Source organism: Lepisosteus platostomus, chromosome 4, assembly GCF_059453375.1.
Source record: "Lepisosteus platostomus isolate fLepPlt1 chromosome 4, fLepPlt1.hap1, whole genome shotgun sequence".
Lineage (NCBI taxonomy): Eukaryota > Metazoa > Chordata > Actinopteri > Semionotiformes > Lepisosteidae > Lepisosteus > Lepisosteus platostomus.
The window spans coordinates 41,818,610-41,962,788 of record NC_142614.1 but is presented as its reverse complement, the minus strand read 5'-3'; the positions used below and the strand labels follow the sequence as shown (position 1 = coordinate 41,962,788).

Sequence of the window (144,179 nt, the reverse complement as noted above, 5' to 3'; positions counted from 1 at the left end):
GCGTTCGTTGCACACATTCCTATAGAATGGCATAGAATTACATTGTAGCTCTTGTGTCCACTCAAGTATTAGCGCGCTTTGTATCATAGTACATAGGCTACGTATTTGACACATAAACTAATTTTATTAAAATAGAAAATATGAAAACCCCTCCCAAAATTTCAGTGCACACAACCTCCGGGTGCTCCGCGTACCACTTGTGCCATAGTTTGAGAACCACGGGCATAGGAGAACAAAAGCTGGGAGAGTGGAGGAGGTGGGAGCAGGGAAAAGACAGAGAGGCCACTCAGGTGGTGCGAAGTTGAGAGAGGTGAAGAGAGCGGTGAAGTCGAAACCTGCACGTGAATAGAGAAGATTACACAAAAACAAGTCTGTCATTGAAAGAAGGGGGAAGGTGTGATCCAAATTTCAGGATAATTTTTGTTTCTGATGTCTTTCTGCTATGGGAGTTAAGAAACCCTACTTTGAGAACGCAGATGGAGAGATCAGTGTGATCATGGCCATCTGAGGTGAAATGAGAAACTATGGGCTTGGAGAAATCTTTAATCTTCACAGCCCTAACATGTGCTCTGAAGCGGTCTCCTAGTCTCCTTCCTGTTTCCCCAATGTAGATAGCTGGGCATTTCCTGAAAGAGATAAAGTGAATGAAGTTGCTGGAGGTACAAGAGGTCCCCTAGGTGATCTGGAATTGTGCTGAGGGGCCTTGAATGAGTGTGGCGTTAGATATGTTCTTGCAAGTGATGAAGCGAGCTCTGTTGTAGGGGAAAGTGCCTGGTGTGGATGATTGTTGAGGGCGGTCAAGGGAGCTGTGAATAAGAAGGTTACGCAGATTAGGTGGTCGACGATATGAGATGATGGGATGGTCAGAAAAGAGGGCCCCAGTGGAGGGATCATCCTGTAGGATGGAAAGGTTGTCGTTAATGGTCCTGGGGATAGAAAATGTGATAGGGTGGTTAGGATGCACCAAAGGAATGCATTTGTTAGGCCGGGAGTTCCTGATTGAGTTGATGGTTTGAGGGCTGTTTTTGGCTCAGGTGAGGGCCCTGTCAATAACATGGGTGGGGTATCCTCTCGATGAAAATGAGTGCATTTTGAGTGCTTTGTTCTGGAAATCAATATCTTCATTACAGAGTTGCCGTAGCCGAAGGAACTGTGAATAAGGGAGAGAGTTTTTAGTGTGTTTGGGGTGAAATGACCTGTACAGGAGATAGATGTGTGAATCTGTGGGTTTGTAATAGACAGAAGTAGAGAGTCAGGGATGGTTAATGGATAGGTTTATGCCTAGAAACAGAAGAGTAGCAGAGGATATGTTAACTGTATATTTGAGGGTCGGGTGGAAGTTGGTGAAGTGATGCAGAAAGTGCTCTAGATGGTCATTAGAGCATGTGGTGGCACCGACACAGTCAAAAACTTTCCTATCCTACAGGATGATCCCTTCATTGGGACCCTCTTTTCTGACTGCCCTATCATCTCATATCGCCAGCCACCTAATCTGCGTAACCTTCTTGTTCACAGCTGCCTTGACCCCGCCCTCAACAATTATCCAAACCAGGTACTTTCCCCTGCAACACAGCTCGCTGTATCACCTGCAAGTACATATCTAACACCACACTCATTCAAGGCCCCTCAGAAACCAAGGCAATTTTAGATCACGCAGACGACATCTTGTACCTCCAGCAACCTTATTTACTGTATCTCTTGCAGTATAAATGCCCAGCTGTCTACATTGGGGAAACAGGAAGGAGACCCAGAGACCGCTTCAGAGAACGTGTTAGGGTTGTGAAGATTAAAGATTTCTCCAAGCCCATAGTTTCTCATTTCACTTCAGACGGCCATGGTCACACTGATCTCTCCATCTGCGTTCTCAAAGTAGGGTTTCTTAACTCCTATAGAAGAAAAACATCAGAAACTAAAATTATCCTGAAACGTGGTTCACATCTTCCCCCTTCTCTCAGCAACAAACTTGTTTTCTTATAATTCTCTCTATTCATTTGTAGGTTTCGTTTCACACCTCTCCTCACATCTCTCGACCTCGCACCACTTGATTGGCCACTCTGCTTCTCCCCTACTCCCGCCTCCTCCTCTCTCCTGGCTTTTGTTTCCCCATGCTATATTATCTTTTCTAACTGCTCTATCTTTCTTACACCTGAAGAAGGCTCCACAGCCAAAATGTTGTGTTTTCTTTCTTCTCTTTTCAACATGGACTAAACCTATTGTTCCTTTGCACCCTACACATGCTGATGCAGCTACCCACCTGAACTACTGTATATGTATACTTGTAAGGTATACTGTATATGACACTACATTTTTATAGACCTGAGAACAACTTTGAAGTGTTCTCTGAAATGTGCACTTTTGATAACTGGCCACTGCCAGTATTTGATTGCAGTCACCTGTAGGCTTTGCAAATGCACAGAGCCACTCCCTAGACAGAATATCTCTACTGCGCCAAAAGACCGGATCCTCTGCTGCTGTGTACATTTCAGAGAAGGATGACAACACTTCTGTTATTTGCTCAGCCCACTGAGCCCTATTATACACTGTCAAGCCTTTTATTTCTTTCATACTATAGACCACAGTGCAAGAGCAGAACTAAGGAATTGGAAGGAGGCTTGTGACAACACCATTTGAAGGCCTTACAAGCATGTTAAGTTTCCTGACAAAATGCTGAGGTTACCTTGACTGACTTTGAACCTCACAAGCTCAAATATTACTTGACTGTATTTATGCTTTCCCCTGTTATATCTCATAGCTACAGTGATTAGTGAAATGACCCAGATGCAAACTAATAACCTCTAATCTCATATGACCAACATTTGCTCGCCTTCACCCAATTTTCTGTTGAGCAGCTCCCTTTCTGCTGTCCTCAGATTGTTATGAAATGCACTAAACCAAAGCCAAATGTATGAGTGAACCCCAAAAGAAAAGAACGTTAGGTGAAATGCCAAACACATTCACCTTCAGTGTGTTTCATTTAAATCTATTGTTAAAAAATGAAACAATAATTATAAATAAATAATAATAAACTATATTGATAGATATTTTATATAGCACCTTCAAAGGTGGTTTCTCAAAGTGTTTTACAGAAAGAAAACAGCAACAACAACAATAAAAAATACAGAAGATAAACACGATGAGAATGTGTAGATGGTGGTACTAAATACAGTAGGAGCAGAGTGGTAAAGAACGGAACCAGTTAAGTAAAGTTAACTGGGAGTTTAGAGAAGGTGACTCTCTGATATCCTTTGAAAGAGAGTTACAGAGCTTTGCGGCTTAACAGGAGAAGGCCCTGTCACCCATAGAGTGTAGGCGAGCTTGGGGGACAGTTAGGAGACCAGAATTATAAGAGCGACGGTTGCGAGGTGTGGAGTAGGGCAATAATAGCTCAGACAGGTACTGAGGTGCCCAGCCATGCAGAGCCTTATAGGTGAGCATGAGGATTTTGAAGTTGACATGAACCTTGACAGAAAGCCAGTGCAAGGACTCCAGGATAGGAGTAATGTGAACCCTTGCACTAGACCTGGTCAGAATTTTGGACATACTGGAGTTTGGTCAATGTTGATTTAGATACCCCAGTGAGTAGAGCATTACAGTAGTCAATTTGGGACAACACAAATGTGTTGATCATCTTTTCTGCCACAGTTAGTGATAACATAGGGCATAGTCTAGCATTATTTCTGAGGTGAAAGAAAGATGTTTTGACAATATGCTGCGCGTGTGGGTCAAATGTCAAAAATGGTTGATTCAACAAACAACAAATAATTTAAAGCCAGGGGTTACTGGTTCCATTACATGTGACAGCTCTTAATAATAAATAATAATATCAAAATGATGGAGTGATGAATCCCCAAAACACATCAGGATTGTGATTGTCGATTTCAGATATTAGCAATAAAATTATTACCACAGTTAGCAGTTCTGGGTGTCAGCAATCAGACACAAGTCCTAAAATATAGTCTACTATGAAAACAAGTATGAGAAAAGATTTGTATCCCTGTGAAAAGTCAACAAAATACACTGTCAGCTATATAGTATTAAACTAACTATAATAGGAGTGCACAGACTAAATGATTGCAATTTCCCAGCTTTTGTTCCTGTGTGATAATTTAAAAATTTAAATAATCAAAAGTTGGGGGAAATTTTAAAACAATTATCTATGCATATGGTGTGTATAAATTATAAAAGTATATAATGTAATACATCACTTCTTTAAAATCAATTTCCACACCTTGTTTTCAGTTCAAAATAATAATGCCTTAAAACAAGTCACTTGTTTTCCCAGCAATGTACAAAATAGTACTGCAAAAACAGCGAGGGTACTGGTCTTTAATGAAAACGTATTAAACTTGTGACCAGTGTAAAGTCCTATCAGATTGAAGTAAATCTGGTAAAAAAACAAGATAATGTCCAACATGGATGTGTTAATGGTTCATTGTAGATTAATATCTACAAAGCTGGCAGTACAGTGGAACTGCACCGAGGCAGATAATTGACGGGAATGTAAAAATCAGTGGGGAAGGCTTACTCTTTGCTTCCTAGTGTTGTCATATTCATTCAAACTCAGTTAAAGGTCTTCTTTGTTAGTCTCTGTACCAACCCATTCTGGAATCCAGGTCTCTATGGTAACGATCAGGAAACTCACTGACTAGGCATGAGTGGGATTTTAATCAGACCAGCCTGGCAGCTTACGTCAGTAGAATACACTCTGTTTTCTTTCTGATGCACCTACTGTACAGTATCACATTTTGAAGTATTGATGAAAAGAAACTTAAATGTCTGATTTAAATGTGTACATGTTAATGAGATGTTTTAGCAGCTTATCCAAAAGTGAATTTTCCTCTCTATGACAAATACAATTTAATAAGATATGATATTTTCTCACCTGTCAGAATAATCTCATAGTGCCTTATACATAAACTTCAGAGTGTCTTTTTTGTAACATGACATACACCTAACATTGCATGTATATTAAATGAAGCATACATTTTTAACATAGTAGTACTTAACATGTCACAGACTAAAAATGTATAAATATTTCCTATCAGATTAACTTTTTTTAGTAACAAATACTTAATGCATGTCTACAGTATGTTATCACACATATATTGGATATTTTTCAGTAAGTCATCAGCTGGGACCTTGGGTTCTGAACCATCAAATGAAACTAGTTACAAGTGATTATGGAAATTAATATGATTTTTCTCTTTCTCTTTCTCTTTCACGGCAGTTTTGTCCTTTTTAGCAAGGCTTAACAAAGTATAAATAAAATACCTGCACTCTCAGTCTTTTGTAGTACCCTGAAAAAAATATTTTTAAAATACAGATTTTATATTTATATTAACAATATTATAAAGATAGATCAGGTGATGGCTGATACAGTATGCTGCAGTTTTGTAACGTAGCAGTTGGAATAAAATAAAATTTACACATTTACTGTATATATAGCTGCAGTCCAAAGTAGCTAAAAATAGCAATGGATGTTAAAACACATGAGTGTAATATGTAAGTAAATGGAGTTTATAATTAATCTTCAGAAACGCTGAAAACAGCCAAGTTCAATTAGCCTAAACTGTCAGTAATTTGTAATCATTCCTGATGTCATAATCTCACATAAATGACATCAACAAATACTATGTGTATCCATTCTTTTCCTTGTATATGTCCTTTGCTTCCCTTGTCCACCCCATCTCCATCTCTGCAGCTGCCCCTTGGACACTCCTCTCTTTATGGGGGTCCAGTTTCCTTGTCGGAAGGCCAGGGGTTTGGTTAGAAGTTTAGGGGTAGGTTAAGTCAAATTTACTGTGACTAAAACACTCTTTAAACCTTTCAATACACTTAATTCTTAGGTGTTATTATTACTAGATAAAGTCTACTGATTTTCAGTTGGACTGTAAGGACATGCCAATAATATCTATATGATTTATAGTTTTATTATAATTATGAGATGTTGCTGTTGCAATTGGTGCCAGTTTTTGATCTCTGTGTGAATATACTGCCCACAGATGCATAGATTATGACTGTATCTAAGCATGTGTTCATGAGTGACAATAATGGCACACTTCCTCACTCTCAGGACTGTAGCATAACCCACCACAGAGGTGTTAGGCTTGAGGGTGACTTTTTTATTTTGTATTTTAAAAAAAACATAAGTGGTAATAATGTAGATTTAATAATAATCTTAGATCTAACATACAAATATTTAAAGTTTTTTAAGGCCAAAGTAGTAAGTGTTCTTGTATTTGTAGAGGAAGTGCTACAGAGCCACTGTGTGCCACCAAAAGGATGATAATAATAATGATGACGGTAATATATACAAGATTTTTTATTTTTCCAAGTTTGACATTAAAGAACAACCTTCAAACAGGTGTCTTGTACCATGCCAAACTTGTATTATTCCCATGTCATAGTACTCCAACTGCATTTGTTATTTCTTTATATTTTTTCTAGAGTAAAGCTCAATTAGCAAGAATGAATGCAACCCGGTAAACAAATTACACTTTAATTTGTATGTCAAAGAATTTCAGTTTAGATATGTTTGTGAAGTACAAATAATCAAGAAAAATATAAGAAAAAAAGCACTTTATAGAATGTTTAAAAAAGAACATAATCCATTTAAAAAAATGAATATAATAAATTGTAAGGATAGGCCAGGATAGAAATAGAAATGAATATTACAATTGAGGCGGCATTTAGAATATATTTTTTGTCTTTAGGTAGTGTAAGAACTGAATGAAGTAACATGTATTCAAGATAGTAATGGGGAACTTCTAAGCAATAAAAGGGAAATCTGCTCAGAAGGTTAGCTGCACGAAGAAACCTGTGCAGGAGAGCTTTTTGAAGTAGGAAAGTCATTGCACTGGGGCACTGTCACTGTCTTGACCTCAGAAGCCTGGCTCCAGTGGTACGGGTAATCGTCGCAACTGGAGACTTCCTTGGTTGCAGTGGATGGTCATGATGCTTTTCTGTGCCTTGTCATGCCCTTTGATTTCCACAGAGCATTGCAACGGTATAGTGTCCCATCACTATATTGGGGCATTAGGACCCACACAGACTGCAGGGTTACAGCCCTGCTGGCCCCACTGACACCTCTTCCATCTACTGACCAGACTCACACCTGCTTTGCTGCAGTGGGTTGCCAGTTGTGATATGCCTGCCACTGAGATCCTTATAAAAAGTACAGTATTTTTTTTTAACCACAAGCTGTAACATGAACAGATTTTGAATTTTGTGTTTAGAGGAACAGTGCATGTCATTGTAAAGTCACTGAGGTAGAATTGAAAGCAAGTAGCAACATGCTCCAACTGCAGATCACACATTCTTTATTTATTTTACCAACTAGGGTGGATTTTCACATTTCAAGTTAAAACCACATCCTTTCTCATAGAAACAGCAGATTGACTCTCATGATTATATTCCAGTAAATGGAGATATTAAGCAGCTCTTGGCCACGGTTTTTTAATGATTCTACTGATAGCGAGAATGTTGGAGTGGTTACACTGATTACGTGTTTTGAGTCAATTTTAACTATATTTCTTTGGTTTTCTTGTTTGCAGGTTGCAATATTTATTACTCAAATACTTTTAACATTGGACTGTCAGGTGCAAGAGTATTTTCTGGAGCAAGATCTGAACAGTTTGGGTATGCTGTGCAACAATTCAAAGATTCTAGTGGGAAATGGTAAGGTGTTTTTGTCCTTGCAGATCTTTTACATCTTTCTTTTTAATCAAATGGTCATTTAACTGTTTTAGTAAGGAATAATTTTAATTAAGTGTGATCTCAAATATCTTCCTTTATTATTTGATATAACTCCAACTGTTGAGAAAAATATACTCCATATATAAGGATGAGTAACTTAAGCAAATGGTTAGTTTTGATGAGCAGATTTACCTTTTATCATATCTGTTAACTTAAATCATTGACTTTGTGTTTGTCTCATTTTTTAACTTTTTAATATCAATATAATTTGAAATTTACCCACAGATGCAAAAACTGGGCCTTTTTAAACACTATTTTAGTTTATGACTTCTGCATGGTTGCTGCTATGGCTTTAAAATATTCCACAAATTGTGTAATAAACCAAACTCAGTTGTGTCTGAGATACCTAAAATATAACCTGCTCTTAGTTTGTTTTTGAATGCTGTCAGTATTGTAGTCCCCATGAATAAAACTTTAAGAAAAATCCCTAAGATGTTGGTAGATAAATGGTTTACTTTCAGGGTAGTTGAAAGTCTAAAGTCTACATTATTTTAAACATTTCTTTTAAAAGTAAAGTAGGATTTGGGGCTGTAGTTAGAATTAGAGTATGTTGCTTAAGGGTTTAGGGTTGTTCATGGCTTAATGTAAGGTTTAGTTTAATGCTAGAATTATGTTCAAGGTTAAAATGAGGTTTACAGTTAGGGATAAAGCAAGAGTTAGTTAGATTCAGGGTTCAAACTAGGATTAAGGATTAGGATTGTATTCTGACAAGGTCTGGTAGTAGAGTCTCAGTTAAGAATAGGGATATTGTTAGGCCGAGATTGTATTTATGTTACAGTCATTTTGGACTAAAGTACAGTTAGGATTAAGATTAGGGTATGGGATATTATCAGAGGTACATTGTTTTAAATAATATTCTATATATGTTTTGCTTTTCAATGGTGGTATTAAGAATTTCTTTAAAAGGTTTGTCCAAACGTTTATTTGTGTGAATTCGCTGGCCTTGGCTCTGTAGTATATACCCAGAAATGTTGAGGATCTGGTCAAAGAAACACCCCACTCTGTTCCCATGGAAAGGGATGCATTTCAGAATTTTAATTTTAAAAACACTCCTGTTATCTGAAAGCAACATTCTGTTTCTTGGAAATAATTTAAAGGATCCTGTTTTGATGACTTTCAAGTTTTCTTCTCTATATTTGATAACCATATAAGCTTTAGTAAATACAAAGAAAGCAAAAAACATAAGTCAAGCCTAGTGAAGAAGTCTAATTACAAAACAGAAAGAGCAGAGCAAATATTTGAAAAATGCGCTGCCACGGCATTTTTGACAAGATACGGCTTGAGGTAGGAGAGCTCGAAGGAGTGAATGTGCTTATAGTTGTAAATTTGGACATTTAATATGAGACTTATATACAACTAATTTTTTATATACAACTGATTTTATATAGCAGGAAAAATAATTGGGAAACAGCAGTCCCAGCTCTGCAGTTTATATCATAATGCAGTCCTCAGAATCGCAAGAAACATTACAGCTGACTCCACACACCCACTCCATTCTTAATTCAGGAAGATGGTATAGGGTATTCAAATAAAAATATTTATAAGAAGTCCCCTCTGCAATAACACTATTCAATGAAGGTATGTAAATATAATCCCCCACTACCTATTTATGTATCCATTTATTTATTTATCACATACTGTTGTGATTTTATGTGACTCTTATGTTTTGCTTGTGTGTTTTGTACTTCTGTGGAAGACATATTTCCACAGCAGTGGACAATGAAGTATTTATTAAACAGGTAAGCTTGAAACTGGCCTCCCCAAACCTATATAAATTAAAAATAGATCAATATAAGTTAGAAATGTATTAATGCATGCTTAAACAATCCACATACAGTAAAACATTGAAACTTTGATGAGCTGGAATGAAGGTATTAGCATTAATCTTGGCTCTGTCTCATTAACACTGTTTCAATCAGTTAATAATTCCTGCAGTGTTCTAAATGCTAAAACATTTATGCTAAAAATCCTAAAACTTTAACACACAGGTTTTTGTACAAAAACATCATGAAGAGATTTTATTACATAATACTTCATAAAAGCCAGCAGCCATATCACTCTGCAACTCACAACTGGCAACCCACTGCTGCTAAGCAGGTGTGAGCCTGGTCAGTACCTGCATGGAAGACCTCCTGGGAAAAACTAAGGTCGCTGCTGGAAGAGGTGTTAGTGGAGCCAGCAGGGGGTGCTCACCTATATGCCCCAGTATAGTGACAGGGACACTATACTGTAAACAAGCGCCGTCCTTCGGATGAGCTGTAAAACTGAGGTCCTGACTCTCTTTGGTAATTAAAAATCCCAGAGTGTTTCTCAAAAAGAGTAGGGGTGTAACCCTGGCGTCCTGGCCAAATTTCCCATTGGCCCTTACCGATCATGGCCTCCTAATAATCTCCATCTATGAATTGTCTTCATTACTCTGCTCTCCTCCCCACTAATAGCTGATTTGTGGTGAGTGTTCTTGCGCACTATGGCTGCCGTTGCATCATCCAGGTGGATGCTGCACATTGGTGGTGATGGAGGGGAGTCCCCATTACCTGTAAAGCACTTTGAGTTGAGTGTCCAGAAAAGCGCTATATAAGTGTAAGCAATTATTAATTTTTATTAAAATAAAATAAAGATGGGATTATCTCTGATAAGGTAAACTCAGCATGGTTTCAGTGATACATATCTTATGTCTTAGGGAAATTTGTGTGTTGTGTGTACATGAGAATGTCCATACCTATTTGTGTGCATCTGACAGCAGCTATCAGAAAACTCCAGAGGAGGAAGATATTCCTTTTAAAAAGACAGGAGGCTAAGTAATTGCTATTGCAAAAAAAATAGAGCTTAACTGTTATATGTTATAATCTACTGTATACATAGTGCCTTGCAAAAGTAGTCAGACACTTCCAAAGGTTTCTCATTTTGTGAAATCAAAAAACAATTAATACAATTTTTTAACCTAAATTTATTCAAAACCTGAATGCTCAGACGTAAGACATCTAAGGAGAAGATAAGTAACCTTAAATTACAGCAAAAACTAAAAACAAAAATCTGAAATACATAATAAGTATTCAGACCGTAAACTTGACGGAAGTGAATTAGGTGGAAACACCTTTGGCAGTAATTACAGCCACAGTTGTTTTGGGGTCGTTTTCTCACAACTTTGCACACTGGCTTGGTGTAATTGTTGCCCATTATTCTTGGCAGATTTGCTCAAGGCATCTCTTGGGGATCTCTTCTTGTCAGCAGTTTTCAAATCTTTCCACAGATTACCAATAGGATTCCAGTCAGGACTTTTGACTGGCCACTCACAAAAATTGAGTAGTAGTTTTGGATCATTGTTCTGCAAAGATGAATTTTGTTCGTGGTTGAATCTTTACTTGAAATTCACTACCTGCCTGAGGATCCTTACAGAGAAAGGTGTTTTTATTCCAAAATCATTGGAACCAGTTTTATTTCACACACAGAAGCCACTCAACTATTTGTGAGGCTTTCAAATGTTATTTTCCAACATTTCAATTAATTCATGATTGTTAAAGTAAAGGGTTTGATATGCAATCATGACTTTTCTGTTTTTCTTTCATATTAATCATATAATAATGTACCTATTTTTTTTGATTGAGAACTGGGGAGTAGATTGTGCATGTAACAGTAATTGCTACTTCATGGCATCATGACTGCAAGCTTTGAAGTAAGGGCTTGTTACTTTTACAACATACTGGATATACTAAATTGTTGTATGTTAAGGACATTATATTATATTCATTATACTCTGGCTTAAGGCCACCCTATATACAGTACCATCTAAATTGAATAAAACAACTTAAAAACTGTGATGGAATCACAACTCCTAATGGAATCAGCTTTATCTTCAAGTTATGTTAACCTTTATGCCGTTTTAAAGGGGAGTACACCGGTCAAAGTCCTTTCTTTTATTTAATGAGTCATTTCCTGTTGAAATATATGGTATTTGTAAGGACAGGAATGACTCAGAGATGGGGGGCCTCTGTTATTGACAACTTCCTTTAGTACATCCTGCATACTGTGAGCGTCTTTGTTTCCCAGTCCCAAGAAAAAATAGACCTTTGAACTGTACTGTACAATTTTCATACATACACAGTTCTACCATCTGGATTTCATGACCAGTGTGCTCCATGCTTTTTGTTCTTTTGTTATTTAATATTCTAAAAATGTTACTGAAGAACCCCATGATGTTTCTACACATTTTGTATATTTAAAAGCAGCAAACAGAAAGAAAAAATAAAGCTACCTTTACTTTTTGTAACAGCTCTCTTGTTTTCTTTCACTTTGAAATAGCACCTTTTCTCATTGATTGTATACTGTATATTTTTAATGTTTATATATTTTTTCATAGCAACATTTTTGCATGCTGTTATTTTTATCAGTTCAATCCAAATAAACTCACATCCTGCTAAAAGATAAAAAGTAAAAGATAGGCATCATACAGCCACTACGTTTGTTAATTTAACAAATATTAGGTATACAGTACAGTATATAGTTTGTGTATATACTGTAGTATTGTGTTTAATCTGTTTTCACAAACCTTATAAACAGAAAAACATTTATCAAAATCTCACTTCTGCTACGTACAGTACTATACATTTTCACACACATATCTGCCTTAATGCTCACACAGCACATGAAGAAAAGTTCATCAATAAAAGCTCATTATGAGACCAATACTATCTTCAACTTAGTCCAACAATAATTGTCACATTCAAATAATTTCTGTGTGCATTTTAACATTGGGAGTCAGTTCTAGATTGAATGCAATCCTTCATGCTCTGTGCTGCATTTAAATTATTTTTTTGTTTTATGATTTTTAGTTTTAAACGCAGTCTTATCATTAGAGCAGGTTTTACCCTACTTTTATTTCTTGTGTAGATTACATTTTATTGCTGTAAAGTCAAAGTAATCTTAAAAAAGTAAATACTGTATAAGACAGAAGGAGAAGATATTTAAGAACCTTTGGTAATCATGAAAATATATATTCAAACTGTTGCAAAATTGTCATTCCAATTAGTTTTCATTATAGAAACATTTTCCTAATCATTTATTTTTATTGTAACCACAGAATTTCTTCTTCAGATAATGGTTTAATGACTCAATAACTTTCTATCTTTAAAAAAACATTGAATAGGATACAGTATCTCTATAGTGTCCCCTTTCCATTCGTTCGCATAACAAACTTCCTCTATGCCCAATGTCTAAGTGAAGCATGCTTCCTGCAGATACAGCTTACTATGAATAGGGTTTACATTATTATACAGGATATATGATACATTACACTTTTCTTATCCAGACAGGAATGATACTCAATGGTACATGCAGTTCTGTAATGTTTACTCTTAGAGGAGCGGAATGGATTACTCATGAAATTACACGTCTCCTGTCTGGACACTTTATTCACTAAATACCACTAAGAATTTCCTGGAAGTGTCTTTTTTTACTTCCTTATGTGTTTCTTTGTATAATTCATGGAAATTCCCTGAATTTGGTATATGTGTTATATGTGTTCACCTAATTTTATCCTTGTTTGCCAAAAAGACTTCTGCTTACCTGTGCTAGTTCTCTGCAGGCACCTTTATCAAGAAAGTGTAATTTAACTTCAGAAGACTTGTTGTTCAAAGCACATAATCCTGTAGGTCTGTAAACGCTTCTAAATGTCATCCATTTGTCCTGGCATGACCCAGGGATTCATGTTGTTTTGCTTGCCACCCTAAATACTGTTCAGCAAGCAGATGTTGATTATCCCATGAGTTTAGTTCTTTTTTCAAAATATTTTTATAATAACTTCTCATTTTTCTCTTTTTATCATGTAATTATACCAGTCCTTTATATTAATTTTGACCATGACTATTTTATGATGTAGTAATTAGTTCTGAGATGTGTAGTCTAAGGCAACAATGCATTTTTATGATTTTTATTACACTGAACAGAATTTAAAATACAACACAGAACCTGGACATCCTTTTCTTAGAATTACAAATCAGGAGAAAGTGGTCATAATTCACCTTTAATAATTTACCTTTAGTTTCTTTGTTTATTTAGAATATCTGGTTTCATTGTTATTAACATTGTATGATGTCAGTGTTTCCTTGATTACCGTTTTAGTTCAAAACAACAGTGATTAAATTTTCATTTATTTAGACAAATGCAATTTTGGAAAATGTGAGGATAGAAGCATTTATTTTCTCAGCCATTGATGTCACCCAGAAAAGTAAATGTATTGTTTTGAAAAGCACTGGAAATGAGTAGATTAAGCAGATCTAAAATTAGAACTAAAACAATTTTTTTTACCGAGATACATGTAATCAAGAGGATTATATCAGTTTTCTAAAATTAAACCAGCCTTTGAAAAAGAAAAACAATCACAATACAGTAAAACAAGTTTGTATGTACTGTATAAACACTGTAGAATTTACTCCCAAAAAGCAAATCATGACAAATTTACTTAAATTATACTGTAAACTCTATATTACACGTATGGTATTGCATATATTGTATATTGATCATTCTTATAGCAAAGTTTAGTTTTTTATACTTTTTTATCAGAAAAAACAAAGTTGTCTTTAAAGACTCTGATATAGCCATTAACATACTTGTGAGCACTTAATTATAAATGTGATTAGAAGTTTGCATAAACCGTATTTTTTCATAAATTATCATTGTAACAATGTATTCATAAACAGCATGCAGACCTAATAGATAATTAAGTATAAGGTACTGTACAATGTGCTATATGTGATCACAACAATTTTGTGGCATGCTATAGTTGGAAAAGAACAGAGAATTGACTTGTCTTTGTTAATCAGAGCTACAGCATAGAAAAACAAGTGCTTCACCTGAGAATACTGTAAAAATGGGTACAATTTTCACATGTTTCTGAAGCATTTGTCAAAGTCTTTACATTTTTCAATGGTTTTGAATACAGTGGTCACAATGCAAGGCAGACTATGAAAGCATCATTATTAATAATAATAATAATAATAATTAATAATTGCTTACACTTATATAGCGCTTTTCTGGACACTCCACTCAAAGCGCTTTACAGGTATTGGGGACTCCCCTCCACCACCACCAATGTGCAACATCCACCTGGATGATGCGACGGCAGCCATGGTGCACCAGAACGCTCACCACACATCAGCTATTAGTGGGGAGGAGAGCAGAGTAATGAAGCCAATTCATAGATGGGGATTATTAGGAGGCCATGATTGATAAGGGCCAATGGGAAATTTGGCCAGGACAACAGGGTTACACCCCTACTCTTTTTGAGAAACACCCTGGGATTTTTAATTACCACAGAGAGTCAGGAACGCGGTTTTACGTCTCATCCAGAGGACGGCACTTGTTTACAGTATAGTGTCCCAGTCACTATACTGGGGCATTAGGACCCACATGAACTGCAGGGTGAGCGCCCCCTGCTGGCCCCACTAACACCTCTTCGTTAGTGTGTTTAGTTTTTATTACTCATGCAAAGATAGTCCAACTGTGAATGAATATGGGTGATGATTTATAGCAATAATTATGTGTTTTGGTCATCATAGATAAATTCTATCTTATGATTCTGTTTCCAGATATGAAAGATTTGCAGGATGTGAACATTTAATGGGAGCCAATAGCCAAACGGATAATTGATATTAAGGGGTTTAAACTATCAAAGAAGTATTTAGAATGCTTTTTTTAGCAATAACATAACAATGCAGAACTACAGGTTGGGCCTCGATCTGCAAGTAAATTCATTTTCACAGAAGCATGTAGAAGAAATATTTGTCATATATTGCAATGATAAAACAAACATACCAAAGAGTTCATTTTAATTTTTGCTGGAATTTTAAAAATATATTTTTAATTGAGAGGTATAGTAGAAGTCACCTCTTCCCCACTTGCCATTTGTCAGGGGAACACTCGGGGGCAGGAGTGGCTGGCCCTGTAACTGCATGATGCTGCCCCACCCCATGTGGGTAGGCAGAAGGGAGGCAAAGGAAAACAGGTGGCAGAACCGAATGTTTCCCTGGTAAACTAGGGGCTTTGCCTCCTTCTGGGAGCTTAGAGCAATCCAGTGGAGGAGCCTTCACATCATAACTTTAGTTTAGAACTGTTGCTGCAATTTTCTTTATCTGCCATATACAATGTACAGGCCGCAAAGCTCTGTTCGCTACATACTGGTGGTCATTTTGTTAACCTCACACTGTGGTATCATGTATTTATTTTTTCAGGATATTGGTTGGATCCCCATGGAGTGGAGGACAGAACAGGATGGGTGATATTTATAAGTGTCCTTTGTCTGGATCCAGAACAAACTGTGACAGACTAAACTTACAGGGTAATGTTGCGTTTCTGATTGGTTAAAAATACATTTGCACACATCGATGCTTTAGGATTTGAGAAATGTTTCACAAAATCCAAAATGACAACTTTTTCTACAGAGTTTTCAAACGCCTGGGGAGGTGTTTGTTCCAAAGTGATTTCTTTCATTTTACAGTGACAAAGGCTTCTAAATGCCTTGATTTGACTTGGCATGACCCAGAGATGTTCTTGATATATTGCTCACCACCCTAAATACTGCTACTGCTCAGCACGTAGATGTAGATAATCTTGTAAATTTAGTTGTTTCCAAAAGATTTCTGTCATACCATTGCATTTCAACATTTCAATGGATCAACATTGTAGTGGAAATTCCTCTTCCGCTTTTGATGGCACAATGCTGGTTGGATTAGTTTTAAAACATGAGACTATGTTTAGATGGAAGGCCATTTGTTTTTCTGTGTATTTAATACCAATGATAATAGACCTCACTGAGAAAAAATAGCACCGTAGGTAAAATAGGTAAGTCATTGTGGAAATGTAAATTTGTTATTTGTCTTTGTATAAAGTTATGCTTCTTTTTTCAGATCAAGTATCAATCCCAGTAGTTACAGAAATAAAAACCAACATGAGCCTTGGACTCACTCTTGCTCGAAAGGAAAAAACAGGGAAATTATTGGTAAAGTAAATATGTTTTAAAATGATCTCCTTTTTAGAAGTATCAATTGCATTTGTATTATACACTCCAAATTTGCAATAGCCATGACTTGCCCTTTTTCGATCCACTCTTCTTATAACACATCATTGGCACCCACAGCCTTGTACCAGAGGTTTAACACTGATTGGAGAGCAGGCATGTGCCTCAGGCTTGTGCCACAGAGGTCACAGAGAACCAAGAGAACCATGTGCAAATAATTCCTATGTACCCTTAGAGGTGCTCAGTCCATTGTGAACCACCACTTGAAGAGTAATGGTCACAGCAGGCTAGTGACATGACCCAGACTCAATCCAGTGATTGTAGCCTGCACTTGGGCACATCACCTGGGATGCCCCTCATTGTCTCCTTTGAAATAGTTCAATAATAAGTTCAATTTAATTTTATTTGTTGTGGGAAATGTTTTGTTATTCTTTTAAAAGACAAAACAATTAAGAATGTGTTATTGAAAACACTAGGCTCACCTAGAAGCATTTTAATACATGAATGACTTCATTTTAAACTTACAGATCTTTATTTGTTTACATTCTAAACTGTAGGCATGCCTTTTTCAATGTTTTGTCTCTCACCTTACTTGTTTTCCTTTGCAATTCAGACATGCGGCCCACTGTGGGCTCAACAGTGTGGAAGTCAGTACTTTGCCCCTGGAATCTGCTCTTATTTAGATCCCAACTTCAAGCCTCAGAGCTTCTCTCCTGCACTTCAGCGTAAGATTAATTTCAAACTTATGTGTGGTTTTTTACTTTTTGAAAAACTACCAGATATCATTTCCAGTTTTAAATTTCCATCAAAGAAATTCATAACAAAACAGACCAGACCTTCCCCAGAAATTGGAACTTGTTCAGAAGCATTTTTGAAGAAAAATATTTTTCTTTGACTACCAGACTTGAAGAGAGTTTTTTTTATTTAAAATTTATCGTGTCTATGTAAAGCTCAAAGTTGGAAATGAAATGTAAGCATATGGACATTAATTAATGAATTCATTGGCTCATACTGACTGAGGTGTTATTAACCATTCAATACATTTAAAGTCAGCTTCCCAAAAGCTGATTTAATTATTTTCATTGTGTTTTCCAGAGTGTGGAGGTCCAATGGATATAGCAATTGTTTTAGATGGGTCCAACAGCATTTGGCCTTGGCCTCCTATCCAGAATTTTCTTAAGAACCTAATACAGAACTTAAACATTGGTCCAAATGATGCCCAGGTTAGTGCTTTCGCCTAGTTTTCAATATGTAGATTAAATAACACAACTGTACCTAAGAAAACAAATGTTTTGAATTTGTGTTTGACACTGTAACCTTCACTGAATCATTACTAGTTGGCAGTTTCACATCATGTTATTTTGTGGATGAATCAAAATGGTTCAAAGAGAATATTAATGTCAGGTAATGCATATCCCTGGCAAAACGTACTGTATGTTTATCATTTAAATATTTATCCACAAAATATATGTAGGCAACTTTGTGTATGTCTTATACAGTACCTGTAAAAGGGCAGTGTTTCTTCCTTTTTTTAGTTGGTTACCTTGTAATAATTTCTCAAAAGAAAATGAAATTTCATTACATGCATTTTCTCTGATTCCTGAATTTACCAGACCACCAAAGTGGTTATAGAGTAATTTTCACTGTTTTTTTTTCAGGTGAGCATTATACAATATGCAGTCAACCCATCTTTTGAATTCAAATTGAATCAATACAAGTCCAAAAAAGAGATGATTGATGCTGCCTCAAAAATAGACCAGAAACTTGGAGACCAAACAAATACATTTAAAGCAATAGAGTTTGCAAGGTTGGCACATTGATCTTTACTTACATTTAACGATGACTCTCCCAGCATTACTTTTGTATTAAAGTATTAATCATTGTTAAAGTTTCAAGGACCAAACATGACTTTTTTTAGCTTTTATATGGATGATGTGTCCTTTCTAAGCTTTGCTGATATGAAGTGAATTTTACACATTTTATGTTGTTTTTCTCGTTTGCCATACTGTATACACCCGTACCTCTTTAACATTGTAATAACATAGTAATAAAAAAACACTGCTTACCTAGTTAGACATCATTAATCATGCTTTTTGTGTAATTACACACACACTCACAATTGTCATTTTATCATTGACCCTTTGGGGTCAATGAAAGTGTTAATCACAAAAATTCTTACAAAAAGTAAGAGCACACACCATAACGAACGACGCACGAAGCAAAACACGGTGAACTGTTTCACACATGTTTCTTGTGCCACTCTGTAGGCTCTGTGCTAGCTTTCACCCATACTACTTAATATAATGTACTACATGCGAACAGTCAATATGAAATAAGTCATATGATGCCTTCCTCTTCACTCTCTACATTTGGTGGAGGCTTCAGAAATTTCTTCATATCGCATCTTCTTAGTTTTGAAGTTGTCTTTCGTTATTCTAAATGTGGGTAACAATTCACATGCTTTGTAGTATCATATTTTCATAAAAAGAACAGAACAAAATATGTCAGCTGTACAATGAAAACAGAAATAATAAATATATAATAAATGAAATAAAAGAATGATTGTTTAAACATGAGTATTTTAAGATGTGATTTAAAACAAAGAACTCAGGAGGACAGAAATATAAGGGCAAACACTGAATTCATGTTCTTTAAAGTCAAAAACAATATCCTAATGTCTATGTGACATTAAAATGACATTATGTGAGTTAAAAGTGTTCTGAAGATAAAAGTTATTTTGGTAACACAATGGAGATGCAGCTCAAAGGTTACCACAAAATTTGGGTATGAGAAATTTCAAACCACAGATAGCTATTTTTGGACTATCCACATCAAATGCAAAAATAAAAATAATTGTATTTTGTGATGTGAAGAATTAAGTTACATCGCCTTAGTTATACCACATCCTGTCACATTCAGAGAAATGTGGAATATGAGCCTTAGCTCAGCAAAAGCTACACTAAAGTTCATCATATCAAAATCCAGTAGAGCCTGGTTTGAGACCACCTCCAAGTCTGAAATTCTTTAACAACCTTGAAGGGCTGTTTTGGTGCTGTAGAGCAGCCTAAAACCTGATTGAAGAGGTTAATACAGTTTATCAAGAAATGGTTATTTAATTGTGCTGCCACAACACGTTACAACTGTTTTTAGTTTTGAAATATGCCTCCAATTGCCTATGTTGTCAGTAACTTGTTTGGACAGCAGCGATTTTAAAGTCTGGGGGCGCAGCTCCAGGACTGCAGAACTTGCTGATGTTGACAGCTATAAAACAGGAATGAAGAAGGAAGAGGTGTTACAGCATACAGCAAGAGAGAATGTTAACAGTAAAATCCAAATGAAACACTGAATGGCAGGAGCCTGCCTTAATTTATCCCTCCTGCCAAGGCTGGTACCCCCAGTGGAGAGAGAGGCTTGCCAGATACAGGAGAGACTCCCATTTGTCACGGGTCCAGAAACTCTCCAAGATTTCCTCGACTCACATCCCCTCTCTTTCCCTGGTGCTGCATGATTGCCGTGGGCTCATAACTTCAGCTCTCCTGTGCTAACAGCACGCTGCAGTGGTCACCTATGCTGATACACTCACACATACAGAAGCAGATATGAGCAGAATGTCCACAACTAGTGCCTTATTCATTGACAGGACTTTTTATGCATTATATTACCAGCAACTCTGGCTGTCTTACTCCAGAGTTGTCCTTTCTTCCTGTTTGGACTCAGTGTTATTATATCTCTGACTCAATGGCCTCCCATTGCCAGGTTACACAGTCCTTAATCCCCGTCAGAACTCCCACCTCAGACTGAAGCATACTGTACTTGCTGGGAACCACACTCATAGTCCAGTCCCAGTTCAAAAGTTCGGTGAGGGCAATAATGGTGAAATCAGCCCCCAAAGTAATGGCTACAGGAAGCACAATAGTCAAGAGAATAAGGTCTCTTATAAAACTACAGGGCTCTATATCCATTACAATTTACTTGTAAAGCCAGCAGTACATTTGCACATTAAGATTTTTATTGTCATTGTTGCCATTATTTATATATCTGAATGATATGAGAACATTACTCCGAGAGAAAACTGAAAAGGAATGATTCATGTTTGAGTGCTCTGTAAACAATAAAGGAATATTACAACAAATGTGATCAGAGACAAGTTATCCTGCACTGAAAACTACCAATCACTCAGTTTACAGTTTTCAATGCAGTCAACATGCAGAACTGCTTTGAAAGAGGGGTCATTTTGTACATTCTAGCAAATGAGAAGCACTGTGTGAACAGGAAATGAGTAAATTTGTTTTCATTTATGCATAATTCAGTGGCTGTTACAGAGTATGTCTTCCTATCACCAAAAACAAAAAAAATACACTGCCTTGCAAATGTATTTACCCTTCCATTGATGCAATTTTGTTGTATTACAAATTATGCATGCACTCTTTTAAAGTGAAAGATTTGAATTGGAGCTTGACCACTCACACTGAACACTTCTATGGGTACAAAATGTCAATAGCAAACATTTGAGCATTTAAGAGCTAAAACAGATTTTAAATTATATTCTAAATAGAATACTATAATAACCTGTGATTAAGAACTCAGATGGAGCAAAAAAACAACAAACACAGTGGTCATCTTGGACCACTGTAAGGAGTTACTACTGCAGGTCTTTTTTATCTTATTTTTATTACAAAATGCATATTCTGCTGATTGAAAAAAATAGCTTGTATTTCACAAAGGAAATTCTGGTGAAGGTACTCAAAAGGGATCTTAAAATGTGTTAATAAAAGTGTATTATTTGCTTTGGAATTAAAAGTATGCAGAACCCTCTTACATTTCAAAACCTTATTTTGTATGTTAAACTATAGTGTCTGTAGTTCATTTTCTACTTTAAAAAAATCTAAATGAAAAACCTTATGCCTAGCTGATAATGTTATATGAACTCAATTTCAAATGTTTTTTTTTAACCCAAATACATCTTATACACAGTTTGAAATTGTTTATGGTGTCTTTGATAGGTCACAAGCTTTTTTGCCTGGAAATGGTGGACGTCAAGGGGCTGCAAAAGTGATGGTGGTTGTGACAGATGGAGAATCCCATGACAAGTTCTATAGAGATGAATACATTGAGAAATGTGAGAGAGACAAAATCACCCGGTTTGGAATTGCTGTAAGGAGACATTTTTCTGAACATTTGCTTTTGTTTTAATGGCACTTTGTGTGACAGAATCCGAGGATGTGCTGTACCAACAAAACAAAAATAACTTGGTTTAGTGATAAATTGAGATAGGATCAATCTAAGATTGTTTTTAAATCAGTGGTGTGGTACATTGTACCACAAAAAACTGAAGTAAGATTAGTAAATCTTAGATTAAGCAGATCATTTGAAAACAACTCAGGGAGAGAGGTATGGAACTCATTCTATTCAATCATCAAGAAATGAAAGGTGCAAGGTATCACCGAATGACTGCCTAACTGAGCAGCCAAGCAAGGAGGAGGCCGATAAGGGATGCCACTGTGACCCCAACGACAACTTTGAAAGAGGTAAAAAGATCAGTGGCTGAGATGGGGAAAAAGGTGCATATCAAAAATTTCCTGGTTACTTCAAAACGCTGGCCTGTCAAGCAGAGTGGGAAACCCATCTCATTTCTAACATGGTGTTTGTATCTAGCAGAGCACCAGGGTGATCCTGCAGTAGTGTTTAAAAAGATTATCTCAGCGGAGAGAAAACTGGAATTTTTTCATCTACAGTGGTGTGAAAAAGTGTTTACCCCTTCCTGATTTCTTATTTTTTTGCATGTTTGTCACACTGAAATGTTTCAGATCATCAAACAAATTAAAATATTAGACAAAGATAACACAAGTAAACACAAAATGCAGTTTTTAAATGAAGGTTTTTATTATTAAGGGGAAAAAAATCCAAACCTACATGGCCCTGTGTGAAAAAGTGATTGCCCCCCCCCTGTTAAAACATAAATCAACTGTGGTTTATCACATCTTTGGAAAGCTGAGTTCAATTTCTCTAGCCACACCCAGGCCTGATTACTGCCACACCTGTTCTCAATCAAGAAATCACTTAAATAGAACCTGCCTGACAAAGTGAAGTAGACCAAAAGATCCTCAAAAGCTAGACATCATGCTGCGATCCAAAGAAATTCAGGAACAAATGAGAAACAGAGTAATTGAGATTTATCAGTCTGGAAAAGGTTATAAAGCCATTTCTAAAGCTTTGGGACTCCAGCGAACCACAGTGAGAGCCATAATCCACAAATGGCAAAAACATGGAACAGTGGTGAACCTTCCCAGGAGTGGCCAGCCGACCAAAATTACCCCAAGAGCGCAGCAACGACTCATCCAAGAGGTCACAAAAAAACCCACAACAACATCCAAAGAACTGCAGGCTTCACTTGCCTCAGTTCAGGTTAGTGTTCATGACTCCACCATAAGAAAGAGACTGGGCAAAAATGGCCTGCATGGCAGAGTTCCAAGACGAAAACCACTGCTGAGCAAAAAGAACATAAAGGCTCATCTTGGTTTTGCCAGAAAACATCTTGATGATCCCCAAGACTTTTGGGAAAATACTCTGTGGACTGACGAGACAAAAGTTGAACTTTTTGGAAGGTGTGTGTCCCATTACATCTGGCATAACAGTAACACAGCATTTCAGAAAAGGAACATCATACCAACAGTAAAATATGGTGGTGGTAATGTGATGGTCTGGGGCTGTTTTGCTTCTTCAGGACCTGGAAGACTTGCTGTGGTAAATGGAACCATGAATTCTGCTGTCTACCAAGAAATCCTGAAGGTGAATGTCCGGCCATCTGTTCGTGACCTCAAGCTGAAGTGCACTTGGGTTCTGCAGCAGGACAATGATCCAAAACACACCAGCAAGTCCACCTCTGAATGGCTAAAGAAAAACAAAATGAAGACTTTGGAGTGGCCTAGTCAAAGTCCTGACCTGAATCCGATTGAGATGTTGTGGCGTGACCTTAAAAAAGCGGTTAAGGCTTGAAAACCCTCCAATGTGGCTGAATTACAACAATTCTGCAAAGATGAGTGGGCCAAAATCCCTCCACAGCGCTGTAAAAGACTCATTGCCAGTTATCGCAAACGCTTGATTGCAGTTGTTGCTGCTAAGGGTGGCCCAACCAGTTATTAAGTTTAGGGGGCAATCACTTTTTCACACAGGGCCATGTAAGTTTGGATTTTTTTTCCCCTTAATAATAAAAACCTTAATTTAAAAACTGCATTTTGTGTTTACTTGTGTTATCTTTGTCTAATATTTCAATTTGTTTGATGATCTGAAACATTTCAGTGTGACAAACATGCAAAAAAAAAAGAAATCAGGAAGGGGGCAAACACTTTTTCACACCACTGTAAATGCAAAGTGTGAAATTTGACACAGAACATTTCCCAGTCAGTACCATCATTACAGTCATACATTCTTCTCACAGATTCATGTTATGGAGATGCTTACAATCAGCAGGGACTGGAAAGCTTGTTAGGACTGAAGGGAAAATAGGCAGAGCAGGAAAACGCTAGAGGAAAACTTGCTTGAGCTAATCTGCAGTGCAGTGGTGAAATGTTGCACCAAACTGGTGTACAAAGTTGTTAAAAACTTTCCCCAAAAAAACTTCCATCAGATATTGAGGTCACAGGTCTGAATACTTCAGACCCAATGCAATCAACTTACACTTGATTAAAATTACTGGTGCATAAGATATATATTTTAATCTTGTGAACATAGGGTGTGATATGGATTAAACATAAAATGTGTTTGCACTTTGGTGCAATATGAATAAAATAATAAAATGCTATCTTTAATTTAATCTGGTTTAGCGGTTAATTAATGTCTATGTAATAAAGCCATAAAGATCAGGTCTGTCCATACATGTTTTTATTTGCTTGTTTTTATTTTTTGTTCATATTGATTCCAGTCATGTTTTAGCCTTACAAAATACCTGTATTTCTGGTTCCTTTTTCTAGGTCTTAGGATATTATTTAAGAAATGACATTGACACCAAAAATCTTATTGATGAAATCAAGTCTATTGCAAGTACCCCAACAGAGAGGTACTTTTTCAATGTGTCAGCTGAAGAAGCCCTCTTAGAAATTGCAGGGACCCTTGGAGAACGAATCTTTAATATAGAAGGTGAGTGAAAATTAATGACTCACTAAAGGATTTCTGGAATTTCGAGTACATTTTAAAGGGGAACTACAGTCCCAATTTCTTGGACCAGTTATTGAATCTCAGTATTAAATAAATTCATTGACAGTTTAGAAAAAAGCAAATAGCAAATTTTGAATTCAGCACAAAATTGTGAACTTTGTGTAAGTACTGCAAGTCTCCATGTTGTTGCAAACCCATGGGCAAGAGTGGGAGTTCCTGTGAATTGTGACATGTGCGGCCCTTCCTGTTTAATAGTCAGTGTAATTACTAATGTAATGCAATGTATCGTATGACCCTAACCCTAACAAGTAAGGCTCATTTATCGGTAAAACCATCTTGAAGTCGAGAGCAATATTTCTATTTGGCGTAAAAGAGACGTATTCACCAGCCTGCTTCTTTATAATGTAATATGGCCACTTCAGGTCACAGGTTTTTTGCCTCATTGTGAAGCGTATAATATGACGCTATGCATATCTGCAAATTTTAATTTTAAGTAAATTGTTAAGTTATTGTGTATATTTTACTTTTGAAATGCACTCATCAATGCTGATTGTTTCTAACCCAAAAATATAAAAATAGCATTGCAGTTCCCCAGTGGTTAATTACTGAAAAAAAACAGTAGTAGTTATATTTTGATGGGGGGCAGTGGTGTGACTGCCACTTGGGCACGAACAGGTATGTCCAGCACTCTGGACATGCCTCTTTCATCCTATGCTGTTCTTTCTGCAGTTATTGCACCATCTTCACATCTCTTTAAATATGCAATCAGATCCAGAATTGATTCTACATGTATAACACTCTCCCTTTATCAGGGATTCGCTGCAGCCATCAGTCTGACTTCACTCTCACTTTTTTTAAATAAAAATGAAAATGAAAATGGTTGTATACTCCTCCAAAGCTTTCTTTAGACAAGAACCAGAGAGTGCAAATTCAATTGCAGCTTAAACTTTCCACCACACACCCTCCCCCCACTGCAATTAAGCAACACGTAAAGAAAGCACTGAACACTCCAGAGACAATTTGTTAAAAGTATAACTTGCGTGTTGGGTGGGATTAAAAGCAGACCCTTTTGCACATTTCATTACGTGTTTCAGTGGCCTTTTTAATTCTAGATTATAATTATAAATATATATACTGTATATATGATTTCATTTTAAAACTTGTTTTTACTTCTGCCATTGACAATATTCACGTTTGCTAACACATTTATGTTAATTCACTATTAATATTATTAATAATAACTTCCAGATTGCACCTAAATTGAAACATTTATGAACACATTTGTGAATGTGTACCTCTATAAAAACTGAAACATTTGTAAATTTTCAGGCACAAAGATGGTTATTTATTCCCACTGATTGCCCTCTATTTCATCAGGAGCTTGTATTGGAAACAAAACAACACAAATGTGAAATCAAAGTCGCATGTTATTAACTGTATTTTATTTCTTTACTAGGAACTGGAAAGGCTGGCGAAAATTTTCAAATGGAAATGTCACAAGTTGGATTTAGTGCTCACTATTCCAACAAACAGGTAGGATAATTTATTATCTGTATAAACAACTACAGATTTAAAGCAGGGACTTTTTTTACATTATGCTTTTCCCATTAATATGACTGTTCAACATATTCTAAGATTTTTGCATTAAACTTAATAAGTTATAAATACTCCTTAAAAATAAGTTGTGCTTTTCAGAGTATTACCTTGGTACAATTATGTAATGCAATTTTATTGATAACCTAAGGCATTTGTAGTATTGATAACAATGTAGGTGTGATTTTACTTCCTTGTTTTGAAATTAAAAATAAAATATATACTATCAGAAGAGGCCACATCCACCAGTATGTAGCCAAATATCAGTCTGGACTTTTGATATGTTTCATTTTTAAAGGAATACTGAAGCATGTTTTTTTTCTTAGGAGCATGCTTAACAGTTTTCTATTGGTTAATAGAAAACCGTTGGCTTTGGAGTATACTAAGAGTTAAAATCTGACATTACTTAATCAAACAAATGTTTCTGACTCAGATCATGCAAGGAACGTATGAATGCTCATAGCTAAATTGGAATTGTCGGCATTAATCATTTATATTTATAGCAGAACATATAACAATATATATAATTATAATTAGAAGAAAAAAACTTAGTTGAAGGAAAAACCCTCTTTCAGACAAAATATTTTTAAAAAGAAGAAGGAAATGGTGAGGTATCATTCCACTTTTAGATGTGTCTAATATGTTCAAGGACACTCCACAGTACCATACTGTGATCTCAGACTCCCAACAACTGTGTCCTTTAAAGTTAGATACCTCACTACAGTGAGGCTGAATCTTAAAGTCTTGTACTTTAAAACTACACAAGATCATTGAATAAGTATTGGAGTATGCATTACTTTAGATTATTTTACAATATTTCTTAAAATAGAATATCTCTTAGAATATAGAAAAATTATGATTTAAGTAATGGACAGATATTCTGAGTCTCCTCACTATCACTATCAGTCGTCCTCCTCCACAGGATGTCATGATGTTAGGTGCTGTAGGAGCCTATGCATGGAGTGGAACTGTTGTTCATCAAACTGCCCAGAAATCTGACATTTTTCCCCGGCAAGCATTTGAGAAAATCCTTGAAGACAGAAACCACAGCTCTTTGCTTGGTAATCCCCTTATTATTAAGTCTCTCTTATTTATTTTTCATTACTTCGTGATATTACTTTGAATACAAAATGTAGTGTAACCATTTTGTGCTATATACTGTACATGTAGCTATTTTTCATTATCATTCAGAAGGTGACATGATGTTTAAAAAGGAACATAATTCAGATATATGAATTCTAGAGTTTAAATGAAACTTTTGGTTATAAAAAGTCAGATTTTATACTAGATTAGAATTTATTGAAGTTATCATGTTGATTGAATTCATTTTTCATGTTTGTCCTGTGATTTGCACACTTTTTCCGTGATACTTAACTGTATTTGTGTTATTGCTTGATCAGGCTATTCAGTGACCACACTGACTGATGGCAATGCTGAGTACTATGTTGCTGGAGCTCCTCGTTCCAATCACACTGGTCAAGTGGTTGTTTACAACATAGACAGTCAGCACCAGCCTAAAGTTATAGACTCACAAAGAGGAGAACAGGTGAGCAGATGTTCCCCTTCTTCTTGAAAAGATTGTGCGTGATCTTTTTCTCCTACTCTGTCATATACATCATATGATATACAGTAGAATCTGCAACTCCCACATTATAAAGAGTGTAATGATAATTTACAGTATATTACTTGGCTGTGAAAGGCTGTAAAAATAACAACAAACAACACGAGATGTTCTTAGTTCATAATGTGAAAGATTGTATCATCTGATAATATATATCCTTATTTTCTCATTGTTTATAAGGCATTTTGGCACTTAAGGCAATTTGTAAGAGGACAAACTATACAAAATGTATGCTTTCCTTTTTTAAGATTGGAGGATAGTTTTAAGATCATACAAGAATATGTTTTTAAAAGTTAAAGCCAAAATAAAATGTTAAAAAAGGATTAACTGTAACACTGCAGAAATATACAGTATCCACAACATGATGATAATATTCTGCAATTTGATTACATTTTTTGTAGTTGATATTGTTGGATTAAGACAATCTTGGGTATTGAAAGCTTACAGCATCAAAAACATACCTTTTGTAATTTTGTGTGTGAACTTTAATTTGTTTTTATTTCCCAGATTGGTTCCTATTTTGGTAGCGTCCTGTGCTCAGTGGACGTCAACAGGGACTCCAGAACAGATGTGCTGTTGGTTGGTGCTCCCATGTATATGAGTGATTTGAAAAAAGAAAAGGGAAAGGTGTATGTCTTCTCCGTTACAAAGGTGAAGCAAGTAATTTTGTTTGCGGTCCAGACCTATTTTAGAAAAAAGAAAGTACTTCATGGACTTTTTTATATTCCTTGTGGCTATCATGTTTCTTCACTGCACTGTCCATCGGCAAGTGTACCCACTCAGGGAAGGAAGCGGTCAAAAACAAACAAGCACTCGATGTACAGTACATAGAAGAAATGTCATACAGTATGTCTTACACATGATTTAATGCTTAACACATCATAGAGCACTATATATTGAGATGTACATATTAAGATTTTGTAAAAGAGTTGCACTTAGTGTGTTAATAAAAACTGTTTTTTTATTTTTAATTAATGATTGCTAATGTTCTTGTTATTATTTCTAGGGCATTTTAAGCCAGCAAGGCTTCCTGCAAGGACCATCAAGCTTTGAGAATGCTCGCTTTGGTATGGCCATTACTGCTGTTCCTGACCTGAACCTAGATGGATTCAATGATGTTATAGTGGGGGCTCCATTAGAAGATGATAACAGGGGCGTCATTTACATATACAATGGAGACCAAATAACCATACGGAAACAGGCTTCACAGGTGAGGGCTGTGTGCTGAATAACTAAGCTTTTTCAAATTATGTCAGCACAGTATTCTAAATATTCTGGATTTAAGGAACCAACTTCTGTCAAGTTGACTTGACCTATTGAATTAAATTACCATTGATGATAATTAGTCATTTTTGTTTCATTATCTTTAGAGTACAAAATATTGCTTTTCAAGAAAATTGGAAATTGCTTTAAAAACAGGCCTTCTCCAGTTCAGCTCAGTGCCATTCTTGGTCCCTTTACTTTATTCATTAAATACTTGGGACAATTTTATTGTAATGAATTCAATAGCATTCCATCCTCATCCAATTCAGTGTCGCAGGGGAGCCAGAGATAAGGCCTGGACGGGACTCCAGTCCATCACAGGACACACAGATACACAAACACAAACACACATATGCTTAAATCAAGGCTAGTTTTTCCAGAAGCCATTTTCTTTCACATCTTGGATTGCAACTACTGTATGAACCCCTTGACTGCTTGTGGGGGAGCATGAGGATGTGTGGGCAGATTTCCTTCCAAGCACTTGTCTTCTTACACATCACAGCAGGGTCTTCCACACATTACTGCAGGGTCAGTGCTGATTGGAGGACAGTCGTGTCCCTCACAGACAGAACAGCCCTGTACTGGAGGATCGTCTTGTCCCTCACAGACAGCACAGCTCTGTACTGGAGGATCAGTGCTGATTGGAGGAGTCGTGTCCCTCACAGATAATACCGATCTGTACGGGAGTATTAGGTGCTGATTGGAGGAAAGGAACATTTCCTCCAATCCCTACAGGATGATCAGTGCTGATTGTAGGCGAAGCATATCCCTCACAGACAGCAACTCAGGCCTGCAACCTCCCCAGAGGCTGCAGGGAGGCGCTGAGTCTTTGAGAGCTGAGAGATGTAGTATCAGTTCTTCTTTTTTTTTCTGAGCTATATACCGTAGCTTTTTTTGGAGGGGTGTGAAATCACTCAACTCACCCAACAATAGAGCATTTATGCAAGCTATGGTTATTATAAACTATACAAATACTTGTCTTCTTACCCAAGGTGGGGCTATTTTGTGGGAAGTGCTTTCCCAAAATCAGAATCTTCTCCTCCGATTCAGTTTGAATATAAAATTATTTAGGAGAAATGACATCACTTCTCTAAAACCAAATTTTTAAAATCTCACAAATTAAAGCAAAGCACTGCTTTTAGCAAAACTAACGGGCATAAACCAATGAATTAGGAGGCGCAGTTTGTGCTGTTTGTCCAGGGTTAAATTTAATGGGCTGAGTCACTCCCCAAATAAAAAAAGTAATATATCTCAGAAACAAAAAAGCCCAATTTAATTTTAACAGCACAGATTAACGTGTTGGGAGTCATTGCTTCTTCAAGGAGCTTTTAGATAGCCAGTCATGTCAACTCATGGGAGGTCATGCAGATTTCACACAAACAGGTACTGTATCTGAGGCAGGAATTGAATACATGTTGCTGGAGTTAAATGCCCTAACACTGTGAAGCCCTTGTTTGCTGGTGTAACAGAAATAATATTTAGTTTTGTTTTTTTTCTCTGCTTTTGTAATGTACAGTATAACACTGCAAATGTTTGTTTTCAGAAAATATTAGGATCTGAACTAGATCCAAAGTTGCAGTACTTTGGTAGGTCTCTTGATGCCTATGGAGATTTGAACGAGGACACAATCCCAGATGTGTCTGTTGGAGCTTATGGGAATGTGATTCAGCTCTGGTAAGTTACTTAATAATAATAATTGCTTACACTTATATAGCGCTTTTCTGGACACTCCACTCAAAGAGCTTTACAGGTAATGGGGACTCCCCTCCACCACCACCAATGTGCGGCATCCACCTGGATGATGCGACGGCAGCCATAGTGCGCCAGAACGCTCACCACACATCAGCTATCAGTGGGGAGGAGAGCAGAGTAATGTAGCCAATTCATAGAGAGGGATTATTAGGAGGCCATGATTGGTAAGGGCCAATTGGAAATTTGGCCAGGACACCGGGGTTACACCCCTACTCTTTTCGAGAAGCGCCCTGGGATTTTTAATGACCACAGAGAGTCAGGACCTCAGTTTTACATCTCATCCGAAGGACAGCGCCTGTTTACAGTATAGTGTCCCCATCACTATACTGGGGCATTAGGACCCATATGGACCACAGGGTGAGCGCCCCCTGCTGGCCCCACTAACACCTCTTCCAGCAGCAACCTTAGTTTTTCCCAGGAGGTCTCCCATCCAGGTACTGACCAGGCTCACACCTGCTTAGCTTCAGTGGGTTGCCAGTTGTGAGTTGCAGGGTGATATGGCTGCTTATTATTTTTCAAATAATACTTCTGTGCTTATGTTTCTTGTAATGTCATTTGCAGTTTTCTTCAGTGCACATGCTGCAAATGCTGTGAGCTGCTGCTTTACAAGGGTGTTAAATGATATTTACCAGATATTTCAATTAGCTTCCATGAATTACAGGAGCTGGAGTTTTTCTTAGCTTTTATTACAGAGAGCAAGCAAAGAGAAGAGCAGCGTCTGAGTTTTATATTACAGAGCTACTGTAGATCATTTCAGTTCCAGTATTGTGACTTTTGCCAAAAAAGTTATATTGACCAATGAAATGCTAACCCATGTGTTAAGTGGTGTTTTATCCATGTAGTCATATGAAAGATAATGTACTGAGAGGCATTGAAAACAAATTAGTATTGAATGACAAATTAGTATTGGAACCTTTCAAGATTTTCAAGATTCTTCAATATTTCCTTATTAACCATATACAACAAGTGTATTGGAATGCTTACATGTTCAGCTGTACTCAATAACATTAAAGAAAGAGAAAATAAAAAAATATTATTTTTTTTAATCAAATACATTAAAATAAAAGATGCACAAATGACTGACATGGACAATAAATTCTGACAACAGACATTATAATATAGCCAAGCCAGGACATAGTGCAAACCTATAACATTTGTTGTGTTTTTAATGCCACTTAGTAATATATATGTAGCATTTCCAAAGTACTGTTTGTTTATTTCCAATGTCTTATACATAGTCTTTATTTCAGCAACTGTGAGTTCATGCAAAAAGGCTACTTACAACATTTAATCATGTCAATTTTATTTTAGGTCACGAAGACTAGCCACAGTAAATGTAAACACAACTTTCACACCCGATAAAATCAGCATTCTTGACAAGAACTGTGACATAAATGGGAGAAAACTCTTCTGTTTCGACACCAGAGTGTGCTTCAGGGCTTTGTTTAGTCCCAAAACACCCATTGGTCCTGTAGGTAAGAGCACATTGTTCTGACTTTTTGAAAGGGATAACATTGTTTATCAATGTTTATATAAGATATTTTTTTCAAATAAACTTCTTGTTAATCAATCAAAAACATTATAATAACAGAAGCAAGGTTACAAACGAGAGGAGGCCATTCGGCCTATCAAGCCCATTTGGTAATTAGTAGCTATTTGAATGAAGGATCTCATCCAGCTGCTTCTTTAAAAAAACTAGGGTATTAATGACAACAACATGGCTGGGTATCGTGTTACATGCTCCCACAGCCCTTTGGGTAAACAAGAGCCCCCTGTCTTCCATTTTAAATGCACATCCACATACTGTAGTTTCCAGTTGTGCCCTCTTGTTTGTATTTAACTATTTATTCACACTGTTCAGATCACTACAATAGTCAGCATTTTATCTCACTCCTGCTCTGTCCTTGGTTCTTTACAATTAAATTAAATTAATTAATTAAATTAAATTTTATGTTTAGACTCTCAAAGCATTCCTTTCCTTTTTAGCCATACAGTACAACTTAACACTTGATGCAGATCTCCAGTCTACTCGAGTGAGTTCAAGAGGTTTGTTCCTCAAAAACAATGAACGGCTTTGGCAGAAAAATGTTCACATTCAGAGTGAAGACATTTGTGAAAAATATACAGTATATGTTCAGGTAAGTGAAAAAATAATTTTACTTAACTGTGACAAATAATATACATTAAATGTTCTGTTCTAAGATGCCTTTGAAGTGGATGTAGCAGGTCAGACTATAAAGAGGCTGTGTGGGAGTTAGGTAATTGGTGGTGGTTAGGTACACATTCTCACATAGGCCTAATTAGTGGTATTTTGACGACAGTGTGAGTTTGTGGTGATGAATTTGATAGGAGTCTGGGTCAGGAGTCTTTTTTTTGTATATCTATTGAAATATTTATTTATACCAAATAAATGCACTGTTCAGTATTTTGCTGCTATGAGTTTGTATATGTTCGGTTCACTACAGCCACCTTAGTTAAGGGTGGTGTTTGCATATTCTCCCTGTGTTCACATAAGTTTTCTGTGGTTCTCCAGTTTCCTCCAACCTGCCAAGACATGCTTGTTAATTGGTGTGTCTAAAGTGTACGTGTGTGTATATAATTGTACTGTATGTCTGTGTCACAGAAGCACTGTGATAGACTGATAATCTTGCCACACTCAGTCTTATCTAGCACCCTTCGATTAGAGGAATGGCTCTGGCTTGTCAAGACCCTTTACAGACCCTTTAGACCCTTTCATACAATGCATAGGTGGTCACCCAAGATAAAAACACTAGATTAAGACTCTCAATCAATGTAAAAAATAAATTAAGCTTTTTTATCATTCACAAGAGCATATAGCCTTTATATACCTCAAGTTGAGATTTCTAAAAAAAATCAGCCCAGTTTCTCATTTCAGATTCAAAGGTTCAGTTCACTCACTCAGATTCAACAGTTCACTCACAATTATATCATGAAATCTAAGGAAGTCTAAGAATGTGAGTCACAAGTACTTTTGCGAGATTTATTTTCACAATATCTATTTATTTTCGATTCTGTTTCTCACTCTCACACATACAGTATACCATGTCTACCTATCATTGAAATAAAGTGTTGATGTGCATGTGTTATGCAATTTGCAGTTCATAAGTAAAGACGTTGAGCACAGGGATATACGCTAATTTCAAAATGAGTAAAATCATTCTCTTTTTATAAAAAAAACAGGAGGCTCCTGACGTTATGAAACCCATTGGTGTCCGAGTTGACATTGCTCTTCAGAATCCAAATGGCAACCCCGTGCTCAATGTATATGCACCCAGTGCCTGGGAGTTCTCTGTGAGTTTTGCTGGCGCTAACATTTTGAGTAGAAAATTTTTGGTTATAAGGACTTCAAACTATGGGTTTAAATATTTACTTCCTTATAAATACTGAATAATGTTCAGTTAGAGATCATTGGAATCATAAATAGGGAACTGTTCTTTTTTATTTGTGTTATCAACTGTCTGTTCAATGCAGAATGAGTTAAAACACTTTTTTACTGTTTGTCAACACTGTGTTTTACATTTTTAAAGAGGAAGGAAAGAGAGGTACATTTGTAGTGACAGAGTTGCAGTTTTGTCAATGATTTGTGGTATAGACACCTTTAACACCTAATTAGTTTATTAGTGTATCATCTCCATCTAAATTGTAATCCACACAGTATGTTTTTTATGTGTTTGCAGATTCCCTTTTCAATGGATTGTGGAGTCGATGAATTGTGTTTATCAGACCTCACACTGAATGTGAGAAAGAAAGATATGGGCCAAAGGTTAAGCCTTTTCCTGTTTAAAAAAACAAACGTTAATCCCAGCTCAATGTTAAGAAGTTATGATGTTTTCTCTGAAGTTCTTATTATTTGTTTTCTTCAGTTGTTATCAATTGTTATTCTGGACTATACTGCTTGTTTCATTTCTCCTATCACTGGCACATAGTTGTACACAAAAATCAAGTGATGGTCAATAAAAAAAGCCTAATTTATTCGCTATTTTTTACAACTTTTAAATCAGAGCCCTCTTTTAAAAATGTCTTGGAAGGCAATCAGTTGTGTATAGTTATAAATAAAACTCACAAGGCTTATGGTACAGACATAAAACACAGGATATGAAATGAAGTAGGATGGATGTAAGTTCATTTGTCATTTGAGATGGAAAAACAATTTTTGCAAAGGATCTCTTAAAAAAATTTCAACCCTCTTAACTTTTGTAAAACATTGCCGTTCACAGTTCACAAATATTAAGATATTTTAATGACCCCGTTCTCTCACTATGAGGGGACCTTTAGGAAATGTGACTTTTTTTAAACTAAAAGGTAGGATGAATAAAGTCTGATAGAAATTAACCATTCTAGAACTTTGTAGAAACCCGATAAAACACAAATTTGTAGAGGACAATGAGGGAAACTGGTACAAGTACAGAATTCAGATTCCTCAAGCCAAACTGACTGGATTTCTTCTGACTGAACAGTGAAAGAGAAACCTTGGGACACATTATATTTCTAGTAAGAAATATACTTCTTGAGTCAATACAACTTTGTGGTGCTTTTGTTTTCTAGCACTTCACCACTGCTCGTGAGCTCCAAGAACAGACGGATCTCTTTTGCAGTGGAAGTGGAAAATAAGAAGGAAAATGCATACAATGCAAAGATCACTGCCACTTACTCCAAAAACTTGTTCTTCTCTTCGGTAAGTCAGACCGTGCAGGAGGAATACTCTTCATGGTTTAGAATTTCAACTCTTTAAATGCAAATATTTTTTTTCTTTTAAAGCACATGAACTATAACCTTTTTTATGTAAGGGTGCATCAGATAAGACAAAGACTATTGACAGACTTTGGCTGGGGCCATCCAAGGACATTCTTCTTGTTAAGCCACTTCAATGTAGCTTTGGCCTTGAGTTGGCCTATTTGTTGTAATTCACTAAAAAGGAGAGTGTACCTAGACAAGTCCACTACAACTTGAGATAATTTTAGTACAGTGTGTATCTAAGCCACTTTTTGAAAAGAATATTAATTGTCATACATCTGTATTGTCAATGTGGCAGGGAAGGGCACTGCAGAATGTGTTGACAAAACATTCTCACAAAAAGTTTGGCATGTGGAACCATGATCATTGACAATACAACAAGAAGGTGAAATCTGATTTTTATTTTAATAGAGCTCTTAACTACACAAACTACACCAATATTTTATTAATCGGACCATTTTAATAGATTTTTGTTGTTAAACTGTTGGCAATTTCATTTAACTTCACAACTTTTAATTTTAAGAAACTCTAATGAAGGACAATTTTATTTTAATTAACGGACCAATTATGCTATTGAGAGTTAAGGTTGGATGAAATTCTGAAAACCCTGTGTCTCCTTTTGTGTCTTTTGTGGGTTTGAAGCATCCTGGAGTGGTGAAAGAATAGACAGAAATGTGGATTAGGATATGACGTCTTTTTTGATTTGCCTATTATTTTTTCATATTTTTGGATTCACAGTTGTGCTCTTTCTTTTTCCATGCTTCTCATTGTGAGGGTGTAATGGGCGAAGAAATCATTTGCATTATGTCAAAGTATTTATTTCTAATCTAAATTATGGTAGTGGTATTACTACACAGTGCCCAGGAAATGTATGCTTTTGTGATGTTTAACATTTACTTGACCAAGGCAGCTCATCAGGCTAGAGCTCATCCCACTTCGTATAGTGTTAAATTGACTCAAAGAGCATTACTCTCCCCTTGATCCCTTCACGTTAGCCCAGATGTTTTAGCCACTACTACATTCTGACCCCTACTCTGTGTGCAACAGTATTAAATGTATCCATAAAGAGGTTCCCCATGGGGTGGCATAGTGGCGCAGTGATTAGCATTGCTGGCTCACAGTGCTGGGGCCCTTGATTCAGTTTTGGACCTGGGGTGCTATCTGCATGGAGTTCACATGTTCTCCCTACGTTCGCATGGGTTTCCTCCAGGTGCTCTGGTTTCCTCCAACTTTGTAAAGACATACTGGTAGTTAACTGGCTGCTGGAAAAATTGGCCCTGGTGTGAGTGTGTGCCTGTCTGTCTGCCCTGCAATGGACTTGCATGTCATCCAGGGTGTATCCCGCTTTGCGCCCCTTGGTTGCCTGGAGAGGCTCCGGCTCCCCCAAGACCCTGTATTGGAACAAGGGGTTAGATAAAGGATGGCAAGTGGAGGTTCCCCATGCCCAGTCCTTACCCATGTAGACTGCATTTAAAGGAACAACATCTTACCAGCTTTTGCATTACAGACTGATGGCTCTGGGGTAAAATGCACATTGGAGACAACAGAAACTGTATCCTGTCAGGTTGGATACCCTGCACTTCTGAAAGGAGAAAAGGTGAGTTTGTCATCACCTTTAATGCCTTTTAATGCTTCTAGAGTAGTAGATAAGCGAATAAATGAAAATAAATACAATAATTGAAGTCCCTGGCAACATATATGAGTTAGTTTAAAATATGGTCAATCAATAAAAAGAGTTTGATTGCTCACATGCAACCTGTACCTCACCTTAGGAGCCACCACTGTTGGAAAGTAGTGACTGAAAGTATTTCTTGTATTTTTAGATGAACAAGAGTGCAACTTACATAACTGTCACGGACGTCCAAAGGGACTAACCGTGGAGAGCAGGAGAGAGGAAAAAGACCCATATGTGTAGCGGCGGAACGGGAAAAAGGCCCGTGCTCGTAGTGCAAAGAGTTCAGGAGTGCCGTATAGAAACCTATGCCCTCAGGTAGCGGATGTGGGGCGACCTGGTGCTAGGCGGGTCTCAGGACATCCGAACGTCAATGCTGAGCGAGGGCAGAGTGCAAGACCTGGAAATATATAGCCCAAGAGAAAGAGAGGGACCGGAAGGACAGCAGGCAGGAAACTAGGGACAGGACAGAGAAGGAGCGCCCTCTGGCTGCAGAGGGTGTGACAATAACTTTATGACAAAGCTTTCAGGGTATTGAATATGAAAGTACAATTGATCTACACACAAATTAATCAATATTTTTTATTTTGTTAAAAAGGTGTCATTTGAGATCACTTTTGATTTCAACTTCGATCAACTGCAGAATGTGGCTTATGTGAACTTTGTGGCTCTAAGGTAGGACCTGTAATGTGCCGCTATTTCTTTCCTTATTTCTCTTTAGTGTAATTAATAGTTTAATCTACTTTTCCTTTTTTCTCCAACAGTGACAGTGATGAAGTCAATCCTACCGATAATGCAATGAATATCTCCTTTCCTCTTCAGTATGACTCTGAAATTATTTTGACTAGGTATGTTGACTTCTGTTAATCAATTGTGCCCCTTTACTATTGTACCAAAACTTTGCTACAAAGTCAAATATTCTTCACATTTGTGTATGTTATTATCTTTTTAATTAAGTTTATCTTACATTCATTTTAACTTTAACTTTTTATATAATGAGCTTAAGTTATTTGTGTGACTATATTTTGAATTTTAAGAAGTATTAGATAATTAAACACTTAGAATAAGTTTTTCAGTGAACTTATTCAAGATGATTTCTTAAGAGCTTTGCATCTCCTCTATAACGTAACCCATTGTTAACATAGTTGATGGAATGCTTACCTGTACTGTGTAGTACTGGTACAAGGAAGTGCCCCTGAGATAATTAATCCCTTACAGATCAAGTGGAGAAATTAGGTTTACTTCACCAGTTGAATTCAGGGGGAAATTTAAGAAGGGTAGAGCCCAAGGAGGAATTTAGCAGTGACACATGGGGTAACACCCCCATTCTTATGAACAGTGCTCTGGAATCTTGGTTACTGTATCAATGGGAACAGCTAACTGCTCACCTACATCCCCACAGAAGGATAGACAAAAAAAAAACAATAAGCTTTCATTCTTCAGTTTGTTTCCCAAAATAATGTTAATTTGACTGCTTCCTAATTTGCTCCATAAAGCATGGTGTCAAGTATCAAATTAGCAATCTTATTTCAGACTTTTACCACTGTTATCTCATCCTCATAACTCCCTCAAAACCTTAGTTTTGTTTTCTTTTTTTCAGAGATACCAATATAAATTTCTATGTAATAAACCAGGATAGCCTAATACAAACTGCAGTGAACAGTTTTGATGATATCGGTCCAGAATTCAGCTTCACACTAAAGGTTAGTAATAAAACTTTGTCTTATTATCCATTCATTATAAAACTAAGAAACAAACAAGAATGTGGTAGTTCCAAGTTTCCATCCAATTTAGAAATAAATAGGAAATGCAAGAGACAAAAACATCAAATTCGCAAGGGGTTTTGTGAGTATATAAAAGATCTATTAAAAGTACTGAGTGGAAAATAAAAGGCATCAGTTAGTCTGTAACACTAGTTTTATTGTCCATTCATTGTGTGGTTGTACTGAAGCAGTGGTGTACATGTATGATATCTGAATTCCAAACGTGGTACCAGATCATACAATACATATACCTAAAGCATCAACATATACCAATATATGTGTTTATATCCAGTAAGATATACATCTTATAAGAATCACATTTCAGGTTTATGAAAAGATCGTGCAGTCCCTTATGAGACTAAAAATTATGAATTCCCTGTTTTTTTTTGTTTGTTTTTTTGTTTATGGAATATTAACTATTAAACATTAATTTGGGGAGCAAAAAAAATAGTATTTAACAAAACCCTAATTCCACATAAGAATACATAATATACAAAATGCTTTTTGGAAGACTACCAACTGGATAGCTAAACTACTTAATTCTCTCCCATATTTTCAGTTTTTTTACCTTTTTTCCAAAGGCCCAGGACACTCATTTACATTTGTTCTTACCACTTATCGTTCTGGGTGTGCTTAGTCATTTGTGGTACGGCTGTTGCACCAAAAAAGGGTTAAGGGACATGTGGTCCTCTTGGTGATCCCTACTGCTTCAACATGAAATTGCAAAAAACAAAGGCTGCACCATCTGTTACCATCTGCAACATTCGCTACATACTTAAATGTATTTTTGAAGTTGGAAAATCATCATCTGTTTTATCTTTAAGGTGTCCACTGTGAATTTTCCAATCAGCATGGCCTACCTCACAGTTTCTCTGCCAGTGTCAACTAAAGCAAACAATCCACTGTTGTACTTAACAGGAGTCAGCACTGGAACGGTAAGTTGTAATTATTCCCACTTTTTTTAATTTGTCACTGACTGCAATGTCCATATGAAAATGGCAGTGGATATTTTTCTGCAAATCGGCTATCCATACACACAACCTGTCGCCGCTGTTTTGGGGGATTGCCAATGAATGCTAGAGGGTCAGTTAGTACTCACTGGGACAAAAGTGTACCGTATCTCTGTAGACCAGTGGCTCCGGCCCTGTTTCCAGTGTCTAATTCCAGCCCTGTAGCCCTGTGTGTGCAGCACCTAGCACACATCATCAAGGCCCAGTACTCATCCTGGAGGACCACTGTGCCTCCTGGATTTTGTTCTAGTAGAGCTGTTAATTGCCAGTGATAACTGATGTCTTTAATCTGCTTGCTTATTTAGACTTTTTAGTTTTCTGCATACAAGTTCAGCAAAATCCTAATTTAAGTCTGGTTTTCCAACAACAGTCTCTCCTTAACTTATTTATTAAAAAGTTGTCCCCTTATTTCTGACTTAATAGATAATTTAAAAATGATGAACAGAGCACAACTTTAAATGATAATGTGTCATTTTTTACATTTTCCACAATTAGCTTTTTTTTTTCTTTCTGGAGACATCTAATAGGGTCGTGACATCACCACGCTGGTAAACCGGCTCACACAACCTGCAATGTCGGCCGTATGCATTACACTCTCCCCTGCTTAATTTGCCATGCTCGGCGAAGGGCTATCCCATCCCGCTGCTAACACCAATGTAGCAAATTCAGGAACGGCGAGGACGGATTCAGTGATTCAGACACTCGTTGAGTAGAGAAACAGCGCTTTTATTAAACTTCGGTACAGCCAGCACAACACACCTGCGCCCGCACGCCAGCAGAGAAAACGAAAACCAGAGCGGGAGAGAGAGAGCGACACACGGTGCGAAACCAGGGAACTATTTACACAAAAACGGGCGATCTCCCCAGACTGGACACCCATTTCACAGTGGGTCAGCTGCACTGGTCAGCGGCTTTCCTAATTCCCGCCCTACTACTACTCCCGTCCTGCCCCTCTTCGCATACCCTAGCCGGGGCGCTCTTCGGCCGCAGTGCCAGGCGAATGCACTACACCAGTGGTTCTCAAACTTTTTGGACCAAGTACCACCCCTAATCCAAACAAAGCATCCAAGTACCACCTACAAGTCATCTTCTCATAGGAACCCCAGAAATTCTCAATGACCAACATGAGTGTGCGTGCACACACACTCACACATACATATAATAAATATTATAATAATGAACTTTGATATAGCGCCTTTAAATGTGGCTTCTCAAAGCGTTTTACAGAAAAAAACAGTAACAACAACAAATAAAAATAATAAAAAAGCACCATTTCAGTGAGAGGGGTGAGCCTGTTTAGTCAAGCAAAGCAGATGTGAATTCATTTTTCGAGCCTTGATACAATTCACAACAGAGTCTAACAGATTTTAAATCGTCAGGCATTTTCTTGATGGCAAAGCTCTCGCGGTGAATGTTGCAATGCGTCCATTTCTGGAGCAACCTCTTTAATTCGTGCAACTACACCGCTATGTCGGCTTGTCATCGCTCTAGCACCATCTGTACAAACTCCGACACATTTTATCCAGTCGATGCCATTCTCTTCGAAAAATTAATTCAGAAGCTGAAATATGGGCTCTCCTGTAGTTCCTGTTGGTAGCGGCTTACAGAACAGAAAGTCCTCATGGGACGTACCCTCAAACTCGTATCTAACGTAATCGAGTGAATTGGCCAAATTGACTACAGACTCAGCTAATTGCAGTGAAAAACATCTGCTCATTTTAACGCACTCTATCAGTGTACTTTTGATATAATTTCAATAATTCTATGAATCTCTTGTGTCCACTGATTAGCACGCACTGTATCGCAGTACGTAGGCTGCGTATTCGACACGTATTAAAATAGAAAATATGAAAACTGTCCCGATTTTTCAGCGCACACAACAAAGTTCTATGGATCATATGGCGTACCGGCTGGCAGCACTCCGCGTACCACTGCTGGTACGGGTACCACAGTTTGAGAACCACTGCAGTACACTATCCACTGTCTGATTTCAAACTGAATATCCTGCCTTACTGAATACTGTAGTTTAGTAGTTGCATTATTAGTTCACATTCCATTGCAACAATCCAAAATATCAGTATATATGAAATAAAGGGTATCTTGGATGATTTCAGAAATGTCCATTAAGTAATTTAAAGATCTGTACTATTATGATTTATATTTCAGGTTTCATCTTCTTCTACAATCCTGGTTTTATGAAAAATGATGGGGTTTTTCCATTTAAATTACAGAGTATTTTGAAGCTTGTTGATAGCGATTGTCTGGGTCATCTCTTACAGGGCAATGATTTGAGCTGCCAGACAAGTGGTTTGGTGAACTCACTGAAAATAACAGAGAAGCCCTATACTGCTTCTTTCTCAAAGGAGAGCTTCAGAGGAACAGAGGAGCTGGTAAGTATTAGACTTTAATCAAGTTGGACATCTCCAAAATATTCACATTTGAATGAAACAAAGTTCCTATACAGAGATTAAATTATATTAATTATAATTGTTTTGAGTAATTAAAATGTATTGAGTAATCCTCAGCATGAAAAGGCTGCACAAGTGCAAATTTGTTGAGGGTTAATATAATATCACGGAGAACATTCAAGGCTCCTGTGATGCACCCATAACCAATAGACCATGCTGCATATAATTAATAATTATTAATTTCTTACACTTATATAGCGCTTTTTTGGACACTCCACTCAAAGCGCTTTACAGGTAATTGGGACTCCCCTCCACCACCACCACCAATGTGCAGCATCCACCTGGATAATGCGACAGCACCAGAACGCTCACCACACATCAGCTATTAGTGGGGAGGAGAACAGAATAATGAAGCCAGTTCATAGATGGGGATTATTAGGAGGCTATGACTGCTAAGGGCCAATGGGAAATTTGGCCAGGATGCCAGGGTTAAACCCTACTCTTTTCAAGAAACACCCTGGCATTTTTAATGACCACAGAGTGTCAGGACCTCGATTTTATGTATCATCCAGAGGATAGCACCTTTTTACAATACAGTGTCCTCATCACTGTACTGGGGCATTAGGATTCACACAGACCGCAGGGTGAGCACCCCCTGCTGGCCCCACTAACACCTCTTCCAGCAGCAACCTTAGTTTTTCCCAGGAGTTCTCCCATCCAGGTACTGACCAGGCTCACACCTGCTTAGCTTCAGTGGGTTGTCAGTTGTGAGTTGCAGAGTGATACGGCTGCTGGCTGATTGGATATCATATACAATATATTGTTTTTATCTAAAAAGTGCTTGTCTGTGTACTAACATTTTTTCACAAACTTAAAAAAATAAAGCAAAAAATTCAATATACTAGAAGTAGTTAAGGATTGACTTATCACCACTTATAAGAGGCAGGAAAAGGCAGATTTCAAGTCTGCAAGGATTTAAATTGTTTCTAAAACAGACTGAGCTAATAGTTCAGCAGAGTGGATATTAGATGAGCAGTAAGATTTATTTAAACAAATGTTTTGGTACCTTCATGACTTCACCTGGTACTTATGATTCAGTAACTGCCTGCATTGTAAAACTGAAGGTACCAAATAGATTTTGACTGAAACAGCATGTTTCAGCTATTATCATAGCAGCCAATACAGGCAGAACACAAAAACAGAGAACTGCCTGCTGAAATCAAGTGCAGAGAATTCAGTGTGTACTTGCCTGAGATGCAGCTGTACAGCTCAGAATAGTACTACTGCATAGTATTATAAAATCTATGCAATGAAGCAGGAACCAATGAAAGAAGTTTCATTTCAGTTACATGTTTTTTTTTATTGCCTAGTCCTTTAGCTAAAGGTAACTTCAATGACACACTGTATTATGTCATAGTCTTGCTTTTTAATTATGGGACTTGAATTTTGAAATGCTCAGCAAAGAATTAAGTTAATTATTGTTTTTCTATCTCACATGCAGGATTGCAATAATGCAAAATGTGTGTTCCTGAAATGTTTTATTAAAGATCTAAAACGAACAAGCCACTACTTTCTGAATATTACAACAAGGATTTGGAACGGCACATTTGCCTCTGTAAGTATTTACAATAGTATTTGCTATAATATTTGTTTGGTAAATATTTATATAGATTCTGTTACTAACTTGTTCTAATTTGTTTTCCATCTTTTGCAAAACAAATGTGATTCATCACTTTGAAAGACTGCATTGTTAATGTGTATATTACAGTTTGAGAACATTTATCAATGCATTAACACATGATATTAATTTTGTTTTTTGGCAGTCAACATTCCAGTCTATGAAGCTTACCGTAAGTGCAGAAATAGAAACCTCACAGCCAGAATTATTGATCATCAATCAGAAAAGACTACCGGTATGTTATCTGTTTAACAGCAGCATAATCCGTAACTGTACAGGAAAAGTCCATTCTTTTCCTATAGTTAAAGACTTCTGTTGATGCTATTTAAATCCCTTCTGAAGACTGTCTAATTTTCTCTTGAAAATATTTGATTTTCATGTAGAAGTATATTTGTGCATGTAAAGACAATTTTTATTTGGTTGCAATGACACTCTGTGGCCATGTGTGGAATTACAAGCTTGCTTCAACAATCTCATGCACACATTCATTGCTATTTGGGTTCAAAATAATAATAATAATAATAATTGCTTACACTTATATAGCGCTTTTCTGGACACTCCACTCAAAGCGCTTTACAGGTAATGGGGACTCCCCTCCACCACCACCAATGTGCAGCATCCACCTGGATGATGCGACGGCAGCCATAGTGCCAGAACGCTCACCACACATCAGCTATCAGTGGGGAGGAGAGCAGAGTAATGTAGCCAATTCATAGAGGGGGATTATTAGGAGGCCATGATTAGTAAGGGCCAATTGGAAATTTGGCCAGGACACCAGGGTTACACCCCTACTCTTTTCGAGAAGCACCCTGGGATTTTTAATGACCACAGAGAGTCAGGACCTCGGTTTTACGTCTCATCCGAAGGACGGGGCCTGTTTACAGTATAGTGTCCCCGTCACTATACTGGGGCATTAGGACCCACATGGACCGCAGGGTGAGCGCCCCCCGCTGGCCCCACTAACACCTCTTCCAGCAGCAACCTTAGTTTTTCCCAGGAGGTCTCCCATCCAGGTACTGACCAGGCTCACACCTGCTTAGCTTCAGTGGGTTGCCAGTTGTGAGTTGCAGGGTGATATGGCTGCTGGCTTGAGAATGAGAATAACCTTGTGAAATAAAGTTGATAACGCTGTTTATCAAAATCTCTAACAGCTATCCACATCAGAACTGACCAGTTGTGTCCTAATCTCTAGATACAAGTTACCATCAGTAAACCAGGCCAAAAAGGAGAAGTTCCAGTAGGAGTGATTGTTGGCAGTATAATTGGAGGGCTGCTCCTGCTAGCTGCCATAGTTTTCATCTTGTGGAAGGTAAGGAACTCTAATAAGACTTATATATTTTACTTTTCTGAAGCAAAGAAATACTTTATTTATCCTACAACTGCGACTTCACCTAAATTGTAAATCATTTTACTGATCCTGGAAAACTGCTGTCACTCTTGGTTTGCATACTTTCTTAATGACCAAATTGAGTTTATTTTAAATGGTCCAGTTTAACTCTTTACAAAGGTATCGGGTGTTAATAATTTAAAGACCTCAAGGAAATCTACTGGATTCTGGCCCTAAAGAGCTGCAGTTGTACAGCTATATTGGAGTAGTTTAGGTAGGTAGCTGCGTCAGCATGCGTACGCTGCAAAGGAACTAGTAAAAGTTTATTCCATGCTGAAAAGAAAAACAATGTTTCGGCTGTAGAGCCTTCTTTGGGTGGGAGAATGAGAATGAAATCCAAACAAGCTATATTGTATATATAGCACTATAATATTGTTTTCCTTGTTTTCCTGGCTTTGATGCAAGGTGAAGCCTTGTTTTATTTAAATAAAAAAGCATAAAAGGAGCTATAATTTTCTGTTCTCTTTTTTTCTTTAAACCATTGTGGTTTTTAATGGTAAAAAATATTTAGGGCTCCCTCTCAAAAGTTAGTATTCTACAATAAGAACTCTGGCAATGATGCAAAGAATATTGTCCAGGCTTCAGTTTTGCAAGGTCTTAATCAAGATATTACAATCAAGTGGTTCTACTAATATGTTTTCAGGTGCCTTTGAAAGCAGTTCACTCAGGAGACATTTTGATGATTTCTCATTGAAGTTCACAAACAGGTTAATTAGGATAAAGTGTTATAATTAGTTAAACTATTCATTAACTGTACACAAATACTGTAGCTTATAGAACAACACTTTGTAGACTGGACATACTGACACAGACACACAAACAACTAAGCTACCAGTATGTTTGTGGACTGTGGAAAGAAACTGGAGCACCTGGAGGAAACCCACTTGAACACTGGGAGAACATACAAACTCCCCAGTACTGCAAGGCAGTAGTGATAATCACTGTGCCACGTGCCATCTCGGAGGCATTACTCATTTTATTTTATCACTAAAAATTGAACAACCCATGAAATGTTAGAGAATTTCTTTGATAAATTTGTGCATATTGACTGTTGTGTTTGTACATAAATATAGAGAGAGCTGATACACTACTGTGTCACTGTCCTAAAACCTTCATTATGTCATGTTTGTTGATTGCAGTGTGCCACCTTGTACAGTATATTCTCTTCCAATTCTTTTCCAGCTTGGCTTCTTCAAAAGTAAGTATGAGCAGCTGATGAAGGATGCTGAAGATGCAGAGAATGAGGAACTTCAGGGGAATGCATCATGAGTGTACTGTAGGTTTACAGGATAATTAGATCAACAACAATGAAACCTAGCTTAATTCTTACTGTTTCTTTTAATGTGGTCAAAAGTGAGTTTTATGTAAGGTTCAGAATTATGTAATCTGCTCAGAAACATGTGGAAAATAAACAGGTATCTGCCTGTCCCTGCCTCCAGACTACTGGATGCGGATGCAGTGGGCTTGTTTCTACAAAACTAACTGTGAAAGGTCAGATGTTTCAAACTGCTTCCTATAACTGGAGTCTATAAGTGGAGCCTTGCAAGTAAAAGACAATTTTTATAGAGTTACAAAAAATTGCAGAATATAGGAGATGCTATATTATCTCAAGGCTTGTTAATTAGCATGAAATCTTTCTGCAAGGAGAAAAAAAGGAAAACAAGGTTTTCTTTTCCACTTATGATATGTCACATAAACTATAAATGAATCTGCACATTTTTCTTAGTGCTCTGTTATTGCAGTGCAGTGATCCTCATGAAACAATGGATTTTACTTGCTTTTCTTCTTCATACTCCTTTTCATATTATTACAAAAATATTCTTGTCTTGTATTAGCATTGCATAGTCTGTTTGGGAATAGCACAAGGCTGCTTAATTTTTAAATTAAGCCATAGGCAAAGGATATCTGTATTCATTTTGATCAATTACTGTATGTTTACTCTTGTTACTGTACAAATCAACTAGTGTGATGTTGTCCATTTTTTATCCCATATGCTGGCATATGAAAATATACTTTCATCTATATATGACCATGAGGCATTTGGAAAAATTGTGGCTATCTACAGTAAAGTATTTACCTTTCTTGGACAGATCCTCTTTAATTAAATACTAATACAATCTGTGTTTATCAGTGGCAAAAAATCTCAATTGAATACATTATGATTCCATATTATATTACCGTAAAATGTGAAAAAGTCAAAGAAGGGTGAATACTTTTGAAAGACAATATTTACAAAGACAAGAAGAAAATGTGTCTTTAAAATACTTGAAAAAATGAGTGAAGTTAGTTGAACAATTCCAGCTGACAGCTACTTCAGTGAGGGTTGACTGGCCTTGTATATAAGAAGTGTAATTTAAATTTTGAACAAAGGTCTACAGCTCATGAGACGACTTGGAGGCAGTCTAGCTTTGTAGTGTTAAGAACATCAACATGCCCAAATATATGTTAGTGTGCATCATTTTAATTTTTGATCTACATTTAGATTCATAAAAAAAAATACTGTAAAAACCCCAACTTAAACTTTAAGTGCCTTTTTTCTTCAGACGTAAGATGTAGTTTTTCAGCATATTAGTATTTTTCTTAAATCTTCCTGTCTCTTTAGGTTGCAAAAATGAACGAGTTCTATTAAGTCAGGGGCAAGTGTGAGGAAAAAAGATACTAAAGTGCAATCGTCACTTTCAGTTACTCTGCACATTTTTTAGCTATAGGATAGAATAGGAAATGTACTCTCAATGTTATAATATACAGTGCCTTGCAGAAGTATTCAACTCATTCCAAAGATGTTACTTTTTGCTGAATTACAAATAATGTATTCAAAATGTCTTATTGCAATCAAAACATATCTATAGGTGAAAAAAGTTAAATGTCATATAATGTCTGATACAAACCACATTAGCTCCACCCATACTGTCAGGCATAGTGTTTGAAAGAATCGTTATAGGGCTGCTTCCCATCAACAAATACAGGGAAGCTTGTCAATTTATGCAATTGATGCATTCAACATTATTTTAGATTTACATTTTGTTTTGCAAACTTTTGTTTACATTTAACTTTCTTCAGTTTGAGCATATCTTCAGTTTCAGCATTAAAGGAGATTTTTGTAATTCAGGATTAGAAAGAATCAGCACTGATGAGTGCTTTTAATATCACAATAAAAACACTCCAATTTACATTATAAAAAAGACAAAACTTCCAGGTATGCGCATTGCCATATTGTGCTATTCAGAACCAGGCAACAAAACGTCAGTGACATGACGCAGCCTTATTACATTGTAAAGAAACAGGATATTGAATACATCTCTTTTAATCCAATAGAAATAGGGGTCTCAATTTCAAGACAGTTTTGGTGACAAATAGTACTTGTAAACTCTTCATGCAGGTCAATTTGTAACATTTCTGCAGTGAAACGTCTGTTACACAACCTGTACTCCTTCACTCATACATTGCATGACATTAATCATTACAGTGACTCGTGAGCAGGAAGGTGTTGCTACACATCACAGTTCATGGGAGCTCTTGCTCTCCCCTGTGGTGAGACCAGGGGTTTGTGACAAAATGGCGACTTATAGTACTTCACAAAGTTCACGATTTTGTGCTCAATTCAGAATTAGTCAAATGTTTCTGTAATGTGAATTTATTTACATTGTTAACAAGATTTAATAACCAGTCTGAGGAATTGGGGGTGCAGTTCCTCTTTAATTTTAAAATATTCACTTTACAAAACTGTGTTTATGTCTTTTTTAATTAAAATGGGACATCACTGAGATGGAGGTGCATAATTTAGCAAGGCCCTGTATATATAATGAAACATAATTGGTACTGTATATGGCATACTGTATATAGAAGTCAGCACATGAGCAAGATTAAATGTCATAATGGAAAAACAAAGTTCTCATCCCGCTGACATTTTTTCAAAATGAAGACCATTTTTTTCCATTTTTTAGAAACTACTGGAGATTTTTTAATATCAAAGGTATAATGGTACACCATATTGTATTGTATATTATTATACTTAATTTCAGCTGAGCACTAATTCCAATTAGATTTTTGCTGGTAGAGAAAATTGTGTAGGATAGATGGACTGTAAAAATAATATGCCTTATATGAAATGAGAAGACCTGGGAATAACAAGTCATAAATCATGGCAAGCACTTTACAGATCGCAGTCAACCACATTTCCATCCCAATGAACAATAAACATACTGTACTGTATGTTAGAAATACACACCTTACTTTAAGTTATCTTAAATGGCTTAGATTACTTGCTAGTGTGGGTAATTACTTTCAAATGACTATGTCATTCAATCATTTTATCTAATGCAATGAACAAAACATCCCTCTTTTCAAAGATATAGTCATCTATTGAAGTGCACACTGTATTTTTCTTTTATATTTAAAAATGTACATAATCAAGTCACATATGTATATAAGGCAAGTGTACTTTTATACTGTAAACATAATTGTCTGAATAATTCTTTGGGAGAAACTATTGAGTATTTTTGTGCATATTTAGGACCAGGAATCCTTAATGAAACCGTACTGATAAAATGTTGACTTCTGTGGACAACACAAAAACAACACTAACTCTGTATTTCTATAAGCTTTAATCACTTTTAAATATGTTATTACCTGGTTCTTTATTTGTTCATAATTATCTTATTCACTGGTGCACAATGATTAAACATTTTTGAAGAATCTGGGATTGTCTTTATTTGTAGAACTCTGAAACAAGCTATATTAAAAACTGTAATCTGAGATGTATGTTCCAACAACCTCTATTGCATCTATAACCCAAATGTTAACTATGTACCTCAGAAAATTCCCCAAATGCCTCTGCTAAACAATAATTTAAATATATCTTACTTATCCCTTAAGTAATTGATCCCGTAAGTTACACATGTTTAGTGGGGACCTGGAAAAGCATTTAAAAGATAATTCCATGCTGAAAAGTAGAAAGGAGAAACACGTTTCATCTCTTTCAGGTGTGAGGGAGAGAAAGGAACGTAGAGGGGATATAAAGCAATAGAGAATTAGTGACTGAGTGCACATGAGAATGAGAATACAGTATGTACAGAAAACAATGGTACTTCACTCCACTTCTTCTCTTGTGGATTCAGGGTGGTGTCTGTGGTAGAAAGTTGTAATGAAATTTTATTTTATCACTTATGTCAATGGAGCAGTTCATTCATGTTTAGCTAGATTTTGATTTGGCTCAAGATAGTTTTATCTTTCATCACTCAACTCCAAGTCCAAGGTACTGTATTTAACACTGCCTTCCTTTTGTGAAGAACCAGTCCTACAAATTACACGTGTATACAGTATGTGCTGCCCTGCTTTAGTTTATTTGTTGCTATTAATAAAGCAGTTTGTCCCTCAGAGATCATGGAGGACTTTAACCCAGGCGTCAGCAATCAAAGGCACATGTCAAATGTAGGCCACAAATGGCTTTTTAATGGCAAATGCAATTCATTTCTAATAAGTCATAAAGAAGTTCATTTAAAAATGATAAAAACTATACCTGATTGTTCCGTAATTCTCTACAACATGCTACGCAATGAAAGCTCATTGGCACAGAACAAAATGATTCAGTTGGGTTATTTACTGCATTATTTTTCACAGGAAATATCAGCTATGCTGCTGATGACATTTTTCCCACTTAAGTGTTAAAGTCAAACATTGTAAATGTGCAATGCCTGTCAGTGTGTAAAGCCATGTTGTGATGCAGTTAAAATCTTTTTTGTCAGAAAAAAGTCAAAATGAGCCCAAACTCCAACATCAAAATTGGGGTGCATATGAATGAACTCAGCCGTCTGCAGGGTACAGATTAAACTGTTATGAGTCTTTCTGAAACATGGAAGGCATTTCTTGCAAAACTTGTCATTTTTGCTCTGGACATTGACACCTCAACGTTCCGCTATTTTCAACAATACTTTTAAAATAATTGCACAATTGGTGTTTGGAGCATACATACAGTGCCTATAAAATGTATTCACCCCCTCCCTGGACTTTTTCACATTTTATTGTGTTACTGCATTGAACCCTGATGTATTTAACTGATAATTTGTGTCAAGTAAAAACAAAAGAAAACCACACATTTTACTATATTAAAAATAAAAAACAGAAAATAATAGAATGTGAACATGTGAAAAAGTGGAATAAGAATTTTCTTCCATTTTCAGGATTTCCAATGTTTTTGTTTTGCAAAGTATTCTTTTCCGATTAATAATTAATAATAATAATAATAATTGCTTACACTTATATAGCGCTTTTCTGGACACTCCACTCAAAGTGCTTTACAGGTAATGGGGACTCCCCTCCACCACCACCAATGTGCAGCATCCACCTGGATGATGCGACGGCAGCCATAGTGCGCCAGAACGCTCACCACACATCAGCTATCAGTGGGGAGGAGAGCAGAGTAATGTAGCCAATTCATAGAGGGGGATTATTAGGAGGCCATGATTAATAAGGGCCAATTGGAAATTTGGCCAGGACACCGGGGTTACACCCCTACTCTTTTCGAGAAGCGCCCTGGGATTTTTAATGACCACAGAGAGTCAGGACCTCGGTTTTACGTCTCATCCGAAGGACGGCGCCTGTTTACAGTATAGTGTCCCCATCACTATACTGGGGCATTAGGACCCACATGGACCCACATGAGCGCCCCCCGCTGGCCCCACTAACACCTCTTCCAGCAGCAACCTTAGTTTTTCCCAGGAGGTCTCCCATCCAGGTACTGACCAGGCTCACACCTGCTTAGCTTCAGTGGGTTGCCAGTTGTGAGTTGCAGGGTGATATGGCTGCTGGGTTGATTAAACCAGATAGCGTTGATAACCATGACAGGGTTTTGAAATGTACTGTTACAACTGCATTTTTAGAAGGGCAGTTCCGGTTTTCACCGGAAAGCTCACAATCTGTGCCACTGATAACATGTTTCAAGAGAATATAGAAGTTCAAAATTCTCTTGATTTTCATTTTTTTGGTCCTTCAACAGCATCTTAACAAAACCACCTAGAGATGTCAAACTTCTTCCATTTTGTTGAGGGTGATTTTTGAATGTTTTCACACCCTTCACTTCATCATTTAAACATAATGATGAGACAATGTCTCAGTAGTCAATATCTTTGTAAGGAAAATACACAAAGATTTCAAAACACCGCTGTTTAAAAGATTGTGATTTGGATCAACATACAGTACCTCTGTAAACAGGTATTTTCACACTAAATGGTAAGATGTAAATATGAATGTATTAATTTCAGATTATTTTATATTTAAATATTAAACGTTAAATAAAAATATAAGTAGGGCTGTTATTGACATTTTAAGTATCAATGGCTTGCAAATCTGTAAAAACAAGTGCATGAGCAATTTCTTGGCACAACACTTCTAATTGGTTGCCAACCACTATTCTAATCCGTGGTCAAAAATGGGGTGGACATTTGGTATAAGTTACTTGATTGTGAAAACACAAAAGAAAAATCTATCTATAGCTTACACAAGCAGAAATTGTTTGGATAAATCATCTTATATATGACATCTCCTCCATTGTTATTGAAAGTCACTATGATTATAGGTCAATTTACCTGGCACAGTCTTGTTACAGAAAAAAAATAAAACAAATATTAAAGAAGATACATTTAAACATAAACTTAAAACCTTGGGAAGGCAATTTCCAGGAAACAAAAATCATGTGCAGTGGAGCTATACACACACCTACTCCTCCCCCCAGAAATTTGAACAAGAAAGCTTGGGACAATGGGGCAACTGTCCTGGATTTCTGACAGATTATTCCGCTCACTCTTATTTTTTTACTGTGATCTGAACTGGGGAGTATACGCGGATCATTCTCTTTTCAGATGTCAAAGCAATCTTCCTCTCTGGGAAACAGCAGTCTTAGCTTCAGCCGACAGAGGAGATGATTATGGTTACCCTTTCCTCCAAGAAAAAGAAAATCAAGAGGACTTATACCGTATCAACCAGGCAGCTCAGAGATGGATTCAAGACATCACTGGAGTGGTGGAGGAGATAAACCATCTTACTGTATATCCCATCTGGCAAAAATGACAGGCCACCATTCTAATCACTGCATAATGGGCCATCCAGAAGGTGTGAAGGAAAACAATACGCTATTAGCATTATACAAAGCTGACCTTTATCACAAAATGACTAGCTCTGTTGGCCACCACTAAGCCCTGTGAAGTCAAGAGGGCATATCATGTATGATGGCCCTGTCACACACAAGGACAGGCCTTGTAACTTCACTTTTAAACTGCTTCAATACAAAACTTGATACCCAATTCTTAACCGTTGTGGCAATATCGCTCTTCTTTGCTGTTCTCACCACATTATTGCAGAACAAAAAGTGTGTTCCTTTGGAACAAAACTCTCTTTGCCAACTGAGCCAGTGGAATTTCCTGTTACACCTAGCCAGGATGAAGATCCCATCCCATCTCCTTCAGCACTTAATACCGCCTTACTCTGAATTTCCTTCCCATCTTGTTACACCGTCTTGAATCATCGATCACATCTCTGAGGTACACTGCACTGCAACTTCTTCAACTAAAACAAAGCTACTTCTTGGTTAAAGACACATTAGATTATTGCCGTTTTACTGGGATTTTACGACCGAGTCGCTACATCCATCGCAGCACAGGACGCCGTTTCTTTCATTTGTCTGCCAGCAGAGTCTCTATCCCTGCCTTTCGGCGCACGACTGTAAGTCCATCCCATACCGGCCCCGACCTAAAAAATCTCTTCTTACTACCACACCTGGAATCCTGGATCCAAGGATTTAGAAGTGTCTTCTGTTGTTGGTTTTACATACACTTCCACATAGTTTCCACATGTGTTCTCTGGTTCACGTTTTACTGTTTATTCTACACTAGACTTATTAAGTCAATGCCTTTGAAGATTGTTGTGGGGTGTGTTTATAATCTTCTTTCTTTGCACATGCACAGCATAAATATATCCATTGAAATTTTATCCAAATGTTTATATAGTAAAAATAATCAACTTTATCTTATATAGCACCTTTAAAGGTGGCTTCTCAAAGCTCTTAGAATTTTTGTTCTGTACAATTGTTTACAGTAAAATTAGAGACCTCCATTATCTCCAAAGTGCTGATTTTCATACAGTATAAGCATTATTTGTTAAGAGTTGGGCAATACTTGGTGGATATAAGAATCCCCTTTATAATTTATTTTGAAATCTGTTTGCTGAAAGTAACACTTTAGCAAATACTATCAAATTTATCAACTACCACCACCCTGTTCGCAGATGATAAACTACATGACAATGCTTGATATTCCCTGAGTAATCGGCGTGTGTGACAACTTTGTTGGTAAGTATTGAGAGGTTTGTAACACCATTTTTACCCGTGTGAGGGCGCCATTGCCCACCATCAGACTGCAATCACTCTCCATGGGTTTCCACACGACAATTTGGTGAGAAAAATACATTACTTGAAAATCAGAGTTACACTTACAAGTGGTCCTCTTTCTCTAAGTGTTTGAATGACCATCTCAGAAAAAGGAGCTGCAGTCTACAAAAATAGAGCAAGTAAATTACCAGTGTGTAATAACTTAAAGCTCTACTCGTTTATAACATTGACTCCTCCTGTGTCAGGGGTGCGAGAATTTCTAGTTCTCTCTACGTCTAAGCACCCATAGCCATATAGGATCTAAGAATCCTAATCTGATAGGTTGAAAAATATTATATTGGGTATATTTTATATAATAAATTAAACAATTAAAGGCTGGAGTATAAAGGGAGTTTTAAGACAGGGTTTCGCAAGTGCAGACTGACTTGCAAGACCTGATGTGGGCTTCATTCCACAGGCTTGAAGCAAGAGAACAGGAAGCAGTCTCCCACTTTTCAGAGCCTCATTTAGGGAAAGAAGGCATAGTCTGAAAAGTACAAACAACAGTACATATAGAGTTAACTTCCACAGGGAGCCAGTGTGAAGAAACTAAAACAGGTAATATACAGTATGTTCATTCATATTAATTTTGGTTAATATCTCATCAGCTGAGCTCTGAACATGCTTCAACTTGTTGAGTATTTGCAATCAATAGAGACAAGGTTTGGCTCTCCAGCTTGTAAATATTGTTAAAAAAAGAAAACCAGACTGGTGACATCTACCTCTGTTAACCCAGAGAGACAGACCTAGACTAGTGCCAGTGAAGAAAGCTTTGTGATCCTTCTCCCAAAAGTTGGTTGTGAAGTGCTAACTGCTCCTGAAACTACCAGTTACGTATGTGGGATGGTGTCAGAGAGCAAGGGCAAGCTGTATGAAAGCATCTCAGGAGCTAGATGGACAGAGAAACTTTGGCATCACCTTTGCCCACACAGACATCCAAGAAGAGAGGTCCTTTCTAAGAGAAAGTATGTCCCAATAAGTTTGAGAGATCCCTGTGTGAAGAGTAGTGAATGGTTAGCATGAGAGGGCACAGCAGGATAGGACCTGATTTGTCACAAGATCTCGCAAAAGGAATAGAGGAGAATGTGACTGCATAACAGTGCCTATAAAAAGTCTACATCCTCATTAACTGTTTTTGATTTTTTGTTGTGGCAGTGACTAGAGCTTCATGCATTTAAGTGAGGATTTTTGTTCTGCTTATCTACAGTAGACACCATTTTGACAGTTACAATCTCCCTACAACTCAGCTAAATTAGATATTTAATTTAAATATCCTTCAACTTCATTACAGAGAACTTCTCCAATAAAGCACTGTTCAGACACCACTAAAGTATTGTTCATTCTGGTAAAAAGTATTCACAAAGACTTCATCTTTAATAGCATCATGCATTACCATAATTTTGTTCATGTTACCATATTTATTATTATTATTTTCTCTACTTAAGGAAAACATTGGTGTAAAAGACTGTTTTTAATCTGCACCTCATATCTCATATTCAGAGAGAAAATATAGTCTTTGGCATATTTATCATAAAATCATTTCAGCATCATCCTGCGTAACTAAATCGGCTATCTGTAGCACTGAATTTTATAAAGAATGTCTCGAATAATTCAGTGGAGGAAGCAATCTTCCACTTCTTGAAAGTCCTATTGTCCATAGTCCATTGCTACTTTACTTCATTTCTTCCCCAAAGACACTCCTTGTTCTCCTTCCAAGAGGAACCCTCTGTTTCATAGATCTCCTAAAATGAAAGGATCATTTAGAGAAAAATGACCAGCATTCACATACTGCATAGGGGCCTATCTTGAGGGGATATAAAATTAGCAGAAAAATTGAACATTCACAAAATCTGTTCTTACTTTAACTTCAAAGCATGTGGTTTGGCTAATGACTATACAGCATGTAAAACAGACATTTTTTAATCATGTTCAATGCAGAAATAAATCTTTCATAACCTTATCTTGTTAATATTGTACAACCGATTTAGAACACTTTTCAGTTATGATTTTTTGTTTTAGTGTTCCGGTTGGAATTAAACACCGCTTGGGCTCCAAATTACTGTTCATTCAACTCTGTGTAACTTGTTGGTTTGTCTCTGGGAGTGGATTTTATGTATGAAAGAGCCCACAAGTGTCTAACAGCAAATTCATGGTATAGTACGGTCATTATGGCCTTGCCATAAACGTTGCTTTCAACAAGTAAACAAAGACAGAAATTATTTTAGTCCTATTATAGCAAAACACTTTATAAATGGAAATAAAACATTTAAAACAAAATCTTTATCATTAACTGGGCCAAACTCTGTATTTAATGTTCCTTTATAAATAAAACTTCAACTTTAAGCATAGAATCATAATTATGTCCACATGAACATCACATCTGAAACGGACTTTTTAATTGAATACCAAGAAGCTCACTTACTTTTTTCCATATTGGTACAGCTGCTTTTAATGCATCAATGCAGTATTTCACTGCCTCAAGAGATTCACTCCTGTGTGTTGAAGAGATGCCTATGATGACACTGGCTTCCATAACTGGCACCACCCTAACAGACAGAAGACAAAACTTTTAGGAATCTTTCTCAAATTTCCTTACTGCTTAAGCATCTTTAGGAACTCCAAGGCTGATCTGAAACAAGTACATTATAAGAACATTTGTCTGAGAACACTCAGACAAACTTAGACCACTTCTTTGGAACTTCCCTTACCACTGTGTTGTTATGATGTCTACAGTGGGACGCAATATTATTGTATTTTTTCTGACAATCACATTTTCGATTCAATCTGACTTTCAACAGTATTGCTAAACAGACTCAACCAGGAGAGAAGCATGTGCTCCAATACCATGAACAATATCCAGGTTTTCATTTTTTTGGCAAGAGATACAGTCCAAGTGCAATCCAGTAATCCATCCATTTTCTAACCACTCTTTCCATATAGGAGTGCAGGGAAGCTGTACCCAATCTCGGAAAGCAGCAGATGCAAGGCAGGAGTACATCAGATGTTTCCCAGACAACTCTGTTTCTTGAGCTAACATACAGTAAATACACTGAGGTACACTTCAATCAGACCTGTCATTGGGGTCAGTAATATTAAATTTAAATGGACGTTTGAGCAGGGAGCTGCATCAGAGGAACAAGTAGAAAGAAAAGTAAAAAAAAATACAAAAGTAAATATTACATAGAATGACAGTGAAATACTCTTCCATGGCAATAATAAAAGTCTACTTTTGTAAAGCACTACTATAATTCTCAGTGTATTTAACACAGAATATGGCCCACATATTTTAGCTTTGGGCTTGTAAAGGTATGTACACACAATCAAAAATGGATTAACATTTTTAAATTAAAATACAGTGTACAGTGCCTTCCAAAAGTATTCTATGGTGTTCTATTTTGTAAAATAACAAAACATTTCTGTAAAATTACACAACATTTGCATACATTTTAATTTATTAAAAACTTTAAGATGGGTTTGCAACAAGAAAGGTTCTGATTACTAATGCAATCATGTATTTTCCAATTTTCTTTTATAGTGAATATCCATTTACTTCCTTTTTTTGCTTTGAATATGTGGAGTAGATTGTGTACTATTTGCTGAATTTAACAGATCGAAAAAATAAAACAGTGAATGTGACTTGTACAAAAGTTTGAGCACTCAGTCAGTCAGTACTTAGTAACGTGTGCTTTGACAGAAAACTGCTTCAAATGTTTTAGTCCAAATGTATCTTTTGTGGTTCTGACAAAAAAGTTCAATTTTTGTTTTATCAGTCCACAGCACTGTTTCAAAAACTTTCTGGCTTATCCAAGTATTGTTTTGCATATTTCAGATAGTTGCCTTTTGTGCGTAGAAAAGGTTTTCTTGTGAGAACTCTTCCATGCCGATCATTTCTGTGTAAGCAACAGTGTACTGTGGACTTGTGGACCACTACTCCGGTGTGAGCTAAACCTTTCTGCAGTGACAAGTGGGTTCTGCAAGTCTGACCAGTTTATGAGCAGCTCAGATGTTTTTCTGGGTCTTCTAGATCCTGCCTTTAACTCAACCATTCCCCTTAACTTCTATTTCTTAGTGGTTTCTGACAGAGGAAATTCCAAGATGGAAGCATTCAAATATCTTTGTATAACCTCTCTTTGCTTAGTTAGTCCTCAGTCAGCTGTTCAGATGAGCTGAGCTGAGAGTATGCACAATATCTGAGAGGTTAGAAAGGTCCAAGTATTTACACAACTCTGGAATTGTCTTCCCCTGGCTTAATTTAAGGCCTAATGAGTCAATCAAATTTTTAACTTTTGCACATGCTACATTCACTATTTTATTTTTCTAAATCTGTTTAATTCAGCAAATAAATGGTAACCGTGCATTAAAATGTTCAGAAATATGTTTAAGTTTGTACCCTGCAGAGGTTGCATTAACATCTTTTCACTTAGATATTGTGAAACATGCAATTTGACCAGGGTTGCATGTTTGCGTACAACCTTAAAAATTCATACAGTATGGAAAATAATTATGGAAACAAGGCATATAGCTGCTTATATGTTTTTGAGATTAAACAAAAAAAGGATAAAGTAGTCACATTAAGATCTTAACGAAACTACCTCTTAAACTTGCAGCAGGGTAATTCTAAATATCTCTACTGGATCAATACTCAATGTAAATGGTATTTGTGATGAGTATCTTGATATCTGTTTTGAAGTTTGGTTGTATTTCCTCACCTTCTTCTATTATGAACTGCACCAGTTTCAGTCAGACATGCTAGAGTGGATTAAACAAGGGGTGTTACAATCTGTCAATACGAATAGCCTTCATGAATAAAACTAATTGATATGCTCCTGTCATGTGAGATCTCCATCTCCCTAGCCAATCTGTTCATTACATATTTAAAAATGACATCACTCTCAGTATTTACATATGCCTTGAGGCAGTGTGGCAATTTATAATGGGCTGCCTGACAACTGCTGACATTGCAGCGTGTCAGTATAATGTTGAAGTAAGTACAATTACCACTTTTACAGAAAAGCTTTTAGTATAAATGCATATATATACACACACGTATATACATATAAATATAAATTATATAAATGTGCAGTTTGGTTTATATAACTACGTTTCCAGCTTCATTATGTATGTGATTTTGGTCTGTTTAAAATTTAGACATTAAAATCTTTTTTGTGTTATAAGATGTTATGAGAGTCTACTTTGTATGGATGACTTCAAGACCAAACATTTTTTGCAAGACAAGGCAGGCTGTTCAATGGAAAAAACTTTCTTAATCATGTGACCTTCAAGGGTCCTACCATGCAGCTCAATAGTTATCCTCTAACTCCCTGCATGCATTCTAGTCTCAACAATCATCAAGTACATCAGTACAGGAACTATGATTTTCTACATAATTAGAAACTATGAGGATCCACCTGGCGGAACATTCTACATTAGATGTAACATTTTGCAAAACCTGCAATCTTTCATTGGCCACACTTATAATAATAGTCAAAACATTGTTAAGTCACAAATAACACAAAACAAAATGCTGAGATTGACACTGGAAAGAGGGACTCTGGGAAATGAAAGCCTGCCACACCCACATGCCGTAATTATTCCCCTGGAAAAAGCTGACCATCACAAGATGCACTCATTTCTCCCAAAAATATAATGGCAGAGCAACTCCTACAGCAAATCCACTGAGAAAGGCATATTTACAATCAGCTATTTGTACAAAAACAATATTAAACAATGGATCTATGTCTGACATTTTATCTAGTTATGGATGACAAATTGATGCAATTGAACACTGCAATTTGCTCATTTTACTTCTTTTACAATAACAGTGAAAATATGCATGAACTGCGTTATTTAAGAAGATACAGGTTATAGGCACTCTATGAAATACTCTGCAGTAGCAGAGGCCATTATGAAATGTTTAAACACATTTGGAAGGGGTTTTAAAAAGAATTTATCAAATTTATCAATTTACAATAATAGTTATATGGTCAAGGTATGCAATTCCAGTATTTATTACATTTAAACCCCACACAATTGCCCTTGCCAGTAATATATGGCAAATACTGCATCATCCAAAAAGCATACAAGCTTATTGCAAATGAGAAATTGTTTTAATTTTTATCCTCTAATGCTGCATAGGAATGCGTGAGCATAAAATATAGATGGGACACATCACACAGACAGCTAACTGTTTTTATTTATTAATTTATTAACAGAATAAATGGAAAATTTAAAAAATATATATTAAAATAAAAGCAAAACCTAGCTTTTATTTGAGTTCATAACTAACTTGTAGGCTTCCCTCACTAAACAGATGAGACTGTTATCCTGTGGCCACGAAGTTCATAATTAATCGTCTGTTGAGAATACCATTCAGACAAAATACACAAAAAATGGCTTTACTAACTCATGCTCCATTAATCTTAGCAGGGTTTGATATACCGTTCAAGTTTTTCCTCCAGTCCCAAGTCATTCTGATTTCTCTCTCTAGGCTCATGTCTTCCCGTAGTTTGGTTCATTTCCTCTCTTCAGTCTCAGGTATTTCTGTATTCCTTTCTCCAATTTCTGACTCATACAAACGCTTCATCAATACACAGCGATCTGGATGCAACAGCCTCCTCTCACCCTGCACTCTTTCCAAGTAGTTTGGATGAACTCACTACCAGCTCGATAGCCGATTTATATAGGCAAGAACAGGGCACACAGCTGTTCCCTATTCTAGCAATAGCTGGCTGATGCCATCTTGAGTCGTGGCATTCTCTCGCAACCATCTTAGCAAGGGCAAAAGTCTCAGTGAACTGGATGATGCTTCTAGGACAACACCCCTCACAGCATCACAGTCCAAATAGGGAAATATATCATACAGAACAGATGCGAGATTTAATCTAACAGAAAGGCTATACTCTACCTATAAGGTTGCCTTCTGAACCTGTTTAACAGCTTGATGGGGCACTTAGTATTCTGCAGAATACTATTACAAAAAAATTAAGTTCTACCCAAGGTCTGAAAAAAAGAAATTTCACCAACTACAGTTTTTACATACAATAAGTTATTTGCAAGGATTAGGTTCCTTGAGGTATGCACAAATGGTGAATTTGCAAATATGGAACCTAAAACCTTAAGAGAAAAATAGGGTATGGTTCTGTGGCTCACAAAACCGTACACTTTTATTTTAACTTAACATTTTCAGAAGTACTGTAATTATTGGTAGCAAAAAGAGTACTGGATTATTGCATGTTATTGCACAAATACATTAGAAAATTGTGACTTACCATGTATTAGTCAGTTTTTTCAATCTTAGTAGTGCACACTGTTCACTTTTATATCTTATTTTTATTACCATCATAAATGCATCCCTACTGTAATATAATAACTATCAAGAAAGTAAATTAAATATACTCACTCCTTACCCACTCAACCACTTTGAGTCTTTCCATCTTTCTAACCTTATCGTTCTTATAATTTCTTTTCTTATGCTTTTCTTTGAGACATACAAGAACTGAGACTGTGATAACTTAGGGGAGCACTTAAATCTTTTGGTTATTTTAACATTATTTCGTGGCACAACAGTCACATATAACCATTGCTCATAACAAACAGTTGCAAAAAAAAAAGTGTGTGAACCCTTTGGAATTACCTGGATTTCTTAATTAATTAAAAAATGTGGTCTGATCTTCAACTAAGTCACAATAATAGACAAACACAATCTGCTTAATCTAATAACACACAAACAATTGTACTTCTTGTCAGTACTGAACACATCGTTTAAACATTCAGTCTAGGTTGGAAAAGTATGAAACTCTAGGCTAATGACTTCTCCAAAAGCTAATTGGAGTCTGGTGTTCTAATTAATTAGATGTGATTGGAGGTGTGGGTTGGAAGTCCCCTGCCCTACAAAAAAGGCACACAAAGGTTGGTTACTAACAGAGTCTGCTCTTCCCAAGAAAGAGCCGTTCATGTGAACCATGCCCAAATCAAAAGGAATATCAGAGGACCTTAGAAAAATAATTGTAGAGATGCATAAAGCTGGAAAAGGCTACAAAAGCATTTAGAAAGGCCTGGGTGTTCATCAATCCACAGCAAGACAAATTGTCTACAAATGGAGGAAATTCAGTACTGTTGCTACTCTCAATAGGAGTGGGCATCCTGTAAAGATCACGGCAAGAGAGCAGCGTGCAATGCTGAAGGAGGTGAAAAAGAACCCTAGGGTAACAGCAAAGGACCTGTAGAAATCTCTTGAACTTGCCAATGTCTCATGTGTCCACTATAAGAAAAACACTGAACAAGAATGGTGTTAATGGAAGGAGACAGCAGAGGAAACCACTGCTTTCCAAAAAAACATTGTTGCACGTCTCAAGTTTGTAAAAGACACCTGGATGTTCCACAAAGCTTCTGGGACAATGTTCAGTGGACAGATGAGAGAAAAGTTTAACTCTTTGGCAGAAATGTGCAACGCTATGTTTGGAGGAAAAAAAGCACTGCACACCAAAACCTCATGCCAACCGTGAATCATGGTGGAGGGAGCATCATGGTTTATCAGGGCCTGGACAGCTTGCTATCATAGAGGGAACAATGAATTCAAAATTGTATCGAGAAATATTACAGGAGAATGTCAGGGTAGTGGTCCGTCAGCTGAAGCTTAATAGAAGTTGGGTGATGCAACACGGCAATGACCCAAAACACAGGAGTTAATCAACAACAAAATGGCTTAAACAGAAGAAAATTTGTGTTCTGGAATGACCAAATCAGAGTCCAGACCTCAACCCAATTGAGATGTCGTGGCACAACTTGAAGAGAGCTGTTCATGCAAGGAATCCCAGAAATATCAATGAACTGAAACAGTTTTGTAAGGAGGAATGGTCTCATCAGCAGCTACAGGAAACGTCTGGTGGAGGTTCTACCAGTTACTAAATACAAGGGTTCACATTCTTTTTCTAGCTTGGACTGTGAATGTTTAAACAATGTGTTCAATATTGACAAGAAGAAGTACAATTGTTTGTGTTATTAGTTTAAGCAGATTGTTTGTCTATTATTATGACTTAGTTGAAGATCAGAACACATATTTATTAGTAATTCATGAAGAAATCCAGGTAATTCCAAAGGGCTCACAGACTTTTTCTTGCAACTGTACAAGCATAACAGGTCTTAACTGAATAACTAAATCATAACCCAGGATGCATTGTTACATAAATGTTAACTAAGCTACGGATGCAGCCACTCAGAATGCACAAGCAAAACTAATTGTCATGTTTGGCTTCGCCATGTTGCACCATACTGTGGTGCAATTCCACTATGTGATTCACAATAGGTGGCACTTGTGGCAGATTAGATCTTAGTAAACGTATTAGTAAAGCAAAATTACTCAGCCAATGATATAAAAATATATCATTAAAATAACAAGTAATTAGGAAACAGATAATTGATTTTAGATTTTAATTATAAAAAATACTTTACACATACTGTAGTGTCTTAAAAGACATACAGTATCATTGTATTTACTGTACATTCAGCATGCTGTATTTATGTACAGACTGTATTATACTGCAGTTAATTTATTTGTAGTGCATAGTACTCTTTGGTAATGAGAGGATATCAGTTCATGCGATATACATGTGGGGCAAGTCAGAAATTCTTTTTTCACATATTTGATTCACGAGGCCAACATTTTAAAACTACTATATGCTACAAAGGAAATACTTCCTTTTGCTTTTTAAATAAACCATACAGTCTCAGAATAAAAGGAGTAGAATTTTCACCTGCGAGCTAAAAGGTCCTGGGTTCAATTCCCAGACAGTGCACATGTTGTACTGCTAACAAATACTTTCTGTAATAAATAGTCAAATAAATAATAATCTGTAGTAAAATATAGGAAATAATGCACACATGAATCACATGAAGTCATGTGCACAGATAACCATACAGTACCAAACAAGTACATCATCAATGGCAATATGATATAACTGGTATATAAATATGCTGTATATACAGTAAATATAGTATGATAATGTATGGGTTTAAAGCCACAACAGTACATGTAACATATTTTTATGATCAAAATCTAAAATAAAATTATCTTTCCTAAATACTGAAATTAGCATTAAGATAAAATAGATTATTTTAATGCATATGCAAAACCTAAAAAAACACATTATTTTTATACATGTATATGTGACTGAACAATTTTGCTTAGTTAAACAGTCTTACTTTTATTTTTAATATTAATGTAATATTTACCATACTATGATACACAGCATAAAATTGGCCAGAATCTAACCCAGGCGTTTTGCATGACAGGCACTGACGACATTATAGTACGCGGAAATAATTTAAAAAATAAAATATGGTTTTAGATGTTTAAAAAGCCACTATACATTCTTTACAATCAAAACCTAAAGTAAAATTGGGCTTTCTAATTAATATTTATACACAATTACTAATAATTCTGTATACCGTATTTTAATGAAAAAACTAAAATTCTGTTAATTTTACTGTACAGTATGACTAGTGCAGGAAAGCACTAACGGGTTAATATACTAGAACATAGAAGAGGGAAAAGGGAGACTGCGACTGGAAACTCCGTTTCCAGATCACCTGGCACTTATGAGGTAGCCACATAAACACATACCGTACACACACATACGTAAACATTTCACTATCTAAACAAAGGCAATAACGCTGGTTTCCAATAAAAACAGGGATAGCTTCAACCAACAAACTTCTTGTGAAATGGCAGGGTCCGTATACAATTATAAGGAAGATGGATCCTGTGACTTATGAGGTCGAACATCCTGACAAGGGTAAGAACTCACAGATTTATCATGTGAATCTCCTGAAGGAATGGAGAGAGAGGAACACCACAGTGAGCAGTTCCTTTTTTGTGCGTAAGGTGGAGGAAGATGAGGAAATGGAGGGAGATTTAGACACTTGGAATCCCTCAAATAAGCTTAAATTAGCACATTTAATTAAGAAATAGCAGAGTGATCTTCATCAAATATTTGACAAGTACCCAGCCTTATTCCTACCACAACCAGGAAGGACTGCTCTCCTAAATCATACCATCCATCTTAAAGATTGTACACCTATCCGGCAACACCCCTATAGAGTCCCTGAGAGGTTAGTGGGAGCACTGAAGAAGGAGATCCTGACCATGAGACAACTGGAAGTTATCGAGCCTTCCATAAGTGAATGGAGCAGCCGAATTGTAATAGTTGTGAAGAAGGATGGGTCACTGCAAGTATGTATAGACTTTCGGAAACTCAATGCAGTTTCTCACTTTGATGCGTACCCAATGCCACAGATTGAAGATTTGCTAGAGAGGATTGGCAGCGCACATTTTATCACAACCCTTGACCTCTGTAAAGGATATTGGCAAGTTCCTTTGGAAGAGAAGTCTAAAGCATACACGGCGTTTAGAACACCTTTAGGATTGTTTTAGTTTACTGTTATGCCTTTTGGACTTCATGGAGCCCCTGCCACATTTCAACGCCTGATGGACAAGGTACTTGAGGGATGTGATGATTACTGTGCTGCATATTTGGATGATGTAGTCATCTACAGCAACACATGGGAGGACCATCTCCATCACCTTAGCAAAGTCCTAGGTCAAATAAATTATGCAAATTTGAATTTGAATTCAGAAAAGTGTGAGTGGGCCAAAGAAGAGACAAGATACTTAGAATATCAACTGGGAAAAGGGGAGGTCCGACCACAAGTGGATAAAGTACAAGCCATTCTGAACAGTCCTCAACCGCATACTAAACGCCAAGTAAGATCCTTTTTGGGATCATAGCATAGCAGCACCACTTACAAACCTTACTTCAAAAGCAACAAGCAACTCAGTGAGATGGACAAATGAGTGTGAAGTGGCATTTAATGTTCTCAAAACATATCTGTGCTCATACCCAGTTCTTAAAAGTCCCAATTTTGAGGTACGGTTTCTTATTCAGGTAGATGCTATCGCAAGTCAAAGAAGGAGAAGAGAGACCGGTCTTGTACCTGAGTCGCAAACGTTTACCTAGGGAAACAAGGTACTCAACTATTGAAAAGGAGTGCCTTGCTATTAAGTGGGCATTGGATAGTCTACGGTATTATCTGCTAGGGAGAGAATTTGATCTTGAAACAGATCATCGAGCTTTAACATGGATTCAAACAATGAAAGACCAAAATTCTCGAATAACAAGATGGTATCTTGCCTTACAACCATTTAAGTTCAAGATTTGACATAGAGTGGGTAAACAAAATGTGACAGCGGATTACCTGTCCCGATTGCCGGGCATCGTCAATCTTGGAGAAGAGGGTGGTAATGTGACTGGAAACTTCAGTTTCCAGATCACCTGGCACTCATGAGGTAGCCACATGAACACACACACACACACACACACACACACACACACACACACACACACACACACACACACACATACGGAAACATTTCACTATCTAAACAAAGGCAATAATGCTGGTTTCCAATATAAACACACTAGTCTGGAATTACAGGGATAGCTTTGCTTGCTCTGTGGGTGCACACACAGAGTAAAGTAAGCCTGTTCCCGTATTATCAAATTTAATCATTAACTTAAACCAAACACCTGTTTTCCTTTGTTTTAGAAGTGAAATGAACTGAATTGGTAATCAACATATTCACATATCTCAAATAAATAAGCTGTTTGGATTTCTCACTGGCAAAATGGTTTCTCCCGCAAATCTGAAGGACCCAAACTTTGCCATGGCAACAGGGGCTGGCTTAGTAGTGCCTGTTTCAGGATTGCGCATGCGTGGATTGATTTGTAAGAAGATACCATTAAAAGAGGGGTAGTATTTGCCTAGATAACAGTTATGTACATAAAAGGAGTGGGATGTTTTATTGTTGGAAATAATATGTGCATTGTTTAATTGTATATTCACATAACAAATGTTTATATCAGAATTCTGATTATTATTTTGTCAAATTATTTTTTGTGCTATATAGTGGAATATTCTAGGGGGAGGAGTTTAACGTAGAAAAGGAGCTCTTCAAGATAGAAGGGGGGGGGGGGGGGAATTAGGAGAAGGTGGATTGTGGGGGATAGAATTGGAGCTGCCTACAACAATCTAGTGTGTTTTTTTTGTATAGTAAATAATGTACATATTTCATACTATAGCTTTGTGTTGTTTTTTTGGTTAGTTTGTGGTTTTCACTTAGTTTTTTCGGGGGTGTGGACTTTGGGAACATTGTTCCTCATAATAAACACCATTGCACATCTTTGCAATTGTGGCTGTGCGATCATTATTGTTATCTTCTATCTATGCCTCTAAACTCTGCAAGGAGGAGACTGTGACAGAGACACTGGAGGCAAGAGGTCCTTCCCAGATCAACTATAAGGACCAGCTTCTTGTTAAGTATTTAAACCTTAAGAAAACTTGCTATTCTGCTGTTTTCAGAAAACTAATTTCCTACAAGTAGAATCTCTAGGTTAAAAACAGCCTCTTCTGGTTATTGGCTGCATTTGTAAGAAAAGGGAGTTGGGTTTCCACTCACTTTGCAACATCTAGACTTACAGAGAGAAAGATTTAACTGTATATAGTTAAACAGAATATTTCTCATGTTGGTCTGTGTAGGTAATATATAGAATTTTTTTGAATACTCAGGAGCAATCAGGCATGTTTTGGTTGATAAGGATGCCTTGTTAATAATTAGAGTAACTTGTATGTTGTATTTTTTAAAGTGTGTTGTATGGTATGCTTTTGTCATTGTTAAAAATATTTGTTTAACCTAGCGTGCCTGATTTACTACTCTCTATATTCGTAACATATCTTTCCAATTTGGGGGTTATGATAATTTATTTTAATTACTGATGATCCCGCCCTGTATTTTCTGTAATTCTATTTTTTTATAATCCATCATAATTGTAACAAAATGTGTGTTGTCATTCATGATCAAGTCTAAGTTGTCTTAAGATTTTGAACAGCAGTGCATGATTTTTATTATTTACTGAAACATTTTGCATAGCAATTATCCATTTTTTCTATATAACTACACAGACATTCATAAATGTTTTACGTCCTGGATTAACCTTACCCCAGTCTATGATGAACACAAATGTGCCTCACAGATGGCCATGTCTTTCTTATGTCACTGAATATTTTCTTGAGCTGTGCTTCCGCCATTGGAATATATGCTTCGTATTCCAATTGAACCACCTTCTTTCCTTCAAAGTTGTTTCGTGTTGTCCCTGACACAAGAAAGTATTCAGAATATAAAGACTTCTGCAGAATAGGAAAGTTAGGGGGTCATTTTGAACTGACATCCCCAAGGTTCAGCAGTGGAACATACACAAAATATTTTCTTGAACTAATACCAAAAACAAATATACCAAGGTAAAAAATACACTGGAAATATAATCATGTTATTGAGTGATTGAAAAGGCCATCTCACACAGGACTAAATATTACTAGACACTGGTTAAATTCAGTAACACATTTTTTTTCCTCAGATCATTTGTTCAGAGAGCGTTTGCTTGTTTCTATAAAACATCAGAACCTCATGCAACATTTAAAACTCCTGGAAACTCTTATAGTACTTTTCTTACAAAGGTTTATAGACAACCAATTTGTCTCACCTGTCAACTCTGTTTGAGCTACAAAAAAGATAAAACAATAAGTAGTTCGAGCAATACCCAAAAATAAACTTTCATTACTTACAGACTCCAGATTATTCTCAGTAAACAGTCTGATTCAGTGCTCTGGGACAGACAGCTGCTATTCCCAAAACATTATGACACTTGCAAAATTATTTGCATTATACTGATAAAAATTAAGTATATTTCCCATTTCCCATCATTTTTTTCTATTACTATGATATTTTGAAACATTTTGACCTTTTGGATATAATTTATATGCTCTGCAACCACCTACTGACTCTACGAGCCCACCCATTGAAGGTGTGCACAACCGGTCCAAAAGAAGAGGATTCATTTAAGCTCTTATGACATTTCAATGAATCCAGCATTCTAAACCTAAGAACACATCCTCCTTTATCTTTTATAGCTATACATAATAAGGATTTTATATTATGTGGTACTTGGAACTTACCAATGAACATGGATATTGCCCCACATGATGGGCATACCACAGACTCTGAAACTGCATCAGAAGACAGCTTGTCATACGTCAGCTTAATAAGATCCTTGGCATCATTGTCACAGCTGTTCATTATCTGTGCAAAAATATTTATACAATAAACATGTATTTCACTGGAGATGAAGCTATGCAGTAATATGAATTACTATTTAGAATGGCATCCTGTTCAGAGAACCTATGTTAACTTTTAATCTCTAATGGTGTAAATCACATTACCTGAACATCTTTTGTTTCTTTATATGGTGTTCTACCCACTCTAGCACAATATTCCTGTGAAGGTGGTCTAAAATTACTGCTGACAGCTAAAGGAGCAGAAGAAATATAGCTTGGAATGGCTTCCAGTTAACAGCCGCAAAGAACTGCAAGACACTAATTTACTATGTCAACGGGCTCTTTTGCAATTAGCTTAGAGAAACTGTCAAAACTGCATTTACATTTAAAACACTAGATATCAAAGAAAAACCTATTTCTAAAAGGATACTGGACTGGAAGACCCAGAAATACACTATAAATAGGAAATGGAAATAATGGGAAATTAGCATAATCTACAAGATCTACATCAGGATATCATCTTGTAAATTTTAAAATAATGTAATACACAGCAGATTCTGGAAAGCCAGCAAACACTTAGGGACTTACTGGCAGCACTTGAGATTAACAGCTAACCCCCACTGAGAGGAGGGATAACAGCAACCTCGTCACCAGAACGAAGGCTCAGAAGCTGATCTTCAAGGGCCACGTATTCCTGACGTACAGCAAGCACCACCTGGTTCCTTAGTGCAGACAGTCTAAGAATACAATACAGAGGTACGTGACACCAACAAACTACTGCAAACACATACCTGTTGCAAATAAATTTGTATTATGTTTTCTTTATAAACACTCATCTGGTAGGAGGTGAAGCCCCAATATATAATGATAATTCCTTGCAGAATGAACAACCATTTGTCTATGAAAGTGGGTATGCGCCCTCACCGGTGCCGCCTCAGTTCGGCCCCCCCACCGCTGGGGATTCGAACCCGGGCCTCTGGTGTCACTCAACAGGGACCCAGCCAGTTGAGCTAAAGGGGAATCTCCCATCACCCCAGCGGCTGAGGTCCCTGCTATCCACAGGGAAGGGCGGTGACGTCACCGCGCTGGTAAGCCAGCTCAAACAACCTGTAATGTCAGCCATATGTGTTACATCTTGATCTTGTCCCTAATACATTAAGAGATTAGTTCGAAAAATTCTGAGATTTAACTAGGAACTGCAGTCCCAATTTATTAAATCTCAGTGACAAAATAATTTCATTGACAGTATAGAAAAATTTTACAAGTACAAATAAAGCACAAAATCGTAAACATAGTGAAAGTACTGTAAGTAACCATGTTGTCACAAACTGTTGGTCTCGAGCAAATTGCAATGTTAAGCTGCCCTTCTTGCTCACTTGTCAACGTAACGACTTATGTGATGTGATATACAAGTGAATATGTACAGGGTGTGCAACAGACATTTCACCACACAAATGTTACAGCATGATCTGCATGCCGAGTTAACTAGAAGTATTTGTGGGCAAAACCATCTTGAAGTCAAGAGCAATATTTCTATTGGATTAAAAGAGATGTATTCACAAGCCTGCTTGTTTAAAGTTTAATAGGGCCCTTCACATCACCTGATATTTTGTTGCCTCATTCTGAATCACAGAATATGGCACTGCAGATACTTGGAAATGTAATCTATTTTGTGATGCAAATAGGAGGTTTTACACGTTACTGTGTACATTTTACTTTCATTGAAATTTGAAATGCACTCATCAATGTCAATTCTTTTTAACCTCAAAATATAGTGTATCACTATATATAAGTGTAGCACTTCCCTTTAACAGACCTAATTGGGAAAGAAACAAAACATTGCTTTAAACACAGTTAAATGCATATAAATATGTGCTCTATAGTTTCTTTATAATCAGAGATGTACATAGTAATGTTAAACGTATAAAGGTACAGTATTCCTACATCTAACTGAAAAATAGGATTAGGGACAGGTACAGGCAGATGCCCCTAAGTTATTTTAAATGCGATATTTCCAGACGTTTGAAGAAAATAGTGAAACATGGTGAGATGAATAACATTAAAGAAAAGGAAAACCCAATTGCAAACGTGTCAGTCATTCAATGTTTCTTTAGTGTTAAGATATTAACTTATAAACGAGTTAAAGGGCGAAATCTATTTCAGATCATTCAATGTCGTCATACCTGGGGTGTCTGTTGACCAGCTCTTCCCACAGCTGCAAGGACGTTATTTCTCGTGCAACAGAAATAGTCTCCGATCTCACATCTGCTAGTTCAGCACTTTTAGCAAAATACAGCACCAAAACCTATCACAAAGACACAAATGTATTTTATGTGGCTGATAACAAGAATAACCGTATTTTGACTTCGGTGAAAAAATGAGTTATAATACAGTATCCTACTTAATTCACATTTCATCATACTCGTTACACATTTTCCAACGCTTATTATATAATCACCACGGTTACACTGTTGGCATTAATTCAGTATTCCCCTAATATAAAACAAAATTCTTTATGAATTACTCCAGTAGTTTGACTCTAAACATACAGGCTTGTAAGACTGTATCAATCACCGAGACTGAATTTCCAGCACTCAACGAGCGTGTATAATACTCTTATGCCGACAGAAATACATAGCTGTAAATTTAGAAAGGACTACTTAAAAAAAGAGCTTCACTGATTGAATACACGTGTGATAGTGCACCTACCTCGGTATTCATTAATGATGTCTTTCTATGGTGCACTAACACATTAAACTTGATATTTACTTGCTTCCCACTCCCCCAGTCTGAACCCTTCCACTACTGCTTCCAAGCTCCCCACAGTCATCTGACTCGCCGTAGCAGGAAATGGGAGGTCGGAGGTTAAACTAAGTTCTGAGGCTTGGAATTCAAGCGCGACTGCTGTGTATTATTGACATATTTTGTTTTATTTAAAAGCTTGAAATGTTTGTAAGCAGACAAAAGTAACTCTCGAAGTAATATTGTAAGTCTTATTCCCATTCCTTAAGAGGTAAAAACCCACAATGATCGCGTAATAATAATGTAAAAAACAAAATACATGACCCCATCAAAATACAACACGGTCTCGTGTTAACAGATTTTAATATCTTGGCAGATGTATTTTTTTTACTATTTACATTGTCTTTAAATACTGACTTGGAACCAAAATGTTATCAAAGCAGTTTGGAAGTGTTTTCTTGTAGAGTATTTGACACTGGAAGATAACTTATACCCAGCAGTGTACTGGGTCATCTCGTTAGTGAAGCAATTCCCAGCACCGTGTTATTTACACTACTGTTCCAGATTTAATTATGCAACCATATTACTAGGAAGTGAAAGGCTACAATACTTTAAAGAAGCCTATACCACATGCAGTATTCATCTTAAGCGGATTGTGCTACTTTAAAAACTATAAAGTTCATTGATCACTTGTGATTGCTAGTGTAAAAATGTGTAGGTGCATAACAAGGTCGCATGTTTTATTAGATTCATAAAACATCTGATATTTTTCACGGCTAATTTGCTGACTCCAAAACAAAGATTTTATTAATGCCAGTCCTGGAAGATTAAGGCTTCAAGATGTTCATTGCTGCATAATGCTTAATGTTTTAATTTAACTATTGATTTAATTTGAGTAGTTTAACAGGTTTTCCCAATTATTTTGTTGCTCCTGATAGACCTTCAATTATGTCTTCCAGGATTGGAGTTGAGAACCACTGTTTAAAGTTTAAGATAGTGGTTTTCTCTGGTTAACAAAACTTAATTATTCAGTACAGTAGTCTACAGTTACAGTTACAAATGCTAGGTGGGAAATCAAGATTAAGCCTAACATATTTTCTAAATGCATACTCACAAGAGCTGGACAATGTATATACTGCACTGAACATATTAAAGTGGCTTTGATGTAAATAATTAGAACATTTACTTCAAGCGTCTATTATTATTATTATTATTATTATTATTATTATTATTATTATTATTATTCCTTACACTTATACAGCACTTTTCTGGACACTCCTCTGAAAGCGCTTTACAGATAATGAGGACTCCCCTCCACCACCAATGTGCAGCGCCCACGTGGATGATATGATGGCAGCCATAGTGTGCCAGTCCTGGATGCCACCACATTGGTGGTGGTGGAGGGTAGTCCCCATTAGCTGTAAAGCGCTTTGAGTGGAGTGTCCAGAAAAGTGCTATGTAAGTGTAAGCAATTATTATTATATTACACTCACCACACACCAGCTATCAGTGGGGACATGACTGTTAAAAGCCAAAGGGAAAATTTGGCCAGGATGCTGGAGTAACACTCCTACTGTTTTTGAGAAATGCCCTGGGTGAGCACCCCCTACTGCCCTTTCTAACACCACTTCCAGCAGCAACCTTAGTTTTTCCAGGAGGTCTCCCATCCAGGTACTCACAAGAGTCACACCTGCTTAGCTTCAGGGGGGTTGTCACTTGTGAGTTGCAGGGTGATCTATTCTTCTGTACATTATGTATGAGTAGAAAATGTATGTTGAATGTTCAAATTCTGCTTTTAATGTAACTCAAAACATTTCAAATTAAGCACTTAACAATTGTGAAGGTTGTACTGTAGCTCTAAGCCAGGATTCTCAAATGCAGTCCAGCAGATTTGTAGGTCATTATTACTGTACATCACCAATTTGTAAAGGTATGGAACAATTCCTTTGTGATTGTTAAATAGGCATTTAAGTAATTTAGAGATCATTTGGGACTAAAATTGAAGCTAGAACCAAAGTTCATTTAATAGAACAAATTGCTTCTAATAGCTTACAGGTGTTGCCAATCATAAACAGCTCATCTATAAGATTAACTGGATTGTGGCTGGATGACATGATGGCACAGTGGTTAGCATAGCTGCCTTGCAGTGTTGAAGCCCTGGCTCCAGTTCTCAATCTGGTGTACTATTTGTGTGGTTTGAATACTCTCCCTGTGTTTGTGTGCTTTTCTCCATGTGCTCTGGTTTCCTCCCATAGTCATACTTGTCATACTAGTAGGTTAATTGCCTTCTGCGAAAACTGTCCCTGGTGTGAGTGTGTGCCTTGTGATGAATTAGCGTTTTGTCCATGGTGTGTCCTATCTTGCTCCCGTTGCTTGCAGAGATAGTCTTCAGCTCCACTCGACCCTGAATTGCATAAAGCAGCTAAAAAATTGATGGATTTGGGCTTTCCAGAACTTACAGGACTACTCTGCAAAGATTAGGTCACAGCTTTTGGAATGTTCACAACTATATACTGTAGTGCTACTCCCTGTAGCCATTCGAAACTCCACTAGGCCAAAAGACCAGGTCCCCTTCTATGGGAGAATTCTACATTGTCTTGCAACATGCTCTTGTCTGTTATACAGACACATACTATAGAGAAACAAAATATATATATATCTGTTTAAAAATAAACATAAAATATGTGAATCAATATTAATCACTTGCATATACTACATCCACACTTAACTTTCTAATGCTAGTGTTAAAATAATATATTCTTGATTTTGTCAATCAGGACACCGATACTATTTTCATGGTGTAATTTTTTACTACTTGTTTATATTCCTTTTATATTTTTATTATTAAAAAAACCTTAACAATACCATACAGTATCTGCACTTTACTTTACAGATCAATCATATTCAAAAAACAGATTGAGTGGGTTAAAAACTAGGTAATTATTTTTCTACCAGTGTTATCAATTAAAAGTATGAATTAAATCATATTTGTTGTTTATCTTTTATAGCTTCTTCCTTAAAATTGCAAAAAAACATACAATTCCTTTGTATCCGTTCTGATATTTCTAAATTTGCTGTCTATTACAATAAGTCTATTTTGCATCCTTAATGAGGCAGAAACGTCATTCCACTTTTTTCAGTACACTTGTTGCGTTGTGCTTTAAATCCGTAATTGGGCATGGATGGATTGGGTAGGTCTTTAAAGATATATAATCCAGACCATGAAAGGACTCTCCTTGACAAGTTTAGACTTTGATACGTCCTGACATATTTAACAGAAGATTAAACATATTCTAACACTTTCATGATACCAAAACTGAATTAAAAAAATAGTTCATTATTTATAATGGTTGAAGATCTATTTTTTACCTCTAATGAAGACAACATCACGAAAAAGCAGAGCACAGCTGTAAATGTGCAATGAACAAATGTTCTCTAAGTCAAACTGAAACACAGAAAACAAGATCATAGAGGGTAAGGCACAAATCCAAATTTCTTCTGATGTTCATCATTCATTCATGTGGTATTTTGATGATTATATGCTTTCTTACTGATTATTCCATCACTTGGAACTACTGTATGCTAGTGTGGGGAAGAATATTCTGAGTAGAACTTCTGACTCAATGTTAAATAAAACTTAATTCTCTAGTGTAAATAGGAATTTGATTCTAAACTAGCAAGCCTTTTGAAAAAAAATAATAAGATAAGGCAAGGCAAATTCTCTTTGTGCAGCTCTGTTCCTTAGGTGTATTTCTTCTTCAGTGTTTTATTAAATTGAAGGGACTTGGCTATGTTTTTTTCTTTCTTTTCAAGAAACATTTTTTTAGGTCAGAAAGTGTTGGTTTCTTTTCAGATGGTTATTATGAATAAAAAAATACACCACACTCGTAAACTCCTCTTTGGAAAACTAAAGGACCTGATCACCAACAGATTTGTAATGGATAGTATGAATGAAAAATTAAAGAACAGTTCAAAATCTTTCATCTGAGAGTAAAGTTGCAAACTGAAAGTTGTTTTTGTTTTACTTACTCTGCCCAGATGAAATGTTTTTGACCAGTCAGAAAAGTGGTCACATGCATGTAGAGCACATTGCAGTAAAGCCTTCAGTGGAGATTTAGAAACTCCTGAGTTTCATTTCACCCACCAGGTGTCACTGAAAGACAATAGTTGCCACAACATGTGTAGCTGCATGCATTCAAAAACAAATCATGCTGCATTGGAGGGTATCAAGCATTCTCAATGTAGTATTCCACTGGTTTGTCTGACACGTTCAGTCACTTCATAGTAGAATTCTGAATCTGTTTTAAATCCGTCCCTGGATGGGATGCTATTCCATCGCAGGGCAAACACAGACATGGATACGCACACTCACACCAGGGCCAAATTTCCAGAAGGCAATTAACGTACCAGTATGTATTTCGGCTATGCAAGGAAACCAGAAAATCTGGAATAAAACTACACAAACATGGGGAGAATATACACATTCTCCCTTGGCAAGAAATTAAACCCAGGGACCCAGTGCTGTGAGGCACCAGTGGTGCTACCATTAACCCCATGGTGCTACCACTGTGCTACCATTGCACCCAAATTTTAAATCATTTAAAATAATGTGCTTCATATCATGGTTTTATAAAAAAGGTAATGCCACAGATTAAAGTATGACTTGAAATTACCTGTTAATAGCCTATTTGATATTCATAATGTAGAAATTTTGATATTACACTTAATGTTTTGTTGGCTGGTTGCGTTGTATTGAGGGCTCTTACATAATTGCATATTTTTATGTGGAATTATATTTTAATGATATTTTAATGTTAAGTCTGATTTACATAAGTCATAAAATCAAATTATTTTAATGGATGCATTGGCAAAATAAAAAGTTTAAACAAATTATATGTTTCTTATTAACATTTCCTGTGCTGTACTATTCTGATCAGACAAACAAAGGTAACAAAAACAACATTGATAATTTGCGGATTGATTGCTCATAAAGTACCTGCTGTTGGTTACTTAAATTTCAGAAGACCAATTAATACATTAATACAGTAACTTGAGTTTAGTGCAAGCGTGTTACTAGATTAATTAGATAATTTATTTGGATCATTTCTGAGTTCTGGTGTTTTAAGGTATATAAAATAATTATAAAATCATTTTAAAAAATATATTTTGTATTTATCATCTTATATACTGTACCTTTTTAATAAACTGTTGGTTTCAAAGAGTAATTATTTCATGAAAAATTGAAATGAATGTGATAAACAGCATATATGCTTTGGTTACTTAATACAAATCTAAATGAAAAAATATGAATGGAAATTTTACACATTCCAAAGCCAAAACATTATTATTGACATACTGACCTCACAGTGACTTACTGGAAAGTAACAGATGACAGAATGCGTTCACGGGATCAGTGAAGCAGTTTGCACATTGTTTAAGCACAAAATCTGGAATTACATGTTCTAAAAATAGTAGTATTGACTTTAAGGATACTGACCTGTATGTGTGTATTTTAGGAACAATCATAATGGATATTGAGATAACTTAATGGCATTAACGTAAAAGCATACTTTCTCCCATGGTCAGCATTAACTGAAGCACTTTAGGGCTGTCCAAATACATTTCTTTTTAATTATTATTATTTATACATTATATATGAATTTATAGAGGCATTAGGGTTAAAACCTTGTAGCCTAATTTTCTTTGTTTAAAAAATTTAAGCATGGCTGAGCCTGGCTAGTACAGGGATGGGAGAATAGAGGAAACAACAGATTGTTGCTCTTTTAGACCACAATTTCTAACCCAACCCCCTGCATTGGAGACCAGGAACACTGCTGCAGGAGGTGCTGTTCTCTGGAAGAGGTCCTGACTATGTAGCTGTTAAAAAGCTACATTATTTGAAAAAAACAGGGGTAAACTGCAGTGTCTAGACTGATGTTCATACTGAGCTCCCAAAGTTTTGGCCTATCTAATGTTCCCCTTTAACTGAAGCAATTTCACACTCCTCCACCTGAACTGCTGTCTTGTGGAGATGCCGATGCATGATGACTACTGTCACATACTGTAAGTGGATGCCACACTTCTGAGATGGATGCAGTGGGTCTCCTCCTATATACTGTATAAAAAGAAAGCATGCTTTTACATTAATGCCATTAATAAATCTCAATATCCATTATAATTGGGATCCATCAGTATGAAAATTGCTACATATAAATGCAAGAAATTGCTGTTTTTATTAATTGTTCTGGTATTTCTAATCAATGTTTTACTTTCTTTATGTGGAAACACAATTCTACAATGATCAGAATTTTAAGTTTTTATTTATGTTTACAATTTGTCCTGAAAGAATTTCCTTTTAGCTTAGTGGATATGCAGACAGTAAGAAGTTTAGCTGGTGAGATGGTTTTGAAGATTTTTGAAGACCAATATGAATTTAAGATGCTAAAAGCCAAGCTTAGTTTCTTACCAAAATGAATATGAATAAAGAAGAGTTCAGTTGTTAGCACAGTTCTAATAGTTGAAAACATTATTGGAAGCTTTGAGTAAATTGTTGATGATATCTTTACACATGGTAATAATGTTTTGACAGGTACATACGGTATACAGTATGTACAGAACCATATTCTTACACAATGTAGACTAAAATGTCAATAATAGAATGAATTTCATATATCAAAGATTATTCATATGTGCTTCTCCACTTTTTCTGCAAGCATCACATTTTGCAAAACACTCTGGAGAATGTCAGTAAAGAATAAACTTCTAGTTCAGTTGCTTCATTTAAATCCAACATTCCTCAACATTAATTTTGGATTGTTCAGTTCATTTAAACAGTTATCCAACAGTTAAAATATAGATGAATTAATGATATGGGTGATCAATCCTGTAAGCCATTAATACAGTATGTCAAAAGTCCTCTAGTGTTAACGGTTACCTACTGTATTCATACAGTATATAATACCTTAAAGGAGTCATGCTTTTAAATGTCATTATTGAGTTTAATTATAGGCACTAGACAACCTTTTTGTTAATTCCATTGATTGTGAACAAAGGTATTTTCTATAAAATGAACAATGTTGACACCTGTTTATAAATGTACTGTAGGTAGGCTAGCCTGTTGCTTATAATATGATTACTGGACTAATGTAATTAGTGTGCTTTCCTTAGACTGACATTTTACAAGGCATACAATGAAACAGTTCCAGTGCTTATACAGTAATATTAATGGTAATGTTTACTTTTTGTTTTTATTTCTGAAATGTTGAGTAATAACATTCTGGGACAATTATCTAGGAATAACAAACATGTTGTCAAACAGTGTTAAATGAGCATGTAAATAAAAACAGATCAATGTTTTGTTGCCAGACACCTTTGAGCATATTATGCATTTGGCTTGGCAAAAACCACAAGGACATGTGATAAAACCCACAAAAATAGCTCTCCCAAGTATGAGTCCACAAAAAAAACAAGAAAAACAAGAAATTCAAAAGAAAAGCAATTGAGGTCTTTTCTGCTAGCAGTTTTCTTTCAGGCTTACTGTTCAACAACCATTAAAAGATACTGTTGGAATCACACACATCTAGGTGAAAGCAGAAATAAATTGCTTTTTTATTTGCTCACAGCAGCTCTTTGAGGTGCTGCTAAGATGGGGTCAACATAGACTGTATAGGCTTTAAGCTTATTTTCCTTTGACTGATGGTGTCAATTTCACTAAGGTTATACTGCAATATATTTTAGGAGTGAGATAGTGCCATTATTTCTCTTTACTGTTACTCACTGAGAATAAGCAAGTAATACACTAAGTACAAACTGAATGTAATTATTTTGAACAGTTTATTTTGGCTATTTAATTGATAAGGCATTACTGTACAGCATGTCAAAATATGAAAATTGGGCAGAATACTCAAGAAATATGCATTGAATGTCTAACATTTACAGTAGCTTGGTTTGCATCACCCATTGAGTACAGTATAGGATTCAACCCCACATTTTTGGGACTGTTATAAGGATAACTATGATAACGTGAGTAAATGATTCTGCAACTCTATAATGGTCTTTTAAGTTTAAAACCATAAAAAAACTCTTGTTGCTAATTTTCTTTTGGAAAATTTCAGTAATGGAAATTAATTTCCTATTTCAAGAGCTCAATGGGAAAACAATATACAGAAATCAAAGTTGCTATTAATTTGTAAAGAAGAAGTAAGTAAAACAATCTTACACTAGATCATTTTCTACATGATCTCACTCTCATATTTTTATTTTCTTTCTGTTGCCAACCATTACAATACAGGAATATAATGAAGCGGCTAAATTATGCAATTGTATTTGCCAAGTGCAACCACTTAGTTAAAAACATCATACTGAACTGCCTGTAGCAGGTTTAACATATACCCCACAGTATACGGTATATCATCTACATTCAAAAGCATTTATCAAGGTAAATGTATTCATAGACTTGATTTAATTGTATACTTTAGGCACTTTATGCAATAAGAACTATATGTCTCTACACATTTGCAGCAAAGTGGCCATCCATCTCTTGCTTGTGCCCTTGATTATGCTGATGTCATGTATTCAATTGTATCTCAAACTTGTCTTCAGACAAATGGACATTAATTTATAATCCAGTGTGTTGATTTGTTCCATAATGCAATTATAAGTTACACATGTAAGGTATTCCAGTACTTTTCCTTTATTTTGTGTATACCATCTCATATGTTTGTCCACTTTTCTTTAATAGACACAGTTCACATTCTCCACACTGTTTACATTCGTTTACAACAATAATTAAAAAGTCACATTAGCTACATTTTCAGGAATTCTAAAACATTTCAGCATGTAACTATTCATGTTTTTGGAATGAAAAATAAGCAAGGCAGTCTCATTTTTATGACGGATACAATACATTGCATTTTGAGTTTTTCATTAATCTATGGTTATGTCCAAAAAGAAAAGGAAAAATAGATATTTAATTGATTTTTATTTTAATATTTTAACTTAAGTAGCAACCTCTGATTTTTTTAAACAAAAGACTGATTTTCTGAAAATTGTTAAATTGGACAGTGTGGAATTCTTAGTTAATAATGTATTGACTAAGAACATATTCCATGTAACTATTTCTAAAGATTACTCTATTACTAGAAAAACAGCATGTATGACATACTGTATACCAAATTGGTTTATGCATCTGCATTGTTTCTGGGAAATGGTTTCTCTTCATCTTGAATGCAAGCAATAACTGAACCTCGGTGCCTCCTCTCAAGCAGTAGAGGATACCCCTGGACACCCTCGTCAAATCTATTTTTAATACTTTTGTGGGTACATTTTCTGGATTGAATGGTGAATAAAAGTTAACTTTATCATAGAGGTATTTAAAGCAATCTTTGGCTGAAAATTATTTTTAACATCAGAAAATGTAAAAGAAATGCACATGCTAAATCATTGACAGATATAGAATATTTGCTATTGTTTGTTAAGTAATGAATTGTTATTTCAAATGCACATTATGAACACCTAAGAAAGGTCACCACATCGTAAGGCAAGAATGACCTGAATTTATAACACTGCAGTATTGGTTTGGTCATTTTCATGTCACAGTATTCTGTAACAGGACCTCTGATCATACCAGCATGAATGTTTTCATTAGATGCTCCTCTTGCTATTGGAATGTGCATCCATTTACTGTACATACAGTACTTGTTAAGGCTGGAGTGGATGAGCACCTGGTGTAAACCTGATCTCCACATATGGTGTGATTACATTGGTAAAAAAAGGACAGAGGAAAATTTTACTGTTCCATAAAACATGCTGGTGACTTCGCAGGCTATCAGATGTGTTCTGACTGCGATTTTTGTTTTTTGTTTTAATGTGGCAGCGATATGCTCTTCCTTGATCAGTGTCTTGCTTGTTCATATTTCAGCGCGAGTATATAGTTTACACATGCAGTATAACTTGCCTGTAATATGTATTTCTACATAAGGTGTTGTTTTTTTCCGTTTAGGGCGAGCTAAACTTAAAAACCAACTTCTCATGACTTCTCAGCTGACAAGCGCGCATTTTAGATTTTTGATCATTACAGTACTACCGGCTATATATATTTTTTGAAATAATTAAGTAAAAATATAGTGTTAACTCAAGAATAATTACTGAACACACACAAATTTATTTTCTATATGGAGATGCACAATTACGTGTTTTAATCGACAGTTTATCAGCGAAGGTCTTAAGAAAAACACGTTGTGTTAGAAAAACATTTATTGTGTTATTTAGTTTTGTCGTAGAAGTTAAAACTCTTTGTTCCTTTTAAACAAATTATATTGTTTTCAATGGGATTTTTGCGCATATCACATAAAAAAAATATATTATCGATGTTATAAGCCAAAAGGTTTAGAAACATTAAACACTGCTTTACATCAAAACATTCTAACGGCTTTACAGGGGAAACACCATTAAAGCATTGTTTAAAGAAAAAGATGTACAGTAGGTCTGAAATCTGGAAATTCATTAATACAACTTGACATGATCTGAAAATATAACCAAAAGAAAAATCCATCAGTCCATTAGCTTCTTTTAAGCACATTAGTGCTTTGAAATGACAATTGCAGTTTTCTTGTTTACCATTTTCCATCACCAAACTGAGGATTTTTAAGCATTTCATTCCAGTGGGGAACCCCATGAGCATTCAAATAAAAGTTAATATCACGGCACCAAATTATTTCTGGTTCTTGTTTTCGTATTAATTCACTGTCACATAAACAAATTCATTTAAAGCGTTAGGCCTTACTGAAAAGGAGATTGTTAATTATGTTTCCACAATTTCCGTACCTTTTAAACACACACATATATATATACATACATTTGTTCCCCTTAAACTACAATTTGCCTAAGGCAATAATTTGAACAAACAAATAGGTTTATTCCATGCTGAAAAGAGGAGAAAACACAACGTTTCGGCCGTGAAGCCTTCTTCAGGTGTCAACGTCGAAACGTTGTATTTGCTTTTTTCTCTTCTCAGCATGTAATAAACCTTTACTTGTTCCTTTGCAGCCTACGCATGCTGACGCAGTTACCCACCTGAACTGAACAAACATATCGCACTTGAAATTATATCAATTCCTCTAGTAAATAATCATTGTCTGAATCAAATTAGACTACCGACAGCTAGCATCTCTTGAGTTATGTTCATATCATTTAATCTTTACTGTGCAAACCTCTGAAAATTATTTATTTAATGTTACGTACCACTAAGTGTTATACAAATTATTCTAAATTCTACATAACATGATAGTCTAGACCTAGATGTGACCTAAAATAAGTTGTTTTCTCGGATCAACCCTTCACTGGCGAGTATAAATTACGTGTGTGGGGGGATCCATAACACGACTATGAGCAAAGAAAGAGTAGCATATTTATTTTACTCGTTAAAGATGTAGTACACATTGTCTGCCGGTAGAAGGAACCCGACCCGTTTTAATCGAAAGCTGACTTACAGCAATTGGAAATACTGCACACAGAAAGAGCAGCGAGTCACTGTGTGCGTGTTGCTGAAGAGGTCGCACGTGGACTTAAATCGGAACATAACAGAGGGTGCATTTGCTTAGAAACAACTATTGCTTAATGTATATTCGCTATGTAATACAATACTCCGCTTGCTCTCAAACCTATTTGGAAACGGGGTTGGATAAACTTGAGAGCCTGGGTCTGAGAAACCCAAACAACTGTCTCTTCTAATATTAGCATGCCTGTATTCTGTGATCTATTATTGTCGGTCCAGGCAGATCTTATTGTAATAGAGCACTTTTATTAAAAGATTAGCACTATCTTCTGCAGTTGGTGGAAAAAATATCTGTTATCACCGAGATATTTGCAGCTGGGGGAAAGTGGGTAGACCCAAAAAATTGATTGGCATTCTTCGTGCGGGGATTTATTCAAAAGGCATGGAGTTCAGGAGGTGCATATTCTTGAAAAAAGTACTGGAGTAAATAGCGTCTACGTTAGGCAATTTTTGCAGAAATGTCGCCCACTCATTTTCATAGCACAGTGCCAAGTATGTTGTAAAGAATGAGCACTCGCCTACATAGAGTAAACAAAAGCCAGACGGCTGTTAATAAACCTGCATTATAATGAAACGCAGTAATGTCTTTCGATGTTGCAATCGCAAAACCAAGGCGAAACTGCTTACAGTGATATAATATTCAGTAGTTATATTGTAATGATTTTTAGATGGCTGGGTGTTATAGAAATCTGGTCATTTTGAAGAATTTCTTCTTCAGAGTTGGGATTCATTTTTGTTGTTGTATAGTTCTCTTAATGTAAAGTATTCATATAAAACTATTTTTAAAACTGTTGTTTTAAGTTAATACCATAAACCTTCAATTTTAAAAAGAGATTTATTTCCTAATATTATTGAACATAAGAATAAAAATCATTTTCTAATGTAAAAATTGTGTGGGTGTTTTAATTGATATTAGTTTTAATGTCAGTTATTAGGCTATATCATGATAAACATAGCCTTGCAATATCTTCCACTTTCATTATGGGACGGTCTTGGTATTCTTTCACATTGTATCAAACGCAGACGCGTACATACAGTACACAACATCCCAGACCATGCCCACTGTGCATAGTTTCCTGTACTATTGTTTTGAGAGAAAGTTTCGACTGGAGATGTCACCTGATTTGGATCGAAAGAACTTTTTTTTAATCTTACTCCCCACCCCCACCGATTAGAAGACCGCCCACCACAGACAGTCGGCCCGAGACCCCTTATAGATTTAAAAAGAGAGGCTGCATTCACAGACTGACATTCATTCAACTCAGCGATCGTAAGCAGATTACTTTTCCGCTGCCCGTTTCTTCACTCCGGTTCACTTTGCCTTCATCATGCTAAGGATGCTAAAGAGATATCAGCTCCACCCGGGCATGATTTTATTATTTATATGGCTAAGTCATTTAATTGAAGATCACAAAGTGCAAGGTAAGTGCGAGTATACAGTTATTTTTAGTAGTACATTTTAGTTGGATGCCATTTAATATTTTGAAAGACATTTGTATGGTATAAAAAATAAAGTGTCAGGTTTAAAACTTTTTTAAGACCTAACGGGTATACGCAAGGTCACTTTCTGTTTACTTTTAACTTTGTTCTGAACATGCAACTCAGCTTTATCTTAATGCATTAAGCGCTAACAAAACAGGTGCATTTATATTCGTTTTTAAAACATGTATTGAATATTTGGATATTAAAGCTTTTTACCTGGATATTATATTTCACTTGACTAACTAGCCAAGCATCGGTTTATGGTAGGGTATACTTGTGCTGGACTATAAATGAAGCACTTTAATATGTATAACAGCGAGAACTGTGTTTTTAGGCTTCAGATTTCCTGGAGGAAACTTAAACTGGAAAGAATAATACAATTAATACCAGAGACATAACACGTGATTTTAAGTCTTCTGCTCTCCCTGCCAGTCAATTTATCTAGAAGCTCTAAATATAAGCTTCAGTTTTCAACTTTTTTATTAACCCACTTTTCAGGCAGTTGTATTGATAGACTTTACATGAAGTCTGTTGAGTCTCGTTTTGTTGGAAGACAGGAATAGTAAATAGCCTACAGATCTCACGACCCATTGAAGCTGGATGAATTAATTGCCATTGAACCAACAGAAAAGTCACATTGCTTATTTATTGGTAGTGAAGTCCCATTCCTTTCATACAAGAGCTAGCAGTGTAACCGCGATCCAAGTAGGTCAACTCGTCTCATGAAACACAGCAAAATATAAACCTTGCGTGACACGGAAAGTGTACTGCAATGACATGTCCGCGGCGTTGCACCGACTGTATGGTAATGCTGTGACTAGCAGTTAATCTTCCCAAGTGTTGAAGTAAATCCGACACTGCTGCTTTCTTCAGTGTGCTCTCACACAGAGAGTGCACGGACAAGGGGAATGAAGCGCAAGTGTACAGTACGCTACACATGTTTTGAAAAGCAAGTTTTCAGCTGTTAACATTTCATGCAGTGTTCTTTGTTTTCAACTGTAATTAACACCATCCATGTGATTGCAGTGGTATCTCGACATTTTAGCATTATTAACAAAACCCGTGTGATAGTAGTTGTATCTTGGTGATTTTAGTTTCTTCAATACAATTAATCATAATTTGATTTTAGGCTGGCTTTACACTATTGTACTGTGCTTTAGCATATTATTCATGCGGTACCTTGTCCCCCGTACTGTGACTCGTACTGTCCATTTGAAATCTGGTTTAAAACAGACGCGGTAGTATTGTATTGCTTTTTCCGATTTGTGTAGACGGTTGTCGTAAGGTAGGTAATCGTATTGGGATCTGACTTTGCAGTTGTTAAATGTCTCGTCACGTTACAGAATCAGACAAAATACCGAGGATAAACAGACCACCATAAGCCAATATACAGTAAGCTGCACGTGTTATGTCTGGGTCATTGGCTTCCGACTTTAAGTTCTTTTTCTTTGCAGCTGGTAACTGCTGGCTACAGCAGGGAAAAAACGGAAGATGCCAGGTTCTCTACATGTCTGGGATGAGCAGAGAAGAGTGTTGCAGAAGTGGCAGACTGGGAACTTCGTGGACCGAGGAAGATGTACCAAATAGCACGCTTTTTAGGTGGATGATCTTCAACGGAGGAGCCCCAAATTGTGTACCTTGTAAAGGTACATAAAATTAAGCCCAATATATTACTATCGATCTACAGTGTATAGCAATCTTATTAAAAAACAATTAAGTGCCAGATCTAAATATCAATAAATTTTATGAAGATAGCAAAGCTAGTTTGTGTATTTGTGAATAAATAATTTCATTTGGAAAGAAATAATAAAAACGTGAATTCCAAGGTCATTACCCTTTTTCAATAGCTGCATGTCATTTATTGTGTTTTATTTGTGTAGAATCTTGTGACAATGTGGACTGTGGCCCTGGAAAAAGATGTAAAATGAACAAGAGAAACAAACCCCGCTGTGTCTGTGCTCCCGACTGTTCCAATGTTACTTGGAAAGGACCTGTCTGCGGGTCCGATGGAAAGACCTACAGAGATGAATGCGCCTTGCTGAAGGCAAGATGTAAAGGTCATCCAGACCTGGAAGTTCAATACCAGGGCAAATGCAAAAGTAAGTTCTTTAGTGTCTCTTGTCTTCCCCACTAAAATATGCTGTGAATGCTAAGAAGGAGAAAGACTGTTGAAATGCACTGTTTGCAGTTGTGTGGAAATACACTAATGGTGCATAGGTCATGCCTAATAATATAATGGTGATGTTAACAATATTCAATGATATTAAACAACATATTAATAAAGAAGTCCCTTCTTAAAAAAAAACATGATCTACTTATAATTTGACTTTCTTATAGAGACATGCCGTGATGTTCTGTGTCCGGGCAGTTCAACGTGCGTCGTTGACCAGACCAATAATGCCTACTGTGTGACATGTAATCGGATTTGCCCCGAAGTTACATCTCCAGAGCAGTATCTGTGTGGAAATGATGGAATCATTTATGCAAGCGCTTGCCACCTGAGAAGGGCTACTTGCCTGCTGGGCAGATCAATTGGTGTTGCATATGAAGGAAAATGCATAAGTAAGTTATTGTCAGGTCCCATGTCACAGTACCGAACTCTTCAGATCACTGTTTTGACACCTTTAAGTTTGTCTTTCTGCATTTCAGAAAAAAAGCCTCTTTTTAATCCTAATGAACATGAAAGTGCATTCCATTTTGATAGAAAATGTCTAGTTATAGACATAAGTAATATTAAAAAAAAAGTTTCATGTCCTCAATTCACCCCCCCATTTAGTCTGCCACAGCTTCTCATTTTCAAACTGGTTTTTGTTATACATACCTGGGGTCATATGATGTTAAAACTTTTAAATGTTTTCCAGACCTTGTTGGCTTTGCTGTTATTAGTTGATTTCCATGTGTTCTGTCCAGGTGCCAACACCCGTCTTACTACCACAGCATGTAAGGGAGTAATTTTGAATGGGAGACCTGGAGCCTTGTTATGCTATCATATTACTTTGGTCTACATGCTTGTTATTTTGGGGAAAATATATACATGTACAGTATGTTTGTATATATGTATGTGATGGCACGTCCTGATTGTGTGTGATCTTAGGACAACAGTACATGTATGCCAAGCTCTTTTTATAAAACATACCCTCATGGCATACTTACTGAATCCCTTTATCTCTGTCATAAAATTAAGCCAAATCCTCATTGCTTTTAATTAAATGTGGTGTTTATGAACATAAAGGGCAGTTTGCTAAGTGACTCTGTGGTGTTCCCTGGTTTTGTAGAAGCAAAATCCTGTGATGATATCCAGTGCAGCGCTGGGAAGACGTGTCTATGGGATGCAAGAATGGGCAGGGGACGCTGCTCACTGTGTGATGAAGTGTGTCCTGAGAGCAGATCAGATGAGGCAGTGTGTGCCAGCGATAACACCACGTACCCCAGCGAGTGTGCCATGAAGAAGGCCGCTTGCTCTGTGGGCGTTCTTCTGGAAGTTAAACATTCTGGATCTTGCAACTGTAAGTAAACCATAAAGTGAAAGACACTTCGATATTCTGTCAGCCACCCCTTGCAGACTAAGGAAAAGAAAGGACTGGAAATGGGAGTTGTTGCATGTCTTCTTGCACTGGCTTTATTAATTTTGCATTTTCTGCAAAAAAACGAAGTAGACATGAAGACTCATCTTTGGGAGCTATTGGGCTCCTAATTCCCTTCACATAACTAACAAGATTATATTTGAAGACTAATGTTTATGTTAGTGCAATCTTGCTATGAAATTGTAGAAGAGTACATGGTAATTCTAGTAGCCTGTCCTTCAGCAGGTTGCCTTAAGACGATAAACTTGCTGTCATGCTGTCAATGTAGGAAGACACATAAGTTGGCCATATCTTTACATCTTGTAAATGACACGGTCATAATGGTAATCATATGTTAACCATGTATTTATTTCCTTGCTTATGGCTGTAATCAATCATTTTAAAATCCACTGACATTGATTTCTACTGACATACACAATTAAGCCTTTATATAGAAGCATACATTCATAATTGTACATAAGGTGATTGTAACATTGGTGCCATTGCAGTTTTAAATACTAAGGGGCAATGTTAACATGATAACTAAATCAAGTAATATTTCTCAGCACAATACATGACCTTTTTCATGTGCTGAATTACTAGTGTTACTATTAGGTACTGCAGAGGAGTCGAAGAAAATAACAACATTCCAAACAGCCAATCAGATAATGTCTTGCAAAATTGTTTTATTGTCAAATTGATATTTGTTCTTTGCCATGTCATTGTAGACTGAATGCTTTCATTTAAGAATATAATGAAAACAATGCATTTAATTTATCATCCCTTCTGTTAAACAAATAAAACAAAGGGACCAACTTTATAATCACCTAATAAATTCATTTCTATATATATATGGCATTTTACAGTTTGCAGGATAACAGTGGAAGCTTTCAGAACTATGCTCTCTTACTTCTACTTTGCTTATAGAAATTAACATTTTAGCTGTTTTGTTTTATTTTGTTTTTGCTGTACATAGTAGATTTGCTGTCATTCTTTAAACATCAGACTGTCCATGTGGATTATGAGGGATTGCCTATTTGTATTATTGGTCTGCCTGTATCATTTTGCCATGTACCATGTTCTGTAGAAATACCTCACATGTGCTATCCCTGTCCTAATAGCAAAGGTCGGGATGTGGTGCAGGGTTTTGCCCAGCCCAGTAGCATTGTTGTATAATCACATTTGAAACGAAGGATACTTTAAAAAAAGAACAAAATGTAGAACACAAGAGCACTTTTTCTCTGCTTTCAGGAATCTGCTAAAAAGGCCTGAGCCATTGAGCCTTCACATCTCCCCTGTCTTGCTGCAGTTATGACTTCCTAGATTATGTCAATCATGTTGCATAAAAGCAGATGCCACAAAGCATCACTGACTGCCAAATCATATAAAAACACAAAGCTTTGCTGTGGCTTTCAGAGGTCTTTGAAAACATGCACTGAGCTTCTGCGCTGTTGTGATCCTAATTTATACAACAGCTACCGTGTATTCCCCTATATAGCCATTACTGAAGACCAGGAGGAAGAGGAAGAAGACGAAGACCAGGACTACATGGCTTATATCCATTTATCTCCATTACTGGACGGGTAAACCTCCATCACAAGGAATTATGTCCATACTGTACATAAGTGTATGCTTATTTATTTTTTAAGAAAAAGGAAGTATACATATAGTTGAGTCTGCTAGATGTTTATTTATACTGTGTTGTGTTTTATAATTTATACATTTACAATGTCTGGCTGACTATATACCATGTTATTTTGTATTTTTCATTGTTGTTTTTTTGGTTTTGTTTTATGTTTCCTTCCTTTTTTATTTTTAAAGAAATATATTTGTCCAAAGAGAAGCAGTGTTATTTATTGTGGTGTACAATGCTACCATGTAAAGTATAATTCTTCTGCAAGCTGTAAATTGCATTCCATGAGCTGTATAAAGCTGCTTATTACTGTCATTTTCTGTATCACAGATGTTTATTTCACACAAAATCGCATGTTAGCCTGTGTGTTTATTTATTGGAAATCTGTCTTTCATTAATGTACATAAATGTTTCAGGTTTTGTTTACAACTCATTATAACTGACCAAAGGGAGTATTTCAATGGTTCTGCAAAAGTACAGTATATGGTGCAGCACAGTAAATCAAAAGGAAAAGGTATTTTTTCTCTCAAAATAAGCCATTATTTCCTCATGTTGTGAGGCAGAGGACTGACAGACACCTAGTTGTGTTTCTTGATCTTCAGTAGAATTTATTTTGTACTTTTAAGATCAAAATATCAAATGTTTTTGGAAGATACTTGATTTCATTAAAATGTGCCATTATATTTCTTGTTATTAAGGTATTTTTTATTTGCATTGAGCAGCATATAACTTTTTGCTACCATTTTTATTTTTTCATTTTCAATAATGTACTGCGCCATATTGCTCTTGCGGAGTTCACAAAATAATCAGATATCCAGCATTAATTAACATTATATCATCCTGTATCACTTTGTTTTTCTCACTTTTACAAAATGTGTTTTTTTTATTTCAAACATGACAAGTTAAATACAAATTCAGTTATAAATATATAGTTTTGTATTTTTTTATGTAAATGTCAAATGTATATAAAAAGTTATAATGGTATTTGTACAGATATGATGAGTGAAACAATAAAATTGGAATTTTCCCTTACAATGTTTTTTGATTTAATTTTAAATATCACACACTAGAGTCATTTTAAAATATAAGGATTATAATGACAACTGCTCACAACATCATAATGTTTTCTAATTTTATTATTTCTGTATCCATGTCTAACAATGCTACAATAAACATAACATTTTGTATTAACTGTACACATGGTTCATTGACAAGTAGTCTGTGATATAAAACCATTAAAATGTTTTGGGCCATTAAGAAAGATCAACATCAAAATCCTCTTGTATGACTTCCACATAGAAGACAGAACAATGTGGAATCTTACACAGGAGTTAAACAGAAATCCTGATCCTATTTTGTTCCCTATTGGGAAGGTACTTTTATCATGCAAAGTAAGAGCCCATTAATTATCAGAGATAATTGGTCTGTCTCCCTTCAGTTTAGAATCTGTGATTAGCTACTGTAAGGAGGATAAGTCAACCAAGAGAATTATTCAATTGTGGTTTTTCACAATATTTTAACTCCATAACAGACCTCTTGAAATCCGAATCTGGCCTACTGATCCCATTTGCAAACATTCTGGATTAATCTTTAGAAAATCTAGAATTGTAAATTATGTTTGATTATAGCCCAATTTAGAACTGCCGATTGTGTCATCCAGGCTGACAGTGACATCATCTTCTTTGACCCATCGAGTCAAGTCATTCATCTTTTGACATGGTACAAGTTATAAAGTGACATATTGGAGGTTCAGCTCTAATTGAAGGAGATGTGCATCCTTAAGTGGCAGTATCACATGCCTGCTAGAGTCTGGAAAGTCACAGTGGTTGCTGTTTTGCTGGGAGTGGAGAGAACAGAGTCCTTCCTCTGGCCATGTATGGGGAATCCCAGTCACAGTTATCTAGTGCCATGACCGAATATCTGTAATCGTGATCCCAGAGGGAGATGCATTTTCAGATGTCTTTCTATTGGCCTTTTAATGGGTCCTGAGTACTACAGTTAGAGACCCCTTGAACTTGTTTCAGCTCCAGGATTTCATCTGAAAATCCTTAATATTTAAAGATAATATTTTGTTCAACTTATGGCAAATATGCAAATATGGCAATCAGAGAGCATCAATGACATGACAAGTTTATGACTCTTAGTTTACAGATAGAATACTGGCAGATGAAGTATCAAACTGTGATTTAATTATACCACATGGTTTACAAAAAAATGGTACCCTAAGTCAATCAAGACTAGATAATTAACAAACTATATCAATAATATTTCCCTGATAAATTTGAATGCTAAATAAGTCTTGTTTTTGCTTTGTCTGATGCCAACATAATGAAGAAAAGTTAATTTTATAGTATTTACTTTTAAAATTTTAATATTTTTATGGCTTAGTGAAAGTGACATACCATATTGTTCACAAGAAATGGAGAAGATTTGAATGGATTCAAAACAAGCACGGTTCTTTTCTTAAAGTAAATTGAAGTTAATGTACAAATTATGAAATAAGTTCAGTAATGATGCAGTCCATAAGTTTATGTAAGTGAAATATAGGCATTTCAAAGCAGCAATATATTTTTGTAACGTGGTACCAAAATTGTACACAGTATTAAATATGAGGTTTTGCAAATACACTATATAATTTAAACAACATCTTATGATTTACATACTTTACGTTTAGCTACTGTAATATAACATTTTTGTTTGTCTTTCAATGTGTTCTCAAAACACTAAAAAGAAATCGTGGCTAACAGGGCTGCTTAGCTATAGACATTGCAATGAACCAGAGAGAACATAACCAAAGGTATAAATGAGAAAAAAGGCCAATTGGCCCACTCCGTTCATTTGCTTACGAATAGTTAATTGATTAGAGAATCTCATCCAGCCAATTACTGCACCTGAAAGGCAAGGGAGTCTACATACTGTTTCTTAACAACCTGAATCAGCTCAATATTAACGTAATTGCATCAGTTTAACAGCTTCTCCTAGTTCTTTAGGTGCTGCTTTAAAGAGACCCAGAAAATGTGCATATACACAAGCCCTGGACTTTGTTTTAGTCTTTCAGTTTAGGACTGAAATGTCTCTGGTTACACTTCCCTGAACTACTTCTGAAGCAGCAATATCTTTTTTTTGTGCTGTGGAGATCAAAACTGCACAAAATTTTCTAAATGAGATCCTCCACGTACATTGCCCAATTTTAACATAACATCCCATGATTAACATTCTTTATAACTTAGTGTTCTGTTTAGTTTTTATTGCTTCTTCATTTATTGTAGAAGATGTAAATACTCTACCAACATAAACACCTAAGTTCAAGCTTCTTACAGTACATTTGTTCACAAATTTCTTGAAGTATATCTAAATCTTTCATTTGCAACTTCTACATTGTTTCCGGATCCTTCTATTTTGGATTAATCTGCAAATTGACTATTTTAATAACTATACCAGAATCTAAATCGTTGATTTAAATTAAGAAGAGCAGTCATTCTAATTGAGATCCCTGTGCTATTCCACTAATTACATCGCCCCACTGTACTCTATTTTCTGTTCATTAGCCAGTTCTCAATCCAAAGTCTACAGATTGCATTTAAGAATTAATTTTTTATGAGGAAATTTTACAAAGAATTTTTAACACATTAGGCAAGACCTACCTTTTCTAAATCCAGATTGACTATCTCTTAGAATCTTATTCATACAGATGATCCTCTAGTTCAGTTCTATGCTTAGTTCAGTTCTAATTAATGATTCAATAACCTTACATGTAATGCAATTTAGATTTAGTGACTTTACTTGGTTCCATTTTGTCAGCTTTTTTATAGATGGGCACTCCATTAACACATTTCTAGTCAGTGGGCATTACTCCTTATAGAAACACAGCTGAAAGCATTTTGTTAATGTGCCATGAACAACATCTCTTGATACAGTATCTTTATTGTACCAGGTATAATTGTTAGCAGCAGTGGGGAGTAGTGGTTACAACTCTGCCTTCCTTACTAGAGGGTCATGAGTGGAAATCCCAAGTGAAACAGTACTGTTGTAGCTAAGTTCCTATGTGCCCTAGCAAGATTCCCATAATCCTGCGTGTAAAGAAATGCTTCCTGTTCACAGATTTAAATGCACTTCTGTGTAGTTTCCACTTGTGACATCTGGTTCGCCTTTCACTTTCAGTTCTAAAGAAGTTCATTGGGTTGACTTTGTCAATGCCTTTAAAGGTTTTCTGTCAGGTCCCCTCATAGTCTTCTCTGTTCAAAACTAAAAGGGTTTAGTTCCTTCAGCCTATCACTATAGGACATTCCCTTTGGCTCTGAAGTGTATTTTATTCTTCTCTCTGTACTGATTCCAGTAATATGCAGACCTAAATTGTACACAGTTTGTGCCCTTAGGAGGATGTCTTATACAGTTTTCCATATCATCCTTTTATTTAAAGAATATAATAGACTAAATGTAGAAAAAAAATACAAAATTCTAATTTTTTAATTTTATATCTTAGCATTCTATTTGCTTCTCTATATTTTCTAGAAAATGCAAATGATATGTTAACATAAATACCTTTTTCATAAGTTCATAAATACCTTTCTCTTCTAGTTCAGCATTTCCCTTTTTGTATTTATATTTTACATTTCCGTTTACTGCATGCAATACCCTGCAATTATCTATATTAAATGCCATTTGCAAAGATCCCCAGTGATCCAGTTTTAGCACTGCATCTACAGCATGTGCTATCAGGGTCACCTGCTTTGTAGGTACAACATCAGATTTCATGTTTATGCTGATGGAACCTAAATTTATGTTTGTACATAAGCACTGTCACATTTTAAATCCAAACTCTGATAAGACCTAAGTTATGTAGCTTGGTTTACCTTATCAATTTGGAAATGTATCATCCTTAGTTTGACTGTTGATGATCCCGCAATGAGTCCATGTACTCGGGTGAGAAGTGCTGGGAACGGAGACTTGCATTTGTAGCTCAGATTTGGAATTATGTGTAGATGTCTCATTTTAATTGATTTATATTTGTACTTTTACATCTGTACAGAACATTTATATCTGTACACATCTCTCTCAATCTGATGCAGAAAAGCTCATGCCTGCTTTTATCTTCCCCAGACATAATTATTATAATGAATAACATCTGTTATTTGTAATTTGTAACACGTTTGTAACAAGTTGCAGCATGTTGAGAGCTCAGTTTCTTTTAACTTAAACTAAATGATGTGGGTATATAACACCTGTTTTAGCTTCCTTGCACTGGCTCCCTATGCATTTCAGAATAAAATTCACAATTCTCCTGTCATATTTAAGGCCTTAAACAGTCTGGGTTCTGACAACATCAGTAATCTGTTAAGTCCTTGTACACCTGCATGTTGTATGTCATTTTCGGACTCTGGTTTTCTTTCACTCCTAACAACAACGCTATAATACTGGAACACTTTGTTTTCTGTTTGTTTTCTCCAGGGGTGTAGAATGATCTCCCAGTCTGTATTAGATCTTCCAAGACAGTCAGCATTTTAAAAACCGTTTTCAAAACTCATTCTATACTATATCAATTATCTCTAATTTAATGTTTTGTGCATATTTGTCTTTATTGATTTATTGTAATGAATGGCGATATATAAAGTAAAGATGATGAATATTATTATTGAATCTCAAATTTAAAATTTTAGGGTCAATTCTTAAAAACGAAAATATTATAATTGCTTACTTTCGTTGTACAGTATCTAAATAAACCTCTGCAGTTTTTGCGGTTCGCGATTTGTCACCGTTTTCTTCTGTATTGCTGGAGGACAAGTTTGGGCCTCTTCAGGCGCCGTAGGTTTGGCTGTGCGTTGAAGTTATGGCGTCTTCAATGTCACTCCTGGCTTTGAAACGGGTGTCTTTACTGAACGTAATAACAAAATCGTTATTGAACTCAACCAGGTAAAGATGTTTTATATGCATTTAGTGTGATAAGTAAAATATGTGTTAAATAATATAACTATAAGAAAGTTGCATGAGCGTTAACTGTTTTTGTACGTGTAACTAGAAACCATATTTTCTTTCACCTGGGCCTTTTCGTGCGTGCCAAAATGCAGTTTAAGATGTACTGTAGGTTAAGCTGTTTGATTTTGCATTGTCTTTTAGGTGTAGGTCTGTGTGTCAGATGAAGTGTCTAGAAAGCCATCAGTACTAATGCAAGTGTTACCGTGCTTTCTCTGACTGCATCTGCATTTGTGTGATTCTCTGCATTCGGAGAATAATGCTCTTTTGCTTACTGTGTCAGTGCTATAAATTACAATTAAAGGTTTGACTGTTCCCTGTAATTAAAAAGAGATATTTCGGTGAGGGCTTCATTTGTTAACCAAATCTATGTCATATGCGAACGTAAGCGAACCAGTATTTCTAGTATTTAAGTGTTGGGAATGACATAATATTTAATGTCTGAATTGTGAAGAAAACAGCACTTATTAATTTAAATCACTGAAAACTAAAGTCGATGACTCCTTGAATATCGAAGAATTTAGTCTTGGACCAAATACACAAAGATTGTAAGTCGTCCAGGGACACCCACAGAAAAAACTGGGTGCTTACTTTTAATGTTGGGGGGCGGACATGATTTTACTAGCTACCAGTGTTTATTGGCTGGATTCTGCAGAATCAACAGCTATCAATCGACAACCGTGTGCTGCGTGACTTATTTTCTATATCACTAAGCTACATACTGTATTTATATTTTCATTATTTCTGACCAGTAAAAAAGGTTTCTAAAATCTGTACTTTTGATTTAGTTGTTTTGCATGTGCAACATATAATATTCAAAGCATTTTTTTTCAGTAAGGCTTTAAAAAAATAAACACTTTAATCAGTAAAACTTACAATGAGCTAATACAATAAAGAGTACTGTGGTTCTATGCAGAATTTATTAAATGTAGTAAATCTACAAGGAAGCTTTTTTCTTTCTAAAAAGAGGTATAGGCCAATTTAGGTTCAGTGTATACACTCCACTCCCAAGTACATATTTTTGGGCTTTAGTAAAATGCTTCTATTGGCATTGCAACATAGTTGATTGGATTAAAAAAACATTTATTTCATTCTATTCAAACATTTTATTTCTGCAATGTATGATTAATTGGGAAAAAAATGTTGTTCTATTATACAGTATATTAACATTCCATAACAATACATTAGACACTGTATTTATTGCTTTGAATCAGGGTTGTTTTGGTTCTTATATTTTCCACTCCCTATTGTAGATATTCTGTTCTTTCAAAACTTCCCAAATAAAAGTCCGAGTACTAAAAACTGAAATTAATTTTCCGAATGAACATCCCAGACAGTATCATATTTTTTCCCCCTTAAAAAGAATCAGACTCGTTAAATGAAAACAAGTTTTCTAATCTATTATAATCTCTGTCTATAATTCTCATGTGGAACTGCATTGCTATCACAGACCACAGCAGCTTATCTCGGTGAGTGACAGACTGCCTAGACACAAAGAGTCTCTTGCCTATGCCAGGAACTTCCACAGAATGGGTAATGCGGTATTCAGACTTCTCATATGGTGGTAGAATCTGTAGGAGTTGTTAATTGTGCCAACCTCTATTCACACATTCAAAGTTCTTTTAAAGTAGGGATTTCATCCATTGCATGGTTATTTGGAGAGTATTTTGCAAAAACCTATTCTTATTTATAGCAAAAGGGTATTCTGTTTTTTGAAGCACAAATGCTGTCATGGAATAATGGAATATTGGATACCTGTGGTAGATATGTTTTGCAGAACCCTTACTTTTGCCTACATAATAAGAGTGGATGTAAATTAATGTGAATTTGTCTTATTTTTTCTATCTTGCCATTAAAAACAGAAACATTTCTCATTAAGAAAGTCAAAGTAAAGGTTAATTACCCTTAATAGCCTAATTTTATCTCTCATTTGCTTTGTTCCTTTGCCTTTTGGATATTCAGTCGAGTTTGAAGGAAGAAGCACATCATGTGTGTTTTTGTACTGTAGCAACTCTGTTCTCTGTGGAAGTTGTAGGCCAGATTGCCATATCACCCCCAATTCCAACTCACAAAATATAAATAAAAAAGTTGAAGTATTTGGAATGTGAACTTTTAGCTGTTACACCAGTGAAATATGAGTTGATTTTCTTTTGTGTGGCTGCTTGATAATGTATTTATAAAGTTACTATTAACTTCACCTTTGAAATAAATAAACATAAGACTAATTTACAAAATTGTTTAAATCTTATTGGTGAATGTCAGTTTGATTTGTAATTTCCTTAAACATGAATTAAACTAATTTCACTGCATTGTTTATTGTTTATTTTTACTGGTATTGTTTTCTACCAGTGCTGTTAAACCAGTATATAAGCGAAGAATTGTAAGCTTCATGGTTTCTGAAACACTTTCATTTAAGAGAACTGTACGGTTTGTTCAGAATTGGTAGAAAGCTTTTTGAAAATGTCCCTTACATATTCTTTATTTCCCAAGCATTGTGCACTAGTTCAATAAACATTGAAACAAAAATAATACACACTGTTGTGGTAACGAGTTAACCTCATCCACGTTTATTTGAATCTGTCTCAATGTTCCTTTATCTAGGGATTGGTGTTTGGCTAGGATTAGACTGTCCTGGATGTGTTGGAGAGCTGTTTGTGTGAGCAAATAACTTCCTGCTGTTCCTCAACTCTTTGGTCTGCACATGTGATAAGCTGTTTTTTAAGTTCTATTACTATTTAAAACAGTTTCAAATTGTAAAAAATTAAATGTAGTACATATTAGTTTCAAGTTGATTCAAATTCTAAAGATATTATTTGCATACACAAGATAGATACTCATTTAACATGCTGTACTTTAGCTTTATTAAGGCAAGTGAAAAAATGTAATCAATTTTCAGTAGAGTAAAGAAAATAGCTCTGATAGTTTTGTTTATGACTGTACGTATTACATGTATGTTGCATAGGAAAGACACTTCTCCAACAGCAGCATGGCTTGCCATCTGCTAGTGGTAAAGGATATTGGAACAATTAAAGCCTAAAACAGAAGAAAATGAGTTATGAGATACAATATTTACACTACATTTTCTGATTGGTACAGGAAAACGTTGCTGGTCTAAAATGACCATTTTACAAGTTTATTTTGTATTGCAAGTTTATTTTTGTATAATACTTCCTCAATATGGAATTGCCAGTTATTGCTGGGACTCTCACAGTGATGTGGGAGAAGAGAGGACTGTGCCCTTTTTCCTCTGAAACATAGCGTACACCTACTGAGCTGTCTGCTTCCTATTTACACTGTGAGCCCCAGCAAGCGTTACCTTTGATTTGCCTGTCAAATGCTACTTTCACGACTGCAAATTTGCTAAACCCTTTTGGAAACAGGCTCAAAAGCCTGAGATGGGCGGTCTTTTCCCTAGCCGTTCAACCACAAAAGCACGTTTTTAAAAGTACTTTCCAGCAACCAGATCAGTCGAAGTTAAGGATCTTGCCAGCTTTCACCATGGTGAGGGCTTCTTTCTTGAGGCCAAAATTGCAGTTTATTATTGGGCTATTATCATTAGTGGAAGTAGAAAGTCTCCCATGGGGTCAAAAGGGGATGTTTCAGGCCGAGTTTCATTGCTCTAGCTGTCAAACTTTTCTTGCTTACAAGATGGACTGTGTGCTGACATACTGGACCTCTGTGTTACATTTCTGGAAGACAAGAATTCTTGAGAACTTTTTATGGACTACATTTCGTATGGTGTTAAACAGGAAAAAAAACAGAATTAATTTATATACCAAGTTAGATGCAGGCGTTATTGGCTAGAAGTCTATCATGCCCCTATATGTTAGAAAATTAAACATTAAATTGAGGCTTATTTAAATGGCCTGCTATAATATACACAGCAAATTATTATTGGAAATATACAGTGATTTTTTCTAATTATTTTAAAATAATAAAACTAAAATTTAGACTTGTTGCCATTATGTGATGTTCTCCATCTCCCTGCAGAGATCTTCCTCAAAGCTGGAAATACTTTCACTGAGAATGATCCCATTGCTAGATGGTGGATTGGGCCTCATTTTTAATATCAGCCTCTGTGAACATAATCATCGGGTGCTCCTAGAAAGCTTTACTTTCTTTGACATTGATGACATTGGTGGATTGAGCAACCTCTGGACTTTATATCACAGACCATTATGAGTTTCCTTCACTGATACATGTGTGTTGCACAACAGTTATTATTAGCATGACAGATTGTGACTCATTTCAAAGACGTACTGTACATAATACAACACTCTGGATACCAGCTTGCCCTCTGGTTACAAAACATGGAAAATCCAACCTTTCATTGCTTCTGTATGAAGTTTACAGCTGTGTAATTTAGGTTAATGAGGAAATTATGTCTTTGAAAACTTTTTGGCTGTCCATTTTCACAAAAACATAGGACTAATATTTCTGTTTTTTGACACATTCTAGAGAACTCATCCCATTGCTGTTGTTTGAAAGGCCTTCTTCCCCTTGGTGCTGGATCATCTTCAGCTCAATCATTATTTCTAAAATATCTTGCCATCTTCACCTTGAACTGAATGGGGAGCCCAAAGCCTGCTATAGTTTTATCTATGGTAACCAGTGCTAGAATTCTGCATGCTTTTTTCACCCAGTTTGTGACGGAAACTGATGTGGTGTTTAAAGATCAGTCAGAAACGGTTGCAATAATAACCAAGTAAAATACAGGTCCTTCTTTAATTTCCACATCTTAGTGAACAAGGACTTATCTCCAAAATAACTTAGCATCTATATTTTCCCTTTTTGAACAATGGTGACCAGTTTTTGCTATTCCTTTTAGTTCATCATTTAATTTATCATAATAGAAATATGTGGATTGTCAGTCATTACTTTGTTTATTCGGCATATTTTAATTGGTAGGATCACTGGTATGACTAATGAAATTTTCAACTGATGGATTTTGTTTAAAGAATTTTTGTCATTGTTATGTTATATACTGCAACAGTTAATGAAAGGGTTTGCCATCACCAGTCATGTTTTTAGTCTGGATTTAAGGGCGACTTCATGCACCTATTCTCTATCTGCTGAAGCTGGATTAAAAACAGAGCAGAGGATTCCAGCAGGAATAGAAAACCATGGAATGTCTTCTACTTGGAATCTACACAGGTCATCGTGTCCTTAATGGCATCTATAAATCCTTGCAATTCATTGCATTTTGTACACTTCTTGCCTGAATGATCTAAAATAGCTGGTGGATTTTGTAAATGTTTTGCTTACTGTGAAACTTGCCTTGTCATGTGACTCCATTATTTAAATCTGGCAGTTAAATGATGTATTTAATAAGGTTGTATTAATGTTGTCTACTGCCTGTTATATAGAACCACTGTTAGCTGCTGTATTCTTATGTAGAAGTCCCTACATCTTGGTCATAGTAGTGTATATTGTGTTCATGGGACTCCTGTGATAATGCAGGGACATCTTAACTGTGTATTTTATAGTGTGAAAAGCTCCTATCCGAGGTCAGATTAAGCTTTGCTTTTTTTGCTTTTTTTTGGTTTACAGTTTGAAGATAATTGTCCTGAAGACAAATGATCACAGAGGACATATGCAGAAAAACTACTTGCTATTTTTTTTTCTTGCTGTTAACACTTGAAAGGAGTTGTTTGTGGACTAGTTTTTTTGTGAAATTTTTCAAACGATTTTTTAAAATTCACTATAGATTAGGAGATACAAAAACACCCATGATAAGTAGTTCACCTACTGCTGTTCTGTGTTCAAGTCCATTATTTCTGATTTTTCAGACAGAATTCCCCTTTAGAAGATGAAATCCAAATTCTATTAAAGCGTAGATTTGTAAATTTTTGAAACTGTGAAGGACAAAGATTTTTAAATCAGTTATTTGATGTTTGAGTCCTTCAAATCTTCATCTGCAAGCTCACAAATGCTTGATTTAAAAATGGAGCCTATATCCTTCAGAAATCGTAGTTCTTTCATTATGAATCCTTTTCTGTATGTTGTCTGTTTAAAAATATAGTATATCTTCTAGTTCATTTTTAGATACTTGAAATCACTCTAAATTAGATGCCTTTCAGGCTTGATTATCTTTATTTAATCATTTGCAAGTTTATATCAGCCTTACATCCAAATCTTGGGGTAAGCAAACTAGTGTAATGGATCATTCAGATGCTGGCATCATCCCACATACTTGCGGGATATTAGGCCGTGAAGGGGATCCTCCTGCTTTTTTCTGTTGTTTTTGCTCTAACAGTTGTAATGGAGTTCTTTTTATTTGTTACCACATTATCCCTAACGTTTCCAAGAGCCGCGCTGCATTTTCTTTCTGAACTTAAAATCCACTTTGCTTTGTGAGGTTCCACAAATTGCATCTTTATAAAAAGAATACCTTAACTAATTCATTTGCAATGAAATGTCATCATAAATGTTTATACAATAAGCTGCTAAAATGCTTGACTTCAATTCCATGCTGCAGTTCCCTCTTTGCTGTCAAAATGCTAAAAGAACTTGTGTTTCCAAAGTATTTGTGAGTGTTAATTTAGGGCCTGTTATAAGGAAGTTTTTTGAGTGCTGAGCAGATAAGACCTGTCAATGGGAGGAAAGTTTCTCAGAAGATCAGATTAGAATCAAAGCAAAATGTGTCACTGTGTAGGTATGATTTACTAGTTCAGGTTTATCCTAAAAGCTTCTGGTTTTTCATTGTTGGGAAAGCTCTTCATTAAGTGTTTTTGACAAGACCATGATTCAAAGCAGAACATTTCCACATTTTATGGCATAATCTGAGCTTCCGTTATGGATAACGGAACAATTGATATAAGGTATTGCCTTATTTGCACCTCTGTTGGCATCTAGCGAAATGTTGGCTTTATTTTTCTTTAAAAAACAGAACAAGACATAGAACGTAGAAAAATACAGAACATACATACAGAGCTCACGACAAAAAGAGGGAAGGGGGGCTAATCAGACAGATTTGGATCAAAGAAAATATATGTCCAAATGGTTTTGAGTGGATTGTTCATAAATCAATTTACAAGGTTACAAATATCTCATTTTCTTTTTATCTACACATTTTGGGAAGCTTTTATGGATATGCATTTGCTCTGGATTAAACTATGTGGTCCAATGGTACAACAGCACCGATCCAAAAATAAGAGCTTTAAAATTAAATTACGGGTCCAAATAGATTTTAAACATATACAGTAAGTTTTTTCTTCTTTAGTGATATGGCTTCAAGAGATTATTTAGTTCATCATGGAGATAACTCGCATAACCTGAAGAGTTCAGCGCTTTGAGATTTTTAATTTCTTGAGACAAAAATTAACTTGCGGCCAACTGCCCCCCACAATTTTATTAGACAGTCTGTTTTTATAATCTTAATGTATGCCACTTTTGTTTAACTAAATTAGTGTCTCTCCTTCTTTGATTTCTGTTGGTTCCATCTCAATTTCTTAAACCTGAACATTTCATTAAAGATTATTCTTTTCATCCTGTTAAATATTTCTCAACACAAAAAGATCATTTCAGAGTTCTGTATGAGGTTAGAAAGCATTTCAGTAGCTTTAAAATGGCCCATTATTAGACCTCATTGTAGTACAAAAGTTTTCTTTTCATCTGGTTTTCATTTGGAGTCTTATGCTTAATGATGGGTTAAGTATGAAAGCCCCCATTCTGTAAGCAGGTGATATCTGAGTTTCCTCTAGCCTCTGCTAAATTGAGGATGTGGTTATCAAAAACTTTAACTGCTGTGTGCTTGATAAAAATAAATACATATTTTATATTAGTAATGGTTTTATAAACCGCAAAATATATTAGTGTCATTGATAGTACGGTTGTATTCCATCTTGTTGATTGTTGATGTGTTTTTTTCTAACCTTGGTTACATTTTAGTTACTTTAACTTACTGAATGTTTGCTAATTAGAACACAGAGCCTTTATGGGACTAAAAGAATCACTCAAAACTTTCCCTAAAAAATGCAAAATATTAAAATATTAAAAATTCACATTACAGCTGTTCGTTAAGAAACATTTCCCTCAGCTGGATGTATCCCATGCTCAGATTCCACCGCCCTGGACTGGCCAAGGCCTTTAATGACACTTTGCGGAGAAAAGGTCCAAAGAAAGTTTCTTTGGCTTGAGCGCTTTATTTTCTGTTTGTGACAATCCAGCTACTGTACATTTGCACAGAGCAGCACAGTCCTTGCCACTGGCACTTTCTCTGTGACAATAGGCCTGTGGGCTGACATAAAGTGCAGTCTGTTGTTAACTGGTCAAATGGGAGCCTGCCAGAAACTCAGCAGACAGAACTAATGGGGGAGAAAAAAGGATTTCCATGCCTTCCACCCTCCTTCCAATTTTTTTTTCTCCTTTAAGAAGGTTATTATTAAAGTAACGGATTTATGTAAGTTTCGGTTTCTCTGGTATTTAATGGGTTGTAACTTTGTTTTGCAGGTCAGCAAGCACGTCAGGATGGAGGCTGGCACAGAACCCAGCACAGGATACGCAACTCATCACAGTTGATGAGAAACTGGTAAGATCCTTTATGCATCACCCACCAAATCTATTGTGCCTGAAGCACAGAATGCAGTTGCATGAAGCAATTATTGTATGCTGAAATGTTCAACCAGCATCAACTGAACCACACAGTTAATAGAATCTATACGTTTGGTTAACGTGGAAGTTCTAAAGAGCTGGGCACAAGCAAAGTTTAAAAAGAGGAGGGACAGTTTTTATCTGTTTATACTCAAATGTACTACTAGAGGAGGATGATGGAGTAATTGGTGTTGAAAAACATAGTTTGTGTCAGTTGATCACAGTTGTAACCTCTCTTTACTAGCAGTCAGTTTCTAATCTCTATTTACAGTTATCTGTAAGTTAACCTTCAGAACTTCTTATCTGTTTGGGGGTCACTGTGAGAGCATTTTGAATAGTAGGTTCCAGAGGGGCTTCAGATGGAGAGAAAGAGAAAACATTCTTAATTTATCACTTTAAAAAAGATAGTATGTCATGTGGTGTTTGACACATTTATATTGTATTATACACTTTGATTTTTCAGCAGGTGCCATAGTAAAGTATATACAGATAAATTTAACAACCCACTTTTAAAAGGTTGTTGTGCTACAATAATAGGTCTTTATTAGGTTTACTAAAGTTTAGTAAAGTTTATTGAGCTTCATTAAACATGTTCCTATATATAACATTTAAAGATAATATTCTAGTCCTTTGTATTTGTTGTTTTACAAAAATAATATTCTAGTCTAGTTCCTTTAGACTTGTCAATTTGTGAATACAACAGAATTTTCCTATTTTGCTTTGAATATGTTTTATCTAGCAGAAATAAAACCAGAAGTGGATGTTTTAGTTTTGGAAAGGCAGATTTCTTTCAAATTGAAAGTTTTGTACAGTAAACCTGTACAGTTTACCTGTATAAGTTTGTAAGAATTAGGTCCTGAAACCTTTCAACATCAAGCGCATTAACATTTGTCAGAACACCATTTCCTTGAGGTGTTTAAAACAGTGTGGAGCACATTACATGCTATTGGGAGTCAGGCTGTTCCATCTGCACTTTTGAACCTGAACAGAGTACTCCTTAAATCTTATTTCTTGAGATTGAGAAGAATATACAGAGAAGAGTATAAGGATTTTTCTATATAGTGCGCATCTTGAAATACCTGATTATAAAATCTTTTAAGCGTATGTGGACAGATATATAGAGTGAAAAAGTGACATACATAAACCGTACATTATGCTACACAAGATATACAAATGCAGCACTACAAAACTAGCATAACTGAGATTTCTTAAATTTGTGTAAAGTAACTTTGACTGTAGCTGTACTGCATCACCCTGTACTGTATTGTGTAATGTAGAAGTTCCAACTGTGGGACTTTGGCATTTATTAAATATTTACAGAATTCTTTGTGATCACCCTTGCAGTGAACTTCATTGCCAAAAGTTAATTATCGGTGTAAGTATATATGTGTGGAGTACTTTTGGTTTTACCATGCACAGAGTACTGTCTCTGCGAAAAGAAATTAAGACTGTTTGCCTGTCACACACAGGCTGTATTCCTGGCCAAAAAACGAAATCTAATATTTTAGAAGAGAACTGAAGCAAAGCATAGTTTGAAAATGTATAGTTATGTTGAATGATCCCATTCTTTGTAACCCTTAATTTATGTTAGGAAAAATGTCAAGCAATGTGAAAATGAATTTTGCTTCATACAACATTCCTCCAATTAGAATTTCAATATATAAACTTTATTTGTTCCCATGAGTGGTCAAATATAAAAGTTGATCATTAAGATGCCATGAAAGTGTCCTTCTTGTGTGCATGTTATCAGCACATCTTTATCGCACTGTTGAAATGTGTTGTCAAGCCATTGTGTTTAGATCGACGGTCTGTCATGTGACATTCACAATTCCAGTGGTGTGAGAACCACTCAATTTCTTACTGCTCAGAATAATCCTGTTGTTTTACAACAGATTTTGTCAAAGGAGGTTTTTGTCCTGATGGGTTAGTAGTATAATAAAAATAAAGAACAAAATCTAACGCATTTCAAAGGCCTCTGCAATAAGCCCTCGGAAAAACCTGAAATCTAAGCAAAAGAACTAGACAGAAACAAGGGAAATGTATTGCACAGCCTAGTTGCATAGCAGGTAAAATACTCTGTGATTCCACAGATACTCTGTGAAATCTAGTCCTTGATAAAATGTATCAGGAGGTCAGAAATACCTCAAAAAGTCAACAACAACTTAACATGTATAAAAATGTCAGGAAACTAGTGTAAGGTTTTTAAGGTTTTCTGATGACAATATGTTCATCAGAAAGAGTCCTATTCAGAATCCCGGCTTCTGAATTTTGAATATACTGGTGATTTTGGAAGATGTTCTTTGAGGCCTGGCGCAAAGGGCATTGCAGTAGTTAAATCTGGATGAAACAAAATAATTTATTAGTTTCTCTGCAGTTGGAAAAAGCATGACCCCAAGATGAAAGTAAAATACCATAACAGTATGCTGTGTATTTGGCTCAAAAGTTAGTTTATGTTATAAAAATAATTTTTGCACAAAACTCAGTTTGGGTACCATCAATAACCATGTTTAGACAATCTGATTTTCATAGTTTATGTGGAGAACCTAGTAACATGACCACAGTCTTCTCACTCATCAATTGCAGATTTTGCTGCCTATGTATTTTAACATTAGCTATGCAATTTGTAAGAAACTCCCATGTCAGCTTTGCCTTGTAAGTATATCTGAGTTTGGTATTCACAAAGGTGGAAATTAATACTGTGACTTCAAACATGATAGGAGATAATTCCATGAATATTCCCATCTTTTCGAAGATTTCCACAGCCTTTCCATTACCCACATCTCTGTTCTGAAAATACTAATAATCAGATGTAGTTGGACGAGAAACAGACTGGTCTCAGTGCTCCAATCTTTGGAACCAGAATCAGATGCTGTTGTGAGCTCTAATCTCCCTGCACTATGAAGTAAAAGAGAAAAAGAAGAAAGAAGCCATGAGATGTCATAAAGATGGTGATAAATATGGTGTTATGTTCAATCCCTGCTTAAAGAAAACATGTACACATACATCTGTGTCAATAAAGGAAAATTATATATGTAATTGATCTTTTAAATAATTTTTTTGTACAACGTTTCTTTCATGTAGATTTGTTTGGTTTGTTGTGTTTGAAATGAGTGAGGATATTGCAGTTTCTCTTTCTGAGCTGTAGGTAGAGTGGATATGGTAAACGGGGAATCCTGTTTTCATTCATGCTGCCCGATAAGGAAGATCAATTACTGGCTTCAAAAACATAAGTAAATACTGATGTGTACATTGTGTACTACCGGTCCCTAAATAGAATGTTTTCCTGGCAGTCTTTTTTGTGGAAGAAGCTCAAAATAACAGTGTCAGATTAATGAGCAAGTTGTTGTACATGAAATGACATGAAAACATTCTTCATTTTACAAGCCAGTACTTTTTTTTAAAAGCATCAGGTATCCAATTGATTAATAAAACCATTAGTGTTTCCTATTCCAATCCTTCTGCAACATTTGTTGAGATTGTTTTAGAAAAAGCATCTAAATATGTGGATCTAGGGCATGTACAGTGCTGTTACAGAACTGATTAGTCCATGTGTGAATGTGTTTACCATAACATTTTTGTACCAGTTTTCAGCAGTAGATGCCTAGAAGATTTTGGAAAATACTATAGATTTCACTTGTTTGATTGTACCATTGATGTGAACGATGGAAGTTGTATAAAAACAGCCAAATCTTCATAAAGATCCCTTTTTTAACTTCCATCAATAGATTAGTATCTTCTCTGCTTTTTCTCTTAGTTTTAGTCATTGTGTTACATTTGGTCCATTAATCATTTGATTCAAAGGCTGTTAACCAAACGTATGTTTATTTGTTTTGTATTGTGTGGTGTGTACTGTATATCTATTTTAAAAAAGTTTCCAACATTATTATCTGGTATACCAGTCATATGGCAGGTGTTCAATTGATACCAGCAGAAAATAGTTTGGTTTCATAATATTTAATGTCGGAAAAAATAAGTTAGCTGGTTTGCTGGCTTTAATATGCAGTGGGGTTCCTTTTCAATAAGGTAAATTATAATCAATGGATTGAAAAAGTAAATCTATGGGAAAAGCTTTTGAACCCATATTTGTAGTCCCTTCTTACTTGATAGTGAACTCTTCAATATTATTTATCATATTGCATCATGCATGTTATTTTTCATTATTTCCTAACTATGTTTTTTTAATGTGGTCAGAATTGTATGTACCACTAATGTACAGGTTTACTGGAAGGTACTACAAAATGATACCTACACTGCCTTACAGATTCACATCCCTGAAGAGGATCAACATATTACATTAGAGAAAGACTTACAGATGTGTCCTTTTGGAAAAACTTCAATAATATGTCACATTGTAATCTTAACATCGCAGAGTAAAAACTTATTTGTAATAATTTTAAGATCCAGAAAACATGAAGGCCACATTTATAAACTTTTATAAATTTTATTTTGTAAATCCTTCATTTCTTGGCACTTCTGAGGCATCTTCCAGGCAGATCTGCAGTAGATCCTTTAGACTCTTGGTTTCCATTTGTGAAATACCTTCTCGAGTTCAAACCACAGTTGTTCGATTGTATACATGTCTGGACATTGTGTCTCGATGGTGAGTTGAGAACTTGTCCATTTTCCCTCCTGCCATATTTCACAGAGGGCATGACTTCTTTTTCAGTGTCAGTTCCACCTCTTCACACCAAGCATAACTTTTTTTTATCTGCTCTTCTGGGGTTCACCCTTGAGAAGAGGCTTTTTCTGTCACCTGTCCCTGAATTACATCTTTATCCAGGCTACATTCAATAGTAATTTCCGATACTTTGTATCCTTATGATGTCAGTGTGTACTGGAGGTCTCCAGCTTTTGCTTTTGGATTGACGGTTGCCTCCCAAACCACTTGTCTCACTACCTGTGGTAGTAAGATATATTTGCTTCCTCAACTTGACAGGGTTACCATTGTACCACGAAGCTTAAATTTCCCAATAATGCACACTACAGTGAAAAGCTTTTTGTGGATTCTATGCCAACAGTTCTTGAAGGGCACTCTGACCTTAACAACTATGGTGCATGTTACCACTGAATGGGAAGCCTTAGGATGCCTGTATACAGTTCTTTACACGTATACAGCCTGTATACAGTTCAGTGCTTCCATTCCACTACTTGGAATAAACCTTTTGTTTTTTTTTTTATAATTCAGTTTTTTTTTTATTGCTGAAATAACTGCTTTGTGCAATGCTATTACAATGGTACAATGGACTTGCTTTAAGCACCATGCGTTAATCAATCCTTAACTCATTTAGTTATGTTTCTTGTTCCTATTTTATCAGGTGTATGAATATATCTGGAAAGCAGTGTATGTAATACTTATTATGGGAGAAAAAAAATGAATTTAAGGTTTTGCTGTTTGCTGGTGAATATACAGTGCTACCGCACAAAATGAGATCTGGGTAGATAAATCCATAATTAAAATGTTATTTCCAATAAATGACAATGTTCTGTATGGTATCAGCCCAAGGACATGTCTGTCCTTGTGTGTTTAGCTGTAAATATAGGGTGGTAAAGGTTTTGCTTTGGTTTGGGCTATGCTTTTCACCCCTTTGTCGTGTTGCCATTGCTGTAAAGAGTAAAACAATGCAATTCAGGTTTTTCCATGTACAATTTTTTTTTTTAATTGTATGGACTTCTGTGAGTGTATAAAATAGATATAAGCACATTGATTTGATATTGCGGTGGAGGGTTTAGACTTACAATTTAAAAAATCTCCTGCAACGAGACATGGAGAAAAGTGCTATCAAGGCTGTAGTGCATTTGTCAGGTATGGAGTGATGTTCGTATGGTCATACAAACAGAGGAACTATTGATAAAGACAGAAATATTTCGGTTATCACAGGAATATGGAACATGCCTCTTCAATTAAGACCCTTAGATATACAGAAGTAAAGAAAGGGGTGCAGGTGGAAATACTTTCTGAACAACTTATGTCATTGGTACAGAACGTTGCTTTACTCCAACGTTCTACATTTGGTTTGATAATGATTAATTGATTTCCTTGACCAAGAATTTCGTCACTAAAGCTGGTTAGACATTTCTTGTGCTTATATATATTGTTAAACAAAATGTAAATCCAGTTATATATTTTTTTCCATAGAAAAGCTTTCTGAAGTACTTATACATCTAGAAGGAAAATAATTGAATTGTTGAAGAATATCATTCTAACTGCTTTTTATGTACCAAGAGTAATAAAATCAGTTTGTGGTATATCAAATTATAGCAATTAAAGACCTGCGTGATTGCAGCTCAGTCCCCAGTTCCCCTTCTGGTGCCTGCTCCAGCTTGCTTTTGTTAGTAATTACTGTTTGATTAAGCATGCTGTGCTGTTAGAAAGCCTAGTTCATTGGCCAGTGATACAGAGCTTTACACGGAATGTCTGCGGGCAGTTAGTTATCCAGTTAGGCAGAAAGGAGGAGCCTTTTGGAGCTGAACGGATGGTCCAAATAAAGAAAACATAAGAACCTTAACTGCTTGTGAAGCCTTTTTATAGAGCTTGTCAAAAAGCACTTAGATTTTAACGAGTTTGAAGGGAAAGAAAGGGGGGTTGCAGACGATGGGTGTGGGGGGGGGGGGGGGCGACGTATTGAACAGGTATATGAGTATTCAGGGCACGTCTCTTTAAATGCCAGCTTGCTGATTTGGCATGCAGCGACTGTCCAGTCTGTTTAGTACTGTTTCATCTCATTATCAGCACAATACTTGTCATTGCCAAGGCAAATAATCTGATTTTGCCAGCCGCCAAACTAAAATCTTATTAAAAAAAACATCTTGTAGATTCTGGGTCAGGCCTCCAAGAATTTATCTCTTGCACATAACAACATTTTAATAATAATTCATAATGATGAATCTAGATGTTATTTCAAATACTGTACTTTTTACTACAGGGCAAATATCCTATAGTGCCAGCATTTACAGTACATTGCCACTCATGTCTAAGTAAAGTTTATTTCGCACCCTTGCACCAAACCCAGAGAGTTTTTGTTAGTGGAGATGGGTGGTATCCATGCAAATAAAGCAAAGGCTTGAATTTGTCCAGGGCATTTTAGAAAGAGAAGTTAATAAGGTTTCCCAAAGTGCGAATTCTCCTGTTGAGGCTGCAGGGAGGCAGAGGAGGAGTAGCTGTGAATTGGTTTGTATTAACCCTCCCTTCTTCCCCCTTTACACACACATCTCAAGTGTCTGTTTTGTCTGGGCTTCTCTCATAGGCATTCTTGTGCAAAAATTTCAAGGCTTCAGTCTGGAGCACTGGGTCAGAGGATATGCCTCTTTGAAGGCGTAGACAAGAGGCTTTATGTATTATCCACTAAATAGTATTTCATTTACTTAACACTCAAGAGAAACTAACCTTTAAAGAACCCTTCAGTACTAGCCGCTTTGTACCAAGTGAGGAAGGGGGTATGCATTCACTGTAGACCACAGAATGTTTGCTCTGTGAAGCAGATTTATCCCAGATTTTAACTTTTTCCTCTTAAAGATGTCTTTTACATGCATATACCTGTTGGGTTTCACTGTGCCCACGCTCAGAACGTCGTGTTTGTACAATACTGTTTAGCTCCCTTAGCAACAATAAAGTGCTAATAAAGTGTTATTATATTTCAGCATTGGCTGGCATCTAAAAAGTTTTTTGAAGAATGTAAATTGCACTTCATTATACAACAGGGTTTATGTGTACTGTATCATATATACAGCACACCAAGCTTATAGTTGTACTTTAGCTATTTTTTAAACATAGTTTTAAAAGTGTTAGTGTTAAAGTAATCAATACCAGTGTCTAATGGAACACAACAGGTTCAAAAGTTCCTCAATTCTGACATGGTTATTTATAGTGGGAGCAATATACTAATTTTGTCATATGAATGCTGATGACCTAATAACATAAAAGTTATGTATAGCCATTCTCACAAGTGTTATAAAATTAGTACCGTACAACTTCCCATGGAGCATGCTATTAATATGACAGAAGTTTAATGATTTTTAAAAGGTCTGGTGAAAAAGTTCATTATTGTTTCACCAGTGTTGGGAAAGGGAAGCGTTTTGTCATTGGTGATACTCCGAATTGCACAATCCCAGGCACTGAAAAGTTTTGCTAAGAAAGATGTCCACCCATTTAGGATTTAGTACCGAGGGCAATGAAAAAACATGTGCACTGTAATTCAGTGTCTTCGTAAATGCAGTCTTATAACAATTATTTATATTGAATACTTTTCAACCCAAGAGCTACCAAAGTACTTTACATATAGAAGGGCATTGACGTCAGATACCTAGGTAACGGGTGACATGTGAAGACTATTATATGCATGCATGAATTTTGGCGTAACTTTAGTTAGGTTATATTATACCTGCCTAAAGTGGAATGTAGCCAGGACACGAGGTTAACACTCCTGCTACTTAGAAAAGATCTTTACTAAATACTCAGGACCCTAGTTTATTCTATCCTAATGATCGCACCTCCTACCATACCTTGTCTTCTGTCACTGATGTCCCCTAGGGCGTTGCTGTGCCACTTACTGGTCCACTAAAAGTTTTTCCTTAGAATTCTCCAATCCCAGTTTTTACCAAATCCAGCCTAGTTTACATTCTGAGGTATGCTGATATCATTAGGTGCTAACATTACTGTCATGTTTATTAACATTGAATAAGAAAAAGCAGATAATTTGTGTTGAAGTTGAACAAAATTTGATCTGGTTTTCAGAAAATGTATCAGTTTTGATATGAAGATTTCTCATAGTTCAGTCTGTGTAGACAACATTATTAAGTTATGAGTAGCATTATTTATGAAGTTCATTTTTAAAAATTGTGTTCACACCGGTCTCTTCTGTTAAATCTGCCATACCATTTAAGATGAATGTGTTAATTTAATTGAAATGGTCACATGCATACTGAATAGTTATAGTTAACTATATTACTCTTAAGTTACCAAATCTTATTTGTGATGATGGATGCCTTTTTGTGGGACTTGCTAAACTAGTACTCCTGCATGAATTACGTAATTCCTGTAAACAAGTCTGAAAGTTTCTAAACTTTCTAAATATTTTCTTTCTTTGTGACTTTTGCAATGTAACATATCACACCTGGCATATATTACCATGTGTTGCTTTTCTTTAGAATGAACTTTTCCATTTATAGAATGGAGAGTAACACAAATTACACCCACTGAAAAAGGAAACAAAAAAGTATGTTTACAGAATTATCTTGAGATACTGTAGCCCTAAAAGATAATTCTCCACAAAAGATTGTAGAAAATAGATGCTTCTTTTAATGTTATATAAAGATGCCATTTAAGATTTAATTATTAAATCACTACTTTTCTTGTTAATAGAAAACAATTTGATACTGTCTTGATAAATATAACATGAGAATTGCCTTTAATGAAGTCCTTTATTATCTGTGTTATTCTAACGGAAATGCCCTAAATGGAAATGCCCTATCTAAACTAAAAGCAGTGTTATTGCGGTCTTTCCTTAAATAGTCATACATTTTACTGGAATGAATAATTTAGAATGATTTAGCTCATAGATACCAACATGATCCAGTAGTGTGCAATGTATTTTAGCAGATACTGTACTATGTTTTCTGTTATGTGCAACAGTATCCAGAACAGCCATATTATCTTTATTTTATTCATTGTTACTGAAGCTATTCAACTGGTACTAATTAGTATAGCTGTCTCAATTCAAATAAGCTAAAAGGACAAGGTACGTGTTGAATGAAATTGTGAAGCTGTTGCAGTCAAAGTTAGACATTAGATTATTTGAGATGGATAAGTAGGATTCTTGCTTCAATGGAAGTTGAGCTTTAACATAGTCAGGTATTGTGCTCCACAACTGGCATTCACACATAGCTGTACTGAAACAGAGTAAAACGTGCTGTTCACGTTTGGTGGCTCTGTGAAGTTTTTGTTTTCAGCACCACAGCTTTCTGTATGATCTGCTATCCAAGAGTCACAATATCCTGAAAGCAATTTCTTTATGCAACTTTCTAAACAAACCTTCCACTACATATAAACAAGTAAAGTATATCAATTGGCACCTAAAAGCAAAATGTGAGACTGTGAGATGAAAGATTTTGACTGTCTGGTTTTGAGTGAAGGAGATTTATTGTATTGATAATTATATAATTATTATAGAAGGAGAGATTGAGAAGTGAATTGACAATGTTAAATATTTGCTAGTAATTAAAAAGTATGAATTTTTGTCGTAAACTGCTCAAAAATATACTATTTATAATTTATTCTTCGGTGAACTTCACGGCATAAATTCTGACAGATTGTGTCTTTTAGTGTCTTTGGCAGTAAAGTTGGCAATGTCATCATTATATGTTGTAGTTTTGTGGAGAATTTGTAAATCTACAAAATGTTACTAAGCTATGAGTTTGTGTGAACTAACTTCAAGGTTTATAAAATTGCTTAGCCTGTTGGTAAATTTATAGACAACTTTTTAAAAACACTTGTAATATCAACTTTTCTTGGATTCAAAATAGGTTGTTTTTGTTATTTTTGGACCTACCTAATATTGCAAGAAAATGGAACTTCTGACCTTTACAGTATAGCAGATACAATTATTTTATTTTTTCACATTCCCCAAAAATTGTTTTTGAGGATTGTTAGGAATCAATAAAAGTTATTTGTTATTATTTTAAAAATGTAAATGTAAATTTTCCAAATACCTATTGGCTTGCTTTAATTTTTGTTATAGTTCTACATACTCTAATGTGTTGTGAGCATAGCATATTACAGAGTGAGATCTCTCGTACTTTATATGTGATGTGGTGTAGTGATTTAAGGACATGCAATATAGGATAGTATGCTATAAATAAATTTTACTGTCAATTATCTAAAACCAATATGTGTCTTCTGAGCAAAAATATGTTATGCAGCAAATGCTTTCTTGGGATCTCCTAGAACTTTTGATCATTTCTAGTTATCTAATTGCATTATATTTATGATGCTTTACTTACGTCATCTTCAAACATAGTATGTTCTTCCTGTTAAAGGGTCTGCAGCTGTTAAAACATGGTCCAGTATATCACAAGAATATAATTGATTCTAGAATATGAGAATGAACAAGCAGGTCTGGCTGGGTGGAGGAAACTCTCTTTCAGCTCTGATGTTGTGGAAATCATCAAATCTAAAGCAGAGGTTTTATTTATTCATCATATTTTATTGCCCCTGGTGTCTTCTGAGGCCACCTTATCTATGACAACAGTGGCTTCCCAGTTAGTTCAGTTGAATTAATTGAATGTGTTGCATTTTGGTCACTGTATATCTGACCAATTTAACTGCTGTAGACTTCATTTTGCTGCTATGTGATTTATAGTTGCTCCAACAACATCACATGTTGCAGCACCTCTCATACTATAGATCACTAAGTAGATTTGGAAGAGGTGCACTGCCACAGTGTCTTGTTGCATGTGGTTTGAAATCACACTAACATGTTCATAAAAATTGCCATTGTTATTGTAGTCGAGAAATGGATGCCAGGTTGCTTGATCATCATTCCAGTAATACTAGAAATGTTCTGTATATTCACATTGTTTTTGGGATTAGCAAAACTGACTGTTCCTCGTCATTGAAATCTTGGGTTGTAAGTCACAAATCTTCTGAATATTTCAATACACCATTTTCTGCAGTATTGATTTGTCAGTCAATGCCCATTGTTTGTGCTGGATCTCATCAATCATGCTCGTCCAGGCTATGTTGAAGTGCATCTTCCAAAGAGAAGAGCTGATCATAGAATACACAGCATACTGCAAATAACATTTTATAAGAGCAAATAAGATGATTGTTTGATGATGAGCATACAAGACAGTGACTATAAGACAAGTTATCTCCAGTAGTTGCGGAGATGGAGTCCTTGCTCTAGTTGTCATTACCGTCACATGGAGTACAAATGCATATCGAGTGACTGTTTGTTATTCTAGGAAGCAAGCACACATTCTTTAGGCCTTAAGCCAGAAGTTGGTTTATGTTTATTCTATGTATCTTTAAAACCCAGGTTAACCTCCTTGCACAGTAGTAGTTGCGTGTATGCTTGTCTCTCTGAAGGAGGATATAATTCTTTTACCCCGTCATCATTCTGTTGATTGTCATTTCTGGAACTATTTTCCATTGTGTCAGATGATAATCTACCAGACCTTGGTTTTGTAATAGTTAGAATCCCTCAATTCTGACTGAGGATTCAGGCTTCTCTAACAGTGAAACTAAGTCCAAACTCCTTTATACAGTATATTCTCAGTGGTTCAGTTTTTTGGCAGGAATGATAGTATGAAGCATGTCTCTTTTTTCCATACACAATATGTATCATTTAAATGACTGAGAATATCTGTGCCACAGTGTTTCACTGCTGGGAGTTTGGTGTACTAGGGAGGCTTTTTAAATAGGTCTCAGGGAACAGACACACTTAAACACCTTAATGGCAGTAAAAAGTGGCGCTTATTGTTGAAGTGCATGGAGAGCTTTTAAGCTTGTTTTTTTGTTTAAACGTATCTCTAACTCTCCCATCTTGTCTGAACCTGCTAACCTCTTTTAGACTGTAGTTCAAATGATACAACTGATCCATTTTTATTTTTTTTAAGTTTTCACAGCTACATTTGGCTGTAATCTTACTGACCTTTTTAATGTCTCATACTGTATGTTGGCTTTCAATGAGCATTCATTGAGCTTTTTAAGCTCTTAACCAGCCAAATGACACCTGGATCTCCATGACCATGGCTTGTAGAAGGTCCAGTTGACTCACACACATCACACACATGAGCAGTAAGCACGTTTGCAGTATTTGAGGGTGCTTTCAAACATCGGGAAGTTTTAATAACCTACAGCAGTACCTTTCTTATGCATTTTGAAAGGGTCACAGCAGCAGTGATTCTTCTTAAGCCTGCAGAAATCTTTTCCCATTGCTGAGAGTCATTACGTATTCTAGAACAATTCTTACCTCCGTATCTTTCAAAGGTTCCAGTGATTTTTCTTCAACAGTCTAAGCACTGCTGAAGTTCTTTTATTTGTAATGGCAAGGAATGGAAAACCATGTTTTCTGCATGTGATGAATAACAATTTACTTTGAATCATATAATTGTTCATATCTTAAAATTATTAGAACTCACTTTGTAGTTTGTATGCCTATAAATTAGTCTTTTGGCCATAAAACTAGAGAAATTAAAATATTTTTGCAACATTCATTTTAAAAACATTGCAATAATTATTTTGAATAAAATTTAAAATAAGACATTAATATTAATAAATACTTAACAAACCCCTAAGACACTAACCCCTATTGGAGCATACAAAGAGGTTTAAAATGACTCTCTCTATAACATGTTGAACTAAAGTTACAATGGTGGTTCTTCTAAGATGGCAAAAAATACTGTTATCTCAAAATGTAATATGAAATTTTGTCCAAATCTTTAATCTTTAAGACATGTCAGGTTGTTTTCATACAAAATGTCCCCAGCTATATATGTATGGGGAATCACTGTGCAGGTGTGTCTGTGTTGAAATTTTAGATTTTACATATCATAATATCTCAGCAGCCTCATACACCTGTATTAGATATGACTTTGTTTAACATTTTCTTCAACTGTAAATTCTGTAAATGAAAAAAAAACTGACAAATAAAAGCTACAAATTCTGTACCAAAACACACCAGTGCATTATTAGATAAATGATAAATCTTTTGGTAAAATGCTTATTTTGTGATTTTTTGATAATTCCATACATGAATATTTTTCTTTATTGAAGGAACACGGAGAACATTGTGTGCAAGTGGTCCAGAATGTCTTATAGCTCACTCTTAAAGCAGACGTTTGTAAAGACTTAAAACATTTTGATCAATTAGGTAGGTTAAATGGGCAAATTAAGTTAAAAATGTCTAACTGTAATCATTAAAATCCTTTTCCTATTTTATTTAAAATGATGTCTGAACTTCTTAATTGAACAAATAGGGTGCTTCTCTAACCCAAACAAAATTATTTCAGTTCTTTAGAAATTCATAATTGAAGAAAGGCCCATGAAACCTGCTGGATTTTGGCTCTCCAGGAAATCCTGGTTGATCACCCCTGCAAAAAGATTGAATTCATGATGTTGGTGAATTGCAAGCTTCACAGTTCTCAGTCACAATAGTGTGATTGGTCTCGTCAACTGAAATAAAATTACAAACAATTCCTATGTTATATACTAAAAGGTATATTAGTTGACACAAAGAGAAATGTTTTGATATAAAACAAGACTGATTGAGGGTTTCCTAATGAATGAGTCGGAGTTTGTGTTCAAATCCGTGGTCAAATGTGAAATGGATGGTCAGGTATTACAATTTTAATAAATTAATAACATTAAAATGCTTTTGCAAGCTTTGTATTAAGTTCCATGCCCAATGTAAATAAGGTGGCAGAGTCATGCATTCCTGTCTGTGTGATTAAGGAGAGGTAGTATTGGTATTGGATTTTGGATAGAGCATAACTTTGCCTGTATATTATTCTTTTTCAGTTTTGAATGTATAAAATGTTACATGAGCATTTGATGGTGTTCTTTGAAATTATAGAGTTTCAGGTTTATTTTTTAGTGGCTTTCCGTGTGGCAGAAGGTCGTGAAATTGATATTTGCATTACACTAGTACACTAGAGGGCGATGATCCGTTACTGCAAACTTGTAAGCATCTTTACCGTTTCTTGATAAAAAACATCTTTAAGTATATGTTGATAGAAAACTTGGCCATCGTATAAGAGATTTGACCAAAGTCATTCTAATGATAAGGAAACCATTGCACATAAAATTAATGTAGTGAATAAGCACTTTTCTTGTGTACTTTAGGAATTTTGCACATCCACAAAACTGTCTTTAGCAGAATGTATCATTAGCAGAAAGGAACATTTCCTTTTGCCTGAAAGTGGAACAATGAAATTGTCAAGAGCTTTACCTTGTTGAATATTGGGAAAAGGAGGAAAAAAACATGTCCTCCACATGCCTTTACAGCTGTGTGTCAGACCAGTCTGGAGAAGGTTTTCTTTGCTTTTGAAGGACAAGGTGAAACAGATTGGTGCCTTGCTCACTCATCATCTTAGTCGTGCTCGTTTCATTGTTTGGGGAGTAAATTTATATGCATTGCTTAAAACTAAAAGAATTAATGTTCTGAATGTTCTCTGTAGCCTAGACTTAGAAGGCATATTGTATGTCCTTCATCTGACTGGTTGCCTAATGTGACCATAAGTATGGCCAAATACTACAGGAGGGCTGGGTGCAGCTGGTTGTTCTTGTGACAGGCCATATGTTTTTGAGGCCATATAGTATAAAACAGGGTGTGTATCTGTTCTCTGGTTGACACAAGAGCTCCGCTGTCTGTTGCAGAATGGCAAAATGTGAAAATCTTGCTCACCAACTGTGTGTAGGAATTTACATGCATTGTCCTAGGCTGTCCCCCATTCATTGCAGTGCTGGAGTGACAATTTCAATGCCAAGCAATGAAAATAGTTTCAAACATGAAAGGAGATGCATAAAAGGATTTCTTCATGGATAAAATCATGTTTTATTCCTTTAATATATCACTGACATTGATGAAGTCCAAGTTTATTAAAACAAATTGGAACAATCCAACAAAACTAATTGCAATTAAAACTTGTTTCTTTGAAAACTTTAAAACCTCAATTTTCAAATGAATCTGCAATATCGGAATTCTTTAATATGTAGAAGCTTCTATTACTTATTTTGATTTTTTAAGTGTTATGTGATAATATGCTACGCCTTTGTGCTTTTACTATAGTTATTGCACTTCTTACTATGGACTAGTAATACTGGCAGAAGAGTGGGGAAATTATTTTGAGAGTGTGAGTTTGGATATGGAAAACCACAGACCATTACCTTGACCATCTTCCAAGAAAACATGTTCATTTTAAATCTCATTATTTTTTAAAATTGTGTACCATCTACAGAGCCCCACATGTGAAAACCTATTTACATTTCTATTTGTTTATTTAACATTTGCAATATCAGCAATTAGCTATGAACAGTAATGTTGGTATCATTCCAGACTGCGGTAGGTCTTGCAGTTTAAAAGTCTGAAGCCGCTCCCATGCTCTTTATTCCTAGAAGGACTAGAAGTGTCAGAAATATAGACACGCTTTCCCATGACGAAGACTTTGCTGGCCTTCTGCTCAACTGTTAAGCTGTGCTTTCTGTCTGCATATACAGGTATTGTAGGCTTATGAATAGCGTCAAACTTTATAGTTCTCATTTTGTTTCCTGTACTTGAGAGAAGAAAAGTGCCAGCAATGTAGGTTTTCCTTTTGTAATCTTCTTAATTTTCCTGGGAAAACTACATCCTATCCAGACTTATATAGTCTAGTGGTATAATATAGGGTATTGTGACATTCTGTGTCATAGGTGTATCCGTTTAGCCTGTAATCTTTTTTTTGTTAATTTAACATTTTATAACAAATCATTGAAATGTAAATATGTTGGTCAGACAGTCCTGCATAAAGTTCTTTTTCTAAGCGCTATCACCATCATGGATGGTGCCGATTTGTAACTTATGTAAATATTTCCAAAAACGTAATAGTTAAGTGAGTGCTTTGAATATATAGTTTAGTTAATACATTTTGTAAGTGAAACACGACTGGGCTATAAATATATTTTTGTGGAAACTGAGTGCATTTTATGGTCAGAAAGCTTTGTGTGCCTGCAGAAAAAACAGACTGGTAGTTAAAAAGGAATCCATGTTTTACTGACTCAGCTATGTAATATTCGAAAGTGAGGCTCTACAGGAATAATCACAGACCTCACAGTGAACCTGAACTTGTGGAGTTTAAATAATATTGCATACAAAAATCTATCCCACATTTCATCTGTAAATTAATGCAGTTTAGACTCTAGAAGTGAACTATACTTTTAAGATTTAATGACTGGTATGCTGATCGTACCAGCAGATGCATATTAATATGAAGGTAACCATAAAGCAACCTTTCTGAGATTTTATAATTCTTATGAGGTAGGGTAACGTTTTCAAGTTATTGTAAGGTGTCTTTAAAAGTAATTGTTAAGTAGAATAACATTGCTTATTAAATATTACTGTTCTTTGACACCTTGTGTAAGGTGCCATCACAATCACAATCCTTTAGATCTTGTGTGCATTAAAGTATGTGCCTGTTTTAATTCCTCTAAGTGTAAAGTGTAACAATGACAATGCTACAGCATGGTTTTAAATTTAACTTTTTTTTTATTTCCATGAATTGCTTAAATTCAAATGAAAACATAAAATGTGTAGGCTTTATGTTTTGTTCTCATAATTCTCCACCGACTCCGTATATAGTTTTTTATTTTAAAATTTAGTGTAAAGATCTCTGAAATTGAAGAAAGATATTCCAATAATCCAGTATTTCCAATTGGTAGAGGTCGACAAAGAACAGTGCTTTAGCCCAGCCCGCGTGGCTGTTCTCTTAGTAACTCATTAAATATTCTGTTATATAAAAGATTAATGACAGTAACCAGGTTACAGTGTGTCTGGAATAGGTATTGTCAAAGGTGTGCGTTGCATGTCATGTAACGTTCTGTATGGTTAGTGCTATTGACTTTAAAGTTAATTGTACAGGTGGCAGGTGGGTAGCTGAGTTGGATTTGTCAGAATATGTATGTGGATTGGAGGAGCATGTAAATCTCAGGGAAATAAGAGACAAAGAATTGGCTTGGTTTGATCTGACTAGGTATTTTTTTTACATCTAAGCCAGATAAATGCTGGGTCTCAGTTAAATGGGGCTCTAGGAGAGCAGATACCATAGTTCCTACACACCAGCTCCCTATTCAGACAGGTTTGAGCCTCTCGCTTTGCTCATTAATATGCTCTTGATTGGCAATTCCATAACTAGACATGTGAAAACTCCTTCTTGGAGTCTGAGGGCTTGATATAAAGGGTGAACTAGACATTAAAGGTTTGACTGATTATTCATGCTGGCACTGGAAATTGATATACAGTGCAATATGGACAATTGAAGATGTTCAATTTCTCTGAATACTCCAAAGATTGTTCAGATAGTTTATTGGCATAACAATGGCATTTTTGTGTGAGAGAGACTGAATTTACCCATAAATTCTGAATGGCTCTGACGGCAAATTGGGGATCACATTTTGTGATCAGGTTGAACAAACATAGATCTTGTGGGTATACATATCAGTAACATATTTTGCACAAAGAGTGTAAAATTGACATTATTGCCAACATCGATACCAAGCACAATAAGAACAGGATAAAATGTTGAATAACCTAGATGCTTTTGTGTATCATTGCCATTGTTATAATTACTGATTTATTTGGATTATGCTCTTATCCAAAGTAATTTACATTTGTACCTGTTTATATAGCTGGGCAGCAAGTCCTTTAAAGCTTTGCAGTTTAATCTCGGTTTTAAACTTTAAATTTTACAGTAATTTTTAATAAGTTGATCTCATTTTATTTTAATTAACAATTAATAAAATAGTGTTAAACTCTGAGCTGTGCTGCATTTTCTCCCTAGTATTAAGTGTTGTAGTACTCTGTTGTTGTAATTAATGATGTACTGTTTTTTGCTGTATTATTTAAACATCAAAAGGAAATATCAGAAATCATCGAGAAATGTTCATCATATATGTTCACCTATATTGCATTATGCCTGTGGTGTTGTGGTATGGTTTTCTTATTTGTCCTAAATTTGCAGCTTCACACAAATAGTAAACTTTTTTGAAGAAATCCGGGTGTAGATTTCTGAAAAAAAGTATTTAATTGATAAACATGACAACTTTTGTCAAATACTAATTTTTGTCTAATTAAGCAGTTTACTGAAAGATTGCTCAGAGCAGAAGGTTTTATTTGGAAAATATGTAATCATCAGGTTACAAAGTTCCTTTTTTAAACACCTTTAATCTGAAAATGTGTTTGAATAACAGCATGTGCCATTAACTTCAACACCGTTTAAAATGTGTGGTCTAGATTCACTTCTAAAACTAAAGTAAAATAAACTTCATTTAGCTAACTTCTTGTATTGTAGGTGCTTAACTGACATATTAAACTAATGACCTGCGGAGGGAGTACCCACCCCCCTCAGGTAATTAAGTACCAATTAAGGACCTCCTTGTCGGTCAACATTGCTTAACGAGTGTGGTTTTAATAGACCATTGCAAGATTGCTTACTGTAAACTGTAACTTCATGTAATATGCGTTTTGTCATTCATCATTTAAAGTGTTGAAAGTTTTTCAAAGGAGGAACTTTAGAGTACTGGGAATGGTTAGGTGTTTTTTTCTGTTGGAAGGGGTTATGAAATTTCAGGGTACTTTAGTACATGTGAGCAAAAGCATCTTTAGCATGTAGTAATGTTTCTTGAGGTTTTGAAATAAGTTTGTGCCTTCAGAGGTTTTGGAATAAGTGGTTTGGCATTTGTAAAAACCTTTTTTTATGAGCTAGAGAGAAAGGAAGGGTGAATGCAATAAGCATTGGTAACAGTGTGGAGTAGCAGTTAAGGCTCTCCAAACTGGAGAACTATGGGTTCAAATCTCAGTCACTGTTGTTGTACCCTTGAGAAAGGTACTTGACAACAATAAATGCTTCAGTAAATTCCCTGCTATATAAATGGCTTTCTGGGTTGTAAATGAGCAGTTTATACTTAGACTTACATGTTAAAAAAATGGTAAACACTGCCATCTGCAATTAACATTTGTTATTTTAACACATCATTTTTTTAATACTTTACTAATATATTCCATTAATAAAATTTGTAAATGGCATTTAAAGACCCCTAATCTAATGTGTTATGAACAGTTTATATCCGGATGATTCTGGACAATTAAGCAGTGTTGTTAAAAGTAATGAAAGGTTATAAAATTCCTTTTAGTGAAATGAAACTTAATATAACGTGCACAGGTGATATAGATACCCTTTTAAGATTTGTAAACTGATTGGCTTTGGTTTGAATACAGAATAATGAACTTAACAGAAACTTACAGGGCTTACCATTCCTAAACAAATTAAACCTTTTCTTTTTTTTCCAAACTCTCACACAGAATAGAAAGGATATGTTTAGTTTCATTATTTGTATTTTCATAGAAAAGACTGTTATAGAAGTATGAGTGATCCTTCATTCATGAAAATGAAAATGAAGTTAACCTTTTTGTGAAACAAATGCCATTTCCATTCAGTCCTTGACAAGGAGAGATTGTTAAGGTTAAAGAGGTGGACCAGCTGGAAATACTGAGTGTCTCATTTGATCAGTCATTGATAAAGGAAAAATCATTTATTCATTATTAATTTACAGAGGAAAATCAGTGTAGGTAGTTTTGGTGCAACAGCTACTTACTTTATTTGACACAGGATTGTCTGTCACAAACTAAACTTTATAAATAGCAAAGATAGTGAGACTTCTTTTGTGTGGAGCCCATGCAAAAGATCTCCTTTATACAAATCAACTGGCAGATGACGGACAATGATGAAAATTTGATTCTTTGAAGTTATAATGGTCATTGAAACGTGTGAAATTCTGGCATTGAAAGGAGAATGGCTTGCAAGATTTTCAGTCCTGGGTGGCTGCTGGCAGCTTGCTGGGAGGTTTGTCTGTGTTTTGTCGCCGACTTCCCATCGCTTGTTTGCTAATTCCCAAAAGAATGGTACCAGGTTCACTAAAGGTCTTTGTATGGTTCCCATTACCCGGGAATATGAATATATTTTAATGCCAAACCATCCCTTTTTTTCCTCTTTTTTTCCCTTGTGTTTATGATACAAACAGTTAATATTTTGTCAATGTAACATTAACAGCTATCCAATTTTGTTACATTGTTACCCACATAATTTCCTGGTTTTTATTGGTTTGGTTTGGTTTGTCAATCAATTCCTTTTTTAAGTGGCCTAATGCAAACAATTGTACATACCAATGTAAGTACTTTGACATTTTCAGCTGTGATTTTTAAAAGACAGCTTTATAATCTTTATCTGATTAAAACTTTACTTTTGAAAAATCTTTAAGGAATGCAAATACAGCAATACTTTACTCCAAGTGTTTAATTATAAAAAAGATAATTATTGCTGTTTACTCATAATGACTAATCTAAAATTTCTAGCTTTTTAACCACCACAGACATAATTATTAGGATGTGTTGCAGCAGGGAGCATTGAGACTATAGTAGCACAGTAGAAAATAATGTAATCTAATCTGCTAATTAATATTTGGATGAAACTCAACTTAAAAATTAACAACTTTGTTACATTGCCACTTCTTTACAACGTGACTTGCTAAAGAATGGAATATTGCAGTTTGACTCAAATATTACACAGCCCAGCAGACAGGCAGAAAGCAAATATCTTCTCTAATAAACTTAAATGGATTCTGGAGTAGCTGCACCAGTAAAGGTGATTTCCTCAGACGAGTAAAGATAATACTCTTTGATTGGTCCCGTGTTACATCACTAACTGTCTGTGGCAAGGATTCCCCAAGCTAGTATACAGTAGGATTAGGTAGCCAGGCCACAGAGTGGATGTGGTACTTGAATGTGGCACTGTGGATAAGGGACATGCCTCTCCTCCAGTTGACACTAAAGCCCAAGTACACGGCTGTGGTGTTTGTGACGTATAAAATTATAAAGGTTTGAGGATGGCCAATTGCAGGAGTCTCCCTAAATGCAGAGTCTCCCTCTTCTCCCCTTTGTGCAGGCACAGTGATCATAGCTGTGAAGAAGACATCAAAAACATAATTAACCATTCCAAGTCATGTAGGTATAACAAAAAAAAAGTGATGATTGGAAATAAAAAAATAAAAAAAACAAGGTGTGGCGATTGAAAAAAGGTGGAACTCCAGAAGTATTTTTCTTGCAGAGATAAGCCGTTTGTTGCACATATATTGTAATATCCCTAATATGGGTTTCTGTAAAATTACTTTAGTGTAGACTCTTCAAGGCAAGTACTTTGGTTTAACCTTAGAAGCATGCATTATAACATTAGGATCTGTAAGAAATATAAAGTTATATACTGTATGACTGATGTAAAAGGTACATTTGCCGTGTTAAGTACTTCGCTAGCTTGGTTTTTAAACGAAATGAGTGCAACTCATGCCAATTTAACTCAAGTCCTTATTACAAACTAATGGATGAAATATCATTGGTTCATGTTCTATGGAAAAACATTCATGTACTAGAAGTGAAAGAGGGGTGGGTCTAAAACAATGACCTTGGTGACAATCTAAAGCCAACAAATGTTACCCCAGAGGTATTAGCACAGGTGGAAATAGGAAATTAGATATATTACATCGTTGTCAGTTCTTAGGAAAAAAAACCTACCTCTTATCCTTTTGCAATAAATATGTTTAGATTGTAAGCCCTTTATGACAGGGGGTTTTGACATACACAAACAAACCAGAGTTGCATAGAAGCAGCAACTGTGCAGGCATTTACAATACAACAAGAAGAGACTTTAAGGGCACATGAATGTGCACATAAATGCAAGTTCCTGGTAAAATAACCATTGCTTCGAAATGGTTCTAAGAAACGGCTGTTAATGTGTTCATGGAAGAAAAATGGTTTTGGGATTTGCAGATTGTGTACCGTCTTCTAGTTGTACATTTTTCTGTTTACGCTTGTTCAGTGTTTACTGCATATTGTTAAAAATATGAAGACAAAAATCCATGTTAAAAGTGATTGCATAATCGTCTGTATTAAGTAATCCCTCCAGTGTATCTGGACTGTTATTCTTATAGTTGACAGTGAAGAAGTATATGTACAGTATTTATTCTGTAAATGTACAGTATTTATAAGAAAACATTATTTAGAAAAAATCTAGTTCTGGGGGCTTCGAGTAAAGTCTCCACTTAATTAGTACTGTGAAGGGAATGTCAGCAAAGCTATGGGGAAACCAGAATGAGACCTACCATGTTTGCAACTGATTCACCAGGTGTTGTGGAATGCATATCAAAGGTGAGGAAAAATAACATAAATAACAGCCTGCATTTTGGCAGATAGTTCTTGACGCACTGTAGGCGGGAAAATTATTGCAGCAATCAATTAAGAGCAAATCAGAGGCAGCTCTGTTCGTTCAAGAAAAGTGAACATGTGCCAAATTTTCATTCAGTCACTGTAGAGGTTCCGAAGAGAAAACTGACTTATGTGAACAAAATGCCACATAATTTAGAGCTTAGAGCTGTCTTGATATGTGCAGAGCTTATCAGATACGAATGTTATGTCTACGCAGAGATACTATGTTTGATCAAGCAGATTTTAAACTGCAGGGGTTCATTTTATGGGCTTCATCTTGACAACCAAGAAAAAATAGAGGTCTGGTGGCCATTTTGCTTTAACGTAATTTTCATATATATTCATCTTTTTGAAATCCACATTACATGAACAAAGTTGGCTAAAATTGTTTTTGAGCAGGATCAGTTTCTGTAGTAGACCACAGCTTCCAATGCATTTTATGACTTTGCATTAGTCCTGTCCAGAATGAAGATGTGTGCTGGCCAGTTTCTGAATACCAGCAGAATCAAAACTGAGGAAATGTATTCCTACAATTTCAGGGAGACTTCCAACTAATTAAAGTGATGATTAATTAATGCTGATTGCCCATTAATGCTGAAATTAAATTTAATCTAACCCTTGTTTTCTGATTTGATCTTTGTTCTTATTAAATCAGTCGGATGCATGCCTATAATTTTTTTATTTTTGTGTAAGAGGTTATTGATGTGAGGTATTCTTTAACATGTTATTTTCCATCAATGTCTTATGCTTTTATTTAAATTAATATTTTGATTTTGTGCATAATAATACCTAATTAATTGATGCCTATGTCCAGGAGCTCACTGATAGTGGAATAATGATTAGACTGTTATAAATTACTTTGTTCTTTTACTGAAAGACAAGTTTTAAAACTAAATATGGCAAGATCTTCAAAACAGTTTTTATTCTATCTAATCCCTCTATAAATGTGTTGAATCATTTATTACTCCTGATCTGAAGAGCAGATGTCATTCTTTTTAAGTATGCAGAAAATGGCATCAGAATGTCTTCTGAAAAAAAATCAAACTTAAATTTGGCAGGAGGAAGAGCGAAAAAAGCTTCAGATTTTATAGCTCTGAGCTAGTCTTTTCAAGTATTATATAATTTTGTTGGAGTAAGCTCTAACCCATAGAAAAGTTGCTTAAAAGACCCGTCGTCTTGTCATTGGCGCAGATTCTGTGGGGAAAATGATCACAATAGAGTGTTGCAATGCATTTTAAATGTGTGAGAAATCAGCTTGTCTAGACTGAGAGAGAGCCCACATTCAATAGAAATTTTTGGGCTTCTGTGCCCTTTAGGTGTCAAGTATGTGATAGATGCCAAGCTTTTTCATAGTTTTTTTTTTGGTACACTATCTTTGGCTTAGACTGTAGGCCTGCTACAGTAGGTTTTCTAAAAGCAATTACATCGCTTTAGTGTCAGATTTTAGAGCCCTCCTGCTTCCTGTCCTGTCAGTTCATTGCCAGCTTTAAACTATAATGACAAAAACAATCAATAAACAATTTCCATGTAGCCTTAAGGGATGGAAACTTTTGATGTAACCATTTTGTTTCATTTAACTGTGTAGACGAACTGGTAGCTGCACAAAAAAATCTTGTTTATATAACATTTTGCTTACAAACTGCACTTATCAAATCCCTGAGACAAGATTGAAATTGATGCCTAAGTGAATTTGAATATGCTTTCAATTTTTATCTGTATTCTATAGCTTTTTCAGCCCGTTTTTGTTTTTCTGTCTGAAATCTTTTTTTTTGTCCCATAGTGATTTGCTGCATTAACATAGAATCTTATTGTGTGTTAGATTGAGCTGGTTGCATGTAATTCCACTCGTTCATTAGTGAAACACTGTAAAAATATTTTTTTAATCATGGTCTTGGCTTTTTTGTCAAATGGAGAAGGCAATTTGCACTGTTCATTATTCTTAATGTTTCACCTCCAAATAGTGTATAATTTAGGTATGTGCAAAGATGTGTATTAATTAGTGCTTTTTATTAATCCATTAGTGCTAGTTTAAATGTAAAATCATTAGATGATTTAGCAATAGGAAATGTTCAAACATAATGTCTGTTATACCATTATTTATTACTTAATTATTCAAGATGCTATAAATCATGACAATTATTATTGTTTTTTGTATTATTACTGTTATTGTTATTAGTAGAGCTATTGTTAAAATTCCAAGATAACATTTAGTGTAAGGCTTACACTGATTTGTGTCAAGCACTCAAATTGTTATCATTATTCAGAACATGTGAGTTCAATTTAGTAAGTCAATAGTTTTGGTTAAAATTTAGAATGACTAACTATGGTTCTTGAGAGCTACATGGCATTAATATTTTCATTTAGAATAAAATGGTCTTTAAACTACTTCATTGAACAAAACGCCTGAATTAGTGGTCAATAAGAAATGGATGATTTAGGGGATGATTTAACCTGCTGGATTAGGACTATCCACGACAGTGTTGGTTACCCATCTGATCTGATAGATAGGGTTGCTATAGATGCTTATGCAAAAGAATTAAATCTATACTACAGGAGCAGAACCTTACTAAGTACAGGCTGTACAAATGATTTGATTTCTATTATGTATGCATATCAAGTAACGTATTTCTCTTACTCTACAACAGGAGTTCTGCCTAGCTGGGTAAAATGTAACATAATACTGTGTTGAAATGTACAGTATTTGATATACCTGTCAACAGTTTTTATCTCTATTTCTGGAAAATATAAAATTAAAGTTTATGAACTATATATGTCTATTCCAGAAATTATTTACATGATAAACTATAAATGCCTAATGTATTGCTGCTAAGTATTTTTTAGGGAGTATTATAAATCCAGGGAACTGATTCAAAACTGTTTGCACCAAATTCCTCTGCAAAACTGTAGACAAGCTGCTACAGTGCTTTGCAGGCACACCTTAAGTTTTGACAGGCAATAGGTAAGAAAATGAGTGAAAGAGCCATTAGTTGCCAATTCAAATAAATAGTTCATCAGTGCCAATCCACAAATATTTGTATTTACTGTATATTGTGTCTGGATTTCAAAGATGTGCAGCATTTTTGTTCTGGTGTCTCTGTTGAACAGTTTTTAATGTCCGTTTGCTGTTAAATATTTATTTTTTTAACTGCAGTATATGAACATTAAAATGTCACCCTTTGCCATCTGGAGAAAAGTGCACATGAAGGAGGAGGGGCAACTTTTGCTTAATTTCCATTTAGTTAATGAATATAAAACAATGCCATACAAAGTTAATTAAGAAAGCAGTGTTCTAAACAACCTATTTGGCAATTAGTAAAATGGTTGTCATATTTTCTATAACATACACCAATAACTGACATCTTTGAAACCAGATCACAGAAAGAAAGGGGTCATTGTGCATACTTTGTTTCATGTTTTTTTCTCTTTTTTTACAATTAAAAAGAACTATCTTCTCACTCACTATAGTATAAAGGAGGCCAGTGGGAATAGATCTACATGGCGGAAGTATACACAATGCACCCAAATGAGTCTGCATGCTTCAGTAAATCTTACTTTGATGAGCCTTTAAATCTATGGCAATGAAAGCTGAAAGAATGTTAAATGTCCTCTGATTAAGCAGTTAGCCATGCATGTAATATCAAGTAGATGGAGGGTTAAATCAGGTCATCAATGGTAGGTTTACCTCTAAAAAAATTCCAAGTACAAAAGAAATCTTTGTGTAAATGGAGCTTTATAAGTTTGTTTCTAAAGTGGAATGCAGGTAATATAAACTTTCCTCAGGAACAAACTAGTACAAAAGAAATAGATTCAGACAAATCCGTTTCTTTGCATCAGTTTCTTTACATGGTGTGAAAATGCCACTTTCATGTGTTTTTTGTATTAGGGATCTGTGATCAAAATATAGTGTGTTTTGAAATATGTTTTGTAATTGTACAGGTTGGGTCCTTGGCAAAAATGTATAATTTCTGGAAGCAGACTGAAGGAAGAGAAGTAAAAGAAGGATAGATATAGAATGGATGGCACCCGCACGGATTGTGCCTGATCACCGAACAAATGTTAAAAAATTAAATAACTGTTAAAAAATTATAAAAATAAAAGGATCCAGTTAAAGGAGTACAGTGAAGGATAGTATTAATTAGTAACTAACAAACAAGTTAGTTGGGTTGAATGGCCTCCTCCTCTTGTTAAAAACCTTTAAGTTCTTGTATATTTTAAAGGTGCAAGACAGTGTTTATAAGCAGTTGTTAATAAACAGTCACCTTGCTAATGTTTCTTCATGAACATACACTGTTTGCCTCTTACAAATTCTTACAAATTTACTTACAAAGTTCTTACAAATCTACTACATGTGCACAAGGGGAGTTCCTTTTTCCTTAAAAGTCCTGACGTGTTACATGCACAAAACTGATTAATTTGCACAGTGGATCCAGTGTTAATCCAGTGGATTCCACTGTAAAATGAATGAGAATGCCACTATCAAAAACTTTAAAATGCTACTTGGAAACTTTTAAATAAGGTGTGTTCAGTCTATTTATAAAGTGCCTCTGTAAGCTTTTGTAATGCCTATATTTTACTTACATTTTTGGGCATACAGTATGTATGTATCTCATTTATGTTTGCTTTTCTCTAATAATTTTTGGTTTGAATCTAAAAAAACAATGGAAGGCTACTCTAACCAAGATTTAAAAAATGTGAAGACTTAATAAGTAAAGCTTTCTTTTAGCACACTATAAAATTAACTTATTTTTGTTGGCATCAGACAAAGCTAAGACTGGTGGTTGTATTTTTAAGGATGGCATTTTGTGGTTTAAAGTATCAGTAGGTAAAATAACAAAGCTAGAGCCAGATCTGACAATTAAATCTCCGTCCTTTCTGGCCTTGCTGTGCCCCTCTTTACCCCTGAATATTTCTCAGTTCATTCAGAACCCAATAGTGCAACATACCTTCGTACTTCAATCCAATTCAGGAAGCAGTTTGGCTTTATGTCACTGTCCTTGAATTTCCCTGTTAATACCAATCATTTGTTCCTCACTTTCCTCAATGACCATTCCTTAATTGGTATAGAAATAGGGTTGTGACAGTGTATGTTTGAAAACATTTTTATGTCATTTGAACAGCTTAGAAATAAATATTATTTACCACAATATTTACAAATCAGGCACTTCATACGCACCCAGCGTACCCAGTTCACTTTACCTCCCCCCCAAAATTGAAACTGTCACCTGATGACAAACATTTAATATCTTAGGTTTATTAATTTCTGCTTTTATTACATTGTCTATAATTATGCGCATCAAAAACTTTGTGGGAACAAGACCTGAACATAGTTATACAAATGGGCCAGTGAGAATCCATTTTAGTTCGGTTCATTCATCCCCGATTTCTACAGACACTGTCTCATACAAATTAATATTATACACTACTTAAATATACTGATGAGAAAAAAAAGTCAACATTTTACGGAATTAGAATACTATAGTTATAGCTTATGTATTTTCACAAAAAGCTGTCAGTTTGTTTTGAGCTCTCTGACCAGCACCACAGCTTGTGCAGTGAGGCATTGCAACTTGCCAGTCACACAAAAGCTCATTAGGTGCACTTTTACCCAACGAGCAAGGGAGAGGGCCATTGGTATTCTGCAGACACTATGGAGTAAGCCACTCCACTGTGTCCTGACTGCAGAGAAGGTTTCAGCAGACGGGTAGGACAGATGACCGTCCAAGATCTGGTCGCCCTTGGGTGACCACACCAGAGCAGGACCGACACATCAGACTGGTCCATCTGAGAGATCGTTTCAGATCTGTCACCCGTACTGCTGCTGAAACCAGGGCCAGACAGAGGCTGTGATGGATTCATCAGCAGTGGCATCAGGTCCTCTTTACAGATGAGTCACTCTTCAGCCTGTTCCACACAGACAGGAGGGCCAGTGAATGGAGGAGGAGGTGTTGCTTTTTTTTTTTTCATCAGTATACATTAAATCTAGGATTGATTTTTTCACCTTAACTTTAATCTGATATGCAACACGTGTGGAAGCCCCTGCTATTCTCATACAGATGTTTTGGTCTTGTCCTAGGCAGGTTCATTTCTGGTCCTCGATTTTTGACACTTTCTCTCATGTTACTCATCTTGAAATTGAAGACACTTCTATAATTGCTGATTTTGGTGTGCCACCTGATAATCTCTTCCAATCAAAAATACAATCTAACAGTCTGGCTTTTGCAACTCTCCTTGAAAAGTACCTGCCTCTTTTTGTAATAATAACTTTTATCTATAAATTGCCTTTTCAAACTCAAGCACGCAGTACATAGTGATAAAGAAAACCACAAACAAAAGTGCAATAAAAAATAAACATTAACATACATGATAGAAATAATGCAATCAAACATGGGCCCTAGTAAAAACGTGAGTTTTGACTTTAGATTTGAAGAGAGACAAAGAATTTCTCTCTCGAAGAGTTGGAGGAAAGGAAAGCAGTGACAAAAAAGCACGGTCACCAGAACCCTGAGATTTAGTGCTGTGTACAGTGAGCAAAATACCAGCCTCATGGTTTTGCATTGAACAAATAACAAAAACATAAACTATTAATTCAAAATGAGAAACACCATAACAGAAGTGGCTACCTATGGAAAAGTTGTTGACCTTCTAGTGAATATAAGGAAACAACTAAAAACACAAAATATTAGTCACAAATGATCTTCTAATAGCTACTGATTCTGGTTCTCTTTCTAACCTTATTCTTCTTGATCTCAGTGCTGCTTTCGACTCTGTTTACCATTACTTACTTTCTCTTCTTGAGACTGGAGCTTCTGACACTGCTCTCAAATGGTTTAAGTCTTACCTCACTGATCACTGTCACTTTGTCTCTCTTGGTGGAATAAATACTTTTCAGCATTTACATGTTTCCACTTGGTCAGCTTTTAAGATCATATGGCATCAACTATCATTTCTGTGCTGACAATACTGAAATAGACATCTATACCAAACCTGACACTGATTTGGCTGTCTCTATTCTATCTGATTGCATCTCCGACATTGAAACATGGATGACTCAAAATTTCCTTCACCTAAACTGTGACAAAATTTGCAACACTGTCAAAACATATTTTTTTCACCTCAAAAATGTTATTACTCACTGTGGCTGAAAAGCTGATCAACAAATTTGTCTTCTCCTGAATCGACTACTGTAATGCTCTACTCAACCGGTATCTAAATCCACATTGAACAAACTCCAGTATGTCCAAAATTCAGCAGCCAGAATTCTGACCAGGTCTAGTGCAAGTGATCACATTACTCCTATCCTGGAATCCTTGCACTGGCTTCCTGTCGACTTCAAAATCCTCATGCTCACCTCTGCATGGCTTGGCACCTGAGTACCTGTCTGAGCTATTATTGTCCTACTCCCCACCCTTGCAACCTTTGCTCTAATTCTGGTCTCCTATCTCTCCTTCTACAGTTATGCCCCAAAGGATATCTCTATCCTCAAGGATATCAGAGAGTCACCTTCTCTAAACTTCTTTACACCCCTGTTCCTACTGTATTCAGTACCCCCCATCCACTGTCTCCTCTCATTGTGCATATGTTGTATTTTTTATTGTTGTTGTCATTCTGTAAAGCACTTTGTGAAGCCTCCTTCTTAATTATCATTAAAAGCATATTGTTTACATTAATAGATGTTATGTTAAAATAGTATAATGCATTAATAAGGCCTAATTTATTGTGTACAATTATGTTATTAAAACAAGCTATTGATGCTCTGGAATTGGTGCCAAACAAAGTCAACCAGATATATTACAGAGCATAAGGGGATGCTACAACAATGATTAGCTGAAGGAGCTAAACCTTTTTATTCCTAAACAGAGGTGATTACGAGGTGACCTGATACAAGAATTCAAAATTGTCAAAGGAAGAAACCTAGCAAGCTTCTGCAGAATTCACAGTGAAACATGAACTTGAGGACAAGTGGAAACTGTTGAAGTGTGTTAAAAAATTGACGGAGTATGGGAAAAGCTACTCCACCCAGCTATGGTTTTGATGGGATGTCCTGACTTTTCTGAAGAAATACATCTGATTCTGATTAAATGGATCAGTTATCTGCTAACTACTGAGCTAGATGGGTATGAAAGACGTCCTCTCATTTGTTACTGTTTTTCTGTCATCATGTTGTTTTTAGGACATTACACCCTTGACTGGTGTACCCGAGGAACATATAAAAACCCGCAAAGTGCGCATCTGTGTTCCTGCCCGCAATGCCATGCAGTCAGGAGCAAATAACACTTGGAAGTGGAGACTGGAGTTTGACACCAGAGAACGCTGGGAGAACCCTTTGATGGGTTGGGCATCCACGTATGATTCTTTCTTCTTTACCCACAGGAGTCGTGAGGCTTAAAAAGTCATATTTTGCACTTATATCTGTTGTGAAGGGTTTCTTTCTCCTTTATTGAAGCCTGTTTACTTCATTGTTTACAACCGAATATTTACGTTTTATCTCATAGAGACATTTGTATCAACAGGAATTCTTTTTCTTTCAGTTACATAAACATAGGCGCAACGTAGAAGACAAGCCTTTGGACTTGGATACGTATCAGTCCAAGTCCTAGCAGACAATGCTGTTGTATCTTACTCTAGTTTATCTAGTCCTCCTAGCTGTATAAGTGGGAACCAGCATTGCTGGGTAATATAGCATTACTTGGTCTATACAGGGGAGTTGCATGCTTTTAGTCCACTTAATGCTACAGAAACCAGCTTTGGCCCTATGAGCTGCTGTGGTTTGGCATTCATCTTTTTTTATAAATAAACATTTTGAAGTATGTTCTCTTATATCACTCATTTTATTTAATTATTGCCTGTGCCTCTTTTTATTGACATTTATTTATTGAGTTTTATATTTCCTGTGTATTTCGATCTTTGTTGTGTGTTTCAGGGCTGATCCTTTGTCCAACATGGTCCTGTCTTTCAGTTCAAAAGAAGATGCAATTGCCTTTGCAGAAAAAAATGGTAAGTGACAAAACAAACAGGGAAGACATTGAAGCAGTCCTTTAATGTTAGTGTAATGGTTGATTCAATAGTTATTTTCATCACATTTTTGTAAATATGACCCAAGATCATTTTGATTTTTGAAGTTTGTAAAGAGGTTTCTAAGTAGGGCAGAAACTGTTTCTGAAAAGCTATATAAAAGTTTCAAACCACGTCAATGTCTCACTGAGTAATTACAGTACAGAACTACGTCAACCTATAGCTCCAAATTTGATATCCTTAAAAAAGCTTAGAACACTTTAAGCTAATAAAACAGTGGGTTTTTATTGTGAATATGTTAAAATCATTAGAGTAGCTCACAGTTTATCAGAATATCCCCACCCTGTGTAGCTGAAAAATAGGCAATATAAAGTATTCTTATCATTTTGCGGCTAGGAATTACTGACTCAAATGGCATTTTTTAAATTAAATGTGTTCCCCTGGTGACAAAATATTTATTTCTACCTGTAAAAGACAAAACCTACGTACAAATCAGCATGTCCAGAATAGTATGACTTGGTGGAGTGTACAATTTATAGACAATAATACTACTGGCACACATGGGCATGGGCACTCAGCAAGCTTCAAAGTGGTTTTCTCAAACCTGTGAAACTCTAGCTGATCAGCCTGTATGGTTCTGGGTCTGTAGTAAGTAGGCCAAATGATTGGATTGATCACATTGCTTCAGTCATTGCACAAGAAGGTGGTGTTTTACAGAAGAAAAGTTCAGCCCTGGTCTGTAGAAGAAGAGTAGACTCTTGATAGTATTTGAGCAGATTCCTGCATTCATGGAGAGCTGAAATCCTCAATCCAAACTGGAACTGAATATGCACAAATTAGTTTCAATTAAACAGTGATGAGCATAGAATATTAAATGTGCGTTTGGGGGGGGTTATTTTGGATAATAGAAAAGATCCATAAATGGAAATCTTTATACATGCTTGGGTTCATAGCTGTCTGTCACCTTATAGGAGAACTTAAAACATGTATAAGGAATGAGAAACCTTACAGTTGGTATTGTGACTTTCTTGCCTTGCCATGCATCAGTAAAAAATGCAATTAAACAGGCACCTACAGTCTACCTCAATAGCACAAAAGCAGTTCAAGAATTTGGTCCAGGTGTTCCAAAAATATAAGCAAATTGAAATTCTAGGGGTGGGAGGTGAAAAAAAAATTGGCACACGGTTTTTATCAAATTTCTGAATCTACATAGTTCAAGTATGTGTTAAACACTAAAGCTCTGGTATTCATTAACTTTTGTAAATTTGGTCTCAAATTTTCAGCACATCATCTAAAACATCATTATTTATCAGAAATGGTTTCCATTTTGGCCATGTGCTCAAAAGGGACAACACAACCACTTTATATTTATATAGCAACTTGTATAAACTTGCAATTCAAGTGCTTAAAGGGGGTCTCTGTTATACATTGGAGTTCGGACAAGAAAGTCGTGACTTATTGTGAAACGACATACATAGGAACGTTTTTCCCTGTAAGAACAGAGTAAATATGGCAGGTTAGGGACCATAAGAATGTCAGTGTGACTTTTATTGGGACTTTAAAAGGAGCCTTTTCCCATAAGAATAAATGAAATAGGGATTAAGTGTGTGTTTTGCTATTCATATACAGTACATTATTGTGCATGTACATGTAATCTTTTTTTGCCCTAACCTATCTGTCATTTTTATCTTGACATACCACTCATTTAACATAATTTTAAGCATTTTAAGTGACATTTTAAGCAAAAATATCTTAACCAGTTGTGTCGTTTATATGATCTTATCTTTAAAAGTGGACAAATTGTGCTTGAATGTTAGTGCTATTGCAGGTTCTTTATGTTCTGTCACTTTCACTGCACTTGGGACTCATTACACAAATGCCAAAATAAAATATGATAAAAGTCGTCATCACTTGTATTCAACACCAGCTACGCAAAACACGAGACACGAGACTTTTTCTAAATGAAATTAAATATGTCGAGAATTATGCAAGCAATTTTTGGCCAAATCCCCATAACGTTTGTGTAGGGAATTTTTAGTTATATCCCAACGTTAATTCAAGAAAACCTTCCATGGACAGTGACACAATTTTTGCTGTTTTGGCTCTGAACTCCAGAACATCGGGTTAGAAATAAAACAATGACTATGAGGTTAAAGGGTATTTACGTCTATATTGGGTGAACCATAAAGGAATCACAGCCCTTTTTATACATAGTCCCCCCATTTAATTGGACCAAAAGTAATTGGACACATTAACATCATTTTAGATTAAATTTTGGCATGTTTGCAAATCCTTTGCAATTGATGACTGCCTTAAGTCTGTGACCCATAGACATCACAAGACGTTGGGTTTCTTTCCTGGTGATGTTCTGCCAGGCCTGTAATTCAGCCATTTTCAGTTCCCGCTTGTTTCGGGGGCTTTTTGCTTTCAGTCTTGTCTTCAGTAAGTGAAATGCATGCTCAATGGGATTCAGGTCAGGTAAATGACTTGGCCAGTCAAGAACATTCCATTTTTTGGCCCTGAAAAACTAGCAGTATGTTTGGGGTCATTGTCCTGCTGCAAGGTGAAGCGCCGTCCAATGAGTTGTGAAGCATTTGGTTGGATCTGAGCTGATAAGAGGCTTCTGTACACTTCAGAATTCATCCTGCTGTTACTGTCTGCAGTCACATCATCAATAAAGACAAGTGAGCCAGTTACACTGGCAGCCATACATGTCCAAGCCATGACACTACCTTCACCATGTTTCACAGATGAGGTGGTATGCTTTGGATTATGAGCAGTTCCACTTTTTCTCCATACTTTTCTCTTTCCATCATTCTGGTACAGGTTAATCTTCGTCTCATCTGTCCATAAGGCTTTGTCCCAGAACTGTAGAGGCTTACTGTACTTTTTAGCAAACTGGAACCTGGCCTTTCTGTGGCCTTTCTTACCAGTGTTTTGCATCTAGTGGTGAACCCTCTGAGATTATGCTGGTGTATTCTTCTCTTTATGGTAGTCTATGCCTACATCCTGGAGAATGTTCCTGATCTGTTCAACAGTTGAAAAGGGGTTTTTCTTCACGCTTGAAAGTGTTCTTTTGTCATCCACTATTGTGGTCTTCCATATCCTACGCTATTGCTAAGCTCACCAGTGTATTCTTGCTTCTTATCAATGTACAGTACCAAACAGTTGATTTTGACACACCTAATGTTTTGGCTATGTCTCTGATTGATTTATGACATTAACACTTCTTTGGTCCTCATGTTGAGAGATAACAGCAACAGACTGCAGATGCAAATACCACATCTAGAATCAACTCTAGACCTTTTGATAGCTCTCTTATGCATGAACTAATGATGCAAAAACACACAGCTGGCCAGGCAACAACTGAGTAGCCAATTGTCCAATTACTTTTTGTCCCCTAAAATGGGAGAACTGTATATAAAAGGGCTGTGATTCCTATGTGGTTCACACAATATAGACGTAAATACCCTTGAATTAAAGCTGACATTCTGCACTTTAACCTCATAGTCAGTTTCATTTCAAATCCAATGTGCTGGAGTACAGAGCCAAAACACCAAAATTGTGTCACTGTCCAAATACGTACTGACTGCACTGTATTTTGGGACAACTTAAAATGGATACCCACTAGTTCAGCTCTACTTGGAAATGTTTTGGCTTGTTACTCTTTGTATTATGAACTCTTGTCCAGACAGAGTACAGCAATGGACTAAAATTATTTAGTAATTATCAGTTCCATCTGATCCCATATGTTTTTTATAGATAACCAATTCCAAACATTTAGAAAATCCCATGTGTTTTGTCCTTTTTGTCAACCTTTGTTTTGTTTGAAAAATGTGTACATATCAGTAAAAATGACAGTTTTCTTTTCTGAGAGATATGCTGGTTTTTGGTTACAATGAGGTGATTGTAAATGTTCAACACAGACTCCTAGGTTCTCGTAGAGGTTATTAGTGCCAACACCTAGCTACAGGCAGAATATCTGGATATTTACAGGTATTATAATAATAATAATAATAATATTAGACTTTATTTTATATAGCGGCTTTAAAGGTGGCTTCTCAAAGCGCTTTACAGGATGAAAACAACAATAAATTAAAAGAATACACAAGATAAAACACAATTACAATATACAGAGGAGACATGGATGGTGGTACTAAGAAAAGCAGAGGGGTGAAGAATGGAACCAGTTAAGTGAAGGCTTTTCTGAAGAAGAGGGTTTTGAGTCTGGATTTGAAGGAGTTTAGAGAAGGTGACTCTCTGATATCCTTGGGGAGAGAGTTACAGAGCTTGGGGGCATAACAGGAGAAGGCCCTGTCACCCATACAATGTAGACAGGCTTGGGGGACAGTAAGGAGAGCAGAATTAGAAGAGCAGAGGTTGCGAGGTGGGGAGTAGGGCGATAATAGTTCAGACAGGTACTGAGGTGCCAAGCCATGCAGAGCCTTATAGGTGAGTATGAGGATTTTAAAGTCTACACAGAAGTTGACCGGAAGCCAGTGCAATCTACTCTGAACAAGATCACTGAAATACAAACCAGAGGGCACTAGTGACAACTTCATGGAAATGCATTTTGAAATTGAGGACAGGAGGTACTTCTTTAATTGTTAGTTACTTGTTAATTGATTCGAAGGATCTCATCCACCCATCTCTTTAAAGAAGCTAGAGTATCAGTTCCAACTACAGTATTGTGGAGCTTAGTTCTTTTTCCCCACAACCATTTGAGTAAATTAGTACCTCCTGTCCTTAATTTCAAAATGCACTTCCATGAAGTTGTCACTAGTGCCCTCTGGTTTGTATTTCAGTGATCATTTTGAAGATGTCCACTGTATTGACGTTGTCAATGTCTTTGAGAAATTGAAATATTTGTATCATGTCTCCTTGTAATTGTCTCTGTTCGAGACGAGAAATGTTAAGCTTCTTCAGCCTGTCAGTGTAGGACATACTGTTTAGCCCCAGAATGTGTTTTCTACTAGCTAGACTGTTTTCTAAGCAGCAATATCTTTTGAAGAATGTTGTTACCAAAATTGTGCACAGTATTCCAATTAAAACCTTATTAGTGTTTCATACAATTTTAAAATACTCGCCTTTGAATTGAATTCTGTGCTTTTACTTATATATATATTCTAATAATGTTTAACATTTTAATTGCTTCCTCGCATTGACGTTATGTATGATGTCAACATAAATACCCAAATATTTTTCATAGTCTCTTTTAGCTCTAGGGTTTCAGATTTTTTCATTTTTTTAAAAGGTGCATAAATGTCATTTAAGATCTTTAATCTTCATTCAAGATCTCATTATGTTGAACAGATCTAAAGAAAAAAAATTAATATACTGATTTGTCTGTTATAACAATTTAATCACAACTTAACAGGATTCACTTTAATGTAGCATACTGTAGACACTCCTCCCACCACCAAAAACACTCCCAGTCCTCCTTCCCTCAACTTCAGAGATAGACCAAAAAATCAGTTGTGTCATCTACCATCTAGTAGTGTGAATGCATGTTTGATATATTGTTGTGAAATTTAAATTCTGGTTGCCTTGAGCAAGCTCCAATCTTTTGTTTATGGATATATGTTTTGTTTTTTGTTTGTAGGCTGGAGCTATGATATTCAGGAGAAGAGGGGGCCAAAGCCAAGGTCCAAATCCTATGGTGCAAACTTCTCCTGGAACAAAAGGACAAGGGTGTCCACGAAGTAAACTGGCCATTGCTATCTGTCTGGCTATGTCAGCTGTGTTATATTTATAGATGTGCGTAATAGCATAATCTCTTAATAAAATGACCTTTAAGCTATTGTCTTTTGTTTGGTGTCCTTTCTGTTTAAACTTAATACGAAGAACCACTGTCACTATTTGTTCTTGAAAATGTCATCTGATTTCATCTTCACAAGTACACTGTATTTTTAATTAGATTAAAAAGTATCTGACAGATCTCTGCATTAATCACAGCAACTTCCATATCTGGCTTTTTATATGTAGCTGTTACACAGGTATTTTTACCCCACGGATTTTTATGTTTAGCTTTCTGCCCACCTTACCATTGATATAACTGGGTTCCATAAATCTCAACAAAGGTTTTTAAATCATTGTATGACAGGTGGACCAGAGGTCAACATGCTAACATCTGCATTTTGTCTGACATTTAAAAACATTCAAAGGGACTAATTTCTTAAATAATAACAATAAAAACAGGCCTCTGGCTATTTTAAGTAAAGATCTGG

At 35.8% G+C, this 144,179-nt stretch overlaps 5 protein-coding genes across 6 annotated transcripts in view; 3 read left to right on the top strand and 2 right to left on the bottom strand.

Annotated features, from left to right (window-relative positions):
- The window catches only part of LOC148673185 (integrin alpha-2-like), a 51,725-nt gene extending 4,241 nt beyond the window's left edge, over positions 1–47,484 (top strand). Inside the window, exons 2-30 of the mRNA XM_088629520.1 lie at positions 7,554–7,677; positions 15,981–16,087; positions 16,656–16,747; positions 17,379–17,490; positions 17,861–17,988; positions 18,424–18,572; positions 21,769–21,919; positions 24,736–24,901; positions 26,376–26,452; positions 27,435–27,573; positions 27,913–28,058; positions 28,641–28,784; positions 29,140–29,343; positions 30,940–31,070; positions 32,460–32,623; positions 33,135–33,286; positions 34,350–34,460; positions 34,847–34,932; positions 35,715–35,844; positions 37,411–37,500; positions 38,174–38,250; positions 38,340–38,423; positions 39,176–39,278; positions 40,163–40,273; positions 42,628–42,738; positions 44,258–44,371; positions 44,580–44,669; positions 45,627–45,743; positions 47,004–47,484. Of these exons, the coding sequence (XP_088485646.1) occupies positions 7,554–7,677; positions 15,981–16,087; positions 16,656–16,747; positions 17,379–17,490; positions 17,861–17,988; positions 18,424–18,572; positions 21,769–21,919; positions 24,736–24,901; positions 26,376–26,452; positions 27,435–27,573; positions 27,913–28,058; positions 28,641–28,784; positions 29,140–29,343; positions 30,940–31,070; positions 32,460–32,623; positions 33,135–33,286; positions 34,350–34,460; positions 34,847–34,932; positions 35,715–35,844; positions 37,411–37,500; positions 38,174–38,250; positions 38,340–38,423; positions 39,176–39,278; positions 40,163–40,273; positions 42,628–42,738; positions 44,258–44,371; positions 44,580–44,669; positions 45,627–45,743; positions 47,004–47,090 (3,497 nt within the window). The 3' untranslated portion in view covers positions 47,091–47,484. The remainder of the gene's footprint in view (positions 1–7,553; positions 7,678–15,980; positions 16,088–16,655; positions 16,748–17,378; positions 17,491–17,860; positions 17,989–18,423; positions 18,573–21,768; positions 21,920–24,735; positions 24,902–26,375; positions 26,453–27,434; positions 27,574–27,912; positions 28,059–28,640; positions 28,785–29,139; positions 29,344–30,939; positions 31,071–32,459; positions 32,624–33,134; positions 33,287–34,349; positions 34,461–34,846; positions 34,933–35,714; positions 35,845–37,410; positions 37,501–38,173; positions 38,251–38,339; positions 38,424–39,175; positions 39,279–40,162; positions 40,274–42,627; positions 42,739–44,257; positions 44,372–44,579; positions 44,670–45,626; positions 45,744–47,003) is intronic.
- A 9,110-nt stretch (positions 47,485–56,594) lies between these two features.
- On the bottom strand, positions 56,595–70,426 carry mocs2 (molybdenum cofactor synthesis 2). The gene is made up of 4 exons (XM_088629518.1): positions 70,306–70,426; positions 69,293–69,446; positions 57,662–57,785; positions 56,595–56,981 (listed from the first exon to the last, which is right to left on the bottom strand). The coding sequence occupies exons 1-4, from the start codon at positions 70,424–70,426 to the stop codon at positions 56,907–56,909; spliced, it is 474 nt and encodes a 157-aa protein (XP_088485644.1). The 3' UTR covers positions 56,595–56,906.
- Positions 70,427–71,003: 577 nt separating this feature from the next.
- On the bottom strand, positions 71,004–73,263 carry LOC148673183 (molybdopterin synthase sulfur carrier subunit). The gene is made up of 3 exons (XM_088629519.1): positions 73,114–73,263; positions 72,588–72,709; positions 71,004–71,141 (listed from the first exon to the last, which is right to left on the bottom strand). Exons 1-3 carry the CDS (start codon positions 73,123–73,125, stop codon positions 71,015–71,017), a joined length of 261 nt encoding a protein of 86 aa, XP_088485645.1. The 5' UTR covers positions 73,126–73,263; the 3' UTR covers positions 71,004–71,014.
- Positions 73,264–85,789: 12,526 nt separating this feature from the next.
- On the top strand, positions 85,790–92,413 carry fsta (follistatin a). Of its 2 annotated transcripts, none has more exons than XM_088629517.1 (6): positions 85,790–86,122; positions 87,637–87,828; positions 88,063–88,281; positions 88,520–88,744; positions 89,458–89,688; positions 90,997–92,413. In XM_088629517.1, coding segments are annotated over exons 1-6 (963 nt in total). In that variant the 5' UTR covers positions 85,790–86,028; the 3' UTR covers positions 90,999–92,413. The 2 variants fall into 2 exon arrangements, with proteins under 2 accessions (XP_088485643.1, XP_088485641.1); XM_088629515.1 differs by having other exon boundaries at positions 85,794–86,122; positions 91,244–92,413.
- Positions 92,414–97,132: 4,719 nt separating this feature from the next.
- Positions 97,133–143,753, top strand: ndufs4 (NADH:ubiquinone oxidoreductase subunit S4). Its single transcript, XM_088629514.1, has 5 exons — positions 97,133–97,288; positions 105,800–105,878; positions 137,111–137,283; positions 137,861–137,934; positions 143,555–143,753. The coding sequence occupies exons 1-5, from the start codon at positions 97,206–97,208 to the stop codon at positions 143,656–143,658; spliced, it is 513 nt and encodes a 170-aa protein (XP_088485640.1). The 5' UTR covers positions 97,133–97,205; the 3' UTR covers positions 143,659–143,753.
- The last annotated feature ends 426 nt before the right edge of the window (positions 143,754–144,179 follow it).

Coding starts and splice junctions, on each gene's coding strand:
- mocs2 (XM_088629518.1), bottom strand. CDS start 70,426: ATGAACAGCTGTGACAATGATGCCAAGGATCTTATTAAGCTGACGTAT. Junction 69,447..70,305: donor GGCAATATCCATGTTCATTG/GTAAGTTCCAAG, acceptor TTCTTGTGTCAG/GGACAACACGAAACAACTTT. Junction 56,982..57,661: donor CTGTACCAATATGGAAAAAA/GTAAGTGAGCTT, acceptor CTTTCATTTTAG/GAGATCTATGAAACAGAGGG.
- LOC148673183 (XM_088629519.1), bottom strand. Junction 71,142..72,587: donor CTGGTCAACAGACACCCCAG/GTATGACGACAT, acceptor TTGTATTCTTAG/ACTGTCTGCACTAAGGAACC.
- fsta (XM_088629515.1), top strand. CDS start 86,029: ATGCTAAGGATGCTAAAGAGATATCAGCTCCACCCGGGCATGATTTTA. Junction 86,123..87,636: donor TGAAGATCACAAAGTGCAAG/GTAAGTGCGAGT, acceptor TTTTCTTTGCAG/CTGGTAACTGCTGGCTACAG. Junction 88,282..88,519: donor ATACCAGGGCAAATGCAAAA/GTAAGTTCTTTA, acceptor ACTTTCTTATAG/AGACATGCCGTGATGTTCTG.
- ndufs4 (XM_088629514.1), top strand. CDS start 97,206: ATGGCGTCTTCAATGTCACTCCTGGCTTTGAAACGGGTGTCTTTACTG. Junction 97,289..105,799: donor TCGTTATTGAACTCAACCAG/GTAAAGATGTTT, acceptor TTTGTTTTGCAG/GTCAGCAAGCACGTCAGGAT. Junction 105,879..137,110: donor TCACAGTTGATGAGAAACTG/GTAAGATCCTTT, acceptor TGTTGTTTTTAG/GACATTACACCCTTGACTGG.